This window comes from Petaurus breviceps, unplaced genomic scaffold, assembly GCF_028583685.1.
Source record: "Petaurus breviceps papuanus isolate PSGF00001 unplaced genomic scaffold, PetGlider_PUasm1.0 214, whole genome shotgun sequence".
Classification (NCBI taxonomy): Eukaryota; Metazoa; Chordata; class Mammalia; order Diprotodontia; family Petauridae; genus Petaurus; species Petaurus breviceps.
In genome coordinates, this window is record NW_027185863.1 from 14,412,923 (window position 1) to 14,557,101 (window position 144,179).

General features: G+C 37.1%; 1 protein-coding gene across 2 annotated transcripts; it reads left to right on the forward strand.

Annotated features, from left to right (window-relative positions):
- Positions 1-3,894: 3,894 nt before the first annotated feature.
- ANKRD10 (ankyrin repeat domain 10) lies at positions 3,895-51,669 on the forward strand. 2 transcript variants are annotated; one of them, XM_069094101.1, is made up of 6 exons: positions 3,895-4,253; positions 11,715-11,867; positions 15,379-15,470; positions 29,299-29,534; positions 45,090-45,185; positions 49,945-51,669. In XM_069094101.1, the coding sequence occupies exons 1-6, from the start codon at positions 4,041-4,043 to the stop codon at positions 50,436-50,438; spliced, it is 1,284 nt and encodes a 427-aa protein (XP_068950202.1). In that variant the 5' UTR covers positions 3,895-4,040; the 3' UTR covers positions 50,439-51,669. The 2 variants fall into 2 exon arrangements, with proteins under 2 accessions (XP_068950202.1, XP_068950203.1); XM_069094102.1 differs by having other exon boundaries at positions 49,963-51,669.
- The last annotated feature ends 92,510 nt before the right edge of the window (positions 51,670-144,179 follow it).

The window sequence follows — 144,179 nt, forward strand, 5'->3', positions numbered from 1 at the left end:
GTTTCTGGGTGTGGTGCTGAGTATCTGAGCCCAGGATTCAATCCAAGTCATCCCAACACTGGAGCCGGTGCTCTTACTCGCTGAGCCACCTGGCTGCCCCTAAGAAGTTACATTCTGTTGGAATCTGTGGTTTGCATTTAGTAGCATATGAAAATAAAAGCATAAGGTATAAATACTATATATAGTATAATATATATACTGTATCATATACTATACTATATATAGTATATACATAGTATAACATATAGTCAAATATTAATTTGACACATAGTCAAATCTAGGCTTCTCAGTTCTATCACTAGTAAATAGCTCTGGTAAATCTCAGCTTGTTTCAGTTTTTGTCACATATAGAGTATTATCAGTAGTAGTCATCCTATAGTATTTAAAAATTTATAGAATAGAAATCATTTTGGAGAGTGTACTTTAAAAAATAGACTCACCGGAAGAAACACAACGAGTTATCTTCAGAGCAAAATTTATTCTACACAGTTATCAGAAGTTAGGGTGGAAAGACCACCTTTAAAAATTAAATTTTTTTTCCAATTACATGTAAAAACAATTTTAAATATTCATAAAATTTTTGAGTTCCAAATTCTCTCCATTTTTCTCCCCCCTCCCTGCTCCTTGAGAAGACAAGCAATTTGATATTGATTATGCAAGTACAGTTATGCAAAACATTATTTCCATATTGACCATGTTGTGAAAGAAAACACCAAAAAAAAACAAACAAAACCCCGAGAAAAATAAATCTTAAAAAAAAAGTATGAAACATGGGAGAGAACAGATTGGAGGAGGCGATATCCTGTGGGACTGCTATTTTGGGGTGGTGGGTAGGGGAAAAACGGGGAGAAAATTTGTAACTCAAAATCGGGCAGAAACTTATAATGTAAATCAGAAGTTAATATAGCATTTGAAAAAAAAGAGGAAATAGACAAGGAGTTTGGAAAACAGATATAATGATCTGATGATACAGTGGTGATGAGAAACTTCAATCATTCAGACATCTGCTGGAGCTATTTATCTGCCAAAAGCAAATAAATCCATGGGTTCTTAAAAAAAAAAAAGTATGATTCAATCTGCATTCAGACTCCATCAGTTCTTCCTCTGGAGGTGGACAGCATTTTTCATCATAAGTCCTTTGGAATTGTACTGGATCATTATATTACTGAGAATAGCTAAGTCATTCACAGTTGATCATTGCTGTTACTGTGTACAATATTCTCCTGGTTCCGCTCACTTTACTTTGCATCAATTCCTGTAAGTCTTTCCAGGGTTTTCTGAAAGCATCCTGTTCATTTCTTATAGCACAATAGTATTCTATCACAATCATGTACCAGAATTTGTTCCGCCATTCATTCCCCAATTGATGGTCATTCCCTCAATTTCCAATTCTTTGCCACCACAAAAAAAGCAAATCTAAATATTTTTGTATAAAAAGGGTCTCTTCCCCCCCCCTCTTTTTTTACATTCTTTTTGGGATGCAGACCTAGTAGTGGTATTGCTGGCTCAAAGGTTATGCACAGTTTTATAGCCCAAGTTGTTCTCCAGAATGGCTGGACCAATTAATGTACCAACAATGCATTAGTATTCCAGTTTTCTCACATCCCCTCCAACATCTGTCATTTTGTTTTTCTGTCATGTCTTTTTCTGTCAATCTGATAGGTGAGAGGTGATACCTCAGAAATGTTTTAACTTGCATTTTTCTAATCCATAGTGATTTAGAGAATTTTTTCATGTCTATAAATAGTTTTGATTTCTTCTTCTGAAAACTGCCTGTTCATATCTTTTGATCATTTACCAATTGGGTATTTTTATATATACAATGATTTGCATTTTTATAAAATTGACTTAGTTCTCTATATATTTGAGAAAGGAGCTTTTTATCAAAGAAACTTGATGTAAATTTTCCTCCCAGTTTTCTGCTTTCCTTTTAATCTTGGCTGCATTGATTTTGTTTATTCAAAACCTTTTTAATTTCATATAATCAAAATTATCCATTTTACATCTCAGTGTTCTCCATTTCTTTTTCAGTCATAAATCTTCCATTACCCATAGATTTGACAGGTAAACTATTCCATCCTCCCCTAATTTGCTTATAGCATCACGACTTTTATGTCTAAATCATGTATCTATTTTGGTGTTATGTTAGTATAGGACTGAGTTGTTGGTCTATCCTTAGTTTCTGTCAAAATACTTTCCAGTTTTCCCAGCAGTTTATCATGATGTAGGGATCAATTATATCCCATTCTATGGATCCTCAATTATACAAGGCGTCACTGAAGGTTACTATGATAGTTTACTATGGTGTATGGCGTATTTAATATATTCCACGGATCCACCATTCTTTATCTTAACCAGTACCGGACTGTTTGGATGCTTTGTATCACTTTGTGATACAGTTTGATATGTTAGTGGAAAGAGCCCCTTTTGACCCTGGGAGAATCACTTAATCTCACTGAGCTGCAATTTCCTCATCTGTAAAATTGATGGAATTTAGCTAAATGATTTCTAATATGGTCTCCACTGGTAAAACCCATTTTTCTTAAGCTCTGTTTCATCTATGCAGAAATGTACTACTTGAACAATTAAAGGAAATCTTGTTTGAGTTGAAAAACTATACACATTACACTGCTAGTCGACTTGATGTGGTCACTTTGCAAACAGTTGTTAGTACATTTCTTTAGCAATAAAAAGAAAAATGTAGATTCTCTTACCCCTCCCCCCTTCCATTATGTATTACATCCAGTGCCTGCTTCAGCACTTGGTCTAAAGATTTCCCTTTACTTTAAACTGAATATTAAAATAGTTCCGAAGGTCATAGATTTAGGGCTGGAAGGAGCCTTTCAGGTCATCTAGTTCAGTCCCTTCAATGAACAGATAAAGGAACTTGAGGCGCAGCGAGGCTCTGACTAGGACAAAGCCTCTCAGGTGGTAACTGGCAGAAACCACATTCGAACCCGGTTCCGTGACCGCCGGGCCGCCTGCAATCATGGCATAGCAGCACCTCGTAATCCGCCCTGGGTTTTTGTGGCACTCTCGTAATTAAGGGTTAGGGGAAAGCTGGATGATTTATTACTGTGTGGTAGGGGAAACTTGGGCTTCCTCGGTATTTTTATTCTGTTGTTGTTATTTTAATGAGCTGTCTAGCGCCCCGCTGGCGCTCCATAAACACGAAATGAATGAAATAAAACGCAGTTTAAACAAAGCCTCGATGGAAATCCTAGCGCCACCCAGGTAGTCTGCAAACGAATTTGGGAGGGGACAAGAAGGTTTCAGGAAAACCCGGTGCTTTCCGAAAACCATTTTTTAAAGGCCAACCAAAACACCTATCCCAGGAACGGACGAGCCCTGGAAATTCCCCAGGGGGCTTCCCCTGCCCCAGAGCTAAACTGCTTTCCTGCACCTCCGCCCCCAGTACCGCCAGGGGCAAGGCCGGAACCCTAGCCCACGCCGGGTCCGCTTCCTCCCTCCTCCTCCCAGCTGTAGGGCCACAGCTGCGGCTCCGGCTCCGGGGCGGGGCTTCTTCCGCAGCCTCCCCCGCCCCTCCCGGTCCCTCTATAACTCGGCGCTCCTCCTCGGCGCCCAGGACCCCGGCCCAGCCGTGGCGGGTAGGGGCTGAGCGCATGCGTGCCGCGCTCCCCGGGAAGCCGCTGGCGCTCGTGCCCCGCCTGCGGCGGCGCGCTTGCCCGCCCTCAGCCCCGGCGGGGCGGTGGCGAGGCTGCGCTTGGCCCCGCCCCGGCCCCGCTCCCGGCCTCCTCCCGCTCTGAGGTGTCTTTCCTCCGCTCGGCTCCGGGACGCAGCGGCAGGGGCTGCGGCGCTCGCTCGGCTCGCCTCGCCTCCTTTGTGCTCGGGCAGCGGCGGCGCCGACACCGACAGCGCCTGCTCCGCCTCCTGCTGCTGTTCCCTCCGTTCCCGCAGCACCGCTCCGGGGCCAGAGGCCTCCGTCGCCTGCGCGGCCGCCGTTCGATGCCCGGCGGCGGCTCCCGCTGAACTGCGTCTCCGCTGCCGCCGCTGCTTTCCTTCCCCGTGAGCGGAAGACCATGTCTGCGGCTTCAGGAGCTGGCTCCGCCGTCGAGGCGGGCTTCTCCAGCGAGGAGGTGCTGACGCTCCGCTTCCCGGTGCATCGCGCCTGCCGGGACGGGGACCTGGCGGCGCTCTGCGCTCTGCTCCAGCACACGCCTCGCGCCCACCTGGCCGCCGAGGACTCCTTCTATGGCTGGACGCCCGTGCACTGGGCCGCACACTTCGGTAAGGTAAGCGAGAGCGGGGCGGGGGGCGGCAGAGGCCGGCTGCCGGACAGATCGAGGGCCGGCTTGGCCGCCGCACCCCCTTTACCGGGCTCCAGCGATCGGTGAGGTGCGGGCGGGCGTGGGGGGGAGGAATGTTGCTTTAAGGCGCCATTTTTTACAGTTCTCAGCTTTTTTTTTTAATTGCCCTTCCATGAGGAGTGATGGGGCCCGAGTCGGAGCTACGGAGCGCGGGCTGATGGAGCCGCCCGGCGCACGCGCGTACCGCCTTCCTCGGCCGCTTTCCCCCGCCTAGCCCGGGAAGCCCCTGCGGGGAGGGAACAGTGGCGGTAGACGGGCCGAGGAGGTGGGCGACGTCGCGCCTTGTCTCGAATGAGAGCCAGGAACGGATGGGAGCGGGTGGCCGCTGCGGGGGAGGGGGAGGGGAGAGCCAGTTTCAAACTTGGGGGCGGGCTCCCTTGGAGGCCAGCCTTTTACCCTCCCCTTGACCCTGTTGCGGGGAGGGGGCTGATCCGTGGGGTCGGGTGGGGGGTGGCTGGGAGGAAGGCGCGCGTGGTGTAGGCGGGCGGGGGGGGGGGGGGGGCGGCGAAGGAAGCGCGCGCGCGGACGTGCGCGCGGCCCCGGCAGTCAGGGCCTGTGCGCGCGCCTCTCGCCTGACCAGGCTGGGCTAACTTTATAGGGTGGGCTAGGTGCGGGCATCCGGGAAGGTCTCCGCTAATAGCCCCGTTAATGGAGGCGCCCGCAGTGGGTATTGCGGGAGCGGCTGTGACGCCACGCCTTCAAGTGGTGTGGGTTATTTATTGCCCAGTAAATATTTTCCAAAAGCTGTGTGATTTGCATTTTAGGAAATAGCCCAAGAAGCTACTTTTTGGAGCGCCTGGGGCTGATGAAAATAGGCATTGGGGGCGAACTTCTTGCAGTAATATACTTTTCGTCTATAAGAACTGCAGGCTGACCCCTGCTCTCCTCTGGAGAAGGCTTTACCACCGCAGCGTATTGACTGTTTTTCTGTCATGGCAACTAAGTTGTGTGTTGTAATGGACAAGAACGGGCTCCGAGGATTCAAATCCTAGAACCCAGGGACTGAACAAGTTTTATATGTACATATTGGAAAGTCATTTACTAAATTAAGCTTATAGCCTTGTTCTTAATTACTCTACCTAAAAGGGTTGTTTGTAGTTACTGTGGCTAAATCGTAATAAGTAGTTAAGTACTTTGGATAATAATCTCACATTATTAATGGTACCTACCTTTGTGATGAGATTTTTCCAGTTACTGATATAAGCCATAATAGTTCAGTTGTGTAATGAATGAATGCAAAGCTATTCTCAGATTTAGAGATGGAAAGGGAACCTTAAGAGTTCATTACTTCTGTGAAAACTTTGATAAAGAACTTGGATAAAGCCCTGTTTCGAAGATTTTAATTTAAGGAAAACTTGAAGCTCTCTTGATACTATGGTAATGGTGTTAGTATAAGACAGGTTTTGAAGTAATAAACTAATGCCGCTTATACATTCTAATATGTCATTTATCGTTAATCATAGCAGACTTGATTTTCTCAAGTTAAAGCATAGTGAATATTATTCTTTTGTGATATACTCAGTTATTGCAGGGACCAGGTTTAGGATCATAACATTTTTAGTTGGAAGGGACCTTAGAGATCTCCTAAACCCAAAGAGGTTAATTAAGTGACTTGCCCTTGGTCACAGGTAATAAGTAACAGAGCCAAGATCCAAATCCGGTATTTTTTCCACTATACTTGAAGTTCTTAACGATCAGTCATTAAGATTTGCTGGCATGTGTGTGGTTTTTTCATAAATCTAGTAGACTAGCAAGAACATTGAATTATGAGTCAGAGATCCTGAGTTTGTTTTAATTTATTTTGCATTCCCAAGGACTAAGGTATTTCCACATAATTAAAATTTTCCAACCAACTAAAGCTTACCTCTCTTAAAAGTGACACCTTCTTAAAACAATTTTTGAAGAAAAACTCAAACACTTAATCTGTCTTTTAGTAAACACAATACTGAACATAACTCACTTGTGTGTGCCTGATTCGGGATCATTGCTATGAGTATCCTGACTGTGCTTCTTCATATCAGTATGACCTTGTATATAGTTAACCTTTTTAAAAAGAGGGGATTAAACTAGATGGTTTCGTACTTGCCAATGCTAAGAATGCTGTGGTACTATGTGACCTAAATGCAAGGGTGGCCTCAAGCCCTTACTTAGTCTTTGTATCTGAAATAGATTGTTGAAACAGATTGTGTTTTTGTAATTTTTTTTTTATTGTATCCTTCCTTTGGTTAGCTGTGGAGCTAATTAAATTCCCCTCATGAATCTAATCTAATATGATATAAATCATTATTAGATGAGTTTTATTATGACTATTTTGATTGGAGACTGTGATTATATGTAGGGTTCTGGATTCCTAGTACTCTCAAGAGTATAAAGGACTGTTTTAAATTGTAAACTTGGGCAAGTCACTTCATGCTGGACTGCAGTATATCTGTAAAATGGGAGTGGGGATGGGGAGTGTGGAGTGGACAGGTCCCTTAGAGTTCTGAAACTTTTTGAGATTCTATACTGTTAAGGCTAACATCCAATTTAGTGAAATATCCAATATGTATATATTTCTGGGGGTTGATCTGGATCAGTGAAATTGATTTATGTGAAGGAACTCCTGGAGGAAGAGAAATTTTGCTTCACTAATGGTGATCATTAACTTTGAACCTCCTGCTCCTGCTTACTAATGGTTACATAGCTAGAGAGAGACAGTGGCAGCACTTGAACCCAGGTATTTCTGACTTGAGGACTAGCTCAGGTTTTTGCTGCATATTAAATGTAGAAGGGGTTTATGAGCAAGATAAAGTATTCTCTAAGCTTCACTTTAAAGCTAAGCTCTGAATGTAAAAGTGTGAGTATGGGAGTGGCAGCATAGATGATTTTAGATTATTTCTAAGATCATAGATGATTTCTAAGAGTTCTTAAAGATTATTCTGATTCTACATAAATTTTCCGTTCAGAATCTTGCATAGAGTAGTGTAATAAATTTTTATGTATTAGTACAAAAGCAAAGAATTTAGACTCAAAACTGTACTCAGACTTGTGACTACTAAGCTAAATGTGAATTATGTTTTAGTGATTTTGTTTGCAAAAAAATTCAAGTTACAGCATTCTGAAACATCTATTGTGAAAAGTGATGTGAGGTTGTAACAAATGTTTTCTTCGCAGGTGATGAGGTTTGTGTTGAACTAGGAAATGGTAAAGGCAAAACAGAAGATATTTGTTTTAAATAAGTATAGTATGAAACAGTGTAGCCTAGTTTCTTTCAAGAAGGACTAGTATTCCATTATCTTTTTTTTTGTAATGCCTTCAGTTATTGTTTTTGTAATGTCTTTAGTTCTTTTTATTATAGCACTATCTTAGCAGCTAATTGACTTACCATTTTTTATGAGGTGAAGATGATTTGAAGATATCAAAGGGTGTTGAGATTGCAATTGGGAAAGAAGCCAAGTTAGTCTCTTAAGAAGAATGCTTGCTATACTGCCTTGTCAAACCCCTGTGGGCATAGATCACTGGAGATGTGCTATAGCAATTCCTGGTAGGGTACACTTGAACAGTTTTTAAGAATATTTAAAGTTCTTTTAGGGCCACTTGTGAAAACTATATTGGTGTTTTTAAAGAATGTGTTTATAAGAGGCAAAGTAGGAGTATTGAACAGAGAGAGCTAGTGCCTCAGTGAGAAACACTCAACCTTGTCAAGTTAAATAACCTTTTGATGCCTCAGGCAACTCTGAAGATTAAAAATTGTTGAGCAGGTGTGTCTTTTCATCCATAGAGAAAGCACCTCTGGGAGTTCGAAATGCCATTGAAATCATTAGTCACCTAAAAAAAGTATCCACTGTGACTAATCATTTGCATCTTAACTTCTAGTATTATCTTTAAAGACAGTCTAATAATGTTATAAACAACCTCTACCTGTCTCAGCGGAAAGAATCCCCATGTTGACAAAATTGCTGATCCTTGAAGACTACATGTTTGTCACACAGTGGGGGGTGAGGTGGGGGAGGGGGTAAGACTGGTGAACCAAAAATTAGTGTATATGTCCAGATCATTGCCCTAGGGTAACTATACTAAAAGACCGAATAAGTTGATTTCAGAGTGTGATTTTTTTGTTTTTTTTATGATTGCACCATATCTTGAATATTTACCATTCTCAAGTCTTTTCTAAGTTTATTTTTACTTTTTTGTTGTACTGTTTTAAAATAACTTTGTCACTATAGGTAAAAGTAATAATAAAAACTGTCTTCATGATTACTCTAAGGTAATGGTAATACAAGTCATATAAGAAACATTCTTACCCATAATTTACTACTATCCAAGGTATTTAAAGCATGAACACATTTTATTACTTATGGATTATGCAAAATTTTGAACCACATATAGGAAAGCACTTCTCTCAAGATATAAAAGCTGAAATGTGTAAAATATCCATATAGTAATTTAATTATTAAAAATACATTTTAAAACAAATGTAAGCTGCTATACATCATCATGTATTGATTTTTTTCTGATTGGTGATCACTGGTACTTTCATTATATGAAATTCTTTACACTTCAGTGACTTAGTCAATATTTTCAGGTGCTAAAACTTCCAAGTTGTTTCTTTTTTTTAACTTCACCTGTGTTTATAAGTATTTGAAAAGATCTTTTTATAATTAGCCTTTAAAATCAGCCCTCTAGATTTTTTTGAAAATGTTTTTCAAATACTATGTATTTGATGTTGTAAAGGGGGCAGCTAGGTGGTACAGTGGATGAAGTGCCAGGTCTGGGGTCAGGAAGACTCATAGTCTTTTTAAAATTAATTTATTTTTAGTTTTCAACTTTCACTTTTATAAGATTTTGACTTCTAAATTTTCTCCCCTCCCCATGCAATTTGATACAGGCTATATGTGTACAGTCATATTAAATATATTTGCACATTAGTCATGTTGCGAAAGAAGAATCAGAACAGAAGAACAAGAAGATAAGAAAGAAAAAAACAAAAAAAGAGAAAATAGTGTGCTTCAATCTGAATTCAGACTCCATACTCTGGGTGTGGATGTTTTCCATCATGAGTCTTTTGGAATTGACTTAGATTGTTGCATTGCTGAGAAGACTGTCAAGGTTGGTCATAGCACAGTGTTGCTGTTAATGTGTATAATAGCCTCATTCTGCTCACTTCACTCATAATCAGTTCATGCAAGTCTTACCAGGTGTTTCTGAAATCTGCCTGCTCCTTATTTCTTATGGAACAATAGTATTCCATTCCATTCATATACCATAGCTTGTTCAGCCGTTCCCCAATTGATGGGCATCCCCTCAATTTCCAATTCTTGACCACCATGAAAAGAGCTGCTATAAATGATTTTGTATACGTGAGTCGTTTTCCCATTTTTATGATCTGTTTGGGATACAGACCTAGTAGGAGTATTACTTACCTACAAAGAAATAGCCTTGAGGGGAGGAGGAAAAGGGGAAAGTAGTATAGGAACATCTGAATCACAGAGTAGATAATTTGGGCAAGAAGAGTTACTCCTGTAGCTAGAGACTTCAGTCCAACTCTCCCTTTATTTTAGCCATCCCCTGCATATAAATTTTACCTGAGGTGCTATGTAACCAGGTATTTAATAGCTTGCATCTACAGTAAGATTTTAAGAGATACCCTACATAAAAAAAGAGGATTCTCTTCCTGTAAAGAATGAACGAAGACAATAACTCCTCCACAGAAAGAGGAGATAAACTGTTCAGTATTCCTAGTAAGCTAGTGACTGGTGCTGAGCCCATGATAAAGGACAGTTAATTATCTTTGAGATATAAAGCTATTCACAAATACTAGTAGTGGTATTTTACATTCAAAAGTCCAAGTTTATTTTTTAAAAAGTGAACAAGTGTCATGTCAGAATTCGTGCTTGTGTATGCCATTTAAGAGGGAGTGACTTCTAACCACCACCCCCATGCAAAGTTTTTCTTTTAAAAATTTAGTTAAACTGTTGCAGAGTGAAGTGAGGAGAACCAAGAAAATATTGTACACGGTTGACAGCAATACTATGCATTGATCCAACTGTGAGTGACTTAAGTAGTCTCACATGTAATACAGTGTTCCAGGACCTCTCTCCAAAGGATTCATAATAAAAAATATCTACCACAAGAAATGGAGCTGATGGAGTCTGAGTGCAGATCAAAGCATATTTTTTAGTTCATTTTTTTTCCCCCATTGGGACTTTGTCTTTCACAACATGACTAATATGTGTGTGTATAGTAATATATGGTAATAAGTTGCGTGATTGAATGCTAATAACCTGTATCAAATTGCTTAATCTCTCTGAACTTTGGTCTTCTCTAAAATGAGAGTGGTCTCTACCACTCTCAACAAAGTGCTTTAGTGAATTGTAAAACATTTTATGATGTAAGTTGTCACCAAGTGAGGTTAGGTGAAAACAGGAAAGCTTTTGCTATCCAAACAATTGAAATGGGCTTTAAGATGATGGGTCTCACCACATGAGGTAGAAATAGGAAATGCTTTGGACTAAGGCATAGTGGCAGAGATGTAAGGATGATAAAACCCAGTTGGCCTGAAACGTAGAACATGCGATCCGCAGTGATATAAAAATTCTGACATTTTGAGTGGTGCTAGATAGTTGAGAGCATTATTAATGTTGGTGAAGGGATTTGAAATTTTTTTTGATAAATAGTAGGTAGGGAGTCATACGAGAGGGACTTGAGCAGATCTGTGCCTAAGGAAGCTTAGTCTGGTAAGTTGTTTGAGGGGTGAATTGTAGTATGTAGTCCAGATGGTAAGGAAGGCTGGATCTGGGATTCGGTGGTTCCAGAGAGGAAAAGCCTGAAAGGCACATATGTCCAAGTGATATTGAGGAGAATGAGAACAAAATGAACAAGACTCTGCAGCTGTATGTGGGAGATTTATGAGAAGGGTGGTACCATTTGAAATAGTGGCCAGTCAGAAAGGAAAGGAAATAAGATCTGAATTTTGAGCTATGTTGTGGCAGTAGAACAAGATGATTTTCTGTAGGCTGTTGGAGCTTGAGAAAGAGCACGCTTAGAGATAAACAGATTAGAGAGGTTTCAGTGCAGAGATGATAGTTGAAGCCTTGGGAGTGTATATAGAAAATTTCTAATTTAAGAGTGTACCAGTTAGAATGAAGTAGGATATGAACAGGGTGCTAGACTGAGGGGAGATGACCATTTGTGAAGGATGTTGTAAAAAGGAGTTATTGCTCCAGAATAGGTTAGACCAATGACCTTTGAGATTTCTTCCAAGTAGAAGAGTCTGATTTGGGTGTTTTGTTTTTTCAATGGGACTCATCACTAATTTGGAATTTGGGGCAAATGTTTACAGATATATTTAATAGTACAATTAACATAAGTTATTTTTCTCCCTTATTCCCACTGCTTTCCTTAAAGTTGGAGTGCTTAATACAGCTGGTGAGAGCTGGTGCTGCTCCAAATGTCTGTACAACACGATTTGCCCAAACACCTGCCCATATTGCTGCTTTTGGAGGACATCCTGAGTGCCTGATCTGGTTGATCCAAGCTGGGGCCAACATTAACAAACAGGTATTGGACTTAGTTTTTTTTTTTCCAGTTGTGACCAATTTGCATCCTGGTGTTTAGAATTGATATTCTAACCAGAGTTTGAGTTTTATTCAAAGTACTAATTGTGATTTATTTTAATGGAATTATTTTGGATGTGTGCCATTCATGAATCTTATTTGTAAATACAAATTCAGGTTAGGAAATGAAGCATCTAAGAAAACAAGTACTATAAGCTAACATAACCAGATTTACGAAAGAGTGTAGAAGAAAATTAGGAATATTCTGTGGCTCATTTAAAAATTGGAAAAGATAAAATGACTGCAGTGTGATACATACACACACATATATCATGAAGATAGATACATCTATCATAAAGATATATATCTTGGAGATCTGTGTCCTTACTCTTAAAGGACTTTTCTTTCATCAAGATAGAAAATAAAAACTTTTATATCTGTGTCCAATTCCTGCTGTTTGTCCTTCAATGTTTAATATTCTTTAAAGCTAATTAAAAAGAAAATTCGAAGAGGAGCAATGTTTGCAAAAAGAAAAAAATAAGTGGAGTTGTATTCAAGCTAGTGATTTAAAAGTTTCTATCTTGAACTTATTTGTGAGTAGGAAGAAAAACTATCCTATATCTAGAGAAATTTAATCCTTGGTCTGACTCCAATGTTAACTCTAATTCCTGCCAAGTGGAAGGAGTAAGCAGTCTGTCACTTAGTGCAACTGACTGGCACCCAAAATATTGTTGATACCATTCCTCACCTAATGTGCTTTTCTTTTTTCTGCCTTTTCCCTTTGTACTTCATTATTATTTCTTCTTTATTCTCCCTTTCCTTCCTACCTCTATTTAGGAAAAGCATACAAATATACCCTCCCCAAACAGCTCTGAGCAAACTTGGACTGTGAAAAGCACTGTACGTAATTTTTTTCCCATATGAGTTGTATATCATTTGAATTTATGTAAATAAAATGTTTAAGTAAACATATGTCATATGGTTAGATATGGCAGACCTTTGATCAAAGGAATTGTAGGATATAAACCTGTACTTAAGATTCACTTTAGAATCTATTTCCCTTTTCCAGTAGTATCTCTGCATCTTATTCTCTCCAGTTCCTCTTTTTTTCCCCCATACACATATATGTCCTCTCTTGCTTCTCTCATTCCTCCTTTCTTCTCCAAAAGCAACCAATACTTAATCCTTCAATGCTTAAGTGAATGCATTATCTCATCAACATGGATATTCCATTACAGGTCAAAACCCATTCATACATTCTTCCTTTGTGATTCTTTTCCGTAGTTATCCATAAACTCCCCATAGGATTTATCAATAAACTAGAGAACTTGTTTAGGTCTATTTTACATTTTGTGAGTACTGGTGCAACTACCTTTTGTGGGTAGGTCATTGTTGGAAATTAGCTAACATAGCATTGCTTACTTGGCCCAATATGTGTATCTTCATTATGTTATCCTTTGAGACACTTGAAATTTTGATTCTTCACAGATAGTGGAGTTCAAGATTTGAAGCTTCGAAACATCAATCTCTTTTCAGATGGTCTTAGGCTGATTTCATCAAAAAGCAGATTACTTATTACTTTTCTTATTGAGATGCATGATGATTAAAAAAAATTAACATCCCATCCCAGAAAAACCCAAATTAGTGAAAAATGCCCAGTACCCCCCTCCATTACTGTATTTATTTTGTATATAGCTTGTATTTTCTTATCTGTGCATCTTCATTAAAGGTGTGGACTAGGGGCAGCTAGGTGGCACAGTGAATAGAGCTCCGGCCCTGGAGTCAGGAGGACCTGGGTTCAAGTTTGGCCTCAGACACTTTTTTTTTTTTTTTTAAAGCAATCGAGGGGTTAAGTAACTTGCTCCAGGTTACATGGCCAGGTGTTTCTGGGTGTGGTGCTGAGTATCTGAGCCTGGATTTGATCCCCAGGTCATCCCAACACTGGAGACGGTGCTCTTACTTGCTATGCTACCTGGCCACCCCTGGCCTCAGACACTTAACACAAAAAGTAGCCATGTGACCTTGGGCAAGTCACTTAAACCCAATTGCCCTCCAAAACAAAAAGGTGTGGATTGCCTCCCTTTTGTGGCACCAGCATCTAGCATAATCCCTAGCCAGGTAATCATCGAGCATTTACTAAGTGCTTACTGTGTGCCAGGCACTGGGGATATAAAGAAATAAAAAAACAGCCCGTCCCCAAGAAGCTCACCTTCTATTAGATGGAGAAAATGTACATAATGGGTATGTACAAGATGTATAGAAGCAGATGGGAAGTTTTAGAAGGCAAAGTACAGCTGCAGCTAGTAGGATCAAGAAGGATCTCTTTCACAAGGTTGCATTTAAACTGAATTTTGAAGAAAGTCTAGGGATTTGTTAGGTGAGAGAATTCCATGCAGGGAGGGCTTACCGGAGTGAAGAAGGCAGTAGTATATAAGAAGAGAGGAAAAATAGGGGCTAGATCATGAAGAGCTTCAAAATGCCATACCAAAAAACAAAAAATAATACATTTTGATAAATGCTTATCAATTTTTTGTTTTGTTTTTAATTTCTTTGTTGACTCAGTTTTTCTTCTGTGGGTTGTCTCTTTGAAAAGGATGTATTTGGCAGTCTTTCACTGCTAATATAGTCCCAGTCTTCATTAAGGATTCATTTTTCCATTATTGACATCTATATAGGGAACAAACATTGAGAAGTAAAAGATAGATCAAATAAGGTTTAGAGAGGGTTTTAGTTAGCCATTTTAAGTTCATGGTAAAATCTTGAATAGTTTTGGAGTAAGATTGGTTCCTTTTTCTTGGTTTCTGATATGGATAGACATATTTTTCTTTGTTACATATTTTGGTTTCAGGTTTATTAACCAAGGGAGTTGAGAGGGCATTGGCAATTAGAGTAGATTTCCATATTTTTAAAATGGTATCCTTTGAGCTCTGATTAGAGAGAGTATATTAGCAGTAACATGATTCTTTAGTTGCCATGAAATAAGTATTTCAGGAGATAATTAGCTCACAGAGAGGCAGCATGGCATAGTGATGAGAGAGTTAACCTCAGAGCCAGAAATAGAGATTTAAGTTCTGCCTCTGACATATCATGGCCTTATGACCACGGGCAGGTCACTTAACTGATTTGCTCCATGACTGTAAGTTTCTGAGAAGGTTCTGACTTGCCTTGATTCCTTACCTGGAATTTCCTATCCAGTGAAATCACAGGTGTAGTTCCTGTCCCCTATTTAATTCATGTTTATCACAAAAAGCTTGTTCAGAAATTTTGTTTTACTATGTTTTTTTTTTTCTTATCTGAGACCTGTTTTAAAGAAATGATGGAAATTTTTAGTTATTGTTTTCCTCCACACTACTGGTGACCCAGATCTTTTTTTCAAGGATTATTGACAGCTGATAAAATGCATATCTGGAATTTTCTTTAAAATTTGACTAACAGCATTCTCATTGCAAGAGTCCACTGTTTTATCAGATGAGTATAAGAAATACAGTTACTTAAAGTGTTGTCTTTATTTGCAGGATTGTGAGGGTGAAACTCCTATTCACAAAGCTGCACGCTCTGGTAGTATGGATTCTATAAGTGCTCTTGTGGCTAATGGAGCTCAAATCGAGTAAGTGTGTTTTTTGTTTTTTAACTGAAACAATATAATTCAGAGTAGAGTTTATTAAAAGAACATTAGAATAGACACTTAACTATTTTAAAAGTGTTTCTTTAACAGTTAGATTAATTATTATTTATTTATTTTACCAATTAACCTCTGACACAGAAGCAGCAGAATTTTCTACTGTTAAGCACTAGCAGACAAGAAGTTTGACTTTGTTTTAACTTCACATACAATCCTATGGTGAGAGGCAGTGTAGTGCAGTGGAAAATGCATTGGATTATAAAGTCCTTAGGTCTTCATGACACACGGCCTTTTATAAGTTACTTTATATTTCTATCTCAGCTTCTTCATCTATAAGATGAAGAGGCTGGATCTAAGGCCCTTCCATCCCCAAATTTCTGGATTCTAAGTCACATAACTTCTATTTGTGTCCTCATCTTATGAAATGAGGATGATTTCTACTCTATGCTTTGAAAAAAAGGCTATTGTGAGAGTCAATTTTTTTTTCAGCTCCTTAGAGGAGCTGTTTGGATATGAATATTTACATCACTCATAAAACTTACTGGGCTGTTGACATAGTAATAGTATTATGATTTTAAATTTCAACACAAGACCTTATAGGTCTTGGTAGAGAAATTTTGGTGCTTTAGTGTATCTTAAATACACTGAGAGCATATTATTTGTACACAAGTACTATTAGGTAGCTTTTCATTAGTCATGTATTTTAGGTGTTGTATTTGCATTGTATTAACTTTTTAGAAGGTTAAATTTTTTTAATTAAAATTTTGTACTTCTGCAATTTACAGCATTAACAAAATGGATACAGCTGTCAACTTTAGTCAAATGTGAGCTACATAGCTTATAATAACCAAAATAACTGTATTGGCTTTTCTTTATTGTAATTTACTGAATTAGTTTAAAATGGTTTTTGAAAATTTGACCTTTGAGTGAAATAAGTTGCAAATATCTAACTTCGTTTAACCCTTTGGTTTCCATTTTACTGTTGGCTCTGCCTCAGTTACAAAGATCTACCTTAAAGTCAATTTTGCTGTGGATGTTGTCAGGAAAGCAAAACCACATGGTCTAATATGGTTTTTGTTTGAATACCAAGGACTGTATATATGTATGGAATTTTCTTTTACTGTTTTATAGAAGCAGGCTATTGAAATGAGTTTGGAAATCACAGAAACTTTATTAAATTGTCATACTAAAATTTGACCTGCAGTTATCTGCTGCATAGAATGCTACATTGAAAGGAAGCTTGGCTATTAATATAATATCTATGTAATTTTTTCCTAAGGCAATACATTTCCATGAAATTCGTTTTTTAAAAATGTCCCATTTAAAAGGGATTATTTAAAGCCATAGTTCTGGCTAAAAAGTTACCTTTCATCGGGCATATCTAAGTTTAAATGCACATTATTCATATGCTTCCTCAGTGTAATTTTAGCAGTGATGTTAACAGATGTGGAATCTATTATGAGTATAAAATAATTTATAGAGATAAGCATTTCTGTAATTATTTGATATAGTCACTTATTGAAATTATTTTTTATAAAACTGTTGGATGCCTTTAGTTTTCCTTTGAATATTTTTATTCTGTAGCTTTTGGCATCTCGTATTATAATAGATAATTTAATCATTTGAACCAGTAACAACATTATTTTCTTACTTTCGACAAATATTTATTTTTATCTATAGATTATTTGCAGTTTTGTCCTTGATTCCAGGATCCTCAGGTGTCTTTCTTTCCATTCATTATCAACATAGTCTGGACATGGCTTCAATTGCTAATCTGTTTTTTTTCCCCTTTCTCACTGTGAAAGCTTCATTATAGTGATTTCCTTGATTAAACTTTTTTTTTTATGAAAAATATTTAATCCAAATGAAAAGCTATCCCCAAATTATTTTTTCTATAAAAGTTTTATGGCATGATGATATTTTTGGATTTTTAATTCATTGGAATAAAACCTTGAAATTCCCAAATGATTCTTAAAACTATTTTTTATCAGTAAGTTAATTAGGAAATTATTGATTTTCATTCCACAGATTTTTTCTTTTTTGTGGTTTTATCTCCCAAATGTAGCATAATGAAACTCCCATAATACGTGTTATAGGTCTACTATTACATATTTATATATAATGCTACTTAAATATATGCAGATTAAAATGGGCAATTCAATTAAGTTTTAAAAGCATTAGAATAGAATGGATTAACTTGGAAGCTTTTATTTAGCTTTTTTATATTTCTGTACATACTAGGCTAAATTATATTTACTCTTTTTCCTTCATTAATATTTAGGGAAGTGTTTTAGGTCTTGTTTTTACATGGAACAAGTAAGTTTCTTTTGTGTTTATTTTATTCCAATTTTGCTTTCTTGTAAATATCCAAGACCTTAAAATTATGTGCTTTACTGATCATCATCAGGTAGATTCCCATAAGGGTGAGTAGGAAACTACCAAGTACTTGTGGATAGAATGTTGCTATATAACTTACCTGTTAATATAGGTTGCAACTATAAGATAACGCATATCAGCTGCCGTGCATCGTATTAAATTTTCTAGCACCACACGTGAGTATGCTAATTGGACTTTATTTTTTTTATTTGCTTGTTAATTGTAACTTTTGGTGCCATGTTTTCTTTTCCCTTTGAGATAAACCTTTTTCAGGCTTAAAAAATATAACGGGCTTATTATCATAGATCTGTTATATTAAATTTTTCTATGCAATTTGGCATAAGGAGTTTCCTCACTGAGAGTTGCCTATACCAAAGAAATAGCAAAACTACTCCCTCCTCCCCACCTCCCTGAATATTATGTAATATTTTTTCCATATAAATTTAGAAATTCAGAATCAGATAATTTTATAATGACTTTATATACTTTAAGTTATAGACCTCTGCAAGAAATTTTTTACTGTCATTTAGGTTTGTGTTTTTTTCGTATTTAGCTTTTTTTTTTTTGGAGGGGGGAGGGCAGGGCAATTGGGGTTAAGTGACTTGCCCAAGGTCACTGACTAGCTTTGTGTTAAGTGTCTGAGGCTGGATTTGAACTCAGGTCATCCTGACTCCAGGGCCAGTGCCACCTAGCTCTCCCAGTGCTTAGCTTTTATATTTGTTTGATTGTGTATGTAGGATTACTTCAAACTTTTTAACTATAGATACCATTTAAATATTACTTGTTTTACAGAATGCATCCTGTAATAGGGATATTGACAAACTCAAAGCTTCTTTTTCTTTGTTCTCTGACCTTTTCATAAGACTACTTTAAAATAGCTAACCTCTCGTGATGTAGAGGAACAAATCAGTGCTTTTTGGAGTTTTAATGAAGTACAACCAAATCTTGGCCATCTTTCCTTTCTCTTCAGGAGGAAAGTAGGGGACAGTTGAGTTTATAGGACTCTGCTTACTCATGCAGCATGGCTAGCCTTCTCCACTACGAACACTCAGAATGAGCCATGAGGCATATTTTATCTCATCTGAGTCTTGTGAATTACATGTTTGGTAACTTTGGCTAAGCCATAAAGTACTCCACTTGTAGTTGAGATAGTTTAGTTTAAACTATTTTCTTGACATAACTTATAGATGATTGGTTCAGTGTTAAATATTAATGCAATACATTTATAAACTATTTTGCAAAGCAAATACTGTAGAATTAATTTTTTTCTAGGTGACATAATACAGGTAGAATCTTAATAAAACAAACTTTAGTGGATTGTCAGATTACTGTTTTAGAATTTTGTAGATTCACATTTTACTTAAAAGAAGTGGGTCATTAGTAAAGTCGGGGAATGTAATGTTTGTTTTAACATGGTTTGAGAGACTTGTAGCACAAAAATCTTGCCATCTGCATTTAGATCTTATAAAGTGCTGTATTTATAAATTTTTTAAAAACATAATCCCAAATTTGTATCTCATCATTGCAAATAAAAGCAGCTATCATTTAAAGCTAGAATACAAATTATGTTATCTTCATTTCTCTTCTTCTACTTGATTTTTTTTGGTTTGTGGATTTTCCAGACATTGTCTCCAGGAAAAAGTCTACTTGGAGCTAAGGAAACTTAAGCATTAAAGATCTTTTATCATTTTAAAAATGTTTCATGTGTTATGAAAACTTAGTCTTCACCTTAAGAGACAATACTTTTTAACTTCGGATGTATGAGATTCCAATATGTTTCTGGCCATTTTATTTTATTTTATTTTTTGGGGGGAGTTGTGAGATTTTAACTGCTGATAGGGTATTTTGAAATTTTTTTTGCCTTTTTTTTTTTTTTTGGAGGGGGGAAGGCAGGGCAATTGGGGTTAAGTGACTTGCCCAAGGTCACATGGCTAGTAAGTGTTAAGTGTCTGAGGCTGGATTTGAACTTGGTGCTCCTGACTCCAGGGCCAGTGTCCTATTCACTGCGCTACCCAGCCACCCCTTTTCTGGCGATTTAAAAAAAATTACTAACTGACATAAGTAAGCAAAGATTTGAAATTTAAGAATTTTTCTATCTGGCATTAATACAATTAAAATGACTGTGTCGAATTGGTTCTACCTAAATGGGCTGGGTAATTTAAAAAATTTTAGATAGCCTACATTATCTAAAAGTTTTGAGGATATGAGGTATAGCAGGTCATTTGTAAAATGGATCTGCTTGTTAAATTTTTCTTCATTATTTTAAATTCTTAACTCCTCTGTGAAGCTAACCTTGATGGTTTTGAATAAAAGTAATATCTCTTGTTATGTATCTTTTGCTTGTGTTCCTTTAGGGTTAGTATTTTAATGATTGGGTTAATTTTTACCTAATCCATGAGGTACTTGAAGCTTTTTGCAATGATTACTCAATTAAATTATGTGTCCCATCAGATTTATTTTAGAGGGAGAGCTATTACTGTTTATCCAGAGCCATACAAAGGGCCATGAAATCATGCCTTATACTTTACAGAGATCTTTGAACTGATTAGTTGAATTTCCTATTTTTTCTTGTTCCTTACTTCAAAAATCTAATATATCATCTGTTGTTTTCCATTTCTTTCTTCTAGTCTCTAAGAAAGAAGTGGTCCTTCTCTTTACTAAGGCCAACCCCTCTCCTTATGTCATTGGTCCCTTTCACCAGATCTTCAGGACCTTTAAGTATTCGGTCATGTACATCAATCTTCATTGTTTCTTTGTGTTTCAGGCTGCATGGTATAAAGGTAGAAAGGGAACCGAATTTGAATTCTGCTTAGCAGCTTTGTGACCTGGGCAAGTCATTTTTCTTGTCTGAGCCTCATTTGTAAAATAGTTCTATACCAGAACCACATACCTCAGGGGCTGTTTGGAGGACCAGATGAGATAATGATTGTAAAGTGCTTTTCGAATTTTAAAGCACTACATAGATGTTGTTGTTATGACTACTATTAATAGTTTCATTGATGCTGCCTAAAAGCATATCCAGGGCTTCCAAAACCTTGGGGGGTGGGATCAAACAGGTTTCACTTGATCTTGCCATCCCCTCAAGCTATAGTCCTATAACCCATGTCTTTTTAACTGGTAAACTCCTATAGCCATCTGGGCTTGCTGCCTCTTCTTTCCTCATCATTCAAGCTTCTAGCCCTACTATTCAACAGAAATGAATAATCTCTTAACTGAAATCTAATGGCATTTCTTCAGTTCTAATTTTCCTTGACCTCTCTTCAGTTTTTGATACTGTTGACCAGCTCCTTCTATTGTATATTCTCTCCTCCACTGACCTGTGTGACACTGTTCGCTGCTTACCTATCTAACTATTCCTTCTCAGTCTCTTTGACTGAAACATCTGATTCCTGCCCTCTCTTCTTTTCTTTTAGAACTCTTATTAGCACCCAGGAGTTCAAGTAGAATTTCTCTGCAAGTAGTTCCTCAAGTTACATGAGTGTATACACATTATGTATTATATTTAATATAAATTTATATGTGTATGCATATAAAACCTTAATCTCTACCCTAAACTCCAGTGATGCATAACTAGCTAAATGCTGGTCATTTTTACATCTGCTTTCTGTCACAGCATCTCAGATTTATCTTCTCTCCCATCAAACCCACTCTTGCTCAGCTCATCCTCATTTGTGTTGAAGGTACCATCATTCTAGTCACTCAGGTTTGCAACCTCAGAACCCTCCTTGGCTCCTGACTCTCCTCCTCCATCCCTCCTATCTCAGATGTGATCAGTTGCCAGTTCTTGTTGATTGAGCCTCCACAATATCTCTTTTATCTGTCCCTTTTTCTGCTTCCATAGTCGCTATTGTAGTTCACCTCTAAATTAGACAGTTGTGGTAGCTCACTAAATGTTTTCCCTGCTTACTGTCTCCCTGCTCTCTGATTCAGCTTCATGTAACTGTTGAAATAATCTAAAACACAGGTCTGACTGTGTGACCTACTCAAGAATATTTAATAGCCATTAAGGAGGAAACAGGAATTCTGCTTGGCATTTAAAGTCTTTATCATAGCCTCCCTTTCCAGAGTTAGTTAATATTATTACCCTTCATATACTGTTTCTATGTCTGGATTGTGTTCTATCTTTATCTCTACCTGTAGAATCTCTAGCTTCCGTTAGGGCTCAATTTAGATACTGTACCATACAAGAAGCTTTTCCTTTACCTGTCCTGCTTCATCTCCAGTTTCATGGTCTCTTCAGATTTCTTAGATATTTATATTTCCTGCTCCATGCCCCCTAGTAGAATGTTCCTTGACAGTTAGGAGACTGGTATATATTTTTTTTGTGTACCCTTGTACCTAGCCAGTTTCTTAAACATTATTATTGAACCCAATTGTAATTGCAATTATTTCCAACTTTTCTTTTTAAAATTTCCCTAGTTCTGATTTCCAGACTCTTTCAAAATTTTATTAGTTTTCAATGGAAAGCCATGCATATTAAGGAATTTACCCAGGAGTGAAGATAAAGTCTATATTTACGTGCAAATTGTGAGAAAAGTAGAGTGATCATATTCCATTCTTAATAGTTCAATTTAGGCATTTGGTTTGAGGTGCAGGTTTCTCCTCGTAATTATCTGGAATAATACACGTACTTCACTTTGACTGATAAATATTTTTATAAGTCTTGCTTCTAAATGAAACCAGTAGGCTCTAGATCTAGATATTTTTCCTTGTGTTTAAAAACCCTGAATTACAGAATATAAAATTACTATTTTATACCTGTCACCACTGAAATTATCTACAATGTTAGAAATAATTTAATTATTCTTTTAATTAAGCAAAATCTTAATAACTGTGTACTAAGGCATACAGTGTGGGTAGACTTCTGCACTAATGGAAAGACAAATCCTTCAAGTGTTTTAATGTAAGTAAATCTAATTTGGCTTCACATGGCTGTATTACAAGATCAACTTTAGTATCTCAAACTTGAAATGAAAACTTGGCACCAAGCGTCTTTTAGGTAGAAACTTTGTAAATGTGTAGTTTCTTCTTATAAATTGTTACTTACAGAATATGTATGTAAGAAATTCTTCATACCTATTTCAAAATTTTTATTTGGATACCAAAGGGTTAAAAATATATATGTTTATATACATGTACTTTTCAAATTATTTTACTGAAGAAATTGACTAGTATGCTAATTAATGTTTGTCTCTGTACATATAGACATATAATGTTTTGATCTTTTTTTTAATGATTCCATGTATTTGCTTATTTTTGTCTAGGAATAGTTACTAATGTATTTGAGATACAGCAAACCAAATTATAAAGTTACCAGAATCGTGAGTTGACTAATGGTTTTTAGTCCATACTGTTAAATTTTTATCGGAATATTGACAGACTTAAATTGGCTTCATGCTAAAAAAAATATCGTTATAAGAAGGCAATGTCCTGTCACAGTATCTCATGGTTAAGGTGGTCACATGACAATGGCTTAAACACAATGAATAATGTGCTCCTGCACCTTATGTATGTATATGTATTTTTTAATCTAAATGTTGCCTGCAAATATGTGATCCCTTATGATATAAGTTTCCTGTTTTATGAACCCTTGCCCGTTTTAAATCAAACAGAAGATTCTGAAACTGTAAAAACTACACATGTCAATGTTTTACAGCTACGTAATTCGAATTGACTTGATTTTTTCAAGTAATCCTAGAAAGGGGGAGCATTCCATATAGAAACTGCTGAAACTGCCACAGGTGCTTCTCCGAAAACCTTACAGTTGTGGCATTGAATGTTCAGTATCGCTTCCTTTCTCCACACAAGGCATACTGTTGAGGTATTTGTTGCGGTGATTGGTTTTAATGCTAATCTAGGAATTCAGATATAGAATCTTTAGATTTGCATGCTTTGCTTACCCTAATTTATGATATCTACCTTTATTTGTAAACTAAACTAACAGTAGTTAAGTTGAGATCAGTATTTTAACAGAAATATTACATTGATATTCAAAAGATGTGGTTTATTATTTTATATTGTCGCATGGCATTAACAAAGAAAACATGACTGAAGGTGATGTGAAACTCAGGTTTTCCAAAACAAACAAAAAAAGCTTTCAATAATTTCCTTGTAAATACTGAGTTTTTAAAAAACTGCTAAAAATAACTTGGTTTTTCTTTATAGAAAAACCTATTTATATACTACCTTTATTCCTGTGACACTATAAGTGGAAAATACAAAGAAGAGTTGCTGGCAGTATATTTCTTTTAAAGGGATTTTTTAAAAGAAATTGCTTAATGCCCTTGAGTCAACAAAGCCATGTTTAACTCTTGTTAGATACTGTGTCCAATATAGACATTTCCTTGTAAATAACATGTCACTACAAAGGGAACATAAGTATTTGTCCTACCTAAGTAAAGAGGATGCAGTCACTACATATTTTTTGGTCTTGAAACTGAGCAGTGGCAGTTAACCTCCATATTAACTTTATAGTTAATTCATGTTTTCCCATTCTTTTATAGCAAATTCAGAGAAATCAAGAAAGCTAAGTGTAGGGAAAAAGTGGTTGGCCTTGATTAAAACATTTTTCAAATAGTCCGTAGTGTGTGCACACATACACACACATACCCGTCTTAGTAAAAGTATATCACAACAGTCACGAATTTGAATGGATGTACTGATACAAATAGAAATTTATCTTAAGCAGCTGTCTCTAAAAATTGTTCTGTTCCTTTCATTTATATTAAATATACTGTAGGACAGTTAAAACCCTAGGACTACTGGTATGTTCAATTGTAATCCAAAACTCAAGATATCCTATTATATACAGTTTTAGGGTTCTTTTTTTTAATGCTACACAAATGCAAGGCAGATTGCATTTTTTAAAAGGCATTTTAAGTCTAAGGTGTTTGTTCCTCTCTTTAAATTTTGCCTTCATAGACCTAGTCCCAGAATAGTGTATATCTAATTTCATTATCACTTCAGGTGTCATTAAAGATCTTGGAAATTTCTTTTTAAGCTTTTGTGTAGCACTGTGGCTCCAATTGCTTTTAATTTCCCTTTGGAGTACCATGATGTATATATTCTGAAACAATAACTTAACGCAATAGACACCTCTTAAGACTTTAAGAATATAGACATCAAGATCATCTTGGGATAGTTATAAAAATGATAAAAGTGAAAGACCTAAATCCTTTTTTTGATATTAAATTTACTCTGTAATTCTTAAAAGCAGAAGTATTAGGAAAGAGTATCTCATTAAACCCAAGTTTAAATTTTGTAAAAATGAATCAATCTTGAGTTACTATTTGCTCTCTGTTATCAAACATCAGATCCAAAGGAGCCCTTTATTTTCTTGCCTAACTGTCTATAAAGTGTGAGGGTGTTCTAAGTTGTGATGACAGTATTTTTGTTTTAGAGTAATAGCTTTTTTAGAGAGAATTATTAAAATTGGATATAGATTCATTTTATAAGAAACACATTGAATATGCAAAAAGTGTACATTTTTGTGACTTTTAAGGAAAAAAAATTTTAAGAGACAAGAGGATAGAAGAAAGATCACTGGACTGTTTGAGTCAGGAATGTGCCAAAGTCCTACTTTTAGCTCTGCTGCTACATCTCTTAGTGACCTTAGGCAGTTCATTTCACTTCTTTGGCCTCAGCTGCTACACCTATAAAAATAGGAGTATTGCATTAGGTGATTGCAAAAGTACAACATTTTGCAACTTTGGCTGATCATTTCAGACTGCTTTTTTTTTTTTTATCCTACATAAAAAGATTTATTTGAAAATAACTACTACAGAAATATCCTAAGAAATGAAACACAAAACAATTTTTCCTGGTTTATTTTAAATCTCTGTTATTGCAGAGTGATTTTTAAACCACTTAGGTATTTAAAAGAAAAAACCCCAAATAAATATTGAGCCCTTCGTACTGCCAGTGAGTGTTATTTGTGTTGTCTCGACTTCTGGGGTACTAAAGATTATAAGTCTCTGTGACATGATTGAGAATTGAAATTGTAAATTAGATCTGCAATTTAACCAGAAAGAAGTCATTATATAACCTTTATTAAAACACAGTTGATATAGTTAATTTTTTTAAACTTCATATTCAATAACTAATTGTGTGCCCAGTCCCATGGGATACAAAAGACATGGTCTTTTCCAAAGGAGCATATAAGCTACTCATACAAATGAGACAACACATGCAAATTAAGTAATCAGTGAACAAGATAGAGTATTCCCAATGAAGTACATGCTGATATAATAAAGTGCTAAGTTAGGAGAACGGGCATTTGGACAATAGGACATTTTATGATAAAGTTGGTACAGATTAAGGGCAAAAAGTTGCATAGAAGAACTAGGTATGTATTAATATTTGTAGATTGCCAAACACAAACTAGTAATAGCTGACATTTTAAAGGTTACAGAGTACTTTTTGTATGTTAACCTTGAGTCTCACAAGCCAGTGAGAGGCGCCATAGGTGGGATTAGTCCGTTTTGTAGAATTACAGATGAGAAAACAGGCCCAGCATGAGAGGTGGGGTTTGAGCCCAGGTCCTTCATGACTCCCAAGTCCAATGCTCTTTCCACTAAACCACACTGCCTTCCAGCCCCAAAGAGGACAGAACGAAACTGACAACATGATGATCGATCGATACACTTTCATTGAATGTTGGGAGCCAATTTGTGAAGTTCTCGTCAAAATAACAGAAGCATTTATGTTTAGTGATGCGAACTTAAATCATCACCAGTCATCACTTTTGAAGTACTAGTGCTATCCTGTCTATTCTTTGGTTGGGGAAATTTGAATCTTCTAAAGAAAATTTTAACCCTTGTTTCCTGATTCTTGGCTCATATAGCCCATTTGTTTTTGATTAATATTCTTTTAAGTCTATACGTAGTTTAGGAACCAGCAGAACGGTTTAGTTCTATTAATTTCTTTGCATTTTCTCATCTTAAAGTTTAATTCCATGAGAAATCCGAATGAATTTTAAGCCTTCTAGTTGGACTTAAGTGATTTAATCTTATTATCTAAAATAAGGGCCAGTGCCATTCTTTGTGAAAATTCTGTAAAGACAAGTCCTTTACCTTGAAGGAGAAAGGAGGCTATAGGAAGATAGTTCAACAACCTTTACTATTCTGCTCTCTCATCCCTAGCAATTCTTTTCTTCCTTGCAGTAAACATGTTGGTACTGTTTTCTTTAGGATACTAAATTTCACACCATATACCAGGTGAAACTCATGCTTCATCCAGCCCAATATTCTGTTTTATGATCATTGAAGGCTATTTTATAGGAAGATGATGTTTCCTTGTGTCAACTTTAGAATTCAAGCATTGCTTCCATTTAACCTGTGAGATTATTGAAATCATTTAAGTCTACATTTTCAACAGTTAACTTTTAGGGCATATGTTCTTGAAACTTCCTGTGCCATATAATAATATTTGACTCTTTCTCCTAAATTTGTCTGTCCTCAGGTTTTAATGGGGAGTGGCACTTTATTCTTGTATTCCAGGATCTGGGGAGCAAGCCAATGTTCATAATATTCATAGGCTTCTTACACAACTTTTCTGAACTCTGGAGTCTTAATCTTTTTTATTATGCATTTACATTAGCTCTCCTACAGTGTTGGTCATGTTGCCCACCTTTCAGCCTTTCCTAGGTCCAATGTATTACTGTTTTGAAGTGTGGTCAAGCACTTCATTTTGTACAATTCTCTTTATACAAACAACCCTCTAGAATATTCTGACCTAATTTCATTTTCTTTGCTTTATCTCAGATTTAGCTGTTATTTTATAACTTGAATAATTAGTGAAATTGTCAATGATACTCCTCAGGAATCATAGACATGTTTAACTTGTTTTCATTTATTAACCTTTCTATGAAATCAGAGTTTTTTTTCTGTAGAATTCTTATACCTTTAGCATTTTTTATTCTTGAACAAAACTGAAGAGCATTTGAGTTTGATATTTATAAAGCTTTGATATTTAAATTGATTTAAAATTTTTCTCATCTAATCTCATATTTGAGGAAAATTATTATTACTTTTTTAATTGTTTGAGTTCCAGACTTCCTTAGAAGTTTGACAGAGGAGTAATATAAATCTTGTGGTCATCTATCTGTGCACATGAAATTCTCTTTTGTTATTGAATCTGACTTTGGAATACTTGACCTCAGGATGTTTTTCATTCTTATTAGTGACCCTAGGAGATGATTTTAGATAAAGGGCTTCTAAATCTTTTAAAATCTAAAACATTTCAAATTGTGACACTTAATCTTTAATTGTTCTTTTTAATCATTCCACTCCTTTATAGTGAATAGGTTTGAAGAATGTTTTTGGTTTTTTTTACTAATTAGATACTTTTCTAATTAATTGACCCTTTAACTAACTGATTTTTTGCTTTTTTACAGGTTTTTTTTCTTCCACAAAACAATGTGTATTCTTGTCTTCCAGGCAAATTTCAACATGGAATAGCTTTGTCCCTTAAATTTTCATTTGCTATGGAACTGCCTGATATTTTCAAATTAATTTGTGCTTGAAAAAATTAATAGTCATCTTATTGAGACCTTCATTTTTATTGTTCCATTTAGTACTTCGATCTTAATTTTCATTACTGGATAGCCTAGTTTTGTCTTTTACTATTTTGAAGAAGGTATCAAAATCTTGATTCTTTTAAGTGCATATTCTATCACAGAGAATTAATTATTTACAAGGGAGTAAGCAGACTTTCCAAAGGAAATTCTCATTTAGATATTGTTGGCTAGTTTTTCTAACTAAGCAGTAGTCTTTGTGAGATTAGTTTCTAAGTAATACATAAGGTCTTTTAATAAAAATAATTAGGATACCTAATTTCAGAGTCAAGGTAATCCCCTAGTTTTCCACTTATAGTGTCACATATTTGAATAAAATCTGCAATAAACAGACCTAAACTCAATCAGTAATATTTTTTTTTTCATTAGACAGAATAGTGATTGTTATATGAATGCCATGGACAATTACTAGTACATGTTTGTTTTGATTATATAATTAACTTTTTACTCAAGATAGAATATTGGATTATAAAATAAGTATAGGCAGATGATAGAATTCAGAATTCAGGATTCAAGCTTAGTCTGAAGTTAGTATAAAGTTCTCATTCTTCAGATTAAGCATTTTATTATGCTATTTATGTTAAATAGGAATATAACTTTTTAAAGGGAGTTTAGAATATTGATTTTTGTCTTCATACACTGTCTTCCAAATCTTACTTAGAAAGCAGATGTATAAGAGCAAAAGCTAGTTAAAGAACTAAGATGATTTACTTATTCTTTAACGAAAATTTGCTGTAAATTTGTATAGTCTTTCTCTCTGTTTCTCTCATATCACCTTCAGATAGTTAGTCAGTAAGAACAGCAGGAGCAGCAGCCAAGTTAAACTGCTAACGGAATGTAATTCAGTTTCTTTGTATTGTGCAGCTTAAGAAATGCCAGTGGCCTGACAGCAGCAGACATTGCACAAACCCAGGGTTTCCAAGAATGTGCCCAGTTTCTCTTAAACCTCCAGAATTGTCATCTGAATCGTTTCTATACTAATGGCACCTTAAATGGGGTTCATCAGAATGCATTTCCTAATCATGTTAGTGGTGGGACAAATCGAAAGCGGTCCTTTGAAGATGTCGAGTCTCCTGGAATAAAGAAGGCTAGAACTGAAGGTGAGACTGCTTTAGAGGTGGGGAAGAAACTAGTTTTAATGAACTCATTTCCTTTATGCATATCTCATTTATTTTAGCCATAAAGGCTGAAAGTCCCTTATAGATCAGTAGGAACTTCACAGACAAGGAGATCATGCACTGAAAGAAATCACTCTTTTGGTTACCTTCAAGTTTTCTTCTATGTAGCTGTGAAGACTGGCCTCTTATGTGAAAAGGTGGGATAAGAGAGAAATTAACAGGCTCAAAACTTGCTGAAGAACAAATGTTAATTCATTCTTGCTACCACTTAAGTTTATTTGGGCATTGTGACATAGATTATAGAAATATTTTCTGTCTTACACTTGTATTTGAAATATAACTATTAAAAAATTCTGCCATTGTGCCTGATTTATTTGTTTTTTGACTGTTAATGAACTTGTGGAAAAAATTTCTGGTAGCATGATAATATGGCCATTTTGACCCTCTGGTAGATAAAAGAATATACCCTTACATAAATTGAGCTGAACTTTCCATGGTACACTGTGTGTCACTTTAACACAGTTTTCCGTGTATATAAGGTAAGTACATTTTTAAAGTTGTGAGCGGCCTTTTCCTCTAAGACATTGTTCTTTTAATCATAGGTATACTATGCAAGCAATTTACTTCATTAACAGTATCTTGGCACAGGGAAGCAAATCTGCATATTTGTATCATTCCAGGTGCTGCAATTTGAAGGGCATTTTGGAGTTAGGTCTTGGTCTAGTACAGTGTAGTAAGTAGAAAGATGACCTGTTAAGTCCTACCTCTAAGTCACTAGTCCTCTGACCTCAGATAAATCATTCAGTGCAGCTCTTCAGTGAACTTCCTCATCCCTCCCTTTTGTATAGTACTAGAGAGCAGAACCAGGATCAGAGAACCTAGGTTTACAAAGAATTTCATAATAACTAAAACTTCCAACAGGACCTTCATCACCTCTCACCTGTACTATTAATATAGTTGGTCTCCCTGCATCCAGACTCTCCATTCCTTCTCAGATTGAACTTCCAAATTGATATTCTTAAAGTGTATATATCTGACCTTATCTCTTCCTACTTTTGAAGCTTCATAGATTTTCTGTTGTCTCCAGGGAATATAATTTTCTTTGTAAATATAAAGACCTTTACAATATGAATTCAGCATTTTTTTTCTAGACTAATTGGTATTTACTTACATACTTGTTTTTGCAACATGGAATGGGAGAAAGACAATCTCAGCCAGCAAGACCTGGCTTAAAGTCCAGCTTCTAGTATATATTCTCTGAGATCTTAGGCAAGTCAGTTTAACCTCCACTCTGCCCCAGGAACCCTATAAAATTGTCAGTTTCAAAAGAATTGGTGATCTACCTTCATAAAGGGGGTTTCCTCATCAAGAGTTCCCTACACCAGTGAATCTGAAATTGCAAGTTCAAATGGGGAAAAAAATTAATCACTCCCCACCAGAATGTAAGTTCCTTGAAGATAAGAATTATTTTGATCTTGACTTAATATTTCCAGCACCTAGCACAGGTGCTGTTAATTATTTAGTGAATTGAACAAAAGAATGATGTGATTCATGAGTTCCCTTTCAGTGGAGTTTGTAAAGGAGAGATTTCTGTATCAAGTACAAGTTTGGATTAGTTGACTTCTCAGGGCTTTTTTATTCCTAAGGCTTAATGTTTCTTAAAAGCCTTTTAAAAATATGATGTGGATTGTAGCTAACAAACTTTGGCAAAACTTTAAAGCCATTTAAAAACTGATTTTGACTTTGCTTACTCTAAGTCTAAGGCCAGAGGGTAGGGAAGGTGGCTGGTTAGGTTATGGATAAGTAAAAGGAACGTTCATTTAATTCATCTAAGAAATTACCATGAAACAGGTTTTGTATGGTTTAATTATCATTTAAGCAATGAATCTGATACAAGCAGAATTCTTAAATATTTTCCATTACTGTTTGAAAGGTCGCCTTATATTGTAGATCAAATCAGTGTACTGAATTGGCTTTTTTCTTGAGTTACTTTTCCCCCAAGAAAACCAAAGATTTGACTTAAATTCTGTCCATTTTGATTCTTTCCTTTAGAGCAGCCTAGGCCTCTACAAATGAAAATTCCTGTATTAAACCTGTACCAATAGTAACTAAGGAAATGGAGAGCAAGCCCATGTACAAAATTTGCATTTCCAAGTGAGATTTAAAAGGTAGATACTGCAGATGTTGAAGTAGTTTCAAAAATGGTTTCCTAGCTTTCCTTTATATTCAGAAGAGCCCATCTGTTTAATATGTTAATTTTTCTCAATTCCCTAGGAATTCTAGGAGATAGAGAAGTGGGGGTATTCCTTCCTATACTTTTGATTCAGGTTAGGACTGATTTGGGGCCTGGTCACAAAGATAAGGTTCTTAAGTTTGTGATAAGAATGTGATTAACTGAACTCATCCCTCTTTCAGGTGAATATTGATTCATGGTGCCCTTATATTTGTTTATGGCCAATATTTCTGATCTAATTATTTTAAATAGTTAATATTCTCTTAGAGGACATCTTGTTTAGTACTTCATATCCTGGGTGTCTGAGATGGACCAGCAGGCAATTACAGATATATTGTGTGTATAGGTAAGCGTTTTCTATCAAGTGATGTCAGTTGACAAAATTCACAAAAGAAGAATGGCACTTGGGCCCAGAACATAGTAAGCATTTAATAAATGCTTGATTGTAGTTTAAAACCCTCCCAGTACCATAAACACTGTATCTTCATACATGTAGTCCACAATCATAAATGAGACACGAAGAGAATGATAGTAATCATAGTTTGGCCCTGACCTGTCTTACTTATTTGGTTATAAAGTGCTCTGATATATTTTCTAATAGGAGAAACCCTTTTTGCTTTTTGCTTTCCAGTAGTTCCTAGGGTTCTTTATGTAGTTAGCATTAGTATTTTTTATTCTTGTTCTTTTAATGTTTGATTCCAAGAACATTTTTGATTACAGTTCATTTTTTAGTCACCAACACTCACTCTGAAGCTACAATAAAAAAAAATTTTGTTATCTTATGTTGCTTATTGTATTCTTCATTACTGTTTTTCTTGGTAAAAGACGGCTTTGATTCATATAGATTTATTACCATGACATAGTTTTTAACATAAAAAATTCTTAGTTGGACACTTTAATACCAGGTTTTAGAGCTGTCAAGTTAGCACACAGTAGAACTAGTTTCTAAACTGGATTTGAAGCCAAAATAGTATTTATATTTGTCTTATTTCTATTTTTAGCTATTCAGCCACTTTAAGCTTGGAGTGGTATATGTTTTGAGATCTTAGTTTCTCCTAATTCTGATCCCTCTATTTCTATAAATGGGTTTTAAAAATTATGTCTATGGTTAAGTGGACAGTTTATCAAGGATGGCTGATTTTTAAAAACATGTTAAGCGTGTGAAAAGTCTTTACTATAGAGAAGAGGAATCAGATTACATAGAAACATACACTATCAGTTTCAGGATTTTTACCAATTATAGCAGAATTGTTCTTTACCTTTAAAAAGTATGTGTCACAGGATCATCGGTAGCGATCTATTTCCAACTCCTTCCTTTTACAGATGAGGATGGTGAGGTTCAGAGAGGTTAAGTGCTCCTTCCAGACTCCTAGGTCATTATGAAGAAGCAGAACAAAGACAGAATCTGAACTTCTCTGGGTCCTTGAAATGACTTGAGGAAATGTTGACCTAAAAATACATATTACAACAACTTAGAAATTTAATGGCATCATAGAATTTTAGAAACTAGAGACTTCAGAGAGCATTTAGTCAACTGTACATTTCATAGGTAAGGAACCAGAGATGAGGTGGTTTGCCCAAGAAAGTACAAGTTGGGGACAGCGAGTAGAATCTATCAAATTAACCTACTTGAAGTGTTTTTTGGTGACCTATGATGACTTACTGATTATGTGTTTTTGTATGTAAGTTGACTCAAAAGTTTTTTTTAAAACATTGATTTGTTCCTGTTTTTTCCCTTAACATCTTTTTTTAAAAAGCTCTAAATAGCACACTTTATTTCTTAGTATTTTTTAAAGAACTGTTGCTGGATGAATGTAAACTTAAAATAAATCAGGACCCAAGTTTTTACACTTTAGCAAAGGGTTCAACTTGATAAGAATTTGGCCATACATCTTACATGATTTAAGAAATGTGTGATTCTGTCATATTTAATGTTTCCTTATAAATACTGTAGAAAAAGTTTCAAATATTTCATCTCCACTTTTTTCCCTTTAGACTTCATCTAATTTTTAAAAGGTGAGTTTTTATATTGTAATCATGGAGTTCAAATAACTTTTTTGAATAAGCTATTTTGTAATAATCCAGAAGATTTATTCTATACTTGTTACAAATTCATTACATAGAAACATACACTATCAGTTTCAGGATTTTTTTTTTTACACATTACACATAATATGTGTGTAATTTACATCGTGCAATCCTGCTGCTTGTTTTTTAAAAAAATACCTATTTTGGTTTTCCAATTATTTGAAATTTCCTGGATTTGCTGTAGTTTTGTTAATTTTCATTCAGTGGAGTCAGGTATAGCAAAAGAAAAAGGGAATAATGGCGACTTATACTGTGTTTTCTGTGTGCAGATACACAAAATGGAGACTTTTGAAGATAACCAAAATAAAAAATTTTCTGTGAATTTTAGGGAATTTTTATCTGAAATACTCAGATAATTTGCTCAAAAAAACCTTGGTGTATGCTGTCACAGCTCTTTTCCAGTATACTCTTAACTGAAATTTTACTTTCATTTGCATTTGAATGTGTATTTTATAATGGTTATTTTTTTTTTGTCATTTTTGAGTTACTTCCCATTCTTATTCATTCAGATTGACTGTTAGTGCTCCAAGTTAATTTCATATTAAATATAAGAAACTGCCATTTTCATTTGACATGAATTTCTTTATGTATGTTTAGAAAGAAATTACCCTTATATATTTCGTATAAATATAGATCATAATTGCTTTTGAGTTATTCTAGCTTAAATGGAAAAGGAAGTAGTGTCATGTTAAAGAAAAAAATAGGGGCAGTTAGGTGTTGCAAGTGAATAAAGTAGCAGAGTCAGGAAGACCTGAGTTCAAAAGTGGCCTCAGACATTTGACGCACGCACGTGACGTTGGGCAAGTCTCTTAATCCCAATTGCCCAGTCTTTCTCCCTCCAAAAAGACCCCAAAAAATTAATAAAGAAGCGAGTTCCTTCTGTCTTAGATCATTGGAATCAATTTATGTAGAAATAACATTTTCTGTCTTGTCAGTTTGCCAGTTAAAAGACCGTCTAAAAAATCCTATAGAAATGATGAATCCTCTTCACCTTATCCCTAGAACTTTGTAAATTTTTCATTAAAATTCTCTTTCCTAGCTAATTTTTTGGTTATTTTACAGTCTTAAATTATGAAAGGACCCTATGACAGTCGACTGGCTTGTTCTTTAGAAAGTAATACACTTAAGCTATAGTAAATATTCAAACAGTGATCTTAAATACTTCTAAATGAGAATGATCTGTTTGAAAGAGTATTCCCTTCTCCATCATGTAAAATATGTGCTATTTTGGTTGTAAGATGTAAATAAAGAGGAACCTGGGTTAAACAAAGTACCTTTTGAAGGGCTCTTGTGAGCACAACTGCCATCTGATGACATTCTTGGTTATTGTATTACGTTATCACAGATGTGTAATACTATTTGTCTATAGGACAAAATAAAATTCAGAAGCTTCTCAGAGGAATTACTGGCAAGTTAATTTTAATCAAATGTTTTCTTAAATGTGATCCATTTATTTGGGTATTTTAAATGGTTTGAAGATGGGAAATATCTCTCACTGTTACAAGACAGCTGAAACCTCTTCATACAAAATTCAAGATATGAATTGTAGAACATTTTAATTCTACTGAGTAGGTGGATTTCAAAGAAACTGCTGCCAAAATTAACAAGTATTTTAGGAAAATATTGATCAGCTTTTCTTTATCTTTGGAAAACAGTTTATTTCCCCAAATGAATGCGTTTCCCAGAGTTTTGAAAGTTAACTTTATTCATCATGATGTCTGACACTTTAAGTTGCAAAAACTTAGAGAGATAGAAACATAGGGCTATAAATAAAAATTAGATTTGATAATTGATAACTACTTGGCCATTTGCTTATGAATGTTTGAAATGAGCTCTAAGTGATAGTTGCGTACAAATGCTGTATGGTTTTAAACAAGAGGCTAAACTAAGAACTTATTTCTAGGACAACTTTTTTAAGTGTCTATTCCAAGAGTAATGGTGCCTACAGTTTCTTGGTTAAAGCTTTAATTTATAACTGTCTTTACCTTCTGCTTTTGTACTTTGTTTTTAAGAATATTACAAAGCCAGGCTTCAATTATACAAAATCATCAATGTTATAATGTTGTATATTAGACTGAGAGGGCACACCTTATTGTGATGCACACTCAAAATGAATTAGCTTTGTTTAAATGCTAAATCAGAAGCCTATTCAGATATTTCTGCTATTTTATTTGGTAAAATATTATGTTTTATCTTTTAGGTAGTTAATCTTATTTTCTAGGTTTTGACTGCTTATAAAATAATTGATACTTATGTTTTTTTCCCCATTTTTTATAAGGTGGGTACAACACTGAATTTAAAAGAATTTTAGCTTTTTTCAGAGGCAAATTTAGTTTAAACAGAATAAAAACAACACAACTAGTCAGACTTATATAAAAAAGGTTGAAAGTTAACTATGGACCATCAAATGTTTTTTTCCTTGAAGGCAAAGAGAGTTTCATTTTTGTATTTTTCTGTCTAGTTACTCTTAACAGTGTTTGGCACATAGTATTTGCTTAGTGCTTATTTATTAATAGTAGGTGGCTTAAGCTTAAGGGTTTATGGAGTTTTCTCTGCTTTACTCTAGAATTATGTCTATCTCAATAGCATTACTGCTTATGTTGACCCTCTATTCAATGAAAAAAATTACCCAATTGTATATTAAAAGGAAGCATATTCCTTTTAGATAAGGTGATTTTAATGTAGAAACAGGCCCATAAGATGGATATAATTTTAAGTTTTTAATAAAAATTTAGTGGAATAAAAAATAGTAATTGCTTTGCAAAGGCATTTCAGAAATTACAGGGCTACCTTAAAAACCTTGAGTCTAATCATATATGTGTGCTTTTATTTCCAAAGGGCAGTAAAGAATGTGTTTTCCAATGCAAAGTACAATTCAGGAACATTAACTTCATTGACTCATTGATCTGGTAAAAATATTTGATGGATTATCTCCTATTTTGTGGCATTTTCCATACATAAAACCTTGGAATATGAGTTACAAAATCCTCCCCTCATAACTATATAGTAACAATGCACAAGAAAGATAAGTGGTTGTATGAATCTCCAGTTGTCCAACTACAGCATGTATTTTATAAGCCTCACGAGGGGATTATTTCCTTGTCAGTGTTTAAGATGGTGAAAGCTTCTTTCCCAAGTTTATTTTATATCTTTTGTGATTTTTGCTGTGGCCTAAAATCCAGCTATACTATATTTGAAAGTCTTGGAATTCAGAATGTTTTGATCTTGAACAGGAATTCTGAATGATACATTTTCAGGTACCAAACAGTTTTTTATTGTAGACAATTGTTTTGTTCAGGACTTTTGAGATTGGTAGCCTGGCTACTGTTCTTTGTCATAGGTAAGTTTGTATTTCTTAAACTAATGCTCAGATTCCTTTGTAGGTTTAACTTCAGCATGGACGTTGAACTTAAAAATAGTATCCTTACACAGACATATAACTGTAAAAAAAAAAAACTTTATATGGATCATTAACTGGTGTAGTTTTGGATTCATAGAACTAGAAAGGTTTTTAGGTATCTGCTCCATTTTAGAGATAAATAGGCAGTTTGGTGTAGTGAATAGGACATTGAACTTGAAATCAGGAAGGTGAGTCAAATCCTGCCTTACACACTTACTAGTTGTATGACCTGGTTAATTCACTTGACCCTTTATTTTCCTTGTTTGTAAAATGAGGGATGTGGAGTTGACCTCTGGGGCCTCTTTAACATACAAAACTTTCCCAAACTTATGTTCTTCCATGTGTTCATTCTTTGATTGCTCTCTTTGCCTATGTCAGTAAAAAGTGAGAAAATAAAAAGATACTGCATATGATCTAAAACAAATTATGGACATGTGGAATTGACGCCAATCATAGTTTTGTATGTACTGTGCAGAGAAGAAATGGCTAAGACTACACTAGTAGAAATATAAACTTGTTTATAAAATCTTTAAAGAAAAGTCTCTGGACCTTAAAGCAGCCAGAGTCATAGGTAGAGATTTCAGGGTCAAATAGCTAATTAAAAGACATTTCTGGGAACACAGCACAGACACACACAGTATACCTGGTTTGTAACCCAGGCATTATGCTAATTGCTTTACAGATATTCCATTTTATCCTCCTAACATAATTGGAAGAGAGCTGCTATTGTTTCTCTTTAAGTACATGTTCAGTCAAGTGCTGTGTGCTAGGAGCTGTGGCTACAAATGTGGAAAAAGTCCCTGCTTTCAAGGAGTTTATATTTTACTAGATGGATAGAACATATCCTCAGATTACTAAATGAACACAAGACAATGAGGTAACAGCATTAGCAACTGAGGACATTCACGATGGGCTCTCGAAGGAAGTGGCACTTGAGCATTCTGTCTCCTGGCTTACTCCTATCTAGAATGTACTCCCTCCCCACTTTATCTCTTAAAATGTAATTTCCTTCAAACCTCAGCTGGATTACTACCTACTGCATGAAGCTTCTGATTTTTCAACTGCTTATATATGCTTAACTCTCCTGAGCTAAATGGATGGTGATTCCTTCAGGGAAGGGTCTTTTTAAACTTTGTCTTAGAAATTTTATAACTGTATGGAGGATGATTGGAGAAGAGGTCTGAATGCCAGGAGGCCGTTTAGGCCCCTTAATAAAAGAATTTGTTCTGTGAAGTTTGGATTTAGAGGGCCACATGGTAACCTTGAGGCTGCAGGTTGCCTACCCCTGGTTTAGGCTGTTTCATTAATCTAAGGTTATATAGAAAGCCTAGAGAAGGATGGCTTTCTTAGCAGTGGAGAGGAGTCAAATGTAAAGAGATGCTGAGAAAAAATTGATCTGATAGGATTTCTAGGTTGCAAAGTTCAGTGACAGGAAGAATGGTGGTCCCATTTAGAAGAAATACTACAAGTTAGGGGTCAGTTTAGACATGCTCAAGTTTAAAATACCTATGGATATCTAGGTAAAGTTAACAAACAAGCAGTGAAATATGATGTGAGAAATAAGGACTGGATGTGCAGGTTTAGGAGTCATGTGTAGTGATAATTGAACCCCTGGGAGTTGAGATTACCCAAAGACATGGCCTGGGACTCAGCAGACTGCCTGGTCTGTGACTAAGTGCTTCGCTCTGGGTTTGTGTTTTTGGTTAGATGTGTTACAAGTAGCATCAATACTCTTAATCACAAAGTTCTCAAGCTTGCATATCAATGCCATACGTTTTAAAAGTGTTGCATTAAGAGAATATTATAATGTAAATGCTGTTCAAAAAGCATGTGCTTTTGCTGCAACTATACCTTATTGATCCAGTCCCCAGGAATTCCCAAACTTATGTTCTTCCATGTGTTCATTCTTTGATTGCTCTCTTTGCCTATGTCAGTAAAAAGTGAGAAAATAAAAAGATACTGCATATGATCTAAAACAAATTATGGACATGTGGAATTGACGCCAATCATAATTTTGTATGTACTGTGCAGAGAAGAAATGGCTAAGACTACACTAGTAGAAATATAAACTTGTTTATAAAATCTTTAAAGAAATGATGAGTAATATTTCTCCATAAATCAGAAAAAAGGCAATAGTAGGGCAAAACAAGTTAAGAGGTTTCAGCTGTTTCATTTCCAGAACTCCTTGGGCCTGTATTGGGCAAACTTTATCACTACCCAACTGGACCATCGTAGGGACAACTTCCTTGCTGCTGAACACATTTCTGGGCCCTTTGCTTTTTGTAGCACTGATCAAATCAATACTGCCCTTGCTCCCAAAAGTGTTGTGTTCATGTACTCTGTGTTTCCATCCACTTTAACTTCCCAAACCAAGTAAACTTATTTTCTCTTGCTATTTGAATTTAAGCTTTTTGAGGGTAGTTGCTTTAAAAATACTTTTTAAAAAATTTAAAAATGAAAAATGTATTTGAAGTTAGGTAAGAGAGTCAAAACTAAGCGGTCATCCTGAGGGCTTTTAAAAAATGGAAGATGGAGGCCAGCAAACAAGAACAATGGAAAACCTGTGAATTTTTTTTAAAGCTTTTTACTATGGAAGACAGTAAAGCTACCACATGGTAACAAATATGCTTGGAGACGTAGAGGTGGCACAAAAGAAAATGAAGATGGGTCAAAGTAGCTGTATTGGAACAAGTATAAGGGATCCATGCTGGCAGTTTGTTACTATATTAAGGGATCTATCTGAAGGTTAAAATGTGGAAAAACATTAATACTGAAAAGGATGACCAAGACATCAGGTGCTGAGATGTAGTGTTTATAAAAGGTTTTTTGAATCCTCGTCATGCATTGATGGCATCTTTTAGTTGCTATTAGGGAATAGTATCACAAGCAATCTGTTACCATTCTGTAATTGAAATATGTGGAAAATGCAAGATTATGGGAAAAAATCTGGTAGAACAAAACATTACCTTAAAGACTTTCAGCCAGGCATCTCTTCACTACATCTGAATCATTTAAGATTCCCCAGTGACATAACTTATGTTTATAATATAACTTAGTTTATTGGCTTTATGGTCATAAAACAGTCCTGAAGTACAAAAAAAAAAAAAAATTCACTCATCTAGCACACAGTACAAGTTGAAGAGCACTTCTCTGGTAGATACATATATATATCTTTTTTTTTTCCCAATTGTAAGCCCAAGGTTACACAGCTAGTTTTTGTGGGTGGGTGTGTGGGTGAGAAGGGTCTGAGGCCGGGTCCTCCTGACTCTGGGCAGGCGCTCTATACTCACTACGCTACCTAGCCGCCCCGGGTAGATGATACTCTTGTTTGCAAACGACTTTTTTGCATGAGGCCCTGGAAAATCGCCTGGATTCTTTGAAGGGATCTGTAGCATCTCAAGAACGTATATTACCCAAATTACAGCATGCAGTTGTATAGACAACTTATAGAGATTTATAGTATTTAAAATCAATTGATATGGACATGGAGTTTGTCCCAGGATTAAACAGGAGAAGAGCATTGCTCCCAGAAGTGGAGTCTCCATCTACTTTGCCATCATTTCCAACCCCATGGTGACAGGTAAATTGCCTAAAGTGTATTATAGAACTCTTAGTGACCCCAAGCTTTCTCCAGAAATGAAAGCCTATCATTTCAATGTTATTCTGCCGGTGTTTTAATTCCAAAAAAAAAACAACACTGTAGTCTCCAAGGAATTGCTTATCATATAGGACATTGGAAAGGTACATAGTGGATATGAGCAGGCTACAAACTAATGAAAGAAAAATTTCCAGAAATAATGAGTAAAAAATGTCTTGATGTTTAGGATAGAAATAGTCTGAGCTTCGCTTGCATCTTTTTAATGTTAGAAGGTAGGTTCTCTAGCACGTTGTGTGACAGGCAGAATAGATACATGAATCACAGGAAAGATGAGTGGTTATGGATGGGTTACAATCTATCACCAGAGGAATGTATCCAAGTCATTTGAGATTGGAGATTTGATTGTTGCTGTCCATACTTGTCTATCCAGATAGCTGTTCTGCTTAAGAGCATGCATAATATTCCTTGTTCACTAACAATAGCTGGCACTTATGTATTGTTTTAAGGTTTGCAATGCATTTTGCACCCATACCTATCTTACTTGATCCTGATCACTAAAACACTTGTGTGATATTTCTTCATTTTACAGATGAGGAAGCAGTGACTGAAAGAAAATTGTTGACTCACCTAGTAAGAAGAGTCTAACACTCTACTCAGTATAGTATGCTTCCTCTTATCAAATAATGCTTGTGCAGTTAAAAAATGCCAAGAAGTTTGTTTTCAAAATACCTATGTGAAATATCACCAATTCCATTGTTTTCATTGTCTGCTTTTAAAACATTTAGAAAAATCTTGGGGTTTTTTTGCTGATAGCATTTACTTTCACATGTAACATTTAAAGTGACTTTGCTGAAAAAAAAAATTAACTGGGAGCCTTGATGCTTTCCCATAATTTCTGAGAATTAATCTAATTTTAAGATATATCCTTTTTTGATGGAATGGTATAAAGCATCATCTTTCAATGAGAACATTTAACGGGACGTTTAGGTGTCTATAAAATGACTGGGGAAAACAAAGTTAATGGAAACAACTAGTTCAAATCCTGCCCTTTGGTGCTCAAACATAGGATCTTCGCTTGCTAGAGCCCCTCCCCCCCCCCCTTTTTTGTAGTGTAGTATACAGTTAAAGTCTAGGCCTTTCATGTAATGGGTACTTGATACATATACTAATGAGTACTGAACGGGAAAATTTTTAAAATACAGTGGAATCCTCCCAGTATTGACTCAAGACCACATAACTTCTAAGAGTTTAGCATTTGAGGAAAGTTGTTTGTATCTTGTAAGAAAGTATCTTGTATGCTTCCAGCCTGAAACTTTGTTCAAGAGGATAGAGTTACAAGATCATCATGTATATATATATAGCCTTTTAATTCTTTGTTAGTATGGAGGCTTAATAAACAGGCAGTTAACTGGTGATCCAGTTGCTTAGTTTGGGACTAAAGAAATCAGTCTAGACTGGCATAACTCATTGTTCTTAAAATGGTACCTAAGTATTATTACCAGTATCTTGTCTATAATTTCTTTACATAGGTTTCCCATTAAAAAAATTTCTTTTCAATCTCAATTCTATAAAAATAAGGAAAAACTATATGCATGCTTTAATTATTAGCAGTGCTTTTGTATACCTATATTCCATTCTGTAGTCCCACTACTGCCTGTGTTTATTGCCTAGGCTGTGGTTTCTTTTGCTTCTTCTGTTTTGAGTTATTCTGGAAATTCTGTCCATTCTTGTTTAAGAAATAGCAGTTTTTCAGTCCTAAATAATTCAGTGCTAATTGGGTGATTACATGTTATTTTCCCCTTCAGATTAATTTTTTTGTTGTTTTATTTGAACTTGATGCTTTCTTTTTGGAACCTCAGGAATTAGAAGATAACATTGCTCTAAATGGTTTTTTTTTTTTTTTAATAGTTCTTGGTCATTTTATAAAGCTAAAATGGACCAGATTTAGATGTTAAGAATTACCAATTTGGAAATTCAAAGAGGTAGGGAGGGTCATCCTATGTCTAGGTCTAGGCTATAAAATAAGTTCCTTTTTGATGATTGAGTTTTAGTGTTTTTGAACATGCTTTTGCATGAAATTAATCTTCAACTCTTAAAATGGAAACAAAAACTGATGTTTTTCTAAGATTACACATAGCTTTATAAAATGTAGATATCTACACAGGATGTTTGCATTTGCAATATGATTTATTGTCATGTAAATGCTTTATTCAAGAGTGAATAGCCTTATATTTATTGGGGAATGAGGAATTTATTGGAATATCCTTATATATATATTAGGTTAGATTCTTGGAATACTTTATTCCTCAAGACCTGTTCATCTCTCGGGAGGAGTGGGGGAGAAGAGTGTGGGAGAGACAGTTTTAAATCTATAATTAATTTTGGTCTTTACAAATACTTGAGAATGATCTAGCTCTATGTCAGTATAAATTCAGTTTTCTCTTCCCACCCCACAACTTGAACATAACTGAAATTTTATTATTTTGAGCAGTTTGCAAATTTAGGATCTTAACTTTCCTCCTTTACCATTACTCCATTTGGGTATTTGTTGGAGCCTCCTCTACGTCTTCTCCCTTGTTACTCTGGTATAATCATATACAAATCTTTTTTTCTGATTCATTAAAATTGTTTGCATGTTAACTTCACTATCGTTGATTTCAATACAGACTTGGGAATAATTTGAAACTGCTGTTATTCTGCTGTCTATGCTTTGCATAACTGATTCATATGTCCAGTATTAACAGCAGCGTTGGATATGTAAGATTTTTTTCCCCTCCCACATTTTTTTGTTTTTACTTTTTTTTTTTTTTTTGCTTTTTGGAGGGCAATTTGGGGTTAAGTAACTTGCCCAAGGTTACACGACTAGTATTTTTGTGTGGGTGTTCAGTGTCTCAGGCTGGAACCGAAGGCTTCCTCCTTCCTAGGCTCGGGTCCTCCTGACTCCAGGGCCAGCGCTTTACTCACTGCCCCACCTAGCTGCCCCTATACATTACTTTCATTTATCAGCATTTCCCTTTCTCTTACCCCACCCAGAGAGTATAATAGGATTTAAAAAAGAAAGGGGGAAAAAGAATCTGGCAAAACAAACCAACATATCAACCAAACATACTCTTCTAACTGCAAAGAGGGAAATATGGTGCCTTCTCATATTTGGGGTCAAGTTTGCTGGTTATATAGCATTTGTTACTCTATAGGAATGCTGTTTAACACGAAGAGTACTTAACTTTTTTCATGTGATTTATATACATAAGAGATTGCAGTTCTACCTTTAAATTCTTGATTTGTCCATATTTTGCTAATTTCCAGTTAACTTTCTTAGGTCAGAATAGTTGTTTTCACATGTTTACATGTGACTTCATGAATGGATTAAGATCCAACCGAGAAAGGGAGGCATTACTAGGTGAAGGGTAGCAGGCTATAATAGAGCATGGGCCTGAGAGTCAGGAGAGACTTGGGTTCAAATCCCTCTTATGACATTTGTTTGCAGTATAACCAAGGGAAAATGGCAACCTATTTTTAGTTTACAAAATGCAGACGACAATACATTGTAGTGCTGCCCTCACAATGAGCCAAGGAATGTATCTAATATGCTTTGCATATGTTAAAGTGGTACATAAAATGCTGACTTATTATTTGGTGACACATTGTACAACCTTGATTGAAATTCAGTAATCACTTTTAAACATTGGCTCATTTGCAAGTTTTCTCTTATGTTAACTCTTGGATCTCTGTTGTCTCAAATTAACAGGCTTATAACATAAAAGTAAAAATATAGGAACTTAAGTGCACTTTGTATGTGTAATTCTTGGTTGCTAGAAATTTTCATTCATTTCAATGGTGAGAAAAAAGTGGAAGCACATTTAAATATATCACAATTTCTGTTGAATGTGTAACATTAGGCATGTTTCTCTTGAAGTAAAACAGAATGGAGACATAGTATACTTCAAATACTATATCCCATCAAGTAGAACCCAAATGGGTATTGCTACTTCCAAAAAGTTTTAAGGTTCAGTTATAAAATTATTTGCTAAGAAAAATCTGGTATGTGATACAGATCTGATATCATGGGGATTTCAGGAAAGAGGGCAAAGCACAAAATATAAAGGGGTGTGTGTGTAGAATTATGTTTGGCATTAAAGTATTGTATGCTTTGGAAATAGGGAATCAATGTTTTCTTTTATATGTGTCATATAAACGGTTTCCTGTTGTTTTTCACAGCTCAGAGCTTTGTTTGCGCTGTCCCACAAGTGAATGGAGGAGCAGATGATGATGCTGACAGTATGCACATTGATAGAGAGTTTGCTGTTGTATCAGGTGGGAGTGGACAGTTTCCTGTTAACTGCAACAACATTCAAATGGTTGAAGACATCAGACAACAGGAGAGTGGTTCTTTTGGACCAAAAGAGATAGAGATTTATACAGTTACATCAATGCAAACCCCTTGTCGTTGTAAGAATCAGTATGCATATTATTTCTAAGATACAAAGATTTCTTTGAATTTTTTGCACATTGTTGTCCAGTGTCTTGGAAACTTGGATTACTCACTCTAATGCCCATTCTTGGGTGTTTGTAGACTCAAGAAAACATTTCTTGACACACTTAGTGTGGATGTATACAGTAATTATGAAGTCACTTCCTATTTTGCTTTGAGGCTTAAACTTAATGTGCCTTTATCTTTTAAAGAGTTTTTAATTTTTTTTTAACTTTGGAATACTTTTTTGCATCTTCTACATAGTGTACTGGTAGTGTTTTCAGAGTAATATGTAACTTAATACAAATAGCTCTAAAGATAGTTATGTTAATAGCTAGGAATTGCCAGAGGTTTAGTGAAAAAGCAAAAAAATAAACACTTAGCTTTCACTAAAACAAACGTTAAATTTAAAAGAGGGGGAAAAAACCTTAAGAAATATTTGCAAAAGCTTCTAAGTTTTTTAGTCTGATTTCATAGGCTTAGAACTGTTTGTAGTAATAAATTTTCAAATAGCAACAAATTCACTTTCTTAATAGTATTCTAGGATATTTTAAAAGAGTTACCACAAATATATCTTGTTATATTAGTTTAACTAAGCCCTTTTTTCAGCCTTTCCATGTACTTGAAAGGTGAAGATTATAACAATTTTAGTAATGTAGTGTGATGCTTAGAAATGGAAGTTAATTTTTATTATTAATGTTTTTCTATATGCCAAGTACATCTTTGGGGATAATAGAATAGATGTTCTGTTTTCTGAATTAACATGAAAGCCATTTTTAAAAAGTAAACTTTAAAAGGAAGCATCTATATATATATATATATCTATATCTTTTTGGAAATGTAATATGATGTTTCTAGTATATTTAAAAAAAAACAACTAAAGGAAAGCCATACAAGTGTATTACTAAACAGTTTCAATGGGTGGAGTTGTTACTAAATAATCTAAAATCCTAGGGCCTTTTTTTTTTAAGAGTAGATACGGACTCCCAGATGGATGATGCTTTAATTAAAATAGTAACCAAGTTTACTTACAGCTAAGATATGTATAACCAAGCAGATAGATAAATACCAAAGCTACTCCATAAAGCAAAACTTAAAAAAGAAAAGCAGTGAAACAAACTTGTAAGTCAGCCTATATTGGCCTTCAACTGTTCCTATGGGACTTTCTAGCAGTTTACTTTGTTTAAAATTACAAATCATTCTCATAGTTCAAGCCCATTTCAGAGTAGAAAAAAAAAACCTGCTCAGCTCTCTGTGCCAGTAGGCACGTTATTTTTTTATCAGTTGTAATTATTAGCCTCTGATATTTTTTTTTAATCCTAAAACAGGAATGTATTTTGTTTTTCACCTTTTTTTTTTTTTTTTTAGCAATAATTAGTCTTTTCACCACCACCCTTAAAATTTCAGGGACCTGAACCAAATTCTGCCCTCTTATCCTAATTTAAAGTTTCAGCTAGCCTCATTTAACTAATAAATTAGCCACTTGAAATGTATTCTTTTAATGTTTATATTTTTAAAGTATATTATACTTCTACCCAGAAACTTTGCTAAAATGCTGCCCTTTAAGGTCTGTGCCAGTGGGAATGTTACAGATCTACCTCACTTTATGCAGTAGAAGTGGACGCATTCCTGAAAAGTGTATAAATCAAATTTTCATATTTTAAATTGCTGGGAGGGGCTGCATATCTGAAGGAATCTTATAGTGAATCCTTTTTAAAGCAAATACTTGCCCCCTAATTTATCTCTTTGTGTAAATCTGGATTTTCATATATTGGGTTGGCTTAAAGCGAGGTACACCTGTATAGGTGAGACCCTGCTATAACAAGATCACTCTGGTACAGGTGGGCCCCGCTTTTAGATGCCATGCATTCCTGGAGGCTGCATCTTAAAGCAGATCCGCCATAAGGCAAAATCCGGGCTGTGTATGTGCTGTTGCCTTCGTCTGTTCGGACATCGGTGGAAACTGTGGAATGAGCAGGTAAAGGCAGCAAGAAGGGAAGTATAGGTCTTTATTAGGCAGCATTAAATGAGCAGAATGGTAAAATGTCAAGTGGCAGATTTGGGATTGACTGTACTAACCAAACCCTTTTGAGCAGGATCTGAGATGGTCTTGTCATTATATTATGTTAAAGCAAGATTCTGGTGGGTTTACAATTTTTATTTTCTTTTGTTGATAGTTTTATGAGGCGTATCACTTGACTTGGGCTTTTTTAGGTTGTTGATCCCTGGAACTAATTTGCTTTAACCTAGCTGCTTGAGAAAAATGTTACTTCCTTTATAGCAACTTTTAATTCCGCTTAAGTAATGAAAATAGGCTGCCCACTTTCCCTCGTGTTCTTCCTTAAAAAGCTTATCAGATCAAAATAAGCTAGGGTTGAAGCAACAGACCCAATTCTTTGAGCAATTGACTATTTTAATTACCTTTGGGAACCCAATTACATTGTCTACTATTTCCATCTCCTTAAAGAGATTTGGATAATTAGTTGAACACATACTTCAATTGTCAAGGTTTTTATTTCTTTTTCTCTTATCTTTCAAGTGGATATTGCTGCCCCATAGTCAGATTTTATCTTTAAGGAAAAGTTGTGGCTTTGTTTGTGAAAAATAGGAATCACATAGTTGCCACCCCTGGGGTAGATGGCCTGGGGATTTGGGGGTTTTTGTTGTTGTGAACATTTTTTTACATATATTTACTACTTAGGTCATATCTACTCTTGAATTTAAGTAATAACATCTGATATCTACATTATGTTTGGCTGTGAGATAATGGAGTGAAACTACTATCATCTCCATATTATAGATGAAGAGACTAAGGACAAGGGTGGCTATGTACAACAAAAAGAACAAAACTGGGACTCATAATTCTCCTTTTCTAACTCCAGATCCAGTTTTCTTTCACTATACTGTTGTCTAAGACACTGCTATAGGTTCAACTTGAAAGATCAGAGAAAGGACCTATTGTCCTCCATTTTATCAGATTTTTATGGCAACCATGCTCTTGATGAACATATTTTGACCCTTAAAAAATTTATGAATTTGTTGCCAGACAAAAATGGACAACTAGTGGAACATCATAATTTTTGTCTCTCTTCATCCTTTTATTTATTCATTTTTTTTAAAGGGGTAAGATGGGAGCATGAGGTGAAAATGAGGGGAAGGGAGAATGAAGATGTAGAATAAATGTGCAATGTAGAAAAGTACTTAGATGGGGAAAAAAACCCTAAAAATATGCACTTTGCTAGGGCACTGTTATGCAAGGGTAATAAGGCATGCATCAAATGCTTCTATATGTGAAAAGCTATTAGAAATGGACTTTTTGAAATGGTCATTGTAAGATTACATTTTATTATAATAGAGCAGCACTTTAAGTGGCAAACCTTACTTAATAGTCCCAGGTTAGAGGCAATTTTAAACTACTTTATTCTCTGTATTCATGTCTACATATCCACTTTTCAGTTACAAAGTACAGAACTGTAATATGTATTGGTCTTTTCCAGTACTTGTAATGGGTATTTTTACTTTATCAATATTTTGCTGAATAAATTTTTGTCTTAAGCTTCAAAAATCAGTGTCCCCCCTATTTTTTTAATGTGGCTGATGTATCCTAAATATAATAATTTTAATAAAATTCAGAACTAGTCAATTCAAAATGACCTTTTGCATGAATATCATTAATATTTCCATGTTTTCTTTTTGTAAGCATTCTGGTCTGTGCATTTTGCCAATGCTATCGTCACCTGGCATTTTGCAAATGGGTTATGTCAATTTTGAGTGTTACTTAAAGAAAACCATTTCTATAAAATTTGTATATGCGGTTTCCTAAATTGTTAGCCTGAACTTGCTTAGAACATTTTGCATTATCTTACATTCTTATAAAAAGCTTCTGTAATTAACTTGCTTCAGTTACTTTAAGTACCATTTTTCTTGATCTTGAATGAAGTGTTACACTTCATTTTAATCCTTTGTGAAAACCATTTTATATTTTTTCTTGTAAGGGGGAGGGTTAGGTCCTGTTACTTCATAGGCATTGGGAACCCTTAGATGGTCACTCCCTCTACCAATGGAGCTCTGTCAGAATTATAGTCTTAGGGGATACTAAAAAGTTAAAGGGCCCTCCTGGCCACAAAATCATTACTTGTCTGTGATTGGGCTTGAATCTAGGTAAAGGCCTCTCTAAGGTGAAAACCTGAAGTACATTTTTTAAAAATCTAGTTTATTTTTTACTTTTGAGTCTGATAGAATTTACTTTGCTAGGAATTTTTCAGGTATAGCTGAGAATGACCTAAAAACAATTATTCTGAAAGCGACTGTAAAATGGTTTTAAAGACTTACTTTATAAAGTGAATAATGATAGCCTAACTTTACCAAGTTGGCCTCACATCTTTTAAATGCCAAGTTATTTTTTAAATCCTAACAGTCAAAACACGTACCATTTTGACATTCATTTTTAAACGTGCCTATGCACGGTATCTTGAAAATTTGTCAATACCTTACAGAAGATCTGATTGATTTTGAGAAGTAAAAAGAGGTTTTATTCAAGTATAGCCAAGTTTTTTTTTTTAATGTTTTTTCCCCCCCATTGATTCTGAGTTTTGGTGACAGGTATATTTCTTAATGCAGATATGAGTAGCAGTAGCTCCGTTTTGAATACATTGACAAGTGGATATGCCACCAATGGACATTTGGACTTCCCTTCCACGACACAGCTCAATGGGATGGAAAACAGGAATGGAGAATGCTTAACAGCACCTAATGGAATTAGCAGTGGATTAATTCCAGGACTGACTTTTGCAAATAGCCAGAAAACTCCCTCTGTTAATGGTCCTGAAGAATCAGAAAAGACTATGAACATTTCTCCTGATATGTGTGGCTCTCTGCACCTGAATGGGAGCCCAAGTAGCTGTGTAGCCAATAGGCCTTCCTGGTTAGATGATATTGGAGATAATTTGCACTATGGACATTACCATGGGTTTGGTGACACAGCTGAGAGCATCCCTGAACTTAATAGTGTGGTTGAGCATTCCAATTCTGTTAAAGTGGAGGAGAAATATGATAATACTATCTTGGGCACAATGCACCTTTATCATGGTTCCTAAAAGTCAGTATATTTTCTTCATTTGAAACACATTGATTCATGCTGTTGACTGACTTTTTGGGAAGAAATATCCATGTAGCACTAATTTGAAGAGGAATGCCACAACTATCATTTTTTACACTTAGATTTATTGGGACAAGTAAAGCTTCCATTTGGTGGTTTCCTAGTTAAAGTAAAATTTGTTGCATGAATGGGACTTGGTGATTAGGTATTGTTACAGTGGAATGCTCTTTCAGAATGAAGTTCCTTTTCAACACTTACTGGTCACCAAGCCCAATACTAGCACCAAAAATTGATATTTTTCCTGTAAAAACTGAGTTGTATACAGAGGAGATGGAAATTAAGAGGCCAAAAATGTGTCCTAATTACTTTTCTTAGTTTATCATACTTGGGCATAGCTGCTTTCATTTACCTTTCTAGTTGAGCCTATAATAAGAGAAGACCCATGCTCTCTCTCTCCTTTTGTAAGGTCTGAACTATTTCAACCTTAGAATAGATTTCTCCACACCAATTTGCAATATTTATATGGAGGAAGGGACTTTTGTCTTGAGTTCAGTGACATTTGAAAATGAGTTTCCTCCTTTCATGATAAGATTTATAATTGGATATGTATAGTCCATACTTTGTCAGTTACCAAATAAAATATTTGGCTTATGACTTGAATGAAGTAGAGTGGGTCACAGCCCAGTGTTTGGTTGCAAACAGATACAGCCTGGAGTTAATCCTATGTTAGAATAGTTTTATCTTGCATTTTTACTTTATGTGCTTAATACTTTACCATAGATTGCCCACTAAAGGGATGTTAGCACGGTTTACTTTATATGCAATGAAAATTACTGTTTGTAGAATTTGTTAGGTCGGAGTATTTCAGTATGACTGTTTTTGATACATGTTGGATTTCCCTTTCCCTCCTCCCCTCTTTGGGAGTATATTCTGCTTTAGACTTCTTCTGCTATGTATATCTAGCCAGTTGAGAGACCCTTGAGGGAGTCTACACCGAATTTGTATTGTTTATAGTTTTATACAAGTCAACATTGATGCAGTTAGTAGCGACACTGTGCAAGTATTGTAATGATTTTCTGCTTTGGTGATTTCATAATGAAGAATGGTGTGATGGAGAAAATGTCAAATGAATAAACCAGTGTCCTAAGAGAACTATACCACCTTTTTTTTTGTTTGTTTAAAAAGAGACCTTTACAAATTGAATAAAAATAAATTTCTTATATGCTCAACCTTCCATGGGATCGCCTCTTATTTTCAGTGATTTTATTTTAGTAAGGTATTTTATCCTGTATGCCACCAACAGGATTCATGTTAATGCTTGCTCTCAATCTCTGCTGCATTTGGCCATATTCTTATCCCTTTTCCTACAGAAATAACATTGCTAGGAAGATCTCTTTAATTCTTCAGCTTGTTAGATAAGATTGTGTATATATTGCATATCAGTTTTTATTGAACCAGCAGGCTGTCTTACACTATAAAAGGTTCCTCTGATGAAGTCTGGTAAAATATCAGCAGTACCACACTCGAGCTACAAAGTCTGGTTTCAATTCCTGACTCCATTTGCTAACATTGTGGTGATAAGCTGAGTTAAACCTTCCTTAGCCTATATCCTTCTATGCAAAATGGGTATAATGATACTTGTACTTCTTACTTCATGGAAACATTGTAAGCAAGATACTTTGTAAAACTCTATATAAATGTTTATCATTACCCTAAATACCTCTGCAGGTGTCTAGAAAAATGCAGATACTATTTGGGATTGCCAGTAAAATAACCTATTGCATTCTTATATATACTGCTAAAAGCAGTCAGAACATTTTTATGAGACAAATTCCTTAGACAAGGAAGATTTAATATATTTCTTGAATAAAAGAAAGATGACCTTGTTAAAAGCTTTTCAGAGGACATAAAGAGCTTAACGTTCCCAGAATTGTCCATTTTAGTGAACTACCTGAAATGCACTCAAATTCACAACACTTGAATCTCTCTTTTTCCAGATCATTGGTCAGGATAGGATTTTTCATTTCTCAGAGGAAAAACTAGTGATAAAACACATTTTGTCTACTGTACTGAATTGATTATTTATAGTAGGTCTTAATTGTTGTATTCCAACAGCTCTTATGTTAGCTACCTGTGATGCTGTTTGATGTTTAGCTCTTTTGCTGCCTTTTTGACATTTTATTTTAACTGATGCATGAATTATGGTTGAGTTCCTTTTTGGAATATATGATTGTTACCTTGTTTTAATTCCTATCTCTGATCCAGGCATTTGATTTCAGCTTTTATTTGATGATCATTGGTGTTTTCAAATTTTTCACAGATATTTATGAATGACTAAAGCATTTATCAAGCATTGAGAATATGAACATAAAAGATAGCCCTCAGGGAGCTCACATTCTAATGGGGGAGACAAAACTTCAGAAACTTTTTTTATGTTGGAAATACCCTTGACTGAACTTTGGCACACTGTTAATTTTGTCCATTTTTCTCACTGTGCATTGTGTTTCATTTATAATTTTCTCATTGTACAAGAGTTCATGGCTGCCAAGTTTAATTTAATAAAATTGATCTCTGTAGTTCTGAGATTCCTGGCTTTATTGCTGTGGGATCTTTTTCTTTCCCATGTAGAATTCCAGAAATGCTTCTGAGTTAAAAATTTAAATTACCTATTTAATTTTAGTCACAAGTTTAAGAAAAGTTCTATTCCTAAGGATTTTTTTAACCTTACAACCTTAGGGTTAGAAGAGTGGTAACAAATATATATTTCCTTTGTTTCTACACTTAGGTATTGTGTGGACTGACAATAGTAGAGTTAATCTGGGCCGACTTTCCTGTTTCGAAGGGAAGGGAATGGGCTCAACAAGCATTTTTTAAGTGCTTACTATATTGAAAGCAACACAGCTAAGCTCTGGAGATGGAAGAAAAGATAAAAACAAGGTCCCTGCCCTCAAGTAGTTCACATGTGAAAAAACCAAATTATATACATGTGGTGAAAGTAGAAGTTTGTTTCAGAGGGAAGACAATGAATGGACTTGGGAAGTCCCCTGAAGAAGGCAAAATCTGAGTCTTAAAGGAAACTGGGAGAACCCAAAAGGAAGAGGTGAGTTTGGCATTCCACTCAGTGAAGCCAGTAAGCAAAAAAGCAGAGTTGGGGAAAGAAGGTTGAAACAAACGTTTGTTGTGTGAGTTAATAAACAAGTGTTTGTTACATTTACTATGAGGCGGGCCCTTTGCTAGGTGATATACAGAAATTTCATTTGATCTGCCCAACAGCCTGGTATTATCCCTATTTCACAGTTGAGGGAACTGAAGCAGACAAATTTTAAGTGTCTTACCCCCAAGTCATAAGGCTCGTTTGGCATTTGAATGTAGTCTACCCCCAACCACCTATCTGCCTCAAGCAGCTAGTAGGGAGAGGGGGTAGGGATTTGGAGGCTTGAGGAGTAGAATTTACTCGAAGAAAAAACATGAGTATTATGTGAAAGGTGGGGAGGGAGGGTAGAGAGGAACCACGTTGGGAAGAACTTTAAAAGCCAAACAGGTTTTATATTTGTGGAAGTAATAAAGCAACCACTGCAGGTTGGGGGGCATGGGGAGATGAGTGAATTGGTCAGGCCTGTCCTTGAGAAGATCTCACACATCTAAGTTAAGTGAGAGCCAGGATTTTGCCTCACACTTAAGGGAGAAATCTCAGCTAAACGTAATGACTTTTCACCCCAAGGTCATCATGCTTCTTATAGTTCTTACCCTGAGTGAAAGTGGAGAAAGTCAATCCAGTGTCCATTTATTATTCTCTGGCTGTATGCAAAGTACTGGGCATAGGAAAGGGAAAAAAACATACCAACTCACAGAGCTTACCTTGGTCTATGGAGGGGTTGGTGTGGGGATCAACATGTACACAAGTGATTGAAAGAAAGTAATTCGAACTAGGGAGGGAAGGGCATGGCAGAGTATGGGGAGCTGGGCTGAGTTGGAGGTGGCCCCCAAACTTGATGGGGCTCAAAGACTGAGGCTATTTTGGACTTTGGAACATGGTCAAATGTACCTGTTTCTGATGTCTCTTGTACAGCATAGTGTTTGGCTTCTTCTGTTAGATGAGCAAAGTTCCATCACCAGCAGAAATTTTTTTAATACAGTTTTTTAAACATTTAAAAAAAAATTACAGCTCCCCTTTTCTTTCCACCAGTAGATAACTTTACATTCTTATTACCTGTTTGCTTTGACCTTTTCATACTATTTAAGAAACACATAACTAGTCATTGCCCAAGATAACTTCAACCAGGTTTGCAAGAACCATTATAGAAAATACTGTACCAAAATGCTTTATTAAACCTAAATTTGCACTGGTTCCATTGTTGCCTTTATCCAACAGTTCTGAAACATTCTCCACAAGAGAAAAATGTACCAAAAGGCAGCAAACAGTACAAGGCACTTTTCATTGCAAACAGCAGGAAATCTACTGCTGGGGAATGGGGTGAAGGGGGAACCCCACATACACACAAAACAGGATTAGAATGAAGTTAGTTGAAGTACTCTCTATGGGTTATGTAAGAAAACCAAAAACTTAAGAATATGCTCCAATAATAAATGTACATTTGCATTCATTACCTCCTGGGGGCCCTTGCAATAATAGCAATAGACAGAATTTTGCTATAAAAGAGTAAAACAGAAGGGAGAAAAAACATTTGCAAAATGTCTCCTTAAAGCCACAGTACAATCTAGCTGCCTGGACAAAGTTAACCAAGCAGGGAATGCATAGATAGAGTAGAATAATTACTTAAATGCCATGTTACAGAGGATACTGAATACCTTGGTCACTCGAACAACTGTAGCAAGGAAAATGAATAAATGAAAAAAGCATTTATTAAGCACTTAGTATATGACAAGCTTTATGTTAAGCTCTGGGGAAACATACAAAAATTAGACATTCTTACTCTCAAGCAGCTTCTGCCTTCTATATGTATCAATATATATGGGGAACCCTTCATCATTCACAGGAAACGGTGATTGGAGTCCAGTGGCGATGGAGGTACTGATTTGATTACAATGTAATTAGAAAGGGGTTTGAGGGAGGATGTTAGACATGGTAGATTGGATGGCAAGATGGCCAAGGTGGAACATTAAGGAAATGTGGAGACAGTTTGGTGTCTCAGTGGATAGAATACTGGATCTGGAGTCAGAAAGATTTGAGTTCAAATGTGGCCTCAGACGCTCAATAACTGTGTGATCCTGGGCAAGTCACTTAACCCAGTGGAGAAGGAAATGGCAAGTCACTCCAATATTTTTGCCAACAAAACCTCATAGACAGTATAGTCCATGGTTGTCACAAAGCGTGGGGCATGACTAAAGGACTGAACAACAACAAAAAAGTGAATGGAGTCTTTCAATAGTTGATTGAAATAGAGACAATATCGGTGCTTAGGATTTGATTATAGTACTAGAACTGGAAAGGGCTTTGGGAGAGGGCATTCAGACATGATAGGCTGGATGGTAGGAAGGAATGTTAAGGAAGGATGCTTAGGGCAGGCTAGGTAGGGTGGTGTGGTATGGAGTGATGGGGTCCCAGGGTACGGGTTCCAGAGCTGGGAGTCTAGGTCAAGATGTCTGGAGGTCCTGTGGCCTAGGGGTTAGAGAAAATGGCAGGAGGAGATAAAATATAGCCATCCCAGCCTGAAGTCATGTTCCTTGAACAGCTGTGTGGTAACTGCCCCTCTGTAACCTGGAAACACTAATGCCTCCGATCCATTTACCATAAGGTTGCTCTAGAAACAAATCGTCAGTGCTTTCCAGAGGCTGATGGATTGGCACTGGTCAGACGGGAGGGAGCATGTCATTTTTTTTCCCAAATGGATTTTCAGTTTTCATCCTCAAGCTTCAAACCAAGAGGCATATTTGTTTGGGTGACATTTGCCAAGTACAATGTTTGTGTAAAGAACGCCCTGTCACGTTTGATGAGGGCCCACCGAGGCTTATTTTGATGGCAGAAAAGGCTTTTGTGATACATGTGAACAGGGGATCCATAAATCTAAAGCAATAATTGTTCTCAGGTATCCTTTAATGCTTCATATTTCTCTTCTGGGTGGCACTTCTGAACTAGATAGAAACATAGCCATAATTCTCCATGAAGGACTGAGAAGGGAAGCAAAAACAGTAAAAGAAACAGACTAAACCTGGTCATTTTTAAACCACAAAGTCATTGGTCTTATTCATATTTTGACAACTTCTCTGTCACAGTTCAATACTTTATATATGCCTTTTATTTGTGCTGGGAAATAGAGGGTTTTTGCTTGAGGGTGGGGCACAAGAAGGGAGGGTTAGAGAAATCTATTTGTCATCCAATTCAAGGAAAATGTTTTTTAAAATACATTTTTATTCATAGCTTTTCTTTATATTACCTAAATTTCTCCCTATCCCTGAACCCCACTGGAGAGAGCTTTCCCATATAACAGCAACAAAAAAAATTTAAAGAAAAATAGCAAAACTAATCAATACAGAAAAAAAAAAATCTGACTACAATATTTCACACCTATGGAAGATCCCTGCACTCCCATCCCATTGCAAAGGAGTGTCTTCTCATAGTTCTTATTTGGAGATATTCTTATTCCTTGTAATTGTGCAACATTCATTTATAGTTATTTTACAGTTCTTTTTTTTTCTTAACTGCAGGAAATATATATTCTTTTTTTTTTAATTCAAAAAGTTCTCTATTTTTCTGTTGTTAGTATTTTCCCTAAGTCCTCCTGTATTCTTGGTTCACTTTTTTTCTGGTTTTAAAAAAATTTCCATTTAAAGTTTTGAGTTCCGCCCCAGAGTTGGGAGGACCCGGATCGGTTCTGGCCTCAGATACTTAACACCCACACAAAAAAGAACTGGCCGTGTAACCTTGAGCAAGTTACTTAAGCCCAATTGCTTTAAAAAAAAAGTTTTGAGTTCCAAATTCTGTCCTTCCTTCCTTTCCTCCCTTCCCTCCCACCCCACTACTCAAGATGGTTAAGCAATCAGATATAGGTTATACATGTGCAATTATGTGAAGCATTTCCATATTAGTCATTTTGTACAAGAAGACTCAAATAAAAAAAAGAAAGTGAAAAACAACATGCGTTGCTCTGTATTCAAACACTCAGTTCTTTCTCTGGAGCCAGATACTGTGCTTCATCATTTGTCTTTTGGGATTGTCCTGGATATTTGTATTGTAGAGAATAGCTAAGTCATTCACAGCTTGTCATCAAACAACATTGCTGTTACTGTGCACAACGTTCCAAGTTGTTCAGTTCACACAGTCAGCATCAGTTCATGAAAGTCTTTCCAGGTTTTTCTGAAATCATCTTGCCTCCTCACTTCTTATAACACTATAACATTCCATTCCATTCATATGCCACCTTGTTTGGCCATTCCTCAACTGATGGGCATTCCTTTGATTTCTCATTCTTAGCCACCACAAAAAGAGCTGCTATAAGTATTTTTGTACAGATATGTCCTTTTCCCTTTGGGGATGTCTTTGGGATATAGACCTAGCAATGGTATTTTTGACTTAATAGTATTTTTTTCCCAATTACATGTAGGGATAGTTTTCAGCATTCGTTTTTGTAAAATTTTGAGTTCCAAATTTTTCTCCCTCTCTCCCCTCCTTCTCCAAGAGAGCAAGCAATCGGATATAGGTCATACATGTACAGTCATGTTAAATATATTTCCACCTTAGTCATGCTGTGAAAGGAGAATTAGAACAAAAGGGGAAACCGCAAGAAAGAAAAAACAAAACACAAAATGAAAATATGCTTTGATTTGCATTCAGACCCCATAGTTCTTTCTCTGCATGTGGACAGCATTTACCATCACAAATGTTTTGGAAGTGTCTTGGATCATTGTATTGCTGAGAAGAGCTAACTCTATCATAGTTAATTATTGCACACAATTGCTGTTGCTGTGTACAATGTTCTCCTGTTTCTGCTCACTTCAGTCAGCATCAGTTCATTCAAGTCTTTCCAGGTTTTTCTGAAATCCACCTGCTCATCATTTCTTATAGCACAATAGTATTCCATTATATTCATATACCACTTGTTCAGCCATTCCCCAAATGATGGGCATCTTCACAGTCTCCAAAATCTTGGCACCACAAAAAGAGCAGCTATAAATATTTTTGTACCTTTGAGTCCTTTCCCTTTTTGGGGGGATCTCTCTGGGATACAGACTAGTAGTAGTATTTATTGCTGGATCAAAGGGAATGCAGTTTTATAGCCCTTTGGCCATAGTTCCAAATTTCTCTTCAGAATGGCTGGATCAGTTCACAATTCCACCAACAATGCATTAGTATCCCAGTTTTCCCACAACCCTACCAATATCCAACATTTTCCTTTTTTTTTCATATTAACCAAAGGAGATTTTATATATATTCTAATATTTTCTATGATATCCAAGTGGTAGTACCACTAGAGGACATATTGGGGCATGAGACCCTGGGCTACCAACATGAGACTCTATGTAGCAGAAATGGAGCCAACCAATGAATAGGTAGTTTTATCTGGGCATAATGCCATTTACATAATGCAATTTCTTTGCCTTGGGTTTTCAGCAATTATTTGTCTCATCCATAAAACAGAATTATGCAAAACAGCTTAAAAACAAACGCCAAAGTTTGTTCCCCACTTATGCCTAAAATTTCACTATTAGTAATTCATTCTTTTGCATTAGTAACTACCTTCTCCCTGATACTCTTTTAAAGTGCAAATATTTCTGGAAGAATTCCATTTAATCCTTAATATCCTGGTGTGTGAGCGTTCATAGCAATTACTTTTTACTAAACAAAAAGGGTTCCTCATTCATGAAGAGGGATGTCTTTCCACACCTCCCTAGAAAAGGAGTCATGTTGAGTCCCATTTAGAAGGGTTGTCAGGCTGACAGTTTTCCCTGCATAAGTGACTAGTGCCCCCAACCTCTAGTTTCTGGAGATAACGTGGATATTATGTCACTGATGGTTACATGATGTATCGTGAGCTGCTGAGGGTGGTGCTACCTTCTCCAGCAAGCATCTTATCTCATCCCTAGGTCATTCTTTCCTCACCAGTGGTTGTGACCTGGATCCAATTAACTTCACCAAAAGCTGTCCCCAGGGATGTTGGAATGTTCCACTCTTTTAGCCAATGGTCTCCTACTCTTTGTGACCCCATGGATTTTATCCATTTGGTTTTCTTGGTGAAGATACCAGAGTGGTTTGCCATATCCTTTGCTAGTGTGTCCCTGTTTTACAGATGAGGAATTGAGGCAACTAAGGATTAAGTGACTTGCCCAGGGTCATTCAGTTAGTAAGTATCTGAGGCTAGATTTGAACTCGGATCTTCCCAATTCCAGATCTGGTGCTCTATCCACTGCACCACCTGGCTATTCGTTTGACCAAGGTACAAAATGTAGTTCTTAGGGTTTCTCTATTCCTTTATGGGCCCATGCCTGTAGTTTACATTCACCCAAAGGGTCTACAGCACAGCATAGAGTCTATACTGCATCATCATCATCATAGTCAATAGGGATACACATATGTAGGGCAGCTAGATGGCTCAGTAGTTAAGTGCCAGGCCTGGAATCAGGAAGACTCTTCCCGAGTTCAAATTTTGCTTCAGGTACTTTCTAGCTGTGTGACCCTGTGTGCCTCAGTTTCTTCATCTGTAAAATGAGCTAGAGAAGGAAGTGGCAAAAAAAAACTCCAGCATGTTTCCCAGGAAATCCTAAATAGGGTCATGAAGAACCAGATATGACTGAAACAAAAACAACATACACATACTTCTATAACTTTACTTTAAAATTTTCTAAATTAACATGTGTATTATCTGAGTGTATCTACTCAAACCCAAAATAGTTTCCTATTATTTATAGGATAAAATAGATTAAATATATTTTACATTTTAAGATAATATTTCAAAACCTATTTTAAAATATATTTAAGGTGTGTTTTTATATTTTAAAAATTTTAGTTGACGTGATAAAATGAGGGGTAAAATCCCTTAGCCTTGCTTCACCACTCCCATCATTACATTCTATATTCCAGCCTAACAAGATTGCTAACTTTTCTCTAGTTTTAGTTTGTACATTTTTTCAGGTCATCCTCCATGAACGGAATCTCCTTCCCCATAATTTCCTGCCAACATCTTTTTCTTTCCTTCAAAACTCAGTTTAGGTACCACCTCTTCCACGGAGCCCTCCTTGATCTTCCCATACCCCCCCATCTCTTTTTTTCAGTTCACCTAGGGCTCTTTCCATCTCTCACACTTTACCTTTTATGTGATTATTGCTTCTAGTAGGTAGAGGGCAAGGACTGTGCCATTTTTCATCTCTGTATCCTCAGGGCCTGACACCGTGCTTTGTGAATGACCCATCATTTGACAAGCTTTATTAAACCCCTTCTACTTGCCAGGCTCATAAGACATATTTATCAAAATGAATAACCATTTATTAAATTGGACTGGAGGGGGACCTGCAGCCTCAAGGTCACAGGTGGCCCTCTAGGTCCTCAACGGGGCCCTTTGACTGAATCCAAACTTTACAGAACAAATCCCCTTAATAGAAGGATTTGTTCTGTGAAATTTGGACTCAGTCAAAAGGCTGCACCAGAGGACCTAGAAGGCCGCACGTGGCCTCGAGGCCATAGGCTCCCCACCCCTGAACTAGAGGCACCAAGAACATACTCTGCTTCACCCTGCAAACAGGGAACAATACCTCCACATATTTTTAATATTCCATCTTGAATCTTCAAGATGAGGGAATCTAACCAAAGCTTTTAATTATATCTGAAAACTAGCCTTCAACATGGATGGAAGTTATGTTTGTGGGTTAGTTTTGGGGGGGAGGGGAAAATTTTTGCCAAATAACTTGGTTGGGTAGAGGTAATTTCCCCCTACAAAAAACAAGCGCTGAGCCCTGATAATTGCTTCAAAAATTTTTTCTTTACTAGGGTTTTCTGAATTTTATTTGCCTCATCTCTAAAACAATTATGCAAAAGGGCTAAAAACAAACAGACCTCTAATAAAATGTTTCATGAATATGACATCACTCTGGCAAAGCAACATTCACATTTACAATAAGCAGAGCTATCCTATGAAATGTGAGAATTAATTTTAAAAAAATACTTTAACATGTAGAATTCTACAGTTTATCAATTGCTTTGTTTGTAGCACCTGACAGCACCCTACCCCTACTCACCAAGTGGGTCCCTTGGGTTTTGTGACTCCTGAGCCACTCAAAATCTTGGCTCATGAGCCCCCACTGGTGTGTTTGCCCTTTATTACCTTGCTAAATGACTCTTAAGAATTTAAAGGATTCAATTTCCTACCAAGTAGTGGGATCTGAAAAAATGTGATTCCCTATGTTTGAGGAATTTTTCTTGGTATTTACCTTGCTATTCTTTTAAAAGGCAAATGACTTTGCTTAACATATTCTCTGATTTGGGTTTTTTTTTTAAAAGAGCAATGATGTGGCTTAAAATCGATGCTAACCCACGCCCACATTTAAAGGCAGTCCCAGGCTCAGCTCATCTTGATTTATAATATTGCAAGGATGCACTGAAGCCCTCTATGCTTTTAAATATTTTTTCCCTCAAGGCTATGAATGAACAGCAGAAATTTCCAATGTGATTTTTACAAGCCAGGAGAGATTTAAAATCAAGTATTATATTTTTGTGTACCAAATTGTTATGGTAGTTTTATTTATTGTTGAAGTAACATTGTGAAATGGTCCTTGACACTACATTTTTTTTTCATTTGTTTATGGCAAAGGCATTTAATGAAATAGCATAGTAAAGGAAGCAATGAAATATTTTCCCTATAAACCTGGGGTGCATTCTTCTTCAAACATACATACCACCAATGGGAAGAATGGACACATAGAGGAAACATACTTACACATTTGGAGAGGCACTCAAGGGGAACATGTGAGACAAAAACCGACTGTGGGGAATACACTCATAGGTAATTGTTGTTCTGGAGAACAAACCCCAAAACCTAAAATAGTTTTAGAAAGTTTATTAGGTGTTTTGGTAGAGGAGGGAGCCAGAAAGAAGGGGTAGCTCCCCTCCCCAGGATCTGGAAGGTTTACATTATATAGGATTTTGACAGAGGTGTTTCCACACAAGTACACATGAATCACATGAAGGGAACTCAAAACACAAGTCTGAGTGAATCCCAAACAAGAAGACTTTGGGTGGATCCAGGACCTGGAGGAACCTCAAATTCTTTCTAGCCATCTCCAGCATTCCTCAAGAGTTTCTGGGATCAGGATGACATTCCATGTGCCAATAGTCTAAGCAAATAAAATTCAAAAATATTAATAAACAACAATAATCCCCAGCAACACCTGTGTCCAGGACACATAATATTATGACTGACAACTCATCCCAGTTCTTCAGGGTTAATGATATTTTCTGATTATGTCATCTTGCTGTTCCTGCATCCCATTTCCCAGCCAAACACCCAAATTGCAATCCAGTGTGTTCCTGTAACAAGAGTGCCTGTGCATACACACTGACAACCCATACAATTAGACGAGATACTGCTCCAGAGATGCTCAAAGTAAGAAAATAGCAAGTCAACTATAACCAAAAAGAAAAAAAAAAAAAGGTCTTTGCCAGACCTATCTCGCTTGATCCTGCTGCACTGGACTAGATAACTTTTTCAGTGTGCTTATAAGGCAGCTAGGTGATGCAGTGAATAGAGCACTGGCCCTGGAGTCAGGAGGACCTGAGTTCAAATCCAGCCTCAGACACTTGACATGCTTACTAGCTGTGTGACCTTGGGCAAGTTACTTTACCCCAATTGCCTTGCCTTCCCCCCTCAAAAAATATGTAAAAATATGTAATGTGCTTGCTACACTTGCTGGATGAGTAGTCCCCACTGGCTGCTGTCATGCATAGCTTGCCTGTGTGACTGTGATTGATCTCTCTGCTTCCAGCTTTGGCTTCAGCTGGAATCCTTAACTGGAGCATTCTCTTCCTTACCAAAATAAAAAATAAAAAAGGCATCTGTCTTGAAATTTTTTTTCAAAGCCCTAAGGCTTTCTACAACTCTTTCAGAATGGCAACCCAATTAATGCAGCCCGAAGACTGGCATATTTAGGGGAAAACCAAAAAACCTTCCTGATTTTTTTGTTTGTTTTTATGTTTCTCAAGCAGTTCTGATTCTTCTTTCTTTCAATCTTGGCTATAGATGTTTTTCAACTCTAGCTTAACATTCTTTGTCTGCAATTCAAAGTGCTTTTGAACACAGGGCAGAGACATTCCTAGCTATCACACTCATGCCCTCATAAGTCTTTCAGGTTCCTATTTCTTTGTCACCAGACCTTAAGTTTCTCTGCTAGATTCCAATGGATTTACCTTCTGCCTCCCTATTTGTCTGTGATGTCTAGATCACACCTAATTGCCTTCATTTCAGGCCTGTCCTCTGAAAAACTGTCAGGGTTTGTCAGTGTCGGAAGCACTCCCAGTTCTCCATTCCAGAATCCTTTCTCTCCTATATAAATGAGTGGGCAAGGAAAAAGGACCAAGTTAAGTTCAAGGGGCAAGTTTTTATCTCAGAAAAAAATGCTTGTTGATTGATTTGAGTTTGATCTGAGTCTCATGATAACCCTTTGAAGTAGGCATTAAGGTATTTTATTTTATTTTTCCAAAATTTTATTTTAGACTCAAACACCAGAACACAAATAGAAAATAGAACAAAAACATATCATAAACCTGAATATTGGAACTTAAATATGAAGTTAGAAAGAAATAAAAGCATGTCATGTGCAGAACATAAGAGAGGATTCAAAATATGTAGCAATAAATTTTCATTACAAGAAAACCTATATGATAAATAATACTCATTGTGTTGAGAACTGTCCACCTTTTCTTTGCTTTCTTGTGAGTTATGTTCTCTGCTGTGCACTTTTTTTGCTTTGTTCTTCCCTCCCTCCCCCCAGATCTCCTCAACCTCCCACAAGGCCACAATAAAGTTTAGATATGTTTCTCTCATTAAGGTATTTTATCCAGGTTTTAAGAAATGGCTGTAGGCGATGAGGCCTGGACAAGGCCTGGTCAACATGGCGGCAAGTTGATCCACCAATCACAAGGATCATTCTCAGGTCTATCACCACAGGGCTGGGTAAGGGAGACAAATGCATGGCCTGAGTCAGTGGCAGCAGCTATTCCTGGGACTACCAACCCACAGCCTGGAAATTTAAAAAGCACCTATCTGAACTTCCAGGGACCAGGATGGCAGAGTGAACCCTAGCTGCTCCAATCTCCCCCGCAAAAAAACATAGTAATTAGTGCCCCAGATAAAAATTTTAAACAATAAAGGCTTGGGAGCCCTAGAGGAAGGGTGTGGCTAAGGACCTGCCTCAAAATGGGTAAAAAACAAACTGCAAAGACAAAGACTCTAGAATCCTATTATTGTGAGAAAGAGGAAACAAATTCATAAGGAGACAGTATTGACTCCATGCCCACAGCTCAACAGGTTATATGAACTGGTTTCAAGTACAGAAAGCATTCTTAGATGAGCTCAAAAAGAACTCTGAAAACCAAATTAGAGAGGTAAGAAGATAAAATGAATAATTCTTTTAAAATCAAAATTGCAAAATTAGAAAAACATTACAATGAAGAAAACAGCTCCTTAAAAAGAAAAATATGTGAACTAAAAATGAAATCTGAATATATGGAAAAGGAACTTCAAAAACTAACTGAGGAAAATAATTTGCTAAAAATCAGAATCAACCAAATTGAAGCCAATGACTCCATGAAGCACCAAGAATCAGTCAAACAAAACATCAAGAATGAAAAATTAGAAAAAGAGGTAAAATATCTCAATGGAAAAATAACTGACCTGGAAAACAGATCCAGGAGATATAATCTGAGAATTATTGGCCTACCAGAAAATCATGATGAAAAAATGAGCCTGCACAACAACTTCCAAGAGCTCATCAAGGAAAACTGCCCTGAGATACTAGAACCAGAAGGTAAAATAGAAATCGAAAGAATCCACTGGATACCTGCTGAAAGAGATCCCAAATTAAAAAGTCCACAAAATGTTGTAGCCAAATTCCAGAACTCTCAGCTAAAGGAGAAAATACTACAAGCAGCCACAAAGAAACAATTCAAATATTGTGGAACTACAGTGAGGATTGCACAGGATCTGGCATCTTCTACATTGAAAGGTCAGAGGGACTGGAATGTGATATTTTACAAGGCAAAAGAGCTCAGGTTACAACCAAGGATCAGCTATCCAGTGAAACTGAGCATAATCTCCCAGTCAAGAAGATTATCATTCAACAATATAAAGGACTTCCAGACCTTCCTGATGAAAAAGCCAGAGATCAATGGAAAATTCAACCTCCAATTATAAGACTAGAGAGCCACAGAAAGGTAAATAGGGAAAACACACACACACACATACACATAACTTCTTATTTAAAAAGAGAAAACTGTTTACATCTCTATATAGGAAGCTGATACCTGTTAATATTGAGAATTCTATACTTATGGCAACATCGAAAAGGGATATAGATAAATAGAGGGTGTGGGTATAAATTAAGCAAAATAATGATACAAAACATAATTAAGGGCTGCAAAGGGACTGAAATGGAAGATGAAGAAAAAATGAAGCAGAAAAGGGTAAATTATGCCACACAAAGAGGCATAAAAACATTACAGTAGAGGGAAAAAAGGGAGGGAGATGAACATTATATGAGCTTCACCCTCACTGGTTCTGGTGTAAGGAGGGAATAACATAATCAGTTAAGTGTAGGATTCTATGGAGAAGAGACATAAAACCTACCATAATAGAGGGAAAGTGGGGAGGGAAAGGAGCATTGCGAGAGATCTATTCTCATTTTGGGGGTTAAGTAACTTGCCCAAGGTTACACGGCTGGTTTTTCTGTGTGGGTGTTAAGTGTCTGAGGCCGGAACTGAACTTGGGTCCTCCCGACTCCAGGGCCGGTGCTTTACTCACTGTGCCACCTAGCCGCCCAATTCTCGTCAATCTTGCTTCAAGGAAGAAATAACATACTACATTAAGTATAAAAATATATTCTACCCTACAGGAAGTAGGAGGAGGAAAGGCTAAAAAAAAGGAGTTAGAAGCCAGGGAAGAAGTAGTAAGGGAGAAGGGTAGGAAAAGGGAGGGGGGCTGATAAGGAGGGAATACTGAGGGAGCCTGTGGTCAAAAGGAAAACTCTTAAGGAGGGGAAGGGAGAAGGGGAAAAATAAAAGCATAAACAGGGGAGAGAATAGGATGGAGGGAAAGATACAGATAGTAATCATAACTGTAAATGTGAGTGAGATGAACTCTCCCATAAAACTGAGGCAGATAGCAGAATGGATTAAAACCACAATCCTACAATATGCTGCTTATAAGAAACACATACAATAGATAAAACATAAAAGAAACACAAATACACACAGGGCAAAGGTAAAAGGCTGGAGTAAAATATATTATGCTTTAGCTAAAGTAAAAAAAGCAGGGGTAGCAATCCTTATCTCAGACAAAACAAAAGCAAAAATAGATCTAATTAAAAGAGATAAGGAAGGAAACTGTATCCTGCTAAAAGGCACCATAGAAAATGAAGCAATATCATTACTAAACATTTATGCACCAAGCATCCAGATTCCTAAAGGAGAAGTTAAGGGAGTTAAAGGAAGACATAGATAGCAAAACTATACTAGTGGGGGACTTCAATCTCTCCCTCTCTGAACTTGATAAATGTAACCTCAAAACAAACAAGAAAGAAGTTAAGGAGGTAAATAGAATCTTATAAAAGATAGATATGGTAGAGACCCCTGGAGAAAATTGAATGGGGATAAAAAGGAATATACCTTCTCAGCAGTACATGGAACATACACAAAAATTGACCATGTACTAAATAAAAACCTCACAATTCAGTGCAGAAAGGCGGAAATATTAAATGCATCTTCCTCAGATCATGATGCAATAAAAATTTTATGTAATAAAGGGCCATGGAAGGATAAACTAAAAACTAATTGGAAACTAAATAACTTAATCCTAAAGAATGAGTGGGTCAAACAAGAAATTATAGAAACAATAAGCGACTTCATTCAAGAGAATGACAATACTGAGACAACATACCAAAACTTGTGGGATGCAGCAAAAGCAGTTCTTAGGGGAAGTTTTATATCCCTGAATGCTTACATAAATAGAGAAAATGGGGGTCAATAAATTAGGCATGTAGGGGCGGAGTTAAGATGGTGGAGTAGAAGCAGGACCTCCCTGTTGCTCTGGCTTCCACCTTCCCCAACCCATGCAAAAAGGGGACTCTGAACAAACTTTGGAGCTGCAGAACCCACAAAATGACACAGAGAAGCTAACCTCCCACTGAGGACAGCCCGGCAGGCCGGCAGGAATCGGCCAGCGCAGCTCTGGTTGCCGAGCCCAGCCCCACGCCAAGGCTTTAGCTCCAGGGTGGGCCTGACCAGCCACCGGCCGGAGGGACTCCAGATCAGCAGCAGCTGTGGCCGTTTCCAGATTTGTCAACACATAGATGCGAAGGACAAAGTGAGAGGTCAGTGCAGTCTGGACTTTGGGACCCAGTAAGTGGGAGTGTGTAGCTTTTGCCCCCGGGGCGAGAAGCCACTGAGATGCTGCCACAGCCAGCCAGCACCATGTGGCAACTTCAGATCCTGGCCTGCAGAGTGTAGGGAACCAAGCACCAGTCTGAGGGGTAATCGCTCTTGCTTTAATCTTCTTGGATCTGGATTTCAGTCTAGGGTGGAGGTCCTGAGGTGTGTATCCAGCTTGCCAGAGAGTGTGGAGACCTCAGAGAGGGCACCCATCAAATGCCTCCAGCAGCTGAGAAAACCCCAGCGTTTGGGAAGAAAGCTCCCCTGTCTGGTGGCAGAGTCCAACTGTGGCAAAAAGCCCAGGGGTCAAGTGGCTGAGGGGTGACATGACCAGGCAAAGGAAACAAAGCAGATAGAAGATTCCAACATTAGACTCCTATTTTGGGGACAAAAAGGAGCAAAGCATGGAACAGGAGGAAGACAGTGAAGTCAGAATTCCTGCACCAAAAGCTTCAAAGGAAAACACGAGCTGGTTACAGACCATAGAGGACCTTAAGAAGCAGATAAGAGAAGTGGAGGAAAAATTGGGAAGAGAAATGAGAACGATACAAGAAAATTATGAAATGAGAGTCAACAGCCTGACTGAGGAAAATTACACCTTAAAAAACAGACTAACTCAAATGGCAAAAGAAGCTCAAAAAGGCAATGAGGAGAAGAATGCCTTAAAAAGCCTAATTTGCCAGATGGAAAAAGAATCTCAATAGCTCAATGAGGAGAATCATTGCTTCAGAATTAGATTGGAGCAAATGGAAGCTAATGACTTTATGATAAGTCAAGATGCTGTTAAACAGATCCAAACAAATGAAAGAATAGAAGGCAATATGAAATATCTCATGGGAAAAACCACTGACCTGGAAAATAGATCCAGGAGAGATCGTTTAAAAATTATGGGACTACCTGAAAGCCATGATCAAAGTAAGAACCTAGAAATCATCCTCCAAGAAGTTCTCAAGGAAAACTGCCCTTATGTTTTAGAACCAGAGGGCAAAATAGAGGTTGTAAGAATCCACTGATCACCTCCTGAAAAAGATCCCCAAAAGAAAACTCCTAGGAATATTATAGCCAGGTTCTGGAATTCCCAGATTAGGGAGAGAATATTACAAGCAGCTAGGAAGAAACAATTTGAATATTGTGGAAACACAATCAGGATAACCCAGGATCTGCCAGCTTCTACACTGAGGGATCAAAGGGCTTGGAATATGATATTCCGGAGGCAAAGGAGCTGGGATTAAAACCAAGAATCACCTACCCAGCAAAACTGAGTATCATGTTTCAGGGGCAAATATGGTCATTCAGTGGAATAGAGGACTTTCAAGCATTCTTGCTGAAAAAAAAACAGAGCTGAATAGAAAATGTGACATTCACATACAAGAAGCAAGAGAAGCATGAGAAGGTAAACAGGGAAAAGAAATCATAAGGAACTTATCAAATTTGAACATATTCCTACATGGAAAAACAATAATTTTAACTTATGAAACTTTTCTCAGTAGTTGAAGGGAATAGGAATATATATATATATATATATGAATACATATGTGAATGTGTGTATACATGTTTACAGGTATACATAGATAGAGGGCACAGGACCAATTTAACAGGAGGGAATGATACCTAAAAGGTGAAATTAAGAGGCGATAGAGGAATATAATGAGAGGAGATGAGGAGACACAGAATGGGATAAACTATCTCATACAGAAGAGGCAAGGGAATATGATTACAATGGAGGGGAAGAATAGGAAGGCAAAAGGGAATAGGTCAACCTTATTCCCATTGAATTTGGCTTGAGGAGGGGATGAAATATACACTCAATAGGGTATCTCACCCTCCAAGAGAGTGTGGGGGGCAAGGGGGTGAGAGAGGGGACAATGGAAGGGAGGGCAGGCTGTGGGGATGGGAAGTTGGAAACACCCACTTTTGAAAAGGGATGGGATCAAAGTAGAGAATAGAACTAGTGGGAGGTGGGATAGGAGGGAGGGAAATATAGTCAGTCTTTTACAATATATCTACTATGTTATTGTTTTGCATTAGCCACACATGTACAACCTATACTGAACTGCTTATCTTCCCTGTAAGGTTGGGGGACAAGGGAGGAAGGGAATGAATCTGGAATTCAAAATCAAATATTCAAATACATATATATATATGTATATACATATATATATACACTATTATTAATACTATTTTACATGTAATTGGGAAATAAGATATACAGGCACTGGGGCATAGAGATCCACTGGGAAAGTTGAAAGGGGTATGGGAGAAAATATGGGAGAGAGCAGACTGGAGGAGGGGAATATCCTGTGGGACTGCTATTTCGGGGTGGTGGGTAGGGGAAAAACAGGGAGAAAATTTGTAACACAAAATCTGGTGGAAATGAATGATGTAAATCAGAAGTTAATAAAGCATTTGAAAAATTAAAAATAAATAAATAGGGAAAAAATAAAATAAATTGGGCATGTAACTGAAACAACAAATTTTAAATCCACAACTAAATACTAAATTAGTAATAATGAAAACCAAAGAAGAGATTAATAAAATTGAATTTAAGAAAACTATTAAATTAATAAATAAAACAAAGAGCTAGTATTATGAAAAAACCAATGAAATTGATAGACCCTTAGTCAATATGATAAAAAAAGAAAGAAAACCAAATTATGAGTATCCAAAATGAAAAGAGTGAATCTACCTCCAATGAAGAGGAAATTAAAATAATAATTAGGAATTATTTTGCCCAATTGCATGCATATAAATTAGACAATCTTAGTGAAAGGGATGAATATCTACAAAAATATAAATTGCCCAGATTAACCAAAGAGGAAGCAAACTACTTAAATAACCCCATCTCAGAAAAAGAAATTGAACAAGCCATCAGTGAACTCTCTAGGAAAAAAATCTCCAGGGCCAGACAGATTTACTAGTGAATTCTGCCAAATATTTAAAGAACAATTGACTCCAATACTTTACAAACTATTCAGGAAAACTGGAGAAGAAGGAGTTCTACCAAATTCTTTTTATGACACAAATATGGTACTGTTACCTGAATTGGGAAGAGACAAGACAGAAAGAAAATTACAGACCAACTTCACTTATGAATATAGATGTAAATATTCTAAATAAAATATTAGCAAAAAGACTAAAGCAACTTATCATGAGAATAATACACTTTGATCAGGTAGGATGTATTCCAGGAATGCAAGGGTGGATCAATATCAGGAAAACTATCAGTATAATTGATCACATTAGCAACAAAACTAGCAGAAATCATATGATTATCTCAATAGACACAGAAAAGGCTTTTGACAAAATACAGTACTCAATCCTATTAAAAACACTAGAAAATATGGGAATAAATGGAGTCTTCCTTAAAATAAGTAGCATCTATCTAAAACCATCAGCAAGTATTATATATAATGGGGATAAGCTAGAAGCATTTCCAATGAGATCAGGGATGAAACAAGGATATCCACTATCACCTTTCTTATTCAGCCTGGTACTAGAAATGTTAGCAGTACCAATAAGAGGAGAAAAAGAAATTGAAGGAATCAAATTAGGCAGAGAAGAGACTGAGCTATCACTCTTCACAGATGATATGATGATATACTTAGAGAATCAAGTAAAAAGCTACTTGAGATAATTAATAAATTTGGCAAAGTTACAGGATATAAAGTAAACCCACATAAGTCCTCAGCATTCATATATATCTCTAACAAAATCCAACAGCAAGAGATAGAAAGAGAAAAGCAATTTAATTATTATTGTAGACATTATAAAATATTTGGGAATCTACCTGCCAAAACAAACTGAGGACTTATATGAACACATTTACAAAACACTTTTTACGCAAATAAAATCAGATCTAACTAATTGGAAAAACATCAATAGCTCATGGCTGGGTCGAACTAATATAATAAAAATGACACTTTTCCCTAAATTAAATTACATACTGTTGCATCAAGCACCCCAGCATTCCCAGGGTGGCTGCCAACACAGGTTCTTAGATCTGCTTTGCTAAAGGAAAGCAACTCAAAATGGGTTAACAAGCTTACTTTTATCAGTCAAACATATATCGTTTACCTAGTTCAGGGGGAAAAGGTCAGCACCCCGAACTTCAGAGTATACAGACAGAATTATCAAGACAGAGAAACAGATCAAGGAGACAGGTTTCCAAACTGTCCAATCATTACATCCAAACCAAATCACAGTTACCATCAACATCTGGGTTTTTCAAAGCCAGGGGGCTCTCAATGGCTTCCCAGAGTCTCATCTGATCAAATCACACAACATTTCTCAAAGTGAGCCCCAAAACAAAGCCTCACATTAGGGTTTATATAGCCCTCTCCTGGGTCAGAGAATGTAACAACCCTCTTGACCCACTGCCCAATCAAAAAGTATCTTTTGAGAAACAAGCCTGCCGCCACAGGCTCCAGGTGCACTTAAGCCTAGGGGCAGGGAAGATCTTAAAAATTTACATTCCCATTACACATACTTAGTGCCATACCAATCAATCTACCAAAAAATTACTTTGTAGAGCTAGAAAAAAATAGTAGCAAAATTCATTTGGAAGAACAAAAGGTCCAGAATATCAAGGCAATTAATGAAAAGAAATACTAGGGAAGGTGGCCTAGCCATACCAGATTTTAATCTGTATTATAAAGCAGCAGTGATCAAAACTACTTGGTACTGGCTGAGGAATAGAGTAGTGGCTCAGTGGAATAGACTGGGTACACAAGACTCAGCATCCAATGACTATAGTAATTTACTGTTTGAGAAACCCAAAGACCCCAGTTTTTGGGATAAGAATGCACTATTTGACAAAAACTGCTGGGAAAACTGGAACATAGTATGGCAGAAATTGGTCATAGACCAATATCTAACACCATATACCAAAATAAAGTCAAAATAGGTGCATGATCTAGTTATAAAGGCTGATACTGTAAGCAATCTGGGAGAGCAAGGGATAGGTTTACCTGTCAAATCTATGGAGAGGGGAAGACTTCATGATGAAACAAGAGTTAGAGAGCATTATAAAATGCAAAATGAATAATTTTGATTGCATTAAATTGAAAGGCTTCTGTACAAATAAAGCCAATGTTACCAAGATTAAGAGAGAAAATTGGGAATTAAGAGTGGAAAATTGGGAAAGAATTTTTACAACCACTGTCTGTGATAAAGGCCTCATTTCTAAAATATACAAAGAATTGAGTCAAATCTATAAGAATACAAGATACTCCCCAATTGATAAATGGCCAAAGGATATGAACAGGCAATTCATAGAAGATGAAATGAAAGATATCTATAAGCATATGAAAAAATGCTCTAAATCATTATTGATTAGAGAAATGCAAATCAAAACAATTCTGAGGTACCACATCTCACCAGCCAGATTGGCTAAGATGACAAAACAGGAAAATGATAAATACTGGAGAGGATGTGGAGAAATTGGAACACTAATGCATTGTTGGTGGAGTTGTGAACTGATCCAACCATTCTGGAGAGCAATCTAGAACTATGCTCATAGTGCTATAAATAAGTGCATACCCTATGACCCAGCAATACTACTTCTAGGGTTATATCTCAAAGAGATCAGAGAAGTGGGAGGAGAAACTGTATGTACAAAAATATTTATAGTAGCTCTTTTTGTGGAGGCAAAGAATTGGAAATCAAGGGGATGTCCATCAATTGGGGAATGGCTGAACAAGTGGTGGTATATGAATGTAATGGAATACTGCTGTGCTATAAGAAATGAGGAACAGATGGACTTCATAATAACCTGGAGAGACTTATATAAACTGATGCTGAGTGAGAAGAGCAGAACCAGGAGAAATCTGTACACAATCACAGACACAATGTATGGGTGATGACCAACTTCAATAGACTGGGATCTTCTCTTCAATGTAAAGTTATAAGACAACTCCAAAAGACTCATTATCAAAAGAGATATGCACACCCAGCGAAAGAGAAGTGGAGCCTGAATGCAGGTTGAAATAAACTTCTTGCTCTGTTTCTTTTTCTTGTTTTGTTTTGTTTCCTCTTTCCCACTGACCATTCCATCAGTTATAATCCTTCTTTACAATCTGACTAATGATTAATGTGAATATATCTGTAGATCCTAAATTTGAGTGCATGCTGCAATGATGGGGGGAAGGGAGGAGAGGAAGAGGGAGAAAATTTGAAACTCAAGGGAGTGTGGAACTGAATGTTGTAAACAAAAAGTAAATAAACAAATCAATTAAATAAAAAAAAGAAATGGTTTTAATCAGGGAGGTTAAGCAACCTGTCTAAGATCACATATGTAAAACCAGGTCTAGAACTGAAACAGAATTTCATATAGAGTAAAAATTCATGGGTATCAGTAAACTTTCTCACTAAACACAAATTCCTCTGTTACCTGAAAATCCTTTAAAGAGGATGTAATTCAAGGTTGATCCAAGAGAGATTTAACTTTATATTAAGGTATAAGCACACCACAAGGTAATTTTGATTTGAGCAAATCAGATCAGAAAAAGATCAGATCTTTTCTTCAGAGGAAGATTGAGAATGAGTGGGGGCTTGGGACACCAAAGACAAATTTACTCTATTAAAAAATGTAGCCAAGCTTGGACCTGGCTTTAGGTACTGATACTACCAAATGAGGCGAGACAGGATATCAGATCACACATTTCCCCAAATGTTCTGTCTAGAGGTTTATCTGACAGTTACTAAAACATGCAATCATCCTCCCTTATTAATCTTCTACACTTTCCAGATGCCCAATTTGCCTTTTCTTGACAATTTTCTCCTCTGTGGTCACAAATAGGCAGAAACTTAAGGAGCACCTAATATAGTATCAATTTTGAAGTGAGGAACCTATTTACAAAAGCCCAGCGGGTTTTTAAAAATTGTCTATTTCTTTTAGAGGGAGTAGTTAAAGAAGAAATCGAGTAGTTCTTGCTAAGTATTAAGTGAATATTGTATTGGAACGTTAACACAAAACTCTATTTCAACAAATTGTGACATTTTCCTTGTTCAGGATTCCTATAAATGTTATCTCAAATTGTCTTGGGACAGAGACATGTCCAAGGTTAAGAAGTAAGTGTTTGAGAACAGGATTTGTGTTTCTGGTCTGAGGAGTAAAACACAGAAATGGCTCTTGTCCAGAATGCACCTAATATGGTTTGAGAAGAACATTATATATTCATATTTACCTACAGTCTTGCAAATCTCATCAAAAGGACTTTAAGCTGAAAAGGAAAAGGGAGAGAGAAAATGGAATAGAAAAATCTACCAAGCTAGATACCATAGAGAGGAGTTAGGTGGTACAGTGGATAAAGTGCCAGGCCTGGAGTTCAGAGGAACTTAGTTCAAATCTGACTTCAGACACTTACCAACTATTACCCTAGGCAAGTCATTTAATCTTGCTTTCCTCAGTTTCCTCATCCATAAAATGAGCAGGAGAAGGAAATGACAAACTATTCCAGTATCTTTGCCAAGAAAACCCCAAATGGGGTCATGAAGAGTCAGACATAACTTCAAATGACTGAACAACAATAAAATAATGTAAGAAGAATAGAAACACCCAGAAATACTCAGGGGACAAAATCTAAGAAAGGGATTAGCAGTCCAAGCGACAGATTTAGGTGGTTATACACAAATGCTCAAAGCAAGGGTAGCAATAAACTGCTTAGGCAAAGAGGTGAATGTGACCTCATGACAATCACTAAGATTTAGTGAGATAGAGATACTTCTAGCGTCATATTCTAAGCTTGTGTTCATGAAAGAACATTCAGAAGGCACAGGACAGTAAAAGTCAAAAGCAGAAGAGTACTGCCTACTAAGAACCAGTATGGTGTAGTAGAAAGAGTGATGGATTTTGAATGAGAAGACCAGGTTTGAAATATTGGCCCTGTCACTTATTATCCATGTGATCTGGGGCTTTAGTTTCCTTCCCAACAGGTGTCACTGTGAAGGGCAGAGTAGATAAGGAGCACATTCATCTCCACCTCGGGGAAGAGGTGGAATTCTATGGTTTTTTAAATCAAATTTTATGTTTATTTTTAGTTTACATATTTCATTTCCACAAGATTTTGAGTTAACAGATTTTTTCACCATCTTTCCCCTACCCACCACTCCAAAACTGTGATCCCACTGTATACCCCCTTCCCCAATCTGCTCTCTCCTATATCCTCCCTCATCCCCTCTCTGAATTTCCAGTAGGGCCAGATGGATCTCTATTCCCCAGGGCCTGTCTATCTTATTTCCCAGTTGCATGTAAAAATAAATAAATAATAATATATATATTTTTAAACATTTGATTTTAAAACTTTGAAATCCAGATTCATTCCCTTCCTCCCTTGTCACCCACCCTTACTGGGCAGATAAGCAATTCAATATAGGTTGTACATGTGTAGCTATGCAAAACATTTCCATAGTGGATATATTGTAAAAGAGTGATTATATTTTCCTCCCTCCTATCCCACCTCCCACTTGTTCTATTCTCTACTTTGATCCTGTCCCTTTTCAAAAGTGGGTGCTTCCATCTTCCCTCCCCCCCAGCCTACCCTCCCTTCCATCATCCCCCCCTCTCATCCCCTTCTCCCCTATTCTCCTGTAGGGCAAGATACCCTATTTAGTGTGTATGTCATTCCCTCCCTAAGCCAAATTCAATGAGAATAAGATTGACCCATTTCCTTTTTCCCTTGCCTCTTCTATATGAGATAGTTTACCCCATTCTGTCTCTCCACATCTCCTCTCATTACATTCCTCTCTCACCTCTTAATTTCACCTTTTAAGTATCTCTTCCTATTCAATTGGTCCTGTGCCCTCTATCTATGTATACCTGTACACATATATACACACATTCACATATGTATTCATATGCCCATATAGACATTTATGTATGTATATATATATATATATGCTCCTTTCAACTATTCTCATACTGTGAAAAGTTTCATAAGTTACAATTATTGTTTTTCCATGTAGGAATGTTAATAGTTCAACTTTGATAAATTCCTTATGATTTCTTTTCCCTGTTTACCTTCTCTTGCTTCTTGTATCTGAATGTCAAATTTTCTATTCAACTCTGGTTTTTTCATCAAGAATGCTTGAAAGTCCTCTATTCCACTGAATGACCATATTTTCCCCTGAAACATGATACTCAGTTTTTCTGGGTAGGTGATTCTTGGTTTTAATCCTTTGCCCTCCGGAATATGATATTCCAAGCCCTTCAATACTTCATTGTAGAAGCTGCCAGATCCTCTGTTATCCTGATTGTGTTTTCACAATATTCAAATTGTTTCTTCCTGGCTGTTTGTAATATTTTCTTCTTTATCTGGGAACTCCGGAACCTGGCTATAATATTCCTTAAAGTTTTCTTTTTGGGATCTTTTTCAGGAGGTGATCAGTGGATTCTATCAACCTCTATTTTTCCCTCTGGTTCTAAAACATCAGGGCAATTTTCTTTGAGAATTTCTTGAAGGATAATTTCTAGGTTCTTTTTTTGATCATGGCTTTCAGGTAGTCCAATAATTTTTAAAATTATCTCTCCTGGATCTATTTTCCAGGTCAGTGATTTTCCCAATGAGATATTTCACATTGCCTTCTATTTTTTCATTTGTTTGGATCTGTTTAATAGTATGTTGATTTTTCATGAAATCACTAGCTTCCATTTGCTCCAATCTAATTCTGAAGGAATGATTCTCTTCAGTGAGCTTTTGAGATTCTTTTTCCATCTGGTAAATTTGGCTTTTTAAGGCATTCTTCTCCTCATTGGCTTTTTGAGCCTCTTTTGCCATTTGAGTTAGTCTATTTTTTAAGGTATTATTTTCTTCAGTCAGGTTGTTGACTCTCATTTCATAATTTTCTTGCATCTTTCTCATTTCTCTTCCCAATTTTTTCTCCACTTCTCTTATTTGATTTTCAAAATCCTTCTTAAGCTCCTCTATGGCCTGTAACCAATTCATATTTTTCTTGGAAGCTTTTGTTGTAGGAGTTCTGACTTCATTGTCTTCCTCCTATTCAATGCTTTAATCCTTTTTGCCCTCAAAATAGGAGTGTAACGTTGGATTGCTCTGCTTGCTTTTCTTCCTTTGCTTGCTCATGTTGCCACTCAAGTACTTGACTTTTGAGTTTTTTTGCTGCAGTAGGACTCTGCTACTAGAGAGGAGAGCTTTGTCCCAAAGTACTGTGGTTTTCACAGCTGTTGAAGCTATTAGTTGGATGCCCTCTCAGAAACCTCCACTGCCTCTGGCACACTGATCACACACCCCATGACCTCCACCCAAGACAGCAATCCAGATTCAAGCAGGTTAAAGCAGGAGTGATCACCCCTTAGACTGGTTGCTTGGTCCCCCTACAAATTGCAGGCCAGGAACTTTGAAGTAGCCACATGGTGGTGGCCACTGTGCCCCAGCCACTTCTTGCTCTGGGGGCAGAGCCTGGACCACACTCCTGGACCCCCTGTTCCCACAAAATCCACACTGAACTCTCACTTTGTCTTTCGCATTTATGGGTTGATAATTCTGGAAACTGCTACAGCTAATGGTGATCCACTCTCCTGAAGTCCCTCCACCTGGGGCTGATTGTGGCTGCCCTGAGGCTAAAACCATGGACTCAGAGGCTGGGCTCTGTTCCTAGCAAGCTGTGATGGACCCTTCCTGCCACCTGCTGGGCAGTCTTCAGCAAGAGGTTTGCTTCTCTCTGTCACTTTGTGGGTTCTGTAGCCCTAAAGTTTCTTTAGAGTCATTTTTATAAGTATTTGAGGTGGTTATGGGAGGCATATGGAGTTTTCTTGCTTCTATGCCACCATCTTGGCTCCTAGAGGTGAAATTCTATGACCACACTTGTCTCTACCCACTGACACCAGTTCAAAGTTTGATCTTCACATGAGAGCTCCTCCCCAGTCTCTCTCACCTTAGAGGGCTGAAGAAAGTCCAGAACCCTAAATACAGAGTGACCTGTCTGCTGAGAGTCATATGCAGTTTCTTTGCGGTACTGTTTAGAGGTAATGAGACTTTTTCATAAGGGTTTTAATCTAGGGCAAGGGTCCTAACTCTACACAGCTTCCTTTCTCTGGAAAGTTAGAAAGCTTAAAATGTCAATTATTAACAAAATGTATGAAGTTGTAATCTTCCAGCAAATTTTTTAAAATCACAGTTTCCCAGACAGTTGAGCTTATCATTATCCACAGATCTCCCAACCTCACCCCTTCCTGAGCACACCCTATAGCAAAAAACAGCAATTCAGGAAACAATTTGCCTAATCTTTGTTTTACCTAGAAATTATTTTAAAATAAAAATAACCAACCAATAAGCAAATATTAAATAGCACTTAGTAAAACACCATGCCCCCTGTTGTATGTGACAATGAGGGACAATGTGACAAGAGGGAAATACAGTGGAGTAAATTCACCATTGTTCCAGTGGTCTCTTTGAGTTGACTAATTCAGGCACTCATTGACAGATTCTCTTAGTAAGTCAAGCAACAAGCCAAGAAAAGGAAGTCTTAGAGTCAATGTTTTCCATCTGCTGCTGTTCCTGCCTCTACCACTGCTCACGCTTCCTCTTTCTAGAGAGATTTTTTGAAGTGGCCACAGGAGATGGAAAACCACCTTCTAGTTTTGATCACTTGATAGATCGCTTCATCTTTTCCCATTTCTTTCTGGGAAGAAATACAATCCCAAGGGTCATTAGTCCCATAGCCAAGACTTGCCAGGGTGACTGTTAAATTCAAAAAATGAGGGAATTGTATTGGGTGATCTTGAAGTTCCCTTCTATCTCTTAAATTTATGATTCTAGGAAATATTCATGAGAGAAAATCTAGGCACTAAAGGGGGTAGGGCACAGTAAAAAGTGTTTGAATAAAGGTCAACAGAGGTAAAAAAAAAAACAGCAGTAATATTGTCTATTGAGGGCTGTAGACCTCTTGGACAGGAAGAGAGACTAGATGAAGGTGTTGAGAGCCAGATCATAAGCCTGAATAAGAAGGATGATATAAATAGAAATGGGAGATTTCAAATTCTGTGGACACCTGTCAGAGCATTCTCTCTCTCTCTCTCCCTCTCCCCTTTTCTCCCTCCCTTTCCCTCTGTCTCCTTCTGCCCCCCCTCTCCCCCCCCCAAAGCAGAACAGCTAATCATTTCTTGATTTGAATTAATGATAATTTCATACTTTTCAAAGAGGTGGAGGAGGAGCCAACAAAAGGAAATTCTATTCTGGATCTGATTCTTCCTATGGGGAGGACTGGTTGCTGGGGTAGTAATTATGGGTACCCTGGAGGTGACTGTTTCATCTTAGAATTTGAGGTGAAATTAAGGGAAGCTGATATACTGTCATACACCCACATCTTAAGGGCAGATTTAAGAAGGATCAGGGTAAAAATAAGTAAGATCTCATTGCCTGAAATTCTATAGTGAGACAGCCCAAGAATTATGAAATTAAATTCTGAAAAAAACAATTTTGCTTAGGAGGAAAAGCAAGAGGTATTGAAATAGAAAGTGGTGGCTATCTAGGGCATAGATCAACCAACTAAGATTTTTCTTTCTTTTTTTTTAATTTACATTTAAATTTTTTTCCCTCAAATTGCATGTAAACAAAAAAACTCAAATTCTCTCCTCCCCTTTTCTTTCCTCCCCCCTCCTGAGAAGGCAACTAATTTGATATGCATTATCATGAGCAGTCACGAGGAAATTTCCATATTAGCCATCCAACTGCAATTTTTCACAAAAAAAGTGAGAGCAGGTAAACAGCAGGTGAATCAGACAGTCCTATAAGAACAGTGGCAGGAAGTCTCAGGTCAAGAAGGAGCCGAGGCTGACAAGACAAACAAAAAAGTTTGGTTTGGTTTGGTAGCTATTTGAGGAAAATAGTATCAAAGGAAGGGTAGAACTGCTTCTGACTGTGGGTGGAATGGTGGTAATGGATGATGACAGGAAAGCAGAGCTGTTCAACTAGTATTTCATTTCTATTTCTCTGCCAAGGAGAATGACATTTAAATCAATGAATAAAGCATTTATTAAACAATCTTGAGCAGCTAGGTGGTACTGTGGATAGAGTGCTGGGCTTGGAGTCAGGAAGACCTAGGTTCAAATTCAGTTTCAGACACTTACTACCTGTATGACCCTGGACAAATCACTTAACTTGTTTACCTCAGTCTTCTCATCTGTAAAATGGGGATAATAAAAGAAACTATCTCTAGGGGTTGTCATGAGGAACAAATGAGATAATAATTGCAGAGTGCTTTGCATAGTGTCTGGCACTTAGTAAGCACTATATAAATGTTATCTAATATTCTTATTATTAAATACTTACTATTTGCAAAGCACTGGGGATACAAATAGAAAAGCAAGACAGTTCCTTCTCTTGTGGAGATTACATTCTAACAGGGAAGGGAGCACATACAGAAGGTTTTAACTGCAAGTCAAATGGAAAAGTCCCAAGGCAAAAGTAGATCTTAATGCTTCTTTTTTAAAATGTTGCATTGTATTCTTATTTATTTCATTAAACATTTTCCAATTGCATTTCAAAGCTGTAAATATTTAAACTTTTGCTATTGATATTTTCTGTTTCTTATATCACCACAATGTCCCATTATCCTTCCCCCTATTCCCCAAGAGACATTCCATATAATGGTTTTTAAGAGAGAAAAAAAAAGTCAGCGAACTGATACGTGTGCAATATATAACCTTGGTGAATCTCCTACCTCCCTGAAGTAGTAGTTTGGGGGTATCCTCTCATATGCTTTTGAGTCTCACTTGATCTTTATAATTTTGTTACATTTACTTTTGATTTTTATGGTGTATTGCTGTTCTTTCTATTTACATCACAGTAGTTACTGTGTATATTATTTTCATAACTTTGCTTACTTCACTCTAATTCTGTTCACATAGATCTTTCCTTGCTTTTCTGTATTCATTACACACATCATTTCTTGTAGCACAGTGGTATTCCATTACATTCACGTACTACAATCTGTTTAGTCATTTCCTAATTGATGGGCACCTATTTTGTTTCCAATTCTTAGGTATCACAAAAAGTGCTGGTAAAGATATTTTAGAGTATATGGGGGCTTTTTTCTTATTGATACTTTCCTTATGATATAAGGACAATAATGAAATCTTTGGTTCAAAAGCATGAACCTTTTTGTCACACTATTTGCATAATTCCAAACTGCTTTCCAAAATAGTTGCACCATTTCCTAGCTCCACCAAAAATGTATTTGTGTACCTAACTTTCTGCAACCCTTCCAATGTTGACAATTGCAATATTTTTTTTTATTTCTGCCCATTTTCAGGGTGTGAGAACCTCAGGGTTGTTTCAATGTTTATTTCCCTTATTATTAGTGATTTGGAGCATTTTTTCCCATGTAGTTTTGAATACTTTGCTGTTCTTTTGAAAATTGTTCATATCCTTTGACCATTTTTTAATTGTTGCTTAGTCATCTTTCAGTCATGTCAACCTCTTTCTGACCCCATGTGGGGTTTTCTTGGCAAAGATACTGGAGTGGTTTGCCATTTCCTTCTCCAATTCATTTTAAAGATGAGAAAACTGAGGCAAACAGGGTTAAGTGACTTGCCCAGGGTCACACAGCTAGTGAGTGTCTGAGGACAGATTCAAACTCAGGTCTTCCTGACTCCAGGCTTGACATTGTGTAACTATTGAATGGTTATTACTGATACAGCACACATATGTATACAATTTTCCTTGATACTCTAGATCTTTTGTTTCTCAAATGAATTTTATTATTGTAGCAAGCTTCACAAAGTATCCCTTTGGTAATTTGATTGGTATAGCCTTAAAAGTGTAAATTAATTTTGGTAGTATTGTCATTTTTTATTATGTTGGTATAACCTAACAATGAGCACTGAATATTCCTCCAATTATTTAGATTGTTCTTTATTTTTTTTTAGGGATGCTTTGTAATTGAATCTATACAAGTCTATTGTGTGCTTTGGGAATTTGATCCCCAGATATGAATATGCATATGTATACATATACATACATATCTTAGATACCAAACCCTTATCAGAGAAATTTGATACAAAGTCCCCCCCTTGATTTTTTTTTATCCTAGATGCAGAAGCTTCTCAGTTTCAAGTAACCAGTTATTTGTTTTATCTTTTGTTGTTGACTTTATTTCTTGTTTATCTGAAAATACATCTCTTACACATAGCTGCAAGTGGTATATGATCTTGTTTAATTTTTTTATAGTATGATCTTTAGTATTAAGATCACATATCCATTTAGAATGTATTGTGAAATACAATGTAAGATGTTGGTCTAGGTCTAATTTCTACCAGGCTGCTTTCCAGTTTTCCCAGAAGTTTTTACCAAATAAAGAGTTTTTCCTTAGGTAATTTGTTTTTTTCTACTTTATCAAGCACTGGGTAATTGAGTTCCATTGTTTCTTAATCTCTCTTGTCTAATATGTTCCATTGAGCTATCTTTCTATTCTTTAACCAATACTAGATGTTTTTGATGACTACTGCTTTATAATGTAGTTTTAGATCCAGAAGTGGTATTCTCCCTTCATTTTTACTTCTCATCATTTCTCTTGATATTCTAGATCTTTTCTGTTTCCAAATGAATTTTGTTATTGTTTTGTGAAGCTCTGTTAAGTATTCCCTTGCTAATTTGATTGTATAGCATTAAAAGTAGAAATTAATTTTGGTAGTATTCTCATTTTTATTATATTGGCACAACCTAACCATGAGCACTGAATATTCCTCCAGCTATTTAGGTTGCTCTTTATTTCTTTTAGGACCACTCTGTCTAAGTTTTTTGTGTGCTTTGAGAATTCAATCCCCATATATTTTATGCATTTTGTAATTATTTGGAATGGTCAATAGCTTTCTCTTTTTTTCTTGTGTTTTGTCATTCTTATATAGAAATGCTATTATTCTTGAGGATATATTTTGCAGCTTGAAACTTTGCAAAAAGGTATTAATTTTCTCAATTAGTATCTTTTCTGATTCCATGGGATTTTCTAAGCAAACCATCATATGATACTTCTTTAATGTCATTTCCACTCATAAAATCATATTAGTTTTTGATGTTGAACTTTTTGACAGTGCCATGGAATTTGGGCGAGAAAAGAGAACAAGGGGGCTAACGGAAAGCCAATATTCAAAGTAAATAAGAAAGTAGTAAGAGAATACTTAATTTTTCTTGATGAACCCAGGTAATCAAGACCCAACTATATAAACCACTGATGAAAGAACTAGAAGTATTGTTATTCCAAAGGTTCCTGGGTAGGGCTCCTGAGTTATCTCCATAAGAGTTTAAGGGAAGATGGTGGTCAAGGTGGTTGTGGTTTGACTTGTCTGTCACATACTAGCTTCTGTCTCTCCCTCAGGGTACCTTGATGCTGTAGCTGAACTGGCTTGCTTGCCTTGTGGGTAGCAATTGGTTGGCAGTTGGTAGGGATGTCTGGCTCCTTATCCACAGGAGTTACTTCATTGGATGATGTCTTTGAGGCTTGGGCTATAAGCAGGACTAGTGATCTGGGAGGTGCTACCACTCTCAAGGTTCCTGTGCTTATCTACCTATTGAAGACCATTGGTCAGCAGCTGTGAGGTGATGATAAGTAAGGTCGGCCCCCTCTCCATGGAGATTTCTCCCTTAATAATGACTGTGGGGGCTAGACTGGAAGCGAGTTTGGTGGTTTGGGGAACACTGCTATTCTTGGGTTCAGGGTTCTGGGCTATCTCCAAAAGGATCTAAGGGATGATAGTGGTTGAGGTAGTATTGGTGGTTTGACTTGACTGGCACTTGCTTCCTTCTCTTTTCAATGGTTCCTTTGTTCTCTTTAGATAATGAAATAGGAAGAGTGCTGAAAGGGAATAAAAGAATAGGAAGGGAGAGTAGTGAAAAAGGTCAGCTAAATTGGAGAAATAAGGGAGCTGGAAGAACCAGTTTATTATAACCCTCATCCTCAAAGGTTCTCAAATGACTGAGCTGCTTCAGTTTCCATAGCTGGTCATTCCAAACAGAAGGGGCTTGTGGGTGGACTTGGAGGTGGCAAAGAGTCTCTATAATTTCATCCTAAGATAGAGGTGCTGGGGGCGGGGGGGAGTAGTGGAGAAGGAAGTATATCTAGAAAGTGCTCACACATGGGATAAACACTGAGTTCACTGTCTCTGAATTCCCACAATCACCATACCATTGGCCCTCCTTATTAATCTGCCCAAGATTTTAGATGAGTCCCTAAAGGTGGGTCTCCTATGGCATGGGCCCTTTAGGGTTTGTGGTTCTCTGGAGTTTGAGATCCATTAGTTTCCCTCATTGGCATTTATTTCTATCATCCCCATCCCTGACCTTTCCACTGAACTGATGCCCATTTTTTGGTCCTGCCAAAGGTAGCGGTTATCTCATCCTGGTACTCTGTTCCATAGATTCTGCTTCCTGCCATCTTGCTCTCCTGTCCATCAGCTCTTTCTCCTTTCAGTCCTCTGAAATTTGGCACTTCCTCTCTCTTTCAGCAGGTGGCAGTCATCACCTTTCCCCAAAAGAAACCCCTTTCTAACACTGACCTATTTGAGGTAGAATCTGTAGAATAGACTAGAAAAACCAAGTCCATAAGCAATCAAACACAGTAGTTAAAGCTTCAATAAACCGAAGAATACAAACTATAAAACAAAACTTCCACAAAAACTAGAAAGCAGTATAGCATATATTAGACTTTGACACTGGGATACTACAATAAACCTCAACTGAAGGTGTGATCTAATATTAAAGGTCACATTTCATTAAAAAAAAAGAAAGAAGAGGATGGAAGGAGGTAACCTTCACAATTATGGTTAGGAGATAATTTCTTAACCAAAGGTAGAATAATAAAAGATAAAATAGACAGTTTTGACAACCTAAAATTAAAAATAGAGGAATAAAATCAAGAATCAAGTTAGGATAAGAAAAGAAAATGTTGAAGGTAAACGAACATCATCAAAGGACTGCTTATATATGACGATTAGAGTGAGGACTCATCTAGATGAACCTGAGTCAAGATCTTGAACCTCTCTTGATCTGTCTCTTCTGCCTTGTGTTTCCTTCTCAGAGCATAGGTGACCAAATAGCAAGCCTAACAGATAAAATTTTGGGAAGTGGCTTCCTTAAGAGTTGGGGAATTCCTGAGTTCCTCAGTTGTCACTGGCTTCATTTTAGGAGGAACCCCCTTTAGCTACTCTATTGTTTCTTGAAGACAATGACCATTGGTAGAGAGATGAACCCAAACGTTGGCCAAAATCATGGACCTGGAGGTAAAGGCAACAATAGGTTGATTCATTAGACACAAAATGTCTCATGTTCTTATATTTAAGTCTCACTCTCATGAGAAAGCACAACAGCAGTTTTAACTTATTGCATCATCTTTTTAAGTTTTCACCAATGGATGGTTATGAGTTTTTTGTATTTTTAATATTTCTTTTGTGTGGGGGAAATAAATAGCTGTCCTATTATGCTCATCACCACCAATAAAAACCCCTGTCAAATGGGGGTGGAGATCCTTGTATCTTAAGAAATGAGGAAGATGAAGAGCACAGAGAATCAGGGTAGTCTCTATAAATTAATGCAGAATGAAACTAACAAAACTAGAAGAATAAAATATACAAAAATTGGTTGATTGTTGTCCGTTTTCAGAGGACCAAAATGGCATCATTATGTTGGAGTCAAGATTACAGAAATTACAATTCAAATAAAGGATCACTAAAAGAAAGCCAAGTTTTGAGTAATTTGAAGACAAGAGTAGTCTGGGGAAACATAAGAAACATACTTCCTTCCTCCGAGCAGAGAGGTAGGATACTCATTGAGGCAAAATGTTATTAGGAATAGTCAACATAATTATTAGTTAAAAATCAAGAATTTTTTTCCATGGAAGGAGGTGTGACTCCGCATTGGTCAAAAGACTATGGAGCCTGTATGAGGGGTAGAGCTGGTGACAGGTCTTGAGAGGGGATACTCTGGGGAAGAAGCACATGTGGTTATGGACACTGTTTGGGAAAGAGGTACCAAACGGCCTCTAGAAGCTGCAGACATGAAAGGGAAGTCAAGCTCTCACTATGTCCCTGATTTCCAGAGTGCCACCCCAGAGACTATGTAGAGAGAATTTGTCCTTGGATGAGATTGGGCCCTCTCTTGGTTTAGCTAAGATTTTATCTGGTTGACATCCAAAAAACTTCATTCATTATTGTGTCTTTTCTCTTATTTTTATAACCTATATAACTCTTCTGACTTCTGTTTGCTGTTTTCTCTGGAAAATGGGATTTACTCATTCTTTTACTATTTGTGATGGTCTTTTGTGTAACCAATGTCTGATGAGAATAGGTCAAGCTAACAGATAAAAGATTTGTGCTGCTCTTTCTCTAAGGGGGATTAAGGAGGTGCCTTTTGTTCTGAATCTATTATACCTCCAGAATAGAAATATTTAGGGGGGGGGAAAGATTGATATAATTCTAGTTTGGTACCTTTCTTTGAGATTCTGGAATAACATAATACTCAATATTTCAAGAAAGAAACAGTGGGATTAGCTCATACATTCCCTTAAGAGCCTGGCCCTAACATCAAGTCTTCAGTCAAGAAGTAGGCCGGAGGAATGAGCAAACAAAAAAGAATCCCAGTCAAAAACTATTATGATGAGTGAAATGCTCAAAATATAAACTCAGAAGAAGAAAATGACTCCAACACACCTAAAACAAGGCCTCAACAAAGGAAAAAAACCCAGAATTCCTGGAAGAGATGAGGAAAGAGTTTTCAAAAATAGTTTAAAATGTTTTAATAAATTAAATGAGAAGGCTAGAGGAAAGAACTTGAAAAGAAATGAGAGCTATGGAGTAAAGAATTAGAGAGGGAATTAACAGCTTGGCACAAGAGTTACAAAACCTTGCTCAAGCAATACACTCCCTGAAAATCAGAACGGACCAAATAGAATCTAATTACTGACAATACATATTAAAATAACCAAAAGACTGAAAAAAAAATTGGAGAAAATGGAAGGTATCTCCATAGTACAAACAACCGACCTAAAAAATAGATAGAGGAGAGATAATTTAAGAATCATGGACTATGTGAAAGTCATTTTAAAAAAGCTAACATTTATACAGGGCTTAATATGTACTAGGCACGGTGCTAAGTACTCTATGAACATTATCTCATTTGATGCTCACAACCACCCTGGGAGGTAGGTGCTGCTATCACTTCCATTTTACAAATTGGGAAACTGAAACAAACAGAGATTAATTGACTTACCCAAGGTCATACACCTAGATAGTGTCTAAGGTCAGATTTGAACTCAAGTCTTCCTGACTTTACTTCTATTACATTATTTACTGTGCTACCTAGCTAATTAAAAAAAAAAGAACCTGAATAAACTTATTTCAAGAAATCATAAAAGAAAGCTGTCCAGATGTCTTTAAACAAGAGGGCAAAGTTGAAAAAGAAAGAATCCACTTGTCACCTGAAAGAAACCCAAAATCAAAACTCCCAGGAACATTATAGCCCAAACCCAGAATTTCCAAATCAAAGAAATAATACTGCAAATAGCCAGAAAAAAGGAATTCAAGTATTGTGGAGTCATAGTTAGGATCACACAAGATTTTGTACCCACCACTGTAAGAGCTAAGAGCTAGGCAAAACATATAGCCTTGCAACCAAGAATGACTTATCCAGTAAAGTTAAATATAATGCAACAGAGGGAAAAATAGATCTTTCTTTATTTTTTTTTTGTTAAGCAATCGGGGTTAAGTAACTTGTTCAAGGTTACACGGCCAGTTATTTTTGGGTGGGTGCTAAGTGTCTGAGCCCGGATTGGATCCCCAGGTCATCCCGACACTGGAGCCAGTGCTCTTACTCGCTGTGCTACCTGGCTGCTCTAAGCAATTGGGGTTAAATAACTTGCTCAAGGTTACACGGCCAGGTGTTTCTGGGTGGGGGCTAAGTGTCTGAGCCCAGATTCGATCCCCAGGTCATCCTGACACTGGAGCCAGTGCTCTTACTCGCTGTGCTACCTGGCCACCCCAAAAGTAGATCTTTATGAAATGAAGCCGTATTCATTCTGTTTTCATTCCTGATGAAAACAGTCATGCATGGAAACTTTGAAGTTCAAACACAGGAGTTAAGAGAAACATAAAACCATGAAAGAACATGATACAGGACTAATTGAGGAGAAATTGTTTACATTCTAATGTGGGAAGATGATACATGTGTACCATCTGACCCCTATTATTGTCAGGGGTCAGAGAGAAAAGACTAATTAGACAGAGAGCCTGAGAGTGGTTCTGTGATGTTTTTGATTATCTTTTTAAAAGAATGAAAAGAAGGGTGGGGAAAATTGCCTCACTTAAGTGGAGAACACAGATACAAGTCTAAACCAAAGAAAAAAGGTTGGGAGAAGCTGGTGATGCTTGAACCTCATTCTTATCTGAATTGGTCAAAGGAAGAAAGAATCACACACATACACACAGACATTTACATACACAAGTATGATACACTCACACACACGTGAATTAGGTACAGAAATACATTTCAATAGACAGGAAAACAGGAGGGAAAGTGAAGAAGGGAATAAGATGGAAGGCAGATTGAGAGAAGCATTAGTCCTAAGCAGAACAAACTCTGAGAATGTTCTTTTTTCCCCCTTTCCCATGTAGCTCTTTTTATGGTGGCAAAGACTTGGAAACCAAAGGAGTGTCTGTCAGTAGGAAACGGCTGAACAGCTTATGGTATATAAATGTGATGAAATACTATTGTACCATAAAAAGTGATAAAGGGGATGGTTTCAGAAAAACCTGGGAAGACTTGTGTGAACTGTTGCAGTGAAATAAACAGAATCAAGAGAATAATTTATACAAGAATAACAATATTGTAAAGACAAACAACTTTGAAAGGCTTAGGAATTTTAATTTGTATAATGACCAGCTATAATTCCAGAGGGTTAGGGATGAAACATGCTGCCCAACTCCTATTAGAAATATGAAGGCGGCTAGGTGGCACAGTGAATAGAGCACTGGCCCTGGAGTCAGGAGGACCTGAGTTCAAATCCAGACTCAGACACTTGACACACACACACCAAAAACTAGCTGTGTGACCTTGGGCAAGTCACTTAACCTCAATTGCCCTACCTTCCCCTCCAAAAAAACAGGCAAAGAAAGAAAGAAAGGAAGGAAAGAAGGAAGGAAGGAAGGAAGGAAGGAAGGAAGGAAGGAAGGAAGGAAGGAAGGAAGGAAGGAAGGAAGATGAAGGACTCAGTGCAGAATAAGAATAAGGCATGGCAATTTAAAAAAATTTTTAAAAAGATAAAATTACATTAACAAAAAAATATATAGGCCCTGCTTTGTAAAAACAATTAGTCTCCATAAGTTGGTAACTGTTCATTCATTTATTGCAATAAATTCCTTTTAAAAAAAAGTGGTAATAGGATTAAAAAAAAAAAAGAATAAGGCATGGCCTTTGTTTGTTTGTTTGTTTTCAGATAAAGCCAATGTGGAAATTTGTTTTGCTTCATTACATATTTTTGTTACAGGGGTTTTGTTTTTCTTTCTTTCTTAATTGACTAGAAGAAAGTGGGAGGGAAAAAGCGTGAGTTTATACTGATTGAAAAAAATTAATTAAAAAAGGTATGCCTGGGGCAGCTACATGGCAGAGTGAATAGAGCACCGGTCCTGGAGTCAGGAGGACCTGAGTTCAAATCCAGCCTCAGACACTTAACACTTACTAGCTGTGTGACCTTGGGCAAGTCACTTAACCCCAATTGCCCTGCCCTCCCCCCTTCAAAAAGAAAAAGAAAAAAAAAGAATGAAGGGGTTAAAGAACAAGTCATAAAATAATTTCATTAAAGACAATAACAATAATGAGAACATAGTAAAACCTATGGAATACAGCAAAAGCAGTAATCAGAGGAAATTTATATCTCTAAATGCTTACATCAATAACATAGAGGAGGAGATCAATGAATTGGGCATGCAATAAATAAACTAGAAAATGAATAAATTAAAAATCCCTAATTAAACACTAAATTGGAAATCCTAAAAATTAAAGGTAAGGTTAATAAAATTGAGTGTAGAAAACCATTAAAAATAAATAAAACTGGGAGTTGGTTTTATGAAAAAGTCAGTAAAATAGATAAACCATTGGTTAATTTGATTTTTAAAAAACAGAAAAGAAAACCAAAACACTAGTATTAAAAATGAAATGGGTGAATATACCATTAGCAAAGTTAAAGCAATTATGAAAAATGGTTTTGCCAAATTATATGCCAATAAATTTAACAATTTAGGTGAAATTTACGAAAACATAAACTACCTAGATTAGCAGAAGAGGAAATAGAATACCTAAATAGAATTGTGTTAGGGGAAAAAATTGAACAGACCATACATGAGCTTCTTAAGAAAAAAAGCACCAGGACCAGATGGATTTACAAGTGAATTTTATCAAACGTTTAAAGATTAAGTAATTCCAATATTGAATAAATTATTTGGAATAAAGGTAATGTAGGGATCCTACCAAACTCCTTTTATGAGACAGATATGATACTGATACCTAAACCAGGAAGTTAAAAACAGAGAAAGAAAATTTTAGACCAATTTCATTAATGAATATGAATACGAAAATCTTAAATAGAATACTAGCTAAAAGACTACAACAATATATTTTTAAAAATTATACATAATGACATAGTGGGACTTATACCAGGAATATAGGGATGGTTTAAAATGTAAGAAATATTATTAACATATTGTATCAATAATAAAAGTTTTAAGAATCATATTATATCAATAGATTCAGAAATAGCTTTTGATAAAGTACAACACTTGCTTCTATTAAAAACACTTGAAAATATAGACACAAATGGATTTTTCCTCAAATTGATAAAAAAAAACATTTACCTAAAAGCATCAGCAAGCATTATATGTAATGGGGATAAGCTGAAAGCCTTCACAATAAGATTAGATGTGAAACAAGGATGGCCACTGTCACCAATATTATTCAGTATTATTTTGGAAGTCCTAACAATAGCAATATGAGAAGAGAAAGAAATAAAAGGAATCAGAATAGTAAATGAGATAATAAAGCAATCTCTTTTTGCAGACAATATAATGATATGCTTAGAAAATCCTAAAAACTCAACTAAAAAAAGTTGAGACAATAATTTTAGCAAAGTAGTAGGATATAAAGTAAATCTACATAAATCATCAGCATTCCTATATGTCACAAACAAAACGCTGAGAGATAGTAAAAAATACTCCATTTAAAATAACTCTATACAGCAGAAAATACCTGGGAATACATGTGCCAAGTAAACACAGGAACTATATGAACAAAATAATAAAAACACTTTATAAACAAATAAAATCAGATTTAAATAATTGGAGAAAAATTAAGTGTTCATGGCTAGGCAGGGTCAACATAATAAAAATGACAATTTTACCTAAACTAATTTATGTATTCAATGTCATCCCAATTAAATTACCAAAAAATTATCTTACTGAATTGGAAAAAAATAATAACAAATTCATTTGGAAGAATAAAAACTCAAGAATATCAAAGGAATTAATGAAAAAAATTTAAAGGAAAGAGGCTTAGCATTACTAGATCTTAAACTATATTATAAGGCAGTAATTATTAACACTATCTGGAAAAGGCTAAGAAATAGCAAGTAAACCTGTGGAACAGAGTAGACATACAATTTGCAGCAGCAAATGAATATAGTAAGCTTATATTTGACAAGTACAAAGACTTAGGGAGGAGCCAAGATGGTGGCATAGAAGCAGGAAGATTCCCCATAATCACTTCAAATACCTATAAAAATGACTCTAAACAAGCTTTAAGGCTACAGAACCCACAAAGTGACAGAGAGAAACAAACCTCCAGCTGAAGACAGCCCAGCAGGCTGACAGGAAGAGTCCATCACAGTGTGCTGGTAGCAGAGTCCAGCCACTGTGAGTCTATGGTTTTAGCCCCAGGGCGGCCCGGCCTGGAGGGACTTCAGGAGAGTAGATCACCAGCAGCTGTGACGGTTTCCAGAATTATCAACCCATAAATGCCAAAGACAAAGTGAGAGGTCAGTGGACTTTGGGGACAGGGAGTCTGGGAGTGTGGTCGGGTTTCTGTCCCTGGGGTAAGAAGTGGCTGCCATGTGGCTGCTTCAGAGCTCCTGGCCTATAGAGTGTAGGGGGACCAAGCAGCTAGTCGGAGGGGTAATTGCTCTTGCTTTAACCTGCTAGGATCTGGATTGCTGTCTTGGGTGGAGGTCCTGGGGTGCATGACCAGTGAGTCAGAGTGTGTGGAGGCTTCAGAGAGGGCACCCAACTAATAGCTCCAGCAGCTGAGAAAACCCAGGTGATTTGGGAAAAGGCTCTCCTCTCTGGAAGCAGAGTTCTACAGTGGCAAAAAGCTCAAAAGTCAAGCAATTGAGTGGCAACATGAGCAAGCAAAGGAAGCAAAGCAAGCACAGCAATCTGACTTTGGACTCCTTTTTGGGGGACAAAAAGGACCAAAGCATGGAACAGGAGGAAGACAGAGAAGTGAGAACTCCTGCACCAAAAGCTTCCAAGAAAAATATGAACTGATTACAGGCCACAGAGAAGCTAAAGAAGGATTTTGAAAACCAAATAAGAGAAGTGGAAGAAAAATTGGGAAGAGAAATGTGAATGATGCAAGAAAATCATGAAAAGAGAGTCAACAACCTGACTGAAGAAAATAACACCTTAAAAAATAGACTAACTCAAATGGCAAAAGAGGCACAAAAAGCCAATGAGGAGAAGAATGCCTTAAAAAGCCAAATTTGCCAGATAGAAAAAGAATCTCAAAAGCTCACTGAAGAGAATCATTCCTTCAGAATTAGATTGGAGCAAATGGAAGCTAGTGACTTCATAAAAAATAATACTATTAAACAGATCCAAACAAATGAAAAAATAGAAGGCAATGTGAAATATATCATTGGAAAAACCACTGACCTGGAAAATAGATCCAGGAAAGAGAATTTAAAAATTATTGGACTACCTGAAAGCCATGATCAAAAAAAGAACCTAGAAATCATCCTTCAAGAAATTCTCAAGGAAATTTGCCCTGATATTTTAGAACCAGAGGGCAAAGCAGAGGTTGAAAGAATCCACTGATCACCTCCTGGAAAAGATCCCAAAAAGAAAACTCCTAGGAATATTATAGCTAAGTTCCAGAGTTCCCAGGTCAAGGAGAAAATATCACAAGCAGCCAAGAAGAAGCAATTTGAATATTGTGGAAATACAATCAGGATAACACAGGATCTGGCAACTTCTACACTGAGGGATCAAATGGCTTGGAACATGATATTCCAGAGGTCAAAGGAGCTGGGATTAAAACCAAGAATCACCTACCCAGAAAAACTGAGCCTAATGTTTCAGGGGAAAATATGGTCATTCAATGAAATAGAGGACTTTCAAGCATTCTTGATGAAAAAACCAGTTGGATAGAAAATTTGACATTCAGATACAAGAAGCAAGAGAAGCATGAGAAGGTAAACAGGGAAAAGAAGTCATAAAGAACTTATCAAAGTGGAATGATTTATATTCCTATGTGGAAAAACGATTAATTGTAACTTATTAAACTTTTCTCAGTATGAGAACAGTTGAAGGGAATATAAATGTATATATATATATATATATGTATACATACATACATACATATGTCTATATAGGAGGGTATATGGGCATATGAATACATATGAGAGTGTGTGTATATATGTGTACAGGTATACATAGACAGAGGGCACAGGACCAGTTGAATAGGAAGGGATGATACTTAAAAGGTGAAATTGAGAGGTGAGACAGGAATATAATGAGAGGAGATGGGGAGAGACAGAATGGGATAAACTATCCCATATAGAAGAGGCAAGGGAAAATAGTTACAATGGAGGGGAAGAATAGAAAGGCAAAAGGGAATGGGTCAACCTTATTCCCTTTGAATTTGACTTAGGGAGGGAATGACATATACACTAAATAGGGTATCTCGCCCTATAGGAGAGTAGGGAGGAAAGGGATGAGATGGGGGATGATGGAGGGGAGGGCAGATTGGGAGGGAGGCAAGTTGGAAGCACACACTTCTGAAAAGTGACAGGGTCAAAGTAGAGAACAGAACAAGTGGGGGGGGAGGGTTAGAATGGAGGGAAATATAGTCAATCTTTTACAATATATCCACTATGGAAATGTTTTGCATAGTTACACATGTACAACCTATAGTGAATTGCTTGTCTTCCCAGTAAGAGTGGGTGATGAGGGAGGAAGGCAAAGAATCTGGAATCCAAAATTTTAAAATCAAATCTTTAATACCCACACACACATATGTTTTTTTTTTTTCAACAAGCACCTCAGAACCAAGGTATACAGGCACTGGGGTATAGAGATCCATCTTGCCCTATTGGGAAGTTGGAGGAGGAGGTGGGGGAAGATATAAGAAAGAGAGATTGGGGTTAGGGGGTATACAGTGGGATCACTGTTTTGGGGTGGTGGGTAGGGGAAAGATGGGGAGAAATTTTGTAACTCAAAATCTTGTGGCAACAATTGATGTAAACTAAAAATAAACATAAAATTTAATTTAAAAGAAGTATAAAGACAAATTTGCAGAATAAGAATTCATTTTTTGGTTAAAAAAAGCAGGCAGAAATTGGGCAGAGACCTATAGCTTATATCATTTACCAAGATAAGGTCAAAATGGATACATTACCTAGATATAAAGAGAGATACTACAAGAAAATTTAAAGAACATAAAATGCATTGCCTATCAGACATTTTTTAAAATAAGCAATTGGGGTTAAGTAACTTGCTCGAGGTTACAGGGCCAGTTTTGTGTGTGTGTGTGTGTGTGTGTGTGAAGTATCTGAGGCTGGAACAGATCCCAGGTCTCCCAACTCTGGGGCTTGCGCTCTTACTCACTGCACCACCTGGCCACCCCACCTATTAGACTTATGGACAGGTAAACAATTTGTGAATAAACAAGCAACAGAGAGGAGTATGAGGGGCCAAATGGCATTAAATTAAAAAGGTTTTGTACTAAAAAAAAAAAACCCCAATGTAGCCAAGATCAGAAGGAAAGCAAAAAATTGGGTGGGGGGAATTTTATAGACAATTTCCCAGATAAAGATCTTCTATCTCAAATATATAAAGAACTTCGTGAAATCTATAACAGTATGAGTCATTCCCCAATTGATAAATGGTCAAAGGATATGAACAGGCAGTTTTCCAATGAAGAAATGAAAACAATTTGTAACCATATGAAAAAATGCTCTAAGTCATTATTGATTAGAGAAATACAAATTAAAACAACCTTGAGATATCATTTTACACCTATCAGATTGGCTAAAATGATTCAAGGGCGAAATGACAAATAATATTAGAGAAGATGTGGAAAAGTTGGGACGCTAATTTCCTGTTGGTGGAACTGTGAACTGATCCAATTGACAACAATCTGGAATTATGCCCCAAGAATTATTAAACTGCCTATACTCTTTGACCCAACAATAACACTACTAGGCCTATTTCTAAATATAATTAGGTAAAAAGGAAAAGAATCTATATATTCTAAAGTATTTATAGCAGCTCTTTTTGTGGTGGCAAAGAACTGGAAATTAGGGGCATGCCCATCTTTTGGGAAATGGCCAAACAAGTTGTGGCATATGATTGTGATAGAATACTAATGTGATATAAGAAATGCTCATCTTGTTGATTTTAGAAAAACATGGATAAAATGGCATGAAATAATGAAGAATGAAATTAGCAGAACCAAGGTCATTGTGTACAGTAACAGCTATATTGTTCTAAGAACAACTTTGAATGACTAAGTCATTTTAACTATTATAAAAACCCAGATTAAGTCCAAAGGACCTATGAAGGAAGATGCTATCTGTATCCAGAGAAAAAAACTGATAAATAGAAGTGTCTATAGAATGGTTTTACACACACACACACACACACACACACACACACGCACTCTCACACACACATACTCGTGTATATATAGAGTTGTGTCTAATGGTAACCATCTCTTGGGGAAAAGAAAGAAAAAAGGTAAAAAAAGAAAGTTACATGCTAACTTTATTATGTTTTTAAAAGGAATAGTAAGTCATAGATAGTATATTTGTAGTTTCAGGTGCAAAAAGAAAAAAGATAATACAAATATTTAATCAAAGAAAGGTAAGCAGAATTTTCCTTTGCCCAAAAGGAGAGGTTTCATTCGTTCTCAAGGGAATCCAAGAAAATGAAGAAGATAAAGTATTGCCTCCTTGGCGACTGTCTGATGGGCGTGAACTGGGCACCCTAGCAGGGTTTCAGTAACTCAGCACTTGTCCTCATATTCCTCATGTCTGATCAGCCAAAACAGCCCAAGTGCAGGGCTCTTGGTTCCTTTTTTTTCCCCAATCCACTTGGCTTCTCACGCCTTCCCCTCTCTGGTTCCCTGTGGTTTCTCAAGCTTCTATGCATGTCACGAGGATCTGGTTCTTCCTGGAATCTGGGCTCTTGGACTGACTGAACAGACTTTTAAAGGTCACCTGGCCTATCATGCTAGAGACTTGTTCACACTTCATAAAAGAATCAATTGGTATGGTCTCATTTTTACAGTTAGTTTAACAACTCATTATCTGCCTCTTTTCTGTGATTAGGTTCAATCCCAGCTCAGAAGGACGCAGCAAGATAGTTGGAAAAAACACAGGTGATTTGCTCTGAGTGACTGTGGCTTTAAAGTACTGCAGATGATGTCAGATGTAATCACTCTGTGCACTACTTTTACTGAATTCTTTTTTCTTTGTTATGAGGCAAGGTTTTTTAACCTTTGGCCATGTATCTCATGAAGTCTATGAACTTTGCCAGGAAATAAAATTACATCTCTGTTTCAATAAAATTGGTTTCCTTTGAAATTCTGTATATCTAATTTTATTAATTTGAAAATACTATTCCAAGAAGGGGCTCAGAGACAATCATCACATACTGCCAAATGGGTTCTTGACTTAAACAAGGCTGATAAGCCCTGACAAGGAAAAAAAGGTCACTGAGATGGTGGTGGGTGGGTGGAGATGAAAAATGACAGTCATGTGAAGGGTATTATAAAATGTAAGAAAAGTAGATTAAAATCTAAAATAAATAAATAAAATAGAAAAGTTCCCTGGAGTCTAGGGATGTTTTCCATTGCTCAATCTCAGAGTTATTGTTGTTGCAGATGATTTTGTCTTTTACCTATATCTGATACATAACTCAAGTTTCATTAGAACCTAAGGGTCCCAGTCATTTTCCCCCTTCTCTCAGGATAGGGTGTTATCATGTCAATCCTGATTCTTCTCTGTGTAGCTTACCTGTCCCAACTTTACCTAGTATTTTAGTCTTACTTTTTTTCTAGGCCACGTAGGCTTTGACTGGCTGGGCTATATTAGAGGTCTTGAGCTAGCCCTTAAGAGCAGACCAACTGTCTTTTGTAGCATTAAAACCCCTTGTGGAACATCACATTAGTTTTTGATGTAGGGGGCCTCCTGTTAGCCTTAATCTAGGGAAATTTTGAAATGTAGCTAAGTCCTATACTTCCTGGGGTCCAATTTGTGCGCCTTTCTCGTTCAAGTGCTGGTGCTGGTTTTACCTTTCTCACTAGGAAATACTCTTTTCTTAGAATCCTCTCAGAGTTCTCCAGTTCCCTTCACTGTAACAATGATAACAATGGAAATCTATCTATAGTGTAACAGTTGTAAAAATGGTAGATGTAGGACCATAGATTTAGGACTAAAGGAGGAACAAAAATGGCAGAGTAGAGGCAGGAACTCGGCCGAACTCTCTTAACATTCCCTTCCAAACAACTTCAAATAACACTTCAAACTGAATTTTGGAGTAGCAGAGCCAACAAAAGATTAGTGTGAGACATTTTTCCAGCCCAGGACAACTTAGGAGGTCAGCAAAAAAGATTTGTGACACTGGGATGGGGGCTGGCCTGGAGTGCAGCACACACCCCTGCACCACCAGAAGCAGGCCTTGGAGGCAGCGGCAATAGCAGCTCTAGGAGCTCTGGCCACAGATGGCAAGGAGACTGGACAAATCATGAGAAAGCTTAGAAGGGAAGGGAAGGGAAGAAGGGAAAGGGAAAGAAGGAAAAGGAAGGGAAGGATTCAGGCCTCTTTTGCATTGCCCATATGCAGTTTGGTGTCATGGTTCTAGATCTAAAAGGAACACTAGCACTTGTGGCACAGGGGCACAGGGGTTGTTCCCAGGTAAAGACTAAATCACAGGCCATGAGAGCAGTGACTACCCCTTTCCTTAGATTATACCACCTTGAAAGCACCAAAAAACTTACTGAACCCCAGAACTAACTCTGACAGCAGCACAAAAATAAAACCAACCTTGAAGCTTGGGACAGTGCTTTCTCCACTCCAGCAGTAGAGCCCAGCTTCCTCATAAAGTTAAAAATCAAAAATTAGGCTGGAAAAATAAGCAAACAACAAAAAAAAGTATCTGACCACAAAAAAAGCTACTAATTTGACAGGGAATATAATGATACAAACTCAGAAGAAGTCAATGATGTTAAAATAGCTGCAAGCAATGCCTCAAAGAAAGCATGTAAATTGGACATGAGCCCAATAAGAAGTCCCAGAAGGACTAAAAAAAGATTTTTAAAATCAAATAAGAGAGGTAGAGGAAAAATTTGGAAAAGAAATGAAAGAGATGCAAGAAAATTATGAAAAGAGAGTCAACAACTTGTTAAAAGAGGCACAAAAAATTACTGAAGAGAATAATAGCTAAAAAAACAACAGAATTGGCTAAATGGTAAGAGAGGCACAAAGATCCACTGAAAAGAGCTCCTTAAAAACCAGAATTGGCCAAGTGGAAAAAGAGGAACAAAAATTCACTAAAGATAAGAACTCTTTAAAAAGCAGATTTGGTCAAATGGAAAAAGAGGTACAAAATCTAATTGAAGAAAATAATTCCTTAAAAATTAGAATTGGAATTGAGTCAAATTTATAAGAATACAAGTCATTCCCCAATTGATAAATGGTCAAAGGATATGAATAGGCAGTTTTCAGAGAAAGAAATTAAAGATATCTATACGCACATGAAGAAATGCTCTAATTCACTATTGATTAGAGAAATGCAAATCAGAACAGCTCTGAGGTACCACATCTCACCAGTCAGATTAGCTAAGATGACAAAACAGGAAAACGATAAATGCTGGAGAGGATGTGGGCAAATTGGAACACTAATGCATTGCTGGTGGAGTTGTGAACTGATCCAGCGTTTCTGGAGAGCAATCTGGAATTATGCCCGAAGGGCTATAAATACTTTCATACCCTTTGATCCAGCAATACCACTCCTAGGGTTATATCCCAAATAGATCATAGAAGTGGGAGAAAGACCCATATGTACAAAAATGTTTATAGCAGCTCTTTTTGTGGTGGCAAAGAATTGGAAATTAAGGGGTTGCCCATCAATTGGGGAATGGCTGAACAAGTTGTGGTATATGCATATTATGGAATACTATTGTGCTATAAGAAACGAGGAGCAGACGGTCTTCATATTTACCTGGAGAGGCTTATACAAACTGATGCTGAGTGAGAAGAGTAGAACCAGGAGAAATTTGTACACAATTACAGACACAACATATGTGTGATGACCAACTTTGATAGACTGGACTCCTCTCAGCAATGCAGTGATATAAGTCAATCCCAAAAGACTCATGATGGAGAGAAATATGTGCAACCAGAGAAAGAACTAGAAAAAACTGAGTTTATATCCAGGTGGAAGCAAAATACCTGATCTTTTTCCTTCTCTTATTTGGTTTTATGCACTCTTTACCATTTTTCATTCCAGCTGATACAATCTGTCTTTATAACCTGACTAATGTATAATGTGAAAGTATTTACAGATACTATACTTGACTATATGCCGCCATGGGGGGAGGGAGGGGAGGGAGGGGGACAAAATGTGAAACTCAAGGAATTGTGGAATTGGATCCTGTAAACTAAAAGAAAACAAACAAATTAATTAAAAAATAAAAGTTGGAAAAAAAATTAGAATTGGGCAAGTAGAAGCTAATGGTTCCACAAGACAGCAAGAAACAATAAATCAAAGTCAAAAGACATAGAACTAGAAGGAACCTTGGAGATTATCTAGTCTTTTTCTCTCACTTAGCAGAAGAGAAAGAAAAGATTCAGACAAAATATGTGACTTCCCAAGGGCACTCATGTAATAAGCAGTAGAACAGGGATTTGAAATCAGGTCTTCTGATACAGAATCCAATGTCTTTATCAATACAATAAATTACCTCTCTCCCATGTCTCTGGATAGCTAAAACCCAGACAGTGATGCTAAAAATTGGTCTTCACAAAGACCTGAGACTATATTCGGACTACACTGGCTTGTACAAGATTACTTGAATATATGTTAACAGACTGACTCTAGCTGTGGAGACCTGTAACTACGTCAAAGGAACCTCTAAGGTTTGTGGCTTGTAGTAAACAGAATGGGGGGGGTGGGGGGGGGAGAGTGTTGAGAAGTTTGCCACAGATACAATAAATAAAGAATTAAAGAAAATACTGGGAGAAGAAGAGAAAGAAGGGCTAGCTCTCTCTCCCCCAAGAATCTCTTATATGTTAACATCTAGCTAGATTTAAACACCTTTTAGTTACATTGGACATTAATAAAATTTTTTACCAATCAAACAAAAAAAAATCTGTTATTTACAGTTTGAAAATGTGTCAGTTTATTTCCCCAGAGGAAGACAGAAATGTAAAAGTCTTGAGCCCTAGCTCAATGTATGGAAGAAGTATTAGAGATGGAGCCTAGAGTTGTTTGAGTGATGCTCAAATATGTATGAAGAATGATGGTCAGCTCTTCCTTATCCACTGAGGTTAAAACAATAGAACACAGATTTGAATGAAAAGTCATTCTCCCATAGATAAGTTGTCAGAAGATAGGAGTGAACAGGTTTCAAAATAAGAATTTCAAACTGACCTATGAAAATGTGCTCTGAATCATGAAAAATAAGAGAAGTGGAAATTGAAACAATTCCTAGATTTCACCTCATTCCTTCAAATTGTTAAAGATGGACAAAATGGGAACAGTCAGTATCAGAACACCTTGGAAAGAAAGACCTACTCACACTCTGTAGTAGAATTGTGGCCCAACTATTTTGGATAATTATTTGGAATCATACAAGAAAGTGACTAAATTGTCACCCTTTGACCTAGAAGTCCCTCTAGTGAAGGGCCAATGGAAATGCTTGCTCTAGGATGTGCCAGTAGACCCACACATGCTTGGATCATATTTTATACATACTTATGGTAATAGCACATACCTGAATATTAATAGCAGGCCTTTTGTGGAAAAAATTTTGAAATAAGAATGGTGTCTTTAGTTTGGGGAATATTTGAACAAACTAGAATATGAATCTAATGAAATATTACATTAAGAAATGAGGGAGGGGGCAGAGGAGAAAGAATACTAGACTTGAAGTCAGGCAAACCTCAATACAAATCCTGATTCAGATACTAATTAGCTGTGTGACCCTAGTCAACTTACCTTCTCTAGGTCTGAATTTCCTCATCTGTAAAATGGAGATAATCATAATACCTTCAAAGGGTTGTTGTAAGGATCAAATAAGAATATACTTTTATGTGTGTGTGTGTGTGTGTGTATTGCTTGGCAAGCTCTAAAGTATTATAGAAATTCTAGCTATTATTATTATGATAAATATGATAAATTTAGAGAAACACAGGAAGATTTGTATAAATTGATACAGAGTAAAACCAACAGGACCATAAGAACAATATATATGACTATGACAAATTATGGAAAAAAATCACTAAAAGAAAGTCAACTCTTAGTAACTGAAAAAAAATTACAGTCTTGGAGAACAGGCAATAAAATGTATCTCAGTTCCCTGAAAGGAACAGGGGAGGTGCATGAGAGGAGAAAACAGAATGCTGTATACACTGTCAAATGTATTTATTACAATGGAGTTTTCAGTTCTGGTGTAAGGGTACAGGTAGAAAGGACAGTGGTGTAAAAACAAGACATGAGTAAGAAAAAAATGTTTTGTTTTAAAGGATATGGATTTATGTTTCAAAAGGAAGGCCATAGATTAGCTACAATGAGCTTTTTGTGAGTGTTATTAAACTTTGGAATGAAAGACTCTGAGTGACTCCTGCTAGATTCTAATAGAGAAATGACAATACAAATCCTAGCACAACAAGCCCCTACTCTAGGGATGAGCTGGAGTTATCTTGGACTGGCTCCAAGGAGGTTGTGAAATTTTTACTGTGAGGAGAAAGGGAGAGATAGATTAGGGTAAATTATCTCATATAACAAGGCAAGAGAAAACTGTTACAATGGAGGGGAAAAGCAGGAAGGTGAAAGGAAATGGGTCAACCTTACTCTCATTGAATTTGGCTTAAGGAGGGAATAACATACACACTCAATTGGGTATCTTACCCTACAGGAAAGTAGAGGGGAAGGGAATAAGAGGGGAGATAATAGAAGGGAGGGAAGATTGGGGCAGAAGGTAGTTAGAAGCACATACTTTTGAAAAGGGACAGGGTCAAAGTAGAAAATAGAACAAGTTGGGGGGGGCGGGATAGGATGGAGGGAAATATAGTCAGTCTTTCACAATATATCCACTATGGAAATGTTTTGCCTAACTAGATGCATACAGCCTATGTTGAATTACTTATCTTACCCGTGGGAGTGGATGAGGAGGGAAGAAGGGAAAGAATCTGTAAACCAAAGTTTTAAAAACAAATGTTAAAAAAAAATTGTTTTTTACACGCAACTGGGAAATAAGATATACAGGCACAGGGTTGTAGAAATCCATCTTGCCATATTAGAACGTGAGAGGGGGGATGGGGAAGGATATAAGAGAGAAGATTGGGGGAAGGGGTATTCAGTAGGCTTGCTATTTTGGGGTGGGGGTAGAGGAAAGATGGGGAGAAAATTTGTAACTCAAAATATTGTGGAAATGAATGTTGGAAACTAAAATAATCCAACAAAATTATTTAAATTAAAAAAAGAGAAAATTTTTACTGTGAGCAGATATACTTCATAAATCATCATATCCTACAAATCAAGGAATGCTTTATTGTTTTGTTGATTTTTTAGATTAAGAAAGTGATGGAGAAAATCGTATTTGCAGATTAAACTTAAATGTATCTTGGGTACTAGATTGTAAGCTCCTTGAGGGTAGGAACTCTCTTTTGCCTCTTTTTAGATCCCCAGTGCTTAGCACAGTACCTGGCACTTGATAAATATAAATTGATATTTTTTTTCTGGAGAAGTGGTTGTTAAACATTTACTACCATACTCCTACAATAAGACCTCTCTGGTTATTCTAGTTACCACATTTCTGTGATCTTACTATCAGATAAAGTCAACAGACTTGAAATCAGTTTTATTGTTATCATTTTGAATTTTTTTAATCAATTTATCAATCAAACAGTGTTTCCTTTGTACAAGCTCCTGAAGTTCAAAAATCACTATTAATTTTACAGCTAAATAGAACAAATGTCAGAACAAAGTAGGGAAGAATGACAGGGAAATCCAGAGGAGCCTAGTTTTTGCCACTGTTATCAGATCACCCCCAGTGTGCTGTGTGGAGGCCCCAGACTGAGTGTTTGGGATAATGAATATAAAAACTAAAGTTTAGTCTTTGGAATAAAAGGAATAAAGATAGCCTGACCATTATTTGTTATGTAACATTCATTGGAGAGAAAGAAGATTGGAAATGGAGTAAATGTTTGAAAGAAATGGGATTACTTTAGAGGGCTTGTAATTGAAAAAGCTTGAATCAGGTGCACTAGAAGGAAATGTATTTACTATCAGGGAGAACTAAAATTGAAAAGAAAAGGAACTTGTAGGCCAGAGGGACCTTAACTAGATGAGAGGAAGTGTTAGAGAGATACGGGGGAATTATAGAGAAAGAAATTCCCTGATAGATACATAGGGACAGAACTGCCCTGGTGATATCTGCACCCATTAACTGGAGGGCATAATGTTTTACTTCAGGAAGGCAAATATTACGGGTTTAGGAAAGTGTATTAAGGTAAAAAAAAAATAGGACTTTAAATGGGTGACAAGTCTCAAGAAAAGCTTGTTTGTCCTTGGTGATTTTGTAGCGAGTATGAGACTGTATGTTGTGGTGGGGAAAGCCCTAGATAAGTAATTGGGGGACATGGGCTCATAGAATCATATATTTAGATTTGAAAGGAGTCTTGGGGGTCATCTAATGGGTTCAAATCATGGATCTGACATTGATTAGTGGCAAGAATGATGAAGAAATAACTTAGTATCTGTTTCTTAATCAATAAAATGGGAATATATGTGCTACTATCTCCTATGGTTGTAATGAAGAAAGCTCTGTATCACCCTAAAGAACTTTTAAAATGTGAAGTATTTACTCTGGATGAGCACCCTAATTCAAGACATCTCCTTTAAGATTCCTGTAAAGGCCCATTTATATAAACACTCCACCTTACCTTTCAATTTAAGGAAGATCTGCTAATTCTTTTTTTTTTTTTAAAGCAATCAGGGTTAAGTAACTTGCTCAAGGTTACACGGCCAGTTATTTCTGGGTGTGGTGCTGAGTATCTGAGCCCATATTTGATCCCCAGGTCATCCTGACACTGGAGCCGGTGCTCTTACTCGCTGAGCCACCTGGCCGCCCCAAGATCTGCTAATTCTGATACAACAGCGAAGGCGTCTCGTATTTGGAAGTTATCATTCCATTGTAAAATAAAGATGGGTGTGTATCTGTAAGATTTTGGATTAGCTGGTGACATTCTTGATGTTTTCCTGAAAGTGTCCTATCCGACTAGATAAGAAATTTTTCCAAGACTATATAGCCCAAGCTATATGGCAATCTGGGCTATCCTGGTCAAACACATAAGCAAGGCTATAATCATTTGAAAAGTCAAAAGATATAAAAATTCAAAAGAAGAGATCAAGACAGAGGGACTGATCTCTGTGCTAATTATGACAGAAAGTGATAATAGAGGTTGGAAAGAATCTTAGTGGTCATCTTCTCCCAATCTGCCTCTATTGATATAAATGAGGAAGTGTGGCCCAGAGAAATTAAAGGTCTTGACCATGGCCACACATGTGACGAGCAAGAGAGACAGGATAGGAACATGGATACTCTAATGTCAAATATGGCTCTCTTCCCTCTACACCATGCTTCTTACCTATCGAGAAACAGGATTCAGAGAGAGTACTCTATGAAGCAATCTAGAATGATACAGCTGAACACTTAGTCCCATGCTGCCTCTATTTGTGGTTACAGTGCCGTTTGTCAGCAGGTAGCACTGCCTTGGGGTCCAGGTAGATGTGACCCCTACAGAACTGAACTGGCACAAAAATGGAAATGGAACCTTCTCTCAGCCTCAGTTTCCTCATCTCTAAAATGGGTATAATAATAATACCTTCCTCACAGGGTTGTTTTGAAGATCAAATGAGAGAACATCTAAGAAACTCTATTTTTCAAAAACCTTGACATGACCTACTAATGCTAGCTATTATAAGGAGTGCTTAATAAATGCTTATTGAGTTGAATGAACTGTCTTCACTGGTTCAAGTATATACCACAACATTATCACCATTCATTTTCTGGTCTGTTAGCAGCTCTAGCACAGAATGGCTACATATAGTCCCAACCATCTGCATTGCAAGCTAGCACAACTCTTGTGGTTGAAGGAGGTGGGCTCTGATGGGCTCCTCTACCTCTGTCTGTCCCTGCTCGTCACCTCTTAGAGAAATCTGATGGGTAGGACTTTGCTTGTCACAACAGTATAGCAAAAGACCACACAAGCTTGTTCAAATCCTATCATATTGTCTGTCTGGAGTTTTGGTGGCTTTGCATGAGACATGATATCTGCTGGTATGTTCATTCTTTTTTTTTTTTAATTAAAAAAAATTATTCAAGGGGTCAGCTAGGTGGCGGAGTGAATAGAGCACCAGCCCTAGAGTCAGGAGAACCTGAGTTCAAATTGGACCTCATACACCTAACACTTACTAGCTGTGTGACCTTGCACAAGTCACTTAACCCCAATTGTCTTGCCTTCCCCCCTTCAAAAAAAAGACAAAAAAAGTATTTACTTTTAGTTTACAACATTCAGTTCAACAAATTTTTGAGTTTCAAATTTTCTCCCCCTCACTCTCTTTCCCCCTACTCCCCCCAAGATGGCATGCAATCAGATATAGGTTCTGCATATACCTTTATATTAAATGTTAGTCAAGTTATAAAGAAGAATTATAACTAGTGGAATGAACAAGAAAGAAAAAACAAAATCAAACAAAACAAAAGAGAGAGAGCAAGTAATTTTGCTTCAATCTTCATTCAGACTCAGCGGTTGTTCATTCTTACAAAATGGGTCATTAGTCCAAGAACCCTGTGGGGAAACCAGTAAATTTTTGGCCAACCCCCACCAGTTCTTCTATGGCCTCCGGATGGTGGTGGATGATGGTGGATGATGGTAGATGATGGTGGATGACTGAACTTCCAAAGAGACCTGCCCTCTTCCAGGAATACAATACTATACAGATAGTAGGCAATACCTTGGTAAGAATAGCTTATCTCCTCCCCTGTCCTGTGCTTCCTGCCCTCACACATCACCTCAGAGCGGAAATCCCAACTTACCTCTGCTTTCTGGATTATACTGTTCATGATCCTCCACGTAATGATTCATCTTCCCATGGCATATTGGTCCATGGTCCAGTTGACAGAGAGGACCCAGGAAACGGACTCTTAAACAGTTTCTCAGGTGTTCACTTCTTGTCAAGAACATGATTGGTATATACTACTGCCTGACTCCAAATTCTGTTGTAAAAACATTGTTCATTCATCCCTACAAAACACACCCTTTCACACAAATTGTGGTTTCTATCTTTGATTCTTCCATTTACTTTCCCATGTTTGGCAGTTCTAGGCATCCATGATGACCTGGAGAGGTTGGCAGCTACCCAGGCTATACTATAATACTTGCTAGGGAAGCCAAAGCCAATCTACTTTGCATCCCTATGTAGTTATAAGGGATCCTTCAGTTCCATCGGTTGACCCAAGCCTATGTAATGATAAACCTTTACAATTAATGGATGAACTACAAATCTCTTCCCCTTAATGGAGGTGATAATAATCTCCATGGTATAGCAGTTAGCAGGAAGAAACTCTGGTATTATCTATAGAGTAATAACTTACTTAGCCTCTCACAATGAGTGGAGTAAACTATGTAAGGAGTTAGGAGAGGACCTCTGTCACTGACTCATTCTGTGACTTAAGATGAGTGGATTGTAAGGCAGCCCTTGTCACCTTCCTCACCAATATGTTGGAGAATGCCTTGTACTATGAACTATGCATTCATATGTTCCTCCTTCAAATAAATATTAGTTAAATTAGTTAATTATCACCAGGACTAGTTTTATAAGAGCAGGCCGCCTGAATGACATGATTCTGAAAACCACTCTCCATCAACCTGCCATAGCAACTGATATTTTCGCCATGCATCATTCCTTTGGATCATCATTAAAGCCTTTGTTAAAATACAAATGTGGTATTTATGACTAGTAACACATCCATCATTATCATACATAATGTCTGTCTTCTAAATCTAAAAAGTGATGACTGGCAGTGCACTAAAGGTTAGCTTGATATACAGGAAGGGTAGTGCTATCAGTGAGTATTAAGGGAATAGCTTGAGCCAGGGCCAAGACCATAGAGGTGAGAGCCAGGGACAATTGTGAAACAGTTAGTCTTATGACTGGATTTTTAAAAATCAGCTGCATGTACACAGATGAAGGGAAAAATGTCTAAGATAGGGTTGTCAAACTGGAGGTCCATGGATCACGCATAGCCTACAACATTTTTGAGTGTGGCCCAAACCAGATTAAAATGCAACTGGGAAATATTTAACAAAATAAATAAAACTACTATGAAACATAGATAATATTACATTTGAAAACAAAGTCAATACGTGGCCTGTAGGTTTTCTTCTGTATGGTTTAGTGAATCCTATTTCTATTTAAGTCTGACACCACTGATATAGATAACAGCTTGTTGGATGGGTGAGGAGGGGGAAGACTTAGGGTCTCTAATGGATTGCCAAATTTAATAGGGGTTAACTGTGTGATATGGCAGCAAAAAAGATGATGTGGTCAGGTTGCATTAATAAAAACATAGGGTGCAGACTGTCCTGTTGTACTCTGCCCAGATGTGGCAGACCACATCTGGAATATTGGGTTAAATTCTGGGCACTGCACTTTGTGAAGAAAATTGGAAGGCAGGGGTGCAGCCAAAGGGGGAGATTGAGACTGGAAGTAATGACATAGGAAATTTGGAATAAGGAACCTAAAGAAGGGAGGACAGGGGAAATGTGTTGACAGTCTTAAGATATTTGAAGAACTATCCTATGGAATAGGAATTAAACTTGTTTTTGCTTGAATCCAGAGATCAGAACTAAAAGCTATGGTTGAAGCTGCAGAGGAAGAGAGGCAGATTTCAAGTCAATATGAAAATTGTACAAAGTGAAATAAGGTGGTAAGATGCGAGTTCTTCATCATTGGAAGTCTCCAAAGAAAAGCAAAGTGAGCCCTTCTCAGTGATTCAATAGAGAGGGAATCCGGTTCGAGTATTGGTTGAACGCTAGGACCCCTGAAATATTCTTTAAGATATTAAGAGAGTATGTTATCTTTCTTTAGTGGGACTGTCCTTACCAAGACATAATGATTAAACAGGAATTAGACCTTTTGATTTTATTAACATAAGGATATTCCCTCTACCAATGCTGATTAGCAGCACATTCTATGCATTTATAGTTTTAAAGAATTGTCTTTCAAACTGAGAAAGTAAGTGATTGGCCAGAGTCACATAGCCAGTATGTATCAGAATTTAGAATTGAACCTGATGCTTCCTGGTTTTGATGCTAACTCTTTAGACACTATGCCTTGCTGCCTCTGAGCCAAGCCATGACTAGGGTTAATTTGAGTTTTTTTGTTAGTCAGGTCCCCAGACATACCTAACTATCACTGGAAAGAGCTCCTTTAAAGATATTTCTTTAAAAAAAAACAACTAACTACAGCAACTACAAAGTGCCCCACCATCATCATCATCAACCACCCAAACTTTCAGAAGGAATTTTTTCAGGGTCCCTTGATATTTAAATTGGGGTTAAGAAATTTCTTTCAATTGTCAACAAACTACCCTCAAGCTGTAAGGAGGGACTTATGAACCCCAGAAGACGGAGGGCAGAGCTGGTGATTTTTGTCCTGAATCGCTGAATTATCCTCAGTTCACTTTCCTCCTTATATTTATTTTACGTATATATAACAAGGAATTACATTTTGGGGGGAGGGGGAAGGGAACACAATTGAATTACTTCTATGCTACAATCTGAGATTCTATTGTTTAGTCCCTCAGCACATAAACCAGCAGCTACCCAAATTGCAGGGACAGTTCTAGAAGCAAATAAGTAGCCTCTAACAGTCAAGTCTTGCAAAGTATGGCAACTTGTTACCATGAGTACTTGGAAAGAGCTTTTCTTTTGCTTACTGTTATTTTTCTGTATAGTCTTATTTGGTTTTGCTATGTAACTTCATAGCAGTAAATTGAGGGATACGGTGTCTGCCTTACATCTTTCTGTTGTTTTAGAAAGCCAATTATATTGAAAAGCAGAGCATGAAGCCCCAAGGGGCTGAGACCGAAGAAAGATAAATTTTGTATTCTTGTCTTTGTACTTACAAAGCTATGGTGCTTCGGGCCTCACTGAAAATGAAGGTCTGAATCAAATCAAATATAATTTTGTTGGAAAATATCCTGTATAAGCCATTTTACAACTAACGTTTCTGTAGAGAAACCCCAAGAACTGTTTTTTTTTTTCCCAAGGAAAAGTTAACTCCATAGATAATAATAAAGCTTTAACCACGGAAGGGAAAGTAGAGAAGACAAGCTAAAATCTCTCCTGATTAAGTATAGATGTTCTAGTGTCCTGAAAGAATTCACATTCACTCCGACAGTCTCCAAGTTAAAGAAAGGCATTTACGGGGGTGATGCATCCAAGCAGGCCCTGCTCCCCTATGGAAGGCAGAGCAATTGACCAGGTTTAAATACAATTTTATGGAATAAAGGGAAGGGAAACAAGAGAATGGGAGAGGGGAGCACAATTCTTGAATGCTTGGAATTATCAGGTATTCAGGAGGTGCCTTTGTCATCCAGATAAGCAAGGAGAAAAGGAAAGGGGGAAGAGGGGCGCCCTCCGGAGTCCATACAGACAAGCAAAGGGAAGAGGAAAGGGGAATGGAAGAGTTGTTTGGAATGTGAAAGCACACAGGAAGTCCCACAGGGTCCCAGGGCTTCAAGGCATGGGCTTCTTTGATCACTTTCCCGGCTGGTGACATCCTGCATCTTATCTCTTATCTCACATCCTGCATCCTGCTTTCTCTATCTGCCTACCTCATCATTTACGTCATGTATTTGAAGAACAGAATCATTTTATGGCTTTCGAATGGAGCAACTGGATTTTTATTATATAAACTCTTACCCCATGGGGGAGGAGAAGGCAGACACTCAGTTCAATGAGCACTTATTCAGTGCCGTGTGCCAGGCGCTGTGCTAGGGGGCAGGGATTCAAAGACAACAAATATTAAAGTTCTTACCCTCAAGGAGCTTCTATTCTACTGGATAAGCTGTTAGCTGCACTTGTGTGAGCCATCGAGAGTTTAATTCTAGCTGCTGTACTTGAGACATGTTTCTCTCACAAGCGAAGGTAGGGATTTTCAAACAACGCCTGACTGCCGCTACTATCCATTTTCTGTAGTATAACCAAAGCACACTTTATTAGGAGAGGAGGAAAATTTTTCAGAGCCTGGCCTCATCTCCTCTTCTGATATGACTTCTTAGTAGGAATTTTTTTTCTAACCCATAGGTAGCAACTCACGAGTGAGCTCTAACATGTAGTATGCCCTGTTACTATGTGCATGAGATTTACAAAATGTAGCAATACCTCTCAGATATTCTCACAGCACAAATGTGCCAGATCCCACTAGCAATCCAATAGGTATCATCTGAAATTATCTCAGAAATTCCTTTTAAAAATCTCATTAATTAATTATTTCTGAACTCTAAACCTGATTTATAAAAACTTGAAATTTTCCTTTAAACTATCATTTTCTCACTTAATCTCAGGCTTAGATAAATGGTTTCCATTTAGTGGTTCACGAACCAACCTAGATGGTCCAAAAAGTTCAGGCTAAAAATTTTCTAATGGTGCCTTAAGCTGTAAAGAACTACTTAGTGTTTAGAATGGTACCTGGGACTCTATGTGCTTCATAAGTGTTTTTGACTGATTATTGACTGATGTATTATTAATAGCATATTAAGACCCATGTGTACAAAAATATTTATAGCAGCTCTTTTTGTGGTGGCAAAGAATTGGAAATCAAGGGGATGTCCATCAATTGGGGAATGGCTAAACAAGCTGTGATATATGATTGTAATGGAATAATATTGTGCTTTATGAAATGAGTAGATGGACTTCATAATAACCTGGAAAGACTTATATGAACTGATGCTGAGTGAGCAGAACCAGGAGAACTTTGTACATGATTACAGAGACATCGTATGTGTGACAACTAACTTTGACAGACTGGGCTCCTCTCAGCAATACAAGGCTAGATGACTACTCCAAAAGACTCATGATGGAGAGGGCTATCCACATCCAGAGAAAGAACTGCAGAGTCTGAGTGCAGACTGAGGCAAACCACTTGCTCTCTCTCTTTTGTGTTGTGTTTTGTTTTGTCCCTTCTCTCTCATCGTTCACTCCATTGGTTACAATCCTTCTTTACAACTTGACTAATGTCCAATGTGAAGGTATTTGTAGAATCTATATTTGATTGAATGCTGCCATGGCAGGGAGGGAGGAGGAGAGAGAGGGGAAGCAAATGTGGAACTCAAGGGATTGTGGAACTGAATGTTGTAAAGTAAAAGTAAATAAACAAATTTAAATTTTAAAAAAGAAAAAGGGAAAAAACAGTATATTAAATTAAGCTGGAAATTCTTTTTTTTGCCTTTTGGAGGGGGCCAGGCAGGGCAATTGGGGTTAAGTGACTTGCCCAAGGTCACATGGCTAGTAAGTGTTAAGTGTCTGAGGCCAGATTTGAACTCAGGTGCTTCTGACTCCAGGGCCAGTGCTCTATTCACTGAGCCACCTAGGCACCCCCAAATTCACATGTTTTTGGTTGTTGAAAGGGGTTCACAGAACAAAAAAATATTGGGAACCTAATAAATATGGTTCAGATAAATATGAATTATAATATTTATATATAACATAATATAGTTATATATCACAAATTCATATAATTCGTTAACAGTAACAAGTAATACAAACACATGCATATTTAAACAATATACCTTCAATGAGAAGATTTATAATCAGTCACCTGATTATAAATCTGTGCTCTGAAAAAGCAGGAAAAAGAAGTTGGTGACTAGAATTCCTTTTTCCTATCAACACCTGCCAACACCTCTGAAAACACTGGAACTACAGTCTAACAATTCCATTTCTTTTATAATGTTGTTTTCAGTTCATCTCAGAATGACAGATTACCCAACTCTCTCAGAAATGTAAATCAACTGTTCCTCTCTCATCAGAGTATAACAGTTTTATGAGTTCACCTGAGGATGGCAGTTAAAGTGCCTCACATCCTCTCAGGAATTCTTGACAGAATGTCTTCTCCATAGAATGTCTTCTCCAGAGTTAAAGTTAATTCAGAATTAACTCAGTTTATTTCTCATAAAGAAAGATTGATGGTTAAACTCATTAATTTCCCCTCCAAGGCAGTCGTTAAGCTCAGGTCTCTCAAAGATGACAGTTAAGTCTCCAAGTCCCTTATAGACCCATCCCTCTTGATTCTGAGGTGCTCACAGATTCTCCCCATTGACAATTAACTGTCTATCTCTCACAGATGCTTTCTTCATTGTAGTTATTATCTAAGTATCTTCAGGTATCAAATCTTGCAAACGTCTCTCAGTACTTCCCACAGGCTCCTTCTGCCAGGACAGTTAACTGTCCCCGGGGGGAGAGAAGAGGAAAGAGAGGGGAGAAAATTTGTAACTCAAGGTATTATGGAATTGAATGATGTAAACTAAAAGTAAATAAATAAATTTTTAAAAAAGAAAATTCTCTCCCTTTTCTCTTAAAAATAGAGTAACAGTATCTGAAGTCTCTGTAGGAAGGGCTATTTAACCTGGGCTTACATCTGAAACACATTTCTCTCAAGAGGAGGCAACAGAGAATAAGGCTTTCTGTGATAAAGAAGTTGATGCCCTTCATATAGGCGTGAATGGAGGAGGGAGGAAGGTAAGAATTTTCTAAGAGATTGATCATGAAGACATTTGCTGACTCCTGAAGAGCTGTACCTCTCCCAAAGAGGGTCTAATTCACTTGAACCATGGTTCTCTTAGCAAACAGAAGCTATGAAGAGGCCTTCTGAGATGAGGAGATTGGTGTATTTATGGTGCTAGTAGGTTTCTTTCATGACTATCAATAGTCTTAATCTGGGGGAGCTTTACTGGTGAGGGTGCCTATAGAGAATCCCTGAGGCCACAGGGATCCCCATTGAGTTAAAACATTTGGGTAACATCCTACCTATGGGTCAAAAGTTGTGCTCTGATTAATAAAACAATTTGGGTCTATTAAAACGTGGGTAAATTCTCTTGCTCAGTTTAATAAATATTTATGAAGGAGCTATTATGTGCTGGCTAGAGAAATAGCCTTGGAGTCAGGAAAACCTGGGCTTAAATCCCACTTGTGACGCATGCTATCTGTGTGACCCTGGCCAACTCTCTTAACCTCTTAATGCCCCAGACCACTCTTAAGACTATGAATTAGGTGTGAAATATATTTAATATTTATGTATAAGTAGAGCCTATATCAGATTGCAGGCTGTTTTGGGGAGAGGAGGAAGAAAAGGAGTGGGAGAAAATTTAAAACTCAAAATCTATGTTGAAAATTAAAAATTAATTATTAAATTAATATTAATTATAACTATCAAAATTATTTTTAAAAGACTATAATTTAGGGAGCAAGTGCCAATTAGCACTGGTAGAAGGATTTGCTCACCAGGAATTTCTGACACACGTGAAATCACAGGTCCAGTGATATGATAACTGATATTTATTGAATTATTATTCATTAGAATTTGCAATATACATAAATTATCTCACTTGAGCCTCACAACCACCATGTGAGGTAGGCATGTAGTTGTTTACAATTAGAATGTGAACTTTTTAAGGGCAAAATCTGTTTTTGCTTTCCTTTGCATCCTCAGTATTTAGCACAGAGACTGTCCCATAGCAAATTCTTGATAAATGCCTGTTGAGTTGATGACAGACATTATTATTTTATAGACAAAGCAACAAGCCCAGAGTGGTTAATAGGACTCTTAACTTCTCCGTGGTTGTAGAACTAGGAAGTAGGCTCTACTTCTGGGTACAATGTGAAGTCAGGTCTTTGTGACTCAAGTCCAGCATTCTATATGATATTCCTTGCTGGACAGTCCCTAGGTGGCTCAGTGGCAAGAGTCAGTATCACGAAGCACAGAGACCATACATACATCTCTTGGGTAGAGTGGCTCATTATGGGAGTCTCAGTTCTCTATGGGCACAAGGGTTAGAGTGGACATGAAGTCAGAAATACCTGTGTTCAAATTTCTTACTAGCTGTATGACGAGAGCTTGTTACTTAGCCTTTCTGGGTCTAATCTATAAAATGAGTAAAGCTCAAATGAGAAAATATATATAAAGTGTTTTCCGATTAGACAAATGTCAGTTTTTATCTTAAGTCCTGTCTGTTGATTAATAAATAAATAAAACTGTTTTTTGTTTTGAACCTTGTGAGTCTAAGTACTTGTAAGGGGAGCAGAGAGAGCTACTCTTTGGGAATTGTCAGATATTGATATTCCCAGGTTATATGCTTGGTTGGAATCAATACACCAAAGGAGTGAAAGTTCCCCTCAATGTACCTCAGCTCTTCATATTAAGAGGGGCTTCTGATAGGAAGGATATACATGCTTAGTTTTTCTTTATAAGCTAGGTTTAGTGGGGCAGCTAGGTGGTGCAGTGAGTCCTGGAGTTAGGAGGACCTGAGTTCAAATCTGGCCTCAGACACTTATTAATCATGTGACCTTGGGCAAATCACTTAACCCCTATTGCCTGCCCTCACCCTTCCAAAAAGCAAATAATAATAATAATAATATTAAAATTAAAAAAATAAGCTGGGTTTAGTATAACACTACTTGAAATGATAGAATCATAGAACATTAGACTTGAGGATATTAGGGAAAATTAACTCTTCATTTTACAGATAAGGAAACTAAATTTCAAAGAAATAAAATGACTTTTCTAAGCCACTTACTTAGTAAAAGACAGGTCTAGAGCAAGCCTTCAAATACACAAATAAGAACTTAAAAAAATAATTGGACAGCTGTAAACTTTTGGTTAGCTAAGTGGCTCAGTGGATAGAACTTGGGACTTAGAGTCAGAAAGACTCCTCTTCCAGAGTTCAAATATGGTCTCAGACACTTACAAGCTGTGTGACCCTGAGCAAATCATTTAACCCTGTCGGTTTCAGTTTCCTTGTCTGTAAAAGAAGCTGGAAAAGAAAATGACAAACCATTCCAGTATCTTTGACAAGAAAATGCCAAATGGGGTCATATAGAGTTGAACACGACTGAAGAACAGAGAACCTAAGATATGGACCATCGATTTAGAAGGCAGCTTAGAAATAATCTAATTCAATCCTCTCATTTTACAGCTAAGGAAAATAAGGCTCGATGTCAGAGAGGCAGTAAACAGTAAGGCCAGGATTTGAACCCAGATCCTCTTGCTCTAAACCTAAACTCTATTTTCACTGCACTGATACCAGTTGACTCCCAAGTTCACTAAGTTTTCCACTTTGCCATATTGCCTCACTCTTTTAATGGATCATATGTTTAGAGGTATTACAATACTCAGAGTAAACAACCATAAAAAAGCCTATTTCTTAAAAGAAACATTAAATAGGCACCCCTACCTTTTAATTCCCTATAAAATATGAGGTAACAATAAAACCTTGCCCTGGTAGAGGCAGCAAGGAATTGTTGTTCAGTCATTTCAGACTCTTCGTGACCCCATTTGGAGTTTCCTTGGCAAAGACACTTTGAGTGGTTTGCTACTTCATTCTCCAGCTCATTTAATGATGAGGAAATTGAAGGAAATAAATCAAAGCAAGTGACTTGCTTAGGGTCACACAGCTAGTAAGTGTCTGAAGCCGGATTTGAACCTCTTGACTCCAGGCCTGACACTCTATCCACTGCACCACCTAGAGACTCTCTAGCAAGGGATAGTATATAGAATACTGTATAGTATATAGTATATACTATAGAATGCTATAATATATAGAATGCTGGACTTGGCGTCATAAAGCCCTGACTTCACATTGCACTCGAGTTCTATTAACCACTCTGGGATGGTTACCTTCTCTATAAAATGGAGATATAATATCTATAATCAACTCAACAGGCATTCATCAAGCATTTGCTATGGGACAGTCTCTGTGCTAAGGACGCATAGAAAACCAAAAACAGATCTTGCCCTTAAAAAGCTCACATTCTAATGGGAAATAACTAGGTGCCGGCCTCACATGGTGCTTGTGAGGCTCAAGTGGGATCACTTATGTATATTGCAGTTCTAATGAATTCAATAAATGCCAGCTATTATTTTGATTATTTAGTAATAATTATAAATTATGTTATAAATATAAAAATGCAAAATTAATAATATAATTGTTAAATTATTGACATTATTTTAATAATATTTTATTTTTAAAAACTGGACCTGTGATTTCATGAATGTCAGAATACTTTAGCAACTGGGGAAGCAGGGGTCTCTTCGTCCACACTGGTACTTCTCTCCAAGGCTCCTCTGTCTAGGCCACATTGTTTTTCTCTCCTGCCATCTTTCTCCAAAAGTGACCAGTTACTGACCCTGTGACTCTCTGACTCATAAAGTGATAGTGGTGCTTTGAAGACCCCAATCACTTTTCCTCCATATTTCTACCTTTAATAGTTAGCTCTTGTGAGAAATTATTATTTCTCACTTGTAATTAATAGCTAAAAATTGTATTAGGACCAAGGTTTTTCTCTTTATCTGCTTCCTTATCCAGAAATCAATCAGTATGGGAAATCTCTCTCAAAGTTTACCCAGGCAGGCATCTAATCAGACAGTAAAAGAAATTCTAAGTTTGGGCTAATGAGTGCATTCCTGTTCCTTGTTCCTGTTCCTGAGATAGGTCTGAGAAGGATTGATTCTCCCTTTTCTCAAACAGGTGATATGGAAACTGATGTCTCTTTGACTAAGATTTGGATGACCCAAATCATGTAGCCCAAGTCCCTCATTGTAATATTAATTTCTCTAATTAATTAATCAATTAATTTACCTAGTTAATTAATTCTGTAGTTAATTAATTTTCTCTAATTAATTGTTAACTAATGTTGATTATCACCCTGAGGAACACCTGCTCTTACAAGGGCAATGTAAAATTGTGAGCCCACAGCCATGAGGGGTCTTTGGTCTAAGAGAGATGGCCAAATGACCATCCATTTATTAATAAACCTTCTGGCCTTATTAATAAAATCATTAAATTACCCAGAAATTCTGTCTCTTGAACTTTTTTAAACACCACACTGTTGCTGGACTCTATTGTTCTGTAACTCTCTAGGGAATCCTGGTAGTCACATTCTGTGTGACCAGTTCTTTATCATAAATCAATCAACAAATATTTATTAAACACCTACTATATGCGAAGCACTGTGCAAAGTACTGGGGATACAAAAAAGAGGCAGTCCCCTCAAGGAGCTTACAATCTAATATAGGAGACAACGTGCAAGCATATACAAAGCCGGCTATGTAAAGGATAAATAGGAAATAATGGACAGAGGGGTGGCCCTGGAATTAAGAGGGGTTAAGGAAGGATTTCAGTAAAACACAGGATTTCAGTTGAGACTTAAAGTCAGAATGGAGGCGGGAGATCATCCCAGGCATAGGAGACCGATTGAGAAAATGCCCAGAGTCAGGCAATAGAGTGTCTTGTTCATGAAAGAGCTAGGGGGCCAGTGTCATTGGACTGAGGTAAGGAGTAAGAAGACTGGAAAGGTAGGAGGGGGCTAGATTCTGAAGGACTTTGAGTGTCAAGCAAAACATTTTGTATTTGATCCTGGAGGTAATAGGGAGCCACGGGAATTTATTGAGTGGGGGAGGAGACTTGCGTTTTAGGAAAATCACTTTATTGACTGAAAGGAGGATGGACTGGAGTGGGGAAAAGACTCCTAAAAACTGGTCCAGATGAAAAGATTATTCCGTAACCTTTGTTTCTCTGAATATGTCTACAACCCATAAATATATGCCTTCCTTTTTTTGAAACCTGTTTTCCTCTGAGTCTCATAGCTCTTACCCTCTTACTCCAAGTCTCCTCAGCATCCTGTGGAAATTCTCCCTTCTTAGGGAACAAAAAAAATGTATATGACATTTAAAAGGAAAAGCAAGTTGCATATGAGAGATGTGTAGTTTAGTGCGCAATCAATTTTTTTTGCACTGTATTATAGAAATGCTTGTTGATCCTTTATGTAGGGAAATACTTCATTATATTGTTTGGAAAACCTCATTTATTAATATTATTTGAACCTAGCTTGATGTGGCTAGAAATTATCTAACCTCCGAGTCAGCCCAATGGGGTCCACCCTTTGGGATTCCCCCAATTTGAATGTTTATGCATATTTTTCAATCAACCTTAATTAGAATGTTTATGCTTACTGATATACATCTCAAAGGACCTTGCCAGGGAACTGTCTTCTCTGCAAATAGCTGAACTACTACTTAAGATTCATGTGCAAACCCTATATAATGGAAACCTCTCTGAGACTGAGAATGGAGCCTTCTTTCAGTTTCCTCCTCTACTCAACAAATTTCTCTCTAAAACTATTTCAGAAGTTGGGGTTCATTCTCATGGCTAACAGTATCCGAAGAAGAAGAAAGAAGGGCAGACTAAATAGTTCCTCAGCAGTTTCCTTCAGAGAAGAAGATTTGGAGTCTGTGCTATCCCAATGTTTTCAGTGATCACTAGACTCCTTGTTTTAATGGGACCAACAGGAAGTCACCCTAAAATTTCCCATAACTCCAACACTTCAAATCAGAAAAGGAAGTGGGTAACATTACAAAACCTTGAATGGACTCCCTATGGTAGATTTATGAGAACAAGAACAAGATTTACAATGAAGGAGATGTGGATGGGTTGTGATTCCCACCATTGGTATAATGCTAGCTACTTTCATGTCTTTCTAGGTATTTGGTAGGTATTATATTTTTGCAACTTGCAGTGATAAGTTGCAATGTTTCAAATATTTCCTTGAAAAATCTACATAGATCAATAAGTCTGAGTTCTTTAAATGGACTTTCTGTAGTTCCCAATAGCAGTGAACTGTCCAGTATAACTAACATGAACCTCTCCATTTCCAGATCCACTGAATTCAGCCATTTATCTGAGGTTTCTTTGTTTGATATATTATTGGTTGAGTTCATATGGATACCTTTCAATTCCCTTCTTACTTCTTGTTTCATAGGCTCCATCCAGTGGTAAACTATCAATTACACTTGATAGGTCCAGTGATATCTGTTTGTTTAGAAAATATTTCTGTAAATTATTATTAGTTTATTATTACCATTAGTAGCAGCAGCAGTTATCTGCCAATAGTTGTAGAATGGTCACAAAATAGGATAGATAAAATAACCCAAAACCAGAATAGGATAGAGAGATCTCTAGCTTCCAAGGATTGTGGCTGATAGCTGATTTCTTTCTGCCTCACCCATTTTCATGTGTTACTGTAGGCTGGCTATAGAAGTATGCTTGGAATGGTCTCTCTCATCACTCCTGGAGTGAAATCCTTTTCTTTCTTTGAGGCCCAGCTCAGGTGCGGGTGTTTCATTAAGTCTTCCTTGATACCCAGATTGTGTCCTATTTATTTGTGCAGATGACCCAGTCTAGTTAACTGAAAGGCTCATGAGGGCAGGGGTGGTATCATAGATTTACAGCTAGAAGGTAAAGGTCATTGAGCAACCTCTTCATTTTATAGATTAGGAAACAGATCAAGAGAGAACAAGTGACTTATTCTTTGTTATTTGTTTCCCCAGCACCTAGATCAGTGTTCTGAATATACCAAGTCCTGAAAAAGTAAGCAATGTTTGTTGGATAGTTACATTCTCTAAAAACATGGAAAAAGTCTCCTTCACTTCTAGCACCTTCCCTCTAAGATTACCTTCCACTTACACTATATATCCTCTGTGTACAGTTATTTTTATGTTTTCTCCACCATTAGAATATGAGTCCCTTGAGGGCATGGGTCAAAGTTTTGTCTTTCTTTGTTTCTCAGCACTAAGCCTAGTGTCTAATGTGTACTAAGTACTTAATATATACTTGCTGTCTTTCTGTCTGTTAGTGTGGATATCCACAGATCTACTGACACTTTAAAGTATACAACACTTTACCCAATATCTGAAAATAAAGAATAGGCAAATTAGAAGCCACCGAAATTGTCAATGTGTAGAGGAGGAGACTAAAATAGTATAGTACCTTACTGAACAGAATTCGAAGGCTACCTTGAAGAGTTATCATTAGGAACTCTAGAACATGGGCAAATTCAATTGAGTTGGAGTAGGGGTGGGAGAGAGGTGCCCACCATGGTTGGACAGACTCACGCCAGGAGAAGCGGCAGCTCACTATGAATTGTGTACATCCCCAACCCCCATGGCAGCTGATCCCTGAACTCCTGTTCTCTGGAAGAAGGCTGGGGGAAAAGGAAGCATCAGACAGGGAGAAGGCAGTCCCCTGGAGATAGGTAGGACCTTTGAGGATGATACTATGCATTCATGGCTGTCAGAGAACCTTAAGGCCTGGGGACAGCAGGCTAGAGGACAGTTTCAAGGAGAAAGCATTTCTTCCCATATGTCAACCATGGGCAAAGTTCTGATTGTTGTATCTTAGTTATGTTTCTAGCACCTTATAAGAGATGTTCTACAAAATTTGTCTTGAATATATATTCAAATGGATGGAAGTGTCTTGCAAATAATAATAAATGACATTTATGCAGTGATTTAAGGCATTTTGCATACTTTATTTCATTTGATCTTTACAACCAATTACCCTTTGAGATAAGTACTATTGATATAAAATTATCCCCATTTAACAGCTGAGGAAACTGAGGATGAAAGAGATTAAATGACTTGTTCATAGGTACTCAACTTCTAAGCATCTAAGGCAAAATTTAAACCTGTGGTCTTCCTGATAGAAAGTCCAAAATTCCATCCATTAAGGCACGAACTGTTAACTTGGGGGCCATCTTGCTTTTTAAAAATATTTTCATCACTCTATTTCATTATTTTTGCTTTCCTTTGTTATTCTATATGTTCTATTTTATGCTTTTCATAAGGATTATGAAGAGTCCATTGGTTTTTTCTGGAATGTGAAAGGCATCCATGGTAAAATAAAATAAAATAAAAGATTAAGAACCCCGGAACCAAATTATGCTATCTCTCAGATAGATTGACTTTTTGGCTTTATTCCCAGGAAAAAGATTTAAAAACTGAATTAGTCAAGTTTCAATTAGAAGAATTGGGTATAATTTTTAAATAACCGAGGCTGAGGTTTTCACTCTCATTAATAATAATGATTGGAGATCTGTTTCTCACGCCTCGAGTACTCAAATTCTTCACCTAAGATCTTCTCTGAAACTTGTGTGAAATGTCACATATAATAAAACTTATCTGGGGAGCTAGAATGGGATTCAGTTTAGCCTCTTTGAAATATTGTCTGTTAAGCATCCACAGAGACCTTAGAAGAAGACAGAATAAGTGGACACCTACTCAGTAATTTAAAAACTATTGGACAGGTTCCACCGCTCTAAATCTCTGTTCAAATAAAATCTTATTTTATAGGACAACATTTATTACATGAAGTGGTGCAGAGTGAAAAAAGGAAAACAACAAAAACCAATGTACACACTGATTATGACCATGTGAACATAATCACAGCAACAAAATCCTGGAAAATACACAAAGGAAAGTTCAGAAGGAGAAATAAGCAGAATAATTTCGTTACTCTCCTGTGGCCTTAATTTACTTTTTTTGAGCAACTGTAAATAATAGGAGTTTTTTGTTATTCAGTCATTTCAGTCATGTCCGATTCTTTGTGACCCCATTTGGGATTTTCTTGGCAAAGATACTGGACTGGTTTGCCCCTTCCTCCTCTGGCTCATTTTATAACTGAGGCAAACAAGGTTAAGCGATTTGCTCAGTCACACAACTAATAAATGTCTCAGGTCAGATTTGAACTCAGAAAGATGAGTCTTCTTGATTTCAGTCCCAGCACTCTATCCACTGTACCACCTAGTTGCCCAATAGGAGTTTAGAGTGGTCCGATTATTTTTTTAAGTTCTTCTTTGTATATTTGAAAGTTTGTTTTTGATGATGATTACTAAGTCTATGTCAGAGTGAATGTTAATAGGAATTGAAGGAATCTTGAGGGTTTTCCCCTTCCAATTTGATTTTTTTTTTTGGATTAGGTTAAAGAGGCCATTATTTGCCCCACCTTTTTAATTTTTCTCTTTTTTTTTTAAATTAAATTTTATGTTTATTTTTAGTTTACATCATTCATTTCCACAAGATTTTGAATTAACAGATTTTCTCCCTGTCTTTCCCCTACCCACAAACCAAAACAGTGTTCCTACTGTATACCCCCTCCCCCAATCTGCTCTCTCCTATATCTTCCCCCACCCCCCTCCCACTTTCCAGTAGGGCAAGATGGATCTCTATACTCCAGTGCCTGTTTATCTTATTTCCCAGTTGCATGTAAAATATAATAATAATAATATATTTTTTAAACATTTGATTTTAAAACTTTGAATTCTTGATTCTTTTCCTTCCTCCCTCATCACCCACCTTTACTGGGAAGATAAGCAATTCAATATAGGTTGTACATGTATAGCTATGCAAAACATTTCCATAGCAGATATAGTGTAAAAGACTGACTATATTTCTGTCCATCCTATCCCGCCCCCACTTGTTCTATTCTCTACTTTAATACTGTCCCTTTTCAAAAGTGTGTGCTTCTAACTTCCTTCCCCCCAACCTGCCCTCCCCTCCATCATCCCCCCTCTCATCCCTTTCCTCCCTCCTCTCCTGTAGGGCAAGATACCTTATTTAGTGTATATGTCATTCCCTCCCTAAGCCAAATTCAATGAGAATAAGGTTGACTCATTCCCTTTTGCCTTCCTGTTCTGCTCCATTGTAACAGTTTTCCCTTGCCTCTTCTATATGGGATAATTTACCCCTTTCTGTCCCATCCCATCTCCTCTCATTATATTCCTCTCTCACCTCTCAATTTCACCTTTTAAGTATCATCCCTTCCTATTCAACTGGTCCTGTGCCCTCTATGTATACCTGTATGCATACACACACATATGTATTCATATGCCCATATACCCTTCTATATAGACATATGTATGTATGTATATGCACATTTATATTCCCTTCAACTATTCTCATACTGAGAAAAGTTTGATAGATTACAATTATTGTTTTTCCATGTAGGAATGTAAATAGTTCAACTCTGATAAGTTCTTTATGATTTCTTTTCCCTGTTTACCTTCTCATGCTTCTCTTGCTTCTTGTATCTGAATGTCAAATTTTCTATTCAACTCTGTTTTTTTCATTGAGAATGCTTGAAAGTCCTCTATTTCATTGAATAACCATATTTTCCCCTGAAACATGAGGCTCAGTTTTACTGGGTAGGTGATTCTTGGTTTTAATCCCAGCTCCTTAGACCTCTGGAATATCACATTCTATATCCTTCAATCCCTCAATGTGGAAGCTGCCAGATCCTATGTTATCCTGATTGTGTTTCCACAATATTCAAATTGTTTCTTCTTGGATGCTTGTAATATTTTCTCCTTGATCTGGGAACTCCAGAACCTAGCTATAATATTCCTAGGAGTTTTCTTTTTTGGGATCTTTTTCAGGGGATGATCAGTGGATTCTTTCAACCTCTATTTTGCCCTCTGGTTCTAAAATATCAGGGCAATTTTCCTTGAGAATTTCTTGAAGGATGATTTCTAGGTTCTTTTTTTGATCATGGCTTTCAGGTAGTCCAATAATTTTTAAATTCTCTCTCTTGGATCTATTTTCCAAGTCAATGGTTTTTCCAATGAGATATTTCACATTGCCTTCTATTTTTTCATTTGTTTGGATCTGTTTAATAGTATCTTGATTTCTCATAAAGTCACTAGCTTCCATTTGCTCCAGTCTAATTCTGAAGGAATAATTCTCTTCAGTGAGCTTTTGAGATTCTTTTTCCATCTGGCAAATTTGGCTTTTTAAGGCATTCTTCTCCTCATTGGCTTTTTGAGCCTCTTTTGCCATTTGAGTTAGTCTATTTTTTAAGGTATTGTTTTCTTCAGTCAGGTTGTTGACTCTTTTTTCCTGATTTTCTTGCTTCATTCTCATTTCTCTTCCCAATTTTTCCTCCATGTCTCTTATTTGGTTTTCAGAATCCTTCTTAAGCTCCTATATGGCCTGTAACCAGTTCATATATTTCTTAGAAGCTTTTGGTGCAGGAGTTCTGACTTTGTTGTCTTCCCCCTGTTCCTTTTTGAATATTTTGATCCTTTCCCCCCCCAAAAAAAAAGGAATCCAAAGTCGGATTGCTGTGCTTGCTTTGCTTCCTTTGCTTGCTCATGTTGCCACTCAATTACTTGACTTTTGAGCTTTTTCCCACAGTAGATCTCTGCTTCCAAAGAGGAGAGCTTTGTCCCAAAGTGCTGGGGTTTTCTCAGCTACTGGAGCTATTAGTTGGGTGCCCTTTCAGAAGCCTCCACTGGCTCTGGCACCTGGTCATGCACCCTAGGACCTCCACCCTAGACAGCAATCCAGATCTAAGCAGGTTAAAGCAAGAATGATTACCCCTCATAATGGTTGCTTGGTCCCCCTACAATCTGTAGACCAGGAGCTCTGAAGCAGCCATGTGGCAGTGTCCACTGACACCTCTGTCCACTGACCTCTCACTTTGTCTTTGACATTTATGGGTTGATAATTCTGGAAACTGCCATGGATGCTGGTGATCCACTCTCCCAAAGTCCCTCCATCTAGAGCTGGTCGGGCCTCCCTGGGGCTAAAACCACAGGCTCAGATGGGGCTGGTTTCTGCTCCCAGCATGCTGCAACAGACTCTTCCTGCCAGCCTCCTGAGCTGTCTTCAGCAGGAGGTTTGTTTCTCTCTTGTCACTTTGTGGGTTCTGTAGCTCTAAAGTTTGTTTAGAGTCATTTTTATAGGTATTTGAGGTGGTTATGGGGGGAGTGTAGGGTGTTTTCCTGCTTCTATGCTGCCATCTTGGCTCCTCCTTTCTGAGTTCTCTCCCCCCCTTTTTTTTAACCTATCCTTAATGAGTGAATGGGTGTTGCCTCAGTCAAACTGAGCCTGCTAAAGACCTTAGCTTTGAAAGGCCAAGATCTTCCATTGCATCTGGGGCCATCTCCAGTTGTCCTGATGTGTATCTGGTCACTGGACCCAGGTGCTCCAAAGGAGAAAGTGAGGCAGGTGTCTTTGCACAGCCCTTCCTCACGTAAATCCAATTCACTTGCATGTCATGGCATCACCTCCCTGATGTCAACTGTCCTCTTTGAGAACTGACAAACAACAACAAGAAGTCTATCTGGAATAGCCTTTAAAAAAGTTTTGTTTCAGTTGTTTTGTTCTGTGTAAGGGGTACAAGCCCTTTCAAAATCAGTTCTGAAAAGAACACAATTTCTATGGGAGTTTGTAAGCAGAGAGAGACTATTGCTTTTTGTCATTATGTTCACCAGCCTTGTCATCTTTTCAACTCATTAAATAAGAAAAAGATTACTGAGTTTCCCCCCTTTTCAGTTTTTCCCTTTAGTGGAACTGTTGTTACTGGCATTAGCAGAAGCAAACTCAGAGTTCTACAAATGTCAGGTTGTGAAGAATTTTCCTGTTTTCCAGCATTGGGAATAAAAGTGAGGCAAGACAGAGCCTCACTGATGACTCTTCATGCATAGTGTTTGACTTCTTTCCAGATGGCATATGTGACTTTAGAATACTGGTCATTTAACCTACATTGCATTTTAAATTGCTTTTAAATGTATTTATAACTTGTCCTCAATGTGATGACTCTCTCAAGGTGAGATGAAATGCTCTTTCTACTCTTTTAAAAATAGCCATCAATAATTCAAATGTGGCCATTTCAACTTAAAAATCCACTCACATCCATTGAGTTAACATAATTAAACTTGGTTTCAGCGATTGGTATCTGGAGCTATTTGAATCAATTGAAACTAAAAGCTGACAACTGTAGTAGACATTTCAGATAATTCAGTGAAATAGAATTTTCCCCAAGGATTTCAGTTTATGGTCATTAATCATGAAACTGTAGACTTTAGGTAGCTGTTCTTCTCCTTGACTCCATTCTCCTCGAAGTAAAATTAGTTTTCACTCACTTCTAGTACCAGACTAATGACAATTTAAAGGATTGCCACTTTTCTATGGTCTTTTCCCTCTGTATTGGCACCCACCCATATAGCTCTCTATTCTGCCTTTCAGCTTCTCAAATGAAGCTATTTTTCACACTTTGTCTATACTCACTTTCAGCAGATAGTCTTGTTTGCAAATTGGTCCTTGGTCCTTCTCAAGGAAGAAAGATTTGAGGGAAAAGGACCTACATGTACAAAAATATTTACAGCAGCTCTTTTTATGTGGCAAAGAATTGGAAACTGAGGGGATGCCCATCAACTGGAGAATGGCTGAACAAGTTGTGGTATATGAATGTAATGGAATACTATTGTGCTACAAGAAATGATAAGCAGACAGACTTCAGAAAAACCTGGAAAGACTTATATGAACTGATGCAAAGTGAAGTGAACAGAAGCAGGAGAACATTTTAGAGAGTATCAGCAATATTGTCTAATAATCAATTATGAATGACTTAGCTTTTCTCAGCAATACAATGATCTAAGATAATTCCAAAGAACTCATGATGGAAAATGCTATCCACATCCAGAAAAAGAACTGATACTGTTTGAATGCAGAACTAAGCATACAATTTTCACTTCCTTTGTTTTTTATGGTTTTTCTTTTTTGGCCTATTTCTTCTCATAATGTGACTAATATGGGAATGTGTTTTACATGATTGCACATACATAACCTATATCAAATTACTTACCATCTTAGGGAGGAGGGGAAGGGAGCAAGGGAGGAAGAAAATTTAAAACTCAAAATTTTTAAAAAAATAAATGTTAAGAGGCAGCTAGGTGGAATCTTTGGCAACAGTAAAGGTTTATGAATGCACAATGACCAAAAATTAATTCAAAATCAAATGTATAATGTTTCTGAGGTGTTTCTGGCTGCGCTTGCCTATGTTACATCATGAAACTTCACTACAACATCAAATCTTTCTTCCTTTTTTTCTTTCTAAATAGTATTTTTCCAGTTACATGTAAAGACATTTTTAAACATTCATGTTTAAGAAAGCCTTAGTTCTGAACACACAGCATGAACACTTTGCACTGCATGTACAATGCCAACTAACCCTGCCAAAACATGAAAAAAGGTCATGAGTGGATAAAGTTTAAGAAACCCTAGAGTGGATAGAGCACTACTCCTGGAGTCAAGAGGACTTGAGTTCAAATCCAGCCTCAGAAACTAGCTCTGTGACCCTGGGCAAGTCACTTAACCCTGATTGCCTCAAAGAAAAATATTGGAGGCTTTCTTAAACATGAATGTTAAAAAATGTCTTTACATGTAACTGGAAAAAATACTATTTTTAAAAAATGAAGAAAAATTTGATGTTGTACATTGTTGGACTCATTTAATCTTACTAGGGAATGAGAAGGTGCAAATGCTATTGGAATTTTAAAAGTGTGGCCCTTTACACACTCTGGAAATCTGGCCAAACTGTTCCTAGAACTCATGGGATTCTCCCAACTGAAATTACAGGCGTGGAATGCCCATCCTTCCTCCCCCTCACCTCTTAGAATCTTTAACTTTCTTCAAGTCTTAGTTGAGGTATAAATTCTAAGGTCTGGGAAGTCAGGCAATGTTGCTTTCTTGCCTTTTTAGACAGAGCACCTTGCCTCATGCCTTGAACACATAAGGGGACTTAATTGTTTGTTGACTTGAATGAAATTAAATCAAATTGAAGAAGTTCCTGTTCTTGAGGATCTTGTAACAAGTAGCTCTCAATTTTTATCTTCTGGCACACTGAGGCCTTCTATGCAGCTCTCACATATCATCAGTCTTTCGTGCCCCCCCCCAATCACTTCTTCACTCCTTACACCCTGAAACCTCTTTTTGCAAGTACACTTGGATTTTAAGTGTTGTTGAAGAAGTAAGCCTTGCGCTATTAGTTTTTATTTTCATTTTGTTAAACTGAAAAGAAAAGAAGTGCTTTCAGACAGAATTGTTCCAACAGCTGTTTCTTTACATACCTCTGACAGAACCCTGCTGCTTATTTTTTTTCCTCACATAAACCAAAATTTTCAAGATTTAATTTTTTTAACCAACAAATATCTATGTGTCTCCCTTCTATCTTCCCCCACTTTGGACAAAACTCTTGTAACAAAGATGTATAGTCAAACAAAACAAATACTCCTACTGATCACATCCAAAAAATATATCACAATCTGCACCCTGAGACAATCATAGCCTGTTTAATTAAAGTCGGGTCCCCTAGAATTGTAGCTGGTCATTGTTTTGACTAGAGTTCTTAAGTCTTTTGGAGTTGTCTTTACAACGTTCTTGTAGTTGTTACATAAATTGTGTTCCTTGCTCTGCTAATTTGCTTTTCATTAATTCATATAGTCGTCCCAGCTTTCTCTGAAACCGTTTTTCATAATCTCGTAGCACAATAGTCTTTCATCATATTGACATAAGTTCTTCAGCCGTTCCCCAAACGATGGGAACCCTGTTAGTTTCTAGTTCCTTGATACCACCAAAAGAATTACTACAAATATTTTTGTCCCTATGGGTCTATTTCTTCCTCTTCCTCCTCCTGCTCCTTCCCACATGTGGAAGAGTCTTAGGAAAAACTAAATTAGCCCAAGTGTCAGAGCTTTGGGCACCAGGGAAGCTATGTCAGCAGTTTGAGCTTTAACTCTGGATCAATCAAGTTTCAAGGATAAATTTCCCATCATTTGGGAGAAAAACAAAACCCTAACATAACCTACACAGCAGAGACCCTAGTAGATTTTGTTCCTTTCAAAGCTTCAGTGCCTAAAAGATCCTTCATTTCAACACATAACCCTGACACTTTCCAGAAACCCCTGCAAATTCTTCTCAAGAACCAGAGGGAAAATATGTCCTTACATTTATATTAGCAATGTCTTCTAGCTAAATTTTATAGCTTCAAATGAGCAAGAGAGGAATTGTCATGCTAATTGGAATAGGGGGCAAAGGCATCTGAGTATAAAGAGAGGAAAACAAGGGGAAGGAGTAAATATTTATGTAGTAGATACTTTATGCCAGGCACTGCACCAACTGCTTTCTACAAATACTATCTCATCTCATCCTCATGACAACCCTGGGAAGTAGGGACTAATCCTCATTTTACAGTTTGAGGAAACTGAGGCAGAGTTTAAGTGATTTATTTGTCCAAAGTCATAGAACCTATAAGTGTCAGAATCTGGATTTGAATGCAGGTCTTCCTCCCTCTAGGCCCAGCAAGCTATCCATTGTGGCACCTAGCTGCCCATCTAGCTGGACCTAGGCTGTGAGTCACCTCCTTTGTCTCTCACAGGGTAATGAGTCCTTGTCATGCAAGAGACCATTAAAAAAAGCCTACTTCTATATTATTATTTTGTGTTGTCCATGGTGAAGTATGACAATAGGCACTAAGCATACAAAGAAAGGGGGGAATGCAATGCCCTAGATCAAGGAGAGTACATTCTTTTTTTAAAATTAAATTTAATATTTTATTTTTTCCCATTACATATAAAAATAATTTTAATATTTTTTTCAACTTTTGAGTTCCAAATTAAGGAGGGCACATTCTAATGAAGAACATGCAAATAACTAGCAACACACATGATATATTCAGAGATAGACAAGAATCCTGAATGAAGACTACAGTAAAAATAAGAAAACAGAAAGGGAACCCAGTCTGACTTCTCAGTCTGGTATAATATCTGTTGTAGTCTGTTGTAGAAGTCTTAAGGGACTTGGGTGTGTGTGTTTGTTTGTGGGGGGTATTCAGATGGAGTTACATTGATTGGAGCGGCTAAAGCTATCTGTCTTTAGCAATTTTTTTTGGCTTTTTGGAGGGGGGAAGGCAGGAAAACTGGGCTTAAGTGACTTGCCCAAGGTCACACGGCTAGTAAGTATTAAGTGTCTGAGGTGAGATTTGAACTCAGGTCCTCCTGACTCCAGGGCTGGTGCTCTATTCACTGCGCCACCAGCCGCCCCTACTTGGCACATTTTAATTGACAAAAGGGAAGGCTTGAATCTTAGGAGGGCATCCAAGACTGGGATCCAAAGGAAGGAAGCAGAGGAGAAGATACAACCAGCTGAGTCACCAGAATGCTGTTGAGGTAGTTCCCAGGCATAACTGAAGAAAGAAGGAAGTCCACTGATGATCATGAAAAGAGGCTGTTCCTTAGCCTTGGTACACTCAGGCACAACTTTCTGCTGACTTCCAATCAGGGTGGGAGAAAGAAGGATGGGGTCTTATCTTCTCTGTCAGGGCAGAATGACAACTGTGGCCACGAATAAGTGAATACCTATGTAGCGAGCTTCAAAAGAAGGACAAGCCCCTCACATGTGACAAGTTGGTGGAGAATGGGAAAGATGAACCCTAGATCTGTAGCAAGGTGATACGGTCAAACTTATTCATCAGTTAGGCAGTCTCAACCTGTCACTTGACTCACTGATATATATTTAATTTTATCCTCCCCAGCTTTGTAGTTACCTAGGGGGATGCTTGGATAATTTATTTTTCATTAATAAATGTTCAGTCACTTTTTCATTAATAAATTAGCTTGAGCTCTCATCTAGTTCATTAAATATTAAGTATTTAGCGAACTAGAGAAACCTTTCCAAAAAGTAATTACTCTCATTTATCTATAATTGAGTAAATATTAAAATTACTGGATATATGTACATAATTTATTAATAAATAGAATCTACAGTAAAGTACTATCTCTTTGTACGTGGACATTTTATTTGCTGAATGGTGCAAAAAGAAAGAATTTGCATGAGAAAAGCAGCTTGAGACAGTTCTGTAAAACAGGAAAAAAAGTATTTTGGATAAACATACAGGGATATGTTTGAAAGAGGGTCAGAGGAAAAAGCATCGGCTGATGGTAGTGATGGTTACAGTACATTATTCCCTAGCAGCCAATTTGAGTATGACTTCAGGATTTCTGAATTTATTGCTGTGCTGTTGTTCATCCCTCATTTCAAAGAGGACCGATGATGTCACAGGCGATGCCTTGACTTGAGGATGAATTGGACATAAGTGAGGCAGAGTTACACAGTCATCAGCTGAACTCTCTCTTCCAGATCTGGTGGCAAGATAAGAGTCAAGAAAACTGGAAAGGGGTGGGACGTCGTGGATGATCTTGGCATCTTTGATGTCAGGCTCCAAGGAATGCCTGCTTCAGGTGCCTTCATGGCTGCTGGAACAAATTGCTCTCATCCACCTGCTCCACCAGGGGAAGTCTTCATAGGTTTGAGGCAGACATTTCCTGAACTCACCATCGAGTCTGAGACCTAGAGCTTACCCTCAACCTGGTTAAGCTGTCAGCCTAGACAGTTGTACTGGGGTGTGGCTGCTGTGCGTGCTACAGCGTCTTGGAGCCACAGCTGAGAACTGGGTGAAGGCGGACACCAAAGATGGATGAAAAAGCCCTCATACCCGAGGTGCTAGTCCTTCCTGAACACCCCAGACACTTACTGGCTGTGTGAACCTGAACAAGTCACTTAACTTCTTCCTGCCTCAGTTTCCTCTATTATAGAATAGAGATAATAATAGCACTTATCTCACAGGGTTGTTGTGAGGACAAAATGAAATAATAATTATAAACAATTGAGGTCATAATTGGAGAAACAAAGTAGTCCATTGATGATCATGAAAAAAAGTCTGCTCCTTAGGTTTGGTAGACTCAGGTGCAACTTTCCGCTAACCTCCAATTGGTGTAGGAGAAATAATTCTTCTGAACAAATAACAAGTGTAAAAATAATTGTAAAGGTGTGGCTAGGTGACCCAGTGAATAGAGCACCAGCCCTGGAATCAGGAGGACCTGAGTTCAAATCTGGCCTCAGACACTTAACACAAAAACTAGTCGTGTGACCTTGGGCAAGTCACTTAACCCCAATTGCCCTACCTTTCCCCTTCCAAAAAAAAGATTGTAAAAAATCTTGTAAATTGTAAGAATGCTTTTTTTTTTAGTGGTAAAGTTCAGGTTTCAAAAATGGAGTTAAGTTCGCATAGTTCCTGGACCATAATAGACTTATCCCCTTCCCCTTCCTTTTCTTTATGTTAATGTTTTATAGCAATTATTTGCATTATGTTTGACAGAAATGCAGGTTTGGGGCTTCTCATCATATGACTGAGGTAAGAGATGTCCTGCCAAGACTGCTATCTAAATAGGAAGCAAATTGCCTGGCTCCATAATACGTACTCTAGCCAAACCCTGAGCTTTTCACCAGACTAAATAATGGCCAAGCAATCCAATGTGAAACTACAGTGATATCTTCTCCCTCAAAACTGCATAATGTATCAGCCACTGACAAAAGGAAAAAGAAGTACCAGTGTGACCAGAGATAGGGGATATTTAGCCTACATAGCTCTTTGCCTGAAGGCTTCAGGAGCAGAGAAAGCCTCAGGGTGGTTAAACTCACACACACACACACACACACACACACACACACACACACACACACACCTGGCTGAGGGCATTGGAAGCCCCAGGGTGTGGCAGCAGCCAGCAGTCAGCAACATGGCATAGGGCAGACCAGTAGGTGCTGAAGCATTCACAACCAAGACTTGAGAGCCCTGAGGTCCTAAACACTCTGCCCTGAGATGACAGAGAGGGAGAAGTTCCAGGACTGAATCTCAAAAATCCAGGAAGATCCATTACCCTGGAAAGTGGAGATGAACATAAGAACTAGGGCTAACTACCCTACTCCAAAGCCTCAAAGTACATCAGGGGGTGGATACTGGTGCTTAGATAAAACCCCAATTCAGGAGCTAAAGTCAGGAAAATCAATAAAGCTAAGAAAATATCAATAAAAATTATTGCAAATCTAATTCCATAAATACAGTAAGTAGAGATTCAAAGGGGATAAATAGATTTTCTAAAAGGACTGTATGAATATTTAGAAGAAATTAAGCAAGAAATAAAAATAAAATAAAAGCTCTGGATGAAACAATTGGAAAGAGATAATAAACAGAAGAATGATAAACATTAACCAAAAAAACAAATGAAATTCCTGAAAGCAATAGAAATAAATGACTATGAAAACCAGAATTAAATATTAGAACAAAATCAAAAGATTTTTTTTAAAAAATAGAAGAAAATGTAAGAAGCCAAAATCTAAAACAACTGACTTAGAAAGCATGTCGAGGAGAAAAAAATAAAAAAATTATTGTGCTCCCTGAAAACCATAAATTTTTGTTAAAGCCTGGATACTCTTTTTCAAGAAATCATAAAAGAAAACTATCCAGATCTATTAGAACTAGAGGAGAAAGTAAATGTAGAAAGAATTCACGAATGAGCTTCTAAAGCAACCCTGAAAGGGAAAATGCCAGGAACGACATAGCCAAAATTAAGAACTCACACATCACAGAAAACAATAACAACATGTATTTGGAAAGAAATGGTCCAAGTATCAAGGATCTACCATCAGAGTCACACAAGACCTAGCAATTTCTACTAAAAGCCAGAGGAGATTTTAGAATATAATATTCCAAAAAGCAAAATACATATAGAATAATTTACCCCGAAAATCTGAGTATAATCCTACAAGGGAAAAATGGTTATTTAATAGAATTTTCAAGTATTTCTGATGAAAAGACCAGCTCTTAGAAGTGACTTGGAAATACAAGAATCAAAAAAATCTAGTGTAGGAATTATGCTCTGAGCCTCTCTCACACTATCCTGCTCTCTGGGGGAGTAGGGTCACAACTTAGCTCCTACGTGGCAATGGTCCCACCAAATTCCTATCAAGATGAAGCATCACTTTGGGATAGACTTTTATCTCAGTCACTTCCAAGACTAGGTCTTGAAAGTCACTCCCAAAGGTTACTCCTCACTCCTATGGCACCAATGCTGTGCTGACTGAAAAACCTGGCCTGGGCTATGACTCCCAGAGTCCTCTGGCTCACTCTACTAGACTTTCCAAAATCCCCAAATGCTTCTCTTTTTTAAGTGACAAAATTCAGGTTTCAAAAATATCATTAAAAATAGCGTAGAGATGAGTTACTTCATACTACGAGACACTGTTTTGAAGAGGAGATTCAGTGAACAGGACCTGTAAGTAGAAGTCAACTGAGAAGAGAAGACAAAGAAAGGTGCAGACATAGGAAAGAAGCACAGAAACCAGAATAAATGGAGCAGATACTGAGACAGGAATAAAAGTGCAGCTGAAAGCCAAGGAAAGAACTTGAAGCAGAGAAAGGCAGGTTTTACTGTTTGGAACTAATTGAAGAAAATCTCTGAGGTTGGGAAGTAATTGGAGAAAAACAGAATCTTCAGCTACGGGTAAAAATCAAGCAGATATGTCTGCTTTGCTGTTTACTGCCATCTGTAGAGTGCAGTTAAAAGATGACTAAAGACAGTTGCTCTGGAGCTGATCTGACTGGAGGAAAGTTCTGATGCTGGGAGCTGACTGGAAAAAGTAGCATCCTGTGCTGTTTTGAAGAGTCTACTGAGCTTGTCTTTCTCTTCAACACAATCTACACCTTGAGAGAGAAGAAACCCCTCAGAGGAAGGGCTCTTAACTTTTTATGTGTCATAGATCCCTTGATTTAGTCTAGTAAAGCCTGTGGATCCCTTCTCAGAATAAGGTATTTAAATGCATAAATTAAAATACATACAAATTTTACAGACAAAACTTAAATACTTATGGTAAAGTATAGTTGTCTCCAAAGGACTTGTAATGAAGAATGTTATCCACGCTCTGACAGAGGTCATGGATTTATGTGCAGAAAGAGATGCATTTTTGAACATGGCCAATGTGAGAATTTGTTTTATTCAAATATGCTTATTTGTTACAAGAGTGTTGATTTCTTTTTTCTTTTTGCTCCCTAGTGGGGTATAGAGGAAAAGACAAATGCTTGATAATTGGGGAAAATTTTTCTAATTTAAGAAAAAAAATTATAAGAATATTTTTTAAACAAATGCATAGACACCAGGTTAAGAACCTCTACATACTTAGAAGTTTGACTGCATTGTCCTCTACTGCTCTCCCTAGCTAGAGAGGCAGAAAGGGAAGGAAACAAGCATTTATTACTTACAACATTTATTACTTACTACTAAGATATTTTAAAAATATTATTTCATTTGATCCTCACAGCAACTTTATTAAGTGCTATTATTATCCCCATTTTTAAAAAATAGTTGAGGAAACCAGTCAGACAACAGTTAAGTGACTTGCCCAGGGTCACACAGTATCTAATGCTGGATTTGAACTCAAGTCTTCATTACTCCAGGCCCAGTTCTCTATCCTCTGTGCCACCTGGATTTCAGGCTTAAGGGAAATGCTTTCCATTGAAAGAGTATAATGCTTTCTTACTAAAACATATTCTTTTGTCCAACAGTAGCTTCAAGAGAAGCAGCTTTATGCAGCAGGAGGGTAGAGAGACCCAGAAGAATAGTCCTACACAGAAGGTGACTCCCTTAAAACATCAAGGACAACAAGCTCTCAGAGCCATACGTTGTTCTGGGTGCATAGATATCCCTACTCATGTGCCTTACCAGTCAGTTTTTGTATGCTCTTTCCTCAGTGGCATGGTGTTCATTGGCAAGAGAGTGTGACAGAGATTTATGGAATAAGATTATGTTTTAATTATCTCTGCTTTTTATTTCCTTATTTTTGTCTTCTTGGTTAGTAATGTTTCGTGTATTAATGATGTCCTTGTGATTGATCTATGTAAACAGAAAGCACACTCATGGAAGCTCTGGATCAAGTAGCAGAAGTGTATTCTTCCCCGAAGACTCTGAGACTAAGTCACAGCTGTGGGGCAATCTCCTTTCTGTTGTGAAACTCTCCCCTTAAAAAACAAAACAAAACAAACAAAACATCCACTTGCCCCCATGCATGCAGATTGAGGGGAGTGAGACATCTCAGAAAAAGAAAAGGTGGGTATGGGGGCCACGCCCCTGCCTTATTATCCATGATACATAAACATAAATACGTATATTACTATTTACAATATTACATAGAATTTATTAGACAGAATTACGTTATTATATCATTTATTATCTAGAATTTACAAATTACATGGAATGTCATAGAATCGCCTCAAACAACTCAGCCAATAGAATTCTCTTTACTTATGAAAACTGTCTTGTGCTATTTAGTTTTCTTCACAGTTCTCAAGTAAAATTTCTGCTCCAAATTCTCTTCAAAAGATAAAGTTGAAAACAACTTTTTCAGGGAAAGATTTCTTCATCTCTTTTCTTTGGATGACAGTAGCTTTCCAACCACAACAGGAAACAATCTCTTCAGCTTTTCTCAAGCTCTCACTCCACAGTTTATCAAGTAGATCCTCATAGATCTTCATGGATGACAGATACAACACACACCTTCTCCCTGGCTCCATAGAGAGAAGAATTTGACATTAAATCATTTTCTTAACTGACTTTTATAGGTCCTTATTGATCATAAAGTACATACTTTCTCCCTGACTCCATAGGGAGAAGTATTTCACATCAAGCCATTTTCTCAACTGTCACTTTTTAATACCACCAACACAGATTAGTGGTTTTTTACCCTCAATTTTCTATTTGTATCCAAAATCTTAAAGAGACAGTAACAGATTCTGCAGCCTCTGTAGGAGAGGCTGTTTTGAATCAGAGGTTACACCTACAAAATTAGGGTAGTGGACTGATACTATACATGTTCTAAGACTGCCCACACACCAGGACAGCTTAGAACAGCCTAATGACAAAGGCGCCCATTGAACTAACAAATAATAAGGGTGCTTATAGGGAAGGGCTGGATTTTCATAGTTGTATCTGATTGGTTTCCCGTTATTGATGTAATAGTCAAGAAGCTGCCAATGAGCAAGGTTCCCTGGGGGACATCTTGTAATCAAGAACAACTGTAGGATACTTGAACTTCTTCCCTGGACTTCCACTCCAAGATCTGGCTGTGGTATATGTGGTATGTATGCATGTACGTATGGGTATGTAACCCTAGCATCAATGTCGAGTGGGGCTCCTACCGTGTTTCCCTAATAATAAGACACTGTCTTATTAACTTTTTTGGACAGAAAAACACCAGAAGGCTTATTTTCAGGGGAGGGCTTATTTTAATGAACATTGACAGCAATTGTAATAAACAGGTAAATGTGAACAAAAAATGTACCTTTATTCAATAAGCAAATCACTGGGGAAGAACAGGATGACGCGCTCACTGCTGCAGCTCTGATTGGATGCAGCTCAGAGCGCGGTGTGCGTTTCACGGGGGGGGACGGTGCATACAGAGTAACGTAGCGTGTAGCGCAGGGGATCACCTTCACTACAGTAGCAATCTCAATAGGGCTTATTTTCGGGGGAGGGCTTATTTTAGAGGAATCTTACACAGTAAGGGGAGGGCTTATTTTCGGGATAGGTCTTATTATCGGGGAAACACGGTAAACCCCTCTATGCTTAGAAGACAGACCATATCCTGACTGCTTAAGGAACTTTAGTGGCTCTTAAGTCTATCTAGGATAAAATGCAAACTACTCTATTCGGCAAATCTATCTTTCCATTGATTTCACACTGCTCCCCTCCATGCAGTCTGTTACAGCCAAACTGCTTCCTGTTCCCCATAAACAATATTCCTTCTTTTGCCTATCTGCCTCTGCACAGGTGATCTCCCACATAGCGACAGCCCTCCCTCCTCACCTCAGCCCCTTGGAATCCCTAGCTCCTTTCAGGGTTCAACTTAATGCCAATTTCTTTTTTTTTTTTTTAAGCAATCCGGGTTAAGTAACTTGCTCAAGGTTACACGGCCAGTTATTTCTGGGTGTGGTGCTGAGTATCTGAGCCCGGATTTGATCCAGGTCATCCCAACACTGGAGCCGGTGCTCTTACTTGCTGAGCCACCTGGCCGCCCCTTAATGCCAATTTCTAATCTTAGCATCTATTAGTACTCTCCCATCTCAAAATTATGTTAAATGTATTTTTTATTTGCTTGTCTGTGTATAAGTTGTTTTGACCCAGTAGAATATAAACTAGTGAAGATCAGGAAATGTTTTCCTTTGTTTTTTGTATCCCTATTATAATGCCAAGAACACAGTAGGTGCTGAATAAATGCTTATTGAATTGAATTCATCTGATGAGATTCTACTGGCCTCACACAGAGAGAAGACTAAGGTCCATGGTCACCAACAGCAGCTTTACTTCTAGTCAGTCATTTGATCACTCCATGCTTCTGGTCCCAAATGAAAGAGTCAGAGAAGAGTGATTAAAAGAAAAGACAATTAAACACATTTATTGAGCACTGGGATGAATGTGAAACAGTTACTGACTTCAAGGAGCTAACATGTATGACCTTCAGTTGGTTAGCTATATCCCTCCTTAGTATAAAGAGTTATCAAGGTTTTATAGAGGCTGGAATTCTACCTACAAGTCAAGCTTTTTTGTTACGTATATGTGTGCATGTGTATGGATATGTGTGTGTATATATATACATATATATCCCCATATTTCTCCTAACCCACATTTATATTATTTGTGTGTATGTGTATACAGACAGAAATGTGGGTTAGGAGGGTGCCTTTTCACTTAAATTTTTTTTAATCAATTTCATTTATATGCCAATCAAAACAAGATCTGGAAAACAAAGTAGGGCTCTTCACTTCAGCATAATTTTAGCTTGGGGTATGCTGGCTTGCTTTTGTTGGTTACTAGGCTAAAATGGGTACTTAATAGTCCTAGAGCTATGCTTTGCCTGACAAGGAGAAACTTTTTGGTCATTACTGCCTAGCAAATTGGGAGCAGAGAGCCGATAGATGGCCCTGAAGAGCTGAACCCTAGTAAAGACTTGCAGAGAGCAGCGTGGTGACCAGAAACCCCAGCAGAAACATGATACCCAACACAAGAAATATGCAAAAAGCAGTATGATGATATTACCCACTTGTGATATTAGAACTGAGTTGCCCTGACCAAGGTAGTGTCTCCTGTGTTATATGCCCATTACATATATGATATGGTCATATAGATTTCCAGTGTATGTGCTTATGCCTTGGTAACTCATATTTTCTCTGCATATCCTCATCACTGATGGTGCATTCTCTTCCCCTTTTTTTGAACCTTCTCCAGTCATGTGGTACTTCTCCCATTCTTCCCCCTCTTTCAAAGATGAATCGCATGTTCTTTTAGTACCCAAGGCTAAACAGTTCATCTGGGCCTGGGGACTTGAACTTGCTATTTAGATTATCTTGAATATGAAGATTAGCCATTTTTGTTCTGCCCTATTAGTCCAAAAGTAATTTTCCTTGGCAAAGAAAATGAAAGCAAAATGAGTGAGCCTTCACTCCACTGTCCATTATCACTGTTCCATTCACCTAAGCAGCAGTCTAGTCTTTAAGTAGGAGACAGACATCTCCACCAATTGCTAATCACCTTCTAGACATGGGCAGGCAAAAAATAATTGGGGGATTCCTCAACCCAGAAATCATAAGATCCTCCCAGAGAGTAATTCCTCTCATCTTGGTCTGTTTGACTGGAGGTCAGTAAATCAGGTCAGAAAAAAGCATAATTATCATTAGCTGATGCCAGTAATGGGCTTCTAGAACAGAGAAACCCACTTGAGGTTGCTCAATCACAGGACTAACAGGGGCTAGAGTATCAGGGGAGTTGGAGCCTCAAAGAGCAGGCTTGTGCCTTTGGGAATGCTTTTCTCCCCTAGTTAATCTCATCAGGATATCTTGGTGGGGCTGGAGGTCTCCAAAATAGTGGAGGTCTCTTTCTAGGTAGAATCAGTGGGCTTATTCTGTTGTTGAATAAATACAGACTGGAGGTCAATCTCAATTATGCAACTTGAGCTCTGTTTCTTTGATCTCCAAGGGCACTTTTTCTGAGGAGATGGTTTCTCTCAAATTTACTGGACACAGATTGTATCCATTTCCTCCATATAAGCCTAGATGAAGCAGCAAGGCAGCCTTAGGGTGGGAAAGGATAGAAAGCAGTTATGTGCTAAGCATGTCACACCACTACTAACACCTTGACCACCATCTCCCCTCAGACCCTGATGGAGATAGCCCAAGACCCTGAACTCAAGAGCCTTTGAAATAGCAATGCTTCCCCCAGCGTCAATTGATTCATTATCAGAAACTGATAGGATTCTGTCAGTAGAAATGACATTTAAAGAAGATACATTCCCACCTGTTTTGCTGCTGCATCCCATGAAATCTTTCCATCTCACTTGCAGCTGAAATCTCTAATATGTACTGTCTCTCTATTAGAAAGTGAGCCCCTTGAAAGCAAGGGGTTTACTTTTCTGCTTTTGGCACAGTGTTTTGCATTCTGTAGGTGGTTAATAAGTGCTGTTATTCATTTAGTCAGTCCTGGTCCTTCTCTGATCTTCCTCTTTCCCCCAATCCAGGTTAAAGACTTTTTGTTGCCTCCAGATATCCTTTGCAAGTCCTGGCTCATTCTGAATGTTAAAATTTAAGATGGATGGAATACCCTAAAGCTCTAAAGTTTCCAAGATGGGGTATATACCCAAGAAGATGCATGACACGATTCATCAGGATGTACAAAGAAACTATTTGAACATCTCTAAAAAAGGACAGAAAGTTTTGCTAATATATAACATTTAATATGATTGATACTTGACACTGACATCTTCACTTATGCTATACGTCAGTTGTGCATCTTGTACAGTATAGGAAGCCATATGAAGGAAGAGTAGGAGTTCTCCAAATGGAGGGGTTGACTGTGGAACCCCATCACTCAGTGCTTGGCTTTCAGTATATTGCAATGTACTGCAATTTATGTGAGCCCACTGTAGCAGCAAGCACCCCAAGCGTCCTCAGGGTTTGCTGCCACCACAGGTTCTTGGATCTGCTTTGTTAAAGGAAAGCAACTCAAAATGGTTAACAAGCTTACTTTAATCAGTCAGACATATATCGTTTACCTTGTTCAGGGGAAGAGGTCAGCACCCCGAACTTCAAAGTACACAGACAGAATTATCAAGACAGAAACAGATCTAGTAGACAGATTTCAAACTGTCCAACCATTACATCCATACCCAGTCAACATCTGGGTTTCAACATCTGGGTTTTTTCAAAGCCGGGGGGTTTCCCAGAATCCATATCAAATCACAGAACACTTCTCAAAGTGAGCCCCCAAAACAAAGCCTCACATCAGGGCTTATATAGCCTTCTCCTGGCTCAGAGAATGTAACAACCTTATTGACCCACTGGCCGATCAAAAAGTATCTACTGAAAAACAAGCCTCCCACCCCAGGCTTCAGGGGCACTTTAGCCTAGGGGCAGGGAAGATCTTACAAATATACATTCCATTACACTCACTGAGTAGATTTAATAATTATATCGTCTAGTTTTAACTAAGCTAACCCTCACCAAAATGAATGAGGCTTAAAAAGATTCCTTCAAAGAAATTTTCAAATTAAAGATACTACCAATAATGTGAATATAAGAAAAGGTCAATAAAATGGCAGAATATCAGGTCTTCTTCAGCCATATTGCAAAGTAAGAAATGATAATCTAATCAGATCTGACAACGTCGGTCAAAAAAAGGAGAAATCATCAAAATTATTTGAAATATGACTTTATATCTACTATCGTTGACACCATATTTCATTTAATGTAGATCATGCCTTGAAATATTAGCTTACAATAGTTTGAAGCCATCACAATTAGGAAGACATTTAAAAATTAAACTTTGGTTGTCAAAAACAGTGCAAATGTGTCACCTCTTATATCTGCACACCGTAAAACCTTGGAAACAATTTTCTAACCTGTTTAAAGATCTTCCAAATGAAACATTTCAGTGGGTTTGGAAAAAAATTTGTTCAAAATATAAAAATGTAGCCCTTCTGAGTAGCTTGCTAGAAGCATTGATTGACATTAGGAGAGAAGGAAATTTACTGGCCAGATTTTAACAAAAAGCTTTGCATAACTAGATTGAAAGATGAGATTTAATAAGTACAGCCAATGGTGCACTCCTTCTATTTCCATCTATGGATCTTTGTAGACACATTTTTAAACCTATAACAGTCATTAAAATCAAGTATCAGAATAAATTGAATTTAGAACCATACCTTTGAATTGCTGCAAAATGTTAAACTAAGATTTAAAATTTTTTTTTTTCAAATTCAGTCACATTGCTTTCACCTAACAGGTTTTAAAGTGCAGAGATTTGAGAATTTTTATGGGTGACAAACTTGCATTGCTTTTGTTGCTACCTGAGTCCTGTTTCTGGCCTCTATATATCCATGTCTGCCCTCAACTATACCCCAGGTGGACTCTAGAATTCCTGTCTGGGGGGTCAAGCTTTGGACACATAACTTCATTGCTAGTCACTCCACAAGAGGTGAAGGTCTTCTGCAACTGCTGGCTCCTGACCTCAAACACTGAACTCTATCTCCAACTCTGCAGCTGTCTCAACTGCTGGTTGTCTCCAGGGCTTAGTTTTTTTAAGGCCTCCCTCATTTAAATCCAGTTCACTTGCATGCCATGACATCACCTCCCTGACGTCATTGTCCTCTGAGAATGAAGGACAAACAACGGCAACAACATTTAAAGCCACCGAGGGCCAGTCAGTTGTCAGCCTGCCGATCACATGATCACATTGCTCCTTCTGACTCAGCTGGAGGGAGGTCTTAATAATCGCAAAGGATCATTGCAGTCACACCTTGTCATCACAGCAACACTTTATCTTCGC

Bases quoted from the DNA above. Each gene is read 5' to 3' on its own strand.
- ANKRD10 (XM_069094101.1), top strand. From the start codon at position 4,041: ATGTCTGCGGCTTCAGGAGCTGGCTCCGCCGTCGAGGCGGGCTTCTCC. The intron at 11,868-15,378 runs GTATTGGACTTA...CTTTATTTGCAG, and splicing joins GGGCCAACATTAACAAACAG to GATTGTGAGGGTGAAACTCC. The intron at 45,186-49,944 runs GTGGGAGTGGAC...TTTTGGTGACAG, and splicing joins AGAGTTTGCTGTTGTATCAG to GTATATTTCTTAATGCAGAT.